The sequence below is a fragment of the Taudactylus pleione genome, unplaced genomic scaffold, assembly GCF_031769625.1.
Source record: "Taudactylus pleione unplaced genomic scaffold, aTauple2 ptg000169l, whole genome shotgun sequence".
NCBI lineage: Eukaryota > Metazoa > Chordata > Amphibia > Anura > Myobatrachidae > Taudactylus > Taudactylus pleione.
The window spans coordinates 2,301,922-2,446,100 of NW_028284571.1; the positions used below are offsets into that span (position 1 = coordinate 2,301,922).

At 44.1% G+C, this 144,179-nt stretch overlaps 1 protein-coding gene and 1 pseudogene across 2 annotated transcripts; one reads left to right on the plus strand and one right to left on the minus strand.

Moving 5' to 3' along the window:
• Nucleotides 1–28,051: 28,051 nt before the first annotated feature.
• On the minus strand, nt 28,052–113,245 carry LOC148521372 (uncharacterized). Of its 2 annotated transcripts, none has more exons than XM_088475284.1 (11): nt 113,147–113,245; nt 111,889–111,981; nt 110,372–110,531; nt 89,394–89,499; nt 89,141–89,217; nt 85,905–85,959; nt 65,389–65,446; nt 64,994–65,082; nt 64,132–64,207; nt 40,755–40,847; nt 28,052–31,616 (listed from the first exon to the last, which is right to left on the minus strand). In XM_088475284.1, the coding sequence occupies exons 1-11, from the start codon at nt 113,243–113,245 to the stop codon at nt 31,575–31,577; spliced, it is 948 nt and encodes a 315-aa protein (XP_088331410.1). In that variant the 3' UTR covers nt 28,052–31,574. The 2 variants fall into 2 exon arrangements, with proteins under 2 accessions (XP_088331410.1, XP_088331411.1); XM_088475285.1 differs by having other exon boundaries at nt 89,394–89,508.
• LOC148521373 (palmitoyltransferase ZDHHC14 pseudogene) lies at nt 91,485–93,198 on the plus strand (annotated as a pseudogene).
• Nucleotides 113,246–144,179: the final 30,934 nt, after the last annotated feature.

Sequence of the window (144,179 nt, forward strand, 5' to 3'; positions counted from 1 at the left end):
TCGGCTTCTTAGCTGGTCACAACACTCACCATTATGATATTTAATTTGGTTATTGACTACAATAGCTACTGTAGCTTGTTATTCTTGTTCACATAACAGAGCATTTACACCCATATTTATCATATGGTTTTAATAAATGAGCTATTGGAAAATTAAATAATGACAAGACATCTAATGTATGAAGAGTTTTTGCACCTTCCCATTAATCTGTTATCCATACTGGCCGACTTCTCAGGACTCCTTTCCGGGAGTCTCTCCCATGGTTCCGAGGAGCGGACGGACGCGGACGTGGGGCTTAAGGTAAGTATAGTGGTTTTTTTTCATTTTTTTTCAGTATAAGCGACTTCACTACTAGGGGCACTATATCTGGGGGCATTGCTATTGGGGCAACTACTACTGTGGGCACTACATCTGGGGGCATTGCTACTGTGGCCACTACTACTGCGAGCACTACATCTGGGGGCATTGCTACTGGGGCCACTGCTACTGCGGGCACTTCATCTGGGGGTATTGCTACTGGGGCCACTACTACTGCGGGCACTACATCTGGGGGCATTGCTACTAGGGGCACTACATCTGGTTGTATTGCTACTGGGGGCACTGCTGTAGGGGTCACTACATCTGGGGGCATTGCTACTGTTGGCACTACTACTGTGGGCACTTCTACTGTGGCATTACTATTGGGGGCACTGCTACAGGGGGTATTAGTACAGGGGACACTACTATATCGTCCATATTTAATAGGGGCCCCCACATGTTTGTTGCCTAGGGGACCCCAGGGCCAGACCCTAGCCCTGCCCCCAGGGCTCTCCAATCAGCTGATTTAAAACTTCCAGCCTTGCTGCAGGATCCTCTGGATTTCTGAGACAAAGGGGCAAATTTATCTCATCCCACTTTAAGTTGTAATGTGATAATTAATAAATTTACAAAGTGAAAATTCATATTTTTGCTCAAATTTAGCAAACTTCTCTTGCCGGAATACTGGCTCCAATAAGAGACTGTCCATGAGAAGAGTTGGAAGTAAGGTCATACTGTAGCTACTGCTATCACTTTACTTTTGTGTTCGGATCTGATGAGTCTAATGGACATGTGCACCCGTCGGACTGCGTATGCGTGCGTGTGGGCTCATAGGGAGGCATCCGGATCTTGGTAAATTTTACCATTTACCAGCCTCCTTTAGAAACTTATAGATCTGCTGTTGCAATCAAAAACAGGGATATCTGCTGCACCTCACCTGTACATACATCTCGGGGATAATTAATACTTGTGGGTATCCCCCCAAAAGCAGCTGTTTTTTAGGGGATTTCCCAAAAAATGATTATAATAATTATAAATTATTAGTGCAGGGATAAGAGCATATTTTCCTACCCTCCCGGGAGTCGACTGTGGCTCCCGATTTTTCGGGTAACTCCACACACCCCTGAAAAAGTAGACACATCTCCCGCATTCCGCCCACTTCCTAGTGAAGTGGGCTGGATGGGGAGAATTTCCGAGAAATTTGCGGGTCCGTAGGGAGGAAGCGGAGCTAAATGACGTGAATTGCATCATTTAGCCATGCCCCCAACTCACGGACTAGCGAATCGTGGGCTTTTCCTGTAAAGGGGGTGAGGCCTAATGAGGACTATAGCCTGGCCCCACCCCCCGAAACTGGGAGCAGCAGCTCCTCTAGGGATGGTCATCAGTGGGGTAGCCATCGATGGTTACCATCGATGGGCCTATCTGTGATTACCATCGATGGCACACAAACCATCCATCGTGAATAATCAATGGTTTGCACCACCTCGATGGTCATCTCTGCTGCGGGCCAATATAAAATGAGGGTGTGGCTTAGCGGACACTGGAGGCGGGGCTAAACTCATTACTGCCACTAAAAAAAAAAAAAAAAACATTGGCTCCTGCTCATGGTTCTCTGCCATCAATGGCAAAAGTAGTTGACATTGGCCAGCAACCATCGATGTTTTTGAAACATCGATGGCCGATGGTCATCCCTAAGCTCCTTTCCAGCTGCTCCCGGAAAGGAGTCCTGAGAAGTCGACAAGTATGGATAAGAGATAAATGGGAAGGTGCAAAAACTCTTAGATGTCTTGTCATTATTTAATTTTCCAATAGCTCATTTATTAAAACCATATGATAAATATGGGTGTAAATGCTCTGTTATGTGAGCAAGAATCACAAGCTACAGTAGCTATTGTAGTCGATAACCAAATTAAATATCTTCATAATGGTGAGTGTTGTGATCAGCTAAGAAGCCGAATGATCCCAAATAACAAACAGAAAAACATGTAAATCCAGGTGGTAATAGCGTGTGTGAAATACATTCTCTGCATTCTTTCCCAAACACACAAATAAATATTGTATTGTATTAGAGGTGTACAAATGACCCCTTTGGGTGGAGAGATTACTGGTATGTAACTTCCCAGCTGTGATGGATGCCAGGAAGCTTTTAAGATGCTTTTTTTTTTCTTTTGCAATTACAAACTGTGACTTTCCCCTACAGTGAGTTATAGCTGCACCTGTATAATAGACCTCTAGGATAAGTATGTTCCAGCAAACAGTCTGGACTGTGAATACATGTGGCCATTTGGTGAATAGCAGAGCAGTGGTGTAATATTTAGAGTGTTTTATTTAGTGCTAAAGCTAGTATATTTACACACAAAATTAAGTTGGCCAATGCATCAGCTTTGGACCTGATTTAGGGGTATATTTACTAAGGTGCGTGTTTTTAGAAGTGGAGATGTTGCCAATAGCAACCAATCAGATTCTAGCTACTATCTTCTGGAAGGTGCTAGATAAATGTTAAGTAAAATCTGATTGGTTGCTATGGGCAACATCTTCACTGCACTTTAGTAAATATACACCTTAAAGTTGGAAAAATCGCCAGTACAGTAGAAACAGACACCTGTGTAGAATTTCCCCAGTAGGTGCAGTTTAGTTAGATGTGGCTAAAACTCTATTTTGCCAGAAGTCAATTAACCTAGAACAGTAGTTCTCAAACTCGGTCCTCAGGACCCCACACAGGACACATTTTGCAGGTCACCTAGCAGGTGCACAGGTGTAATCATTACTCACTGACACATTTTTAAAGATCCACAGATGGAACTAATTATGTCACTTGTGATTCTGTGAGGAGACCTGGAAAACATGCACTGTTTGGGGTCCTGAGGACCTAGTTTGAGAACCTGTGACATAGAAGAAGGTTTTCAGACTCTGGGTTATATTGGAGCACCTTAAGAAATCCTATATAAACATGAAGAGAACACATAAACTACACGCATATAGGGCACTAATCACTTTGTCACTCTGCAGCCCAATATATTATTCAACTCAGATGACTTAGCGGCCATTGTCACCTTTTTACCTGCCTTATCCATACCACACTTACATGTGCAGCAGCTCCTGTTAGTCCCAGTTTATAAGACGACTGATGTTTAAACGATAATTCCACTCCACTTTCCACATGAATTGCAATATTATAAGTAAAACATAATAGTCATATATTATACCTCTTTTACACCGGAGCTAAAACCCGGGTTATTGCAGGGTTAACCCGGGCAGCTCCTTGGTGTAAAAGGGGAGAGGGTTGGATCGCCCGGCAATCCAACCCAGGTAACTTGCAGGGTTTAACACAGGAGTAACCTTTGAAACCCTACAGTGTGGAAGCCGCGCTCCGGGTCACGATGACCTTGAGCACACCGCATGCCAACCAATTGGTCCGGCTTCAGTGGCACTTGGAGATGACGTCATCTCCAAGCGTCCACTTCAACGCCGGAAAAGCCGGGTCTATGCAGACCTGACTCCGGTGTGAACGGCGCCGACTCAGGAATGTACTGGGTCGGCGCCGGCTAAATTCCGGGTCTGATCCGGATTGGAGCCCTGTTCCAACTCCGGGTCAGATCCAGAATTTAGGTTTAAAAGGGGTATTACTTATCTGAGGATCAGTGTTCACTCAATCCTTCATGTACTCCAATAGTCTGCATATGCCCTGCTCTGCTTTCTCCTGCTTGCAATGTGTAGTCAACCAGTGATAAATTATCTCAGGACTCTCTTTGCTCCTTTTTAAGTCCATTTTATTTTTTAGAAATGTCCACCGACAATGCACTGGTAGTTGGAGAAGTCAAAGCAGCTCCAGGCCATGCAAGATGTCAGAAAACCCTCCAGATTATATGAAGGCAAGTCCAGCCAACAAAGCAAAGGTCAGGGCTAGAGTCAGTCACTGAAAAGCCAGTACACAACTTCACGGTGGAAAATGACCACCCAGGTAATACCAACTACACTTATCACAGGCAACATCCTAACACTTTTTTTTTTCTGTCTCTTATTAGCTGATGATACATTACGACTAATTTATCAAACATTCCCTTTAGGAACATACCATGAACTCATAATAGCTGAATATATTGTCCCATTGTCAGGTTTTATGATACTTACAGTAAGCTTGTTCTCTTTCTGAACTTTACCATCAATACCTCTGGACAGCAGACATACACGTGCTAGGGATAAAATATGTGTTTCATGGAATTTAGCCTTTGACACCCAGTCAACTTTTATTGGGCTGAATGGTAATGAATTATGAAGTCCTTGCAGCAGCACGTCGGTTTATTAGTGTAACTAAAATCTAGTATATTTTCTGACATGATGCTAGTAGAATGAATTGCTGGTCATGTAGCTGTAACCTACAGCCATAATGTATCCTTCATTGATCAGGCCCAGTGACAGGGGGGTTTAGGGGCACAGCTGTACCAGGCCCCAAGGTTTCAGGGGGCCTCAGAGCTCCACAGATTAACTGTAACAAACTGTTGCCTACACTCCTGCAGTGATCACCAGGGAGCAGGCAACGGGATCAGTCTGTAGAGCTGCTGATGCTGCTTTTGCAATAAACTTTTTCTTCATTGTGGTGCAGCTCTCGTGATGTCATGTCACGTAGTGCTGCACCGCTGAAACGCAGAGGAGCTGTGGCGGGCTGCCAGAAGAAAGTAAGTATGGGGGGTGGAGGGCGACACTGGAGGCTGGAAAGAGACACTATGGGGGCTGTAGAGAGACACTGGCGGTTGGAGAGAGACACTGTGGGCTGGAAAGAGACACTGAGGGTTGGAGAGAGACACTGTAAGGGCTGGAAGAGACACTGGGGGTTGGAGAGAGACACTAAGCTGGAGAGATACTGTGGTTACTAGAGAGAGACACGGTGGGGGCTGGAGAGAGACACGGTGGGGGCTGGAGAGAGACACTGCTATATGACAATGACATTGGTCATATTCCTACACAGACATTTTGCAGACCTTGTGATCTCTAAGTCACCCAGGGAGGAACAATTCCTTCAGAGGTTCCCATTGCAGAGAAACCACATATAGGTGACTCTCAAATGACTGGCCTGTACCTGACAGAGACCCGGGGATTGTGGCCCCATAAAAAATAGGTGTACCGGGCCCCACGATTTATGTTGTCAGCCCTGTCATTCATACAGGATAACAGGGAGGAACAGAGATGAATTAAGTTTAGGGATATTGGACCTGATTCAGAGTTGTATGTAAACCTGATGGCTTGGGTACAACTGCGATGGTGGGGGGACTACGCATGTGCATGACCTGTACTACATTATGTGCAGAACGGGTACTGCATCATGCCAGGCAGTGCCCCCTAAACCACAGCCTGCTTTAGGGATGGGGTGGAGTCAGCCCGTGTCCCAGAAAATGGTAACTTTTGGCCCAGTTTTCTGGGCTGGCCAAGGCCAGGGTCTAGGTCTTTCAAAGCAGATTTTCTGGACTCGGCAAAGAAGTTCTGGCGGCCATTCTGGGCATGCAATTTCATACCAAGAATTACTTTTAAATGTAGCACATCTACAGGCCAGTGTAACTGTAACACACTGCTATTTCAAATGAGCTAGACATACCTCTTCAAGTCAAAAGGGCATATTTATCACATCCCGCATTTTTAATGCGGTTGTGATGTGCATTGCAATTATCATCCTTTGAGTGCCAGGACAACGCTTCCGAGAAAGCCGCTATCACTCTGTTTCTGGGTTTGTCCCTGGAGAGGTTAATGCTTGTCTACAGCTGTAGGGCTCCGGGATCCGGCTACTATGTACTAACACCCATGGCTGCCATCATGAGGGGACTGCCTGGATTGGAGTCCTGGGCCTGAGCACTTGGGGGGCTCGCCTGGCACCTGCTACTGCTGCCCGCCCGCTACTAACCGCCTGGCCCACGTTTGCAGACAGTGCCAGGAGGGGAGAGGAAGGAGATGATCTCTGTGTAGGCTGTCAGTGTGTGTGTGTATATCTGTGTCAGTGTGTGTGTATATCTGCAGCCACCATAGAAATCTACGGGAATTACTTTTGCAATAAAAAAATTTGAGGGCTCTGTACATACATTCTTGGAATACTTAATACAACATTATACTGATAAATATGCCCCTATATCTGTCTGCACATTTATCCACTCACAGAACTTGTTTTGAACCTACTAGCTGGATTTCCTCCTAACTCTAACGCAAAGAGAAACAGAGTGAAGGATATTGTTATTTACTGAATTCTAATTTGTGTTGTTGAAAAGTCAATTTAGTGTCCCTTGATGTTGTCACTCCCTGGTAATACTGCAGGTGGGAACAGGTTTTCAGGGGCGTATCTACCCATTGGCCAGGGGCGCCAGCCAAAGAGGGGGCGCCATCCGGCAGTGCCACCTGCAGCCAATGCAGGGCTGCCATCAGAAATTCTGGGGCCCGGTACTAACAAAATAGGCAGGGCCCCGCCCCCCCCTGGGTATAGGGCAGAGATGGTCGGAGTTGTGGATAACGTGGGTGAAACTATATCAGGGGTACTGCCTAAATTGGTGTGTAAACCAGGGATGGCTAGGCATGGTGGTGGGGGGTGGCACAGGGCAGGGAAGACTGGACAAGGGGGGACACTGCGCTGGGAATGGTGGACTGGGGTAGCAAAGGCCAGGAAAGGTTGGTTGGACTAGGGGCAAAGGGCAGTAGGGTTGGGGCAGAAAAGACAGGCAGGCGGGACATGGGGGGGCACAGGAAAGGCTGGCTGGACTGGGACAGGGAAGACAGGCTGGCTGGCTGGACTATGAGGGGTTGCATGGAAGACTGGCTGGACTGAGGGAGGGGCAAGGCAGGGTAGGCAAACTGGCTGGACTGGGGGGGCATAGGGAAGCTGGCTGAACTAGGGGTTACAAGGCAGGCTGGCTGGACTGGGGGGCAGGGAAGGCAGGCTGGCTGGATTGGGGGGGCAGGGAAGGCAGGCTGGTTGAACTGGGAGGGGAGCAGGAAAGGCTGGCTGGCTGAACTGGGGGGAACAGTGCAGGGAAGGCTGGCTGGACAAGAGAAGGGGGGGCATAATGCAGGATCAGCATATCTGCTTACCTGTTCTTCTGTCCTGATAGAAGGGGGCCCGGCTGGCAGCAACGAGGAATACACCAGGCGGCGGCAGGCAGGGAGAAAGATCATCAGCGCTGTGACATATCAACCATGGACTGGAGCCGGGAGTGAGCTGTGATTATCGGTCGCTCCTGATTGGCTGATCAGGAGAAGCTGTTCCTGATTGGCTGCCGTTCCGTGAGCCAATCACAGCTCTCGGGACAGCATCCAATCAGGATTGGCTGCTCCCGATTGGCTGATCAGGAGCTGCTGCTCCTGACTGGCTGCCGTTCCGCGAGCCAATCACAGCTCGTGGCCAGCTCCAGTCCATAGTTGATATATCACAGCGCTGATGAGGTGGTCTTCTCCCTGCCTGCCGCCGCCCAGTGCATATCTCGTCGCTCTCTGCCAGGCCTGGTACAAGAGTTCCGGCAGCCTTCCCCTGATGGCGGCCCTGAATGGGTGAACTACCCAGCTAGTCCCCCGGACCCCAAGTGTAGGGCACTACTAGGGACTACTACTGGGGGAACTGTATAGGGGGGACTACTACTGGGGGCACTGCATAGTGTGGACTACTACTGGGGGCACTGCATAGGGTGGACTACTACTGGGGGCACTGAATAGGGTGGACTACTACTGGGGGGCACTTCCTGAAATTATGGGGGGAGGGAGGCACCAGTCCATTACCTTGCCAGGGGAGCTCGGATCCCTAGATACACCCCTGCAGGTTTATAATACATAGGCAAAGACATTAACGTGAGAGATACAGTACTGTAACCTTTGTAAATAATTGATATGCAGACTAGGGGCAGTAACACCTTGTAGCCAGAAGCGTGTTCCTCACTTGACTTGCCCTTGAGCCCAGACTGGCCTGGTCAGACACATACTTTAACATGACATAAACCAGTGTTGTAGGGTTACCAGGGCGACTATGAGAACAGTTACGTGTGCGAGTTGCTACTTGCTCAGCAAATTCTTTGCCACTTTAAAACAGACATTTACAGGCCCTGATTTATGCTCTAAACCTGCAATCATTTGTCCACGCCAAAATATTCCTTGCTTATTTTATGACGTTGACATTTAAGTCTTTGTTTTATAGTTTTTATTATGCTAAACAATATGCAAAGTTTATTTTCAACAGATGTTTTGGATATTTTTCTTCTATTAATTTGTACAAGTTTGTAAAAATAAATAATGTGATTTATGGAGAAATTACCACAAGGGAGTTGTTACTCAGAGGTAATATTTTATCAGAAGCAATGAAAGAGAGTGGGGTGTTTTATTTCGTTATGCCTAATGCTGTGAATAATCAATGTCATGTAGGTAACAATGACATACTTCCCAATGGGATCGGTATGAATGACCGCAGAAAGTGAGCCCGGCGGTTCAAATCCAGACGCCGGCAGCCCGAATAGCGCAGATCCCGATGGAGGTAAGTAAACCACCTAACCCTCCCCCCCCCAACCATAACCCTCCTTTAGGGGTGCCTCCCCCCTAGTGCCTAACCCTATCCTCCCCCCTGGGTTGCCTAAACCTATTCCCCACTCCCAGCACCCTAACCTCCCCCAGGGGGTACCTAACCCTTGCCCCCCCTTCCCCTATCCTGACCCTAACTCTCCAGGGGGGTGCCTAACCCTAAGTCCCCTTGGGAGTCCCTAAACCTAACCCTCGCCCGTGACTATCCCCTCAATATGCCCGGCTTACCTTTGTTCGGTATGCCGGGCGTCGGGTGGATAATGATAGGCATCGGGATTTTGACCTTTATCATTAATCTGCTGCCGGGAATTTCACAGCCGTGAAGCCGGCGGTCAGCATTTCGACCGCCGACTTCTTCACTACATCCACTTCCCAATATATGGAGATTGGCAATTGGACTGGGGCTTGTTCATTTCATGCTGGAGACTGCCTACCTCACACTGGGGCATATGGTGCACTTCTGAAGTTCTAAGCCACCCCAAACCTAACCCTCTACTAAAACCCACCTTATGAGGCATATTTATCAATATTATTTTTACTAAAATAATGTGAAATTTTCACAACCGTATCATATTATTTAGTATCACTTAAATGTATCAAAGTGTTTTTGAAGCAGTTTTAATAAAAAAACTCCTCGAAGCCCTTAAATTCACATTCTTTTAGTAAGCAAATCACATTTCCCATATTTGTAAAGGGAAATGTGATCTATTTCAGATTTACTAAAAGAAATTGTAAAAAAAATTACTGGGATGTAGCCCTGTGGATAATAACGCTATCTGGAAATGTTGTTAAGCAGGGTCCTCCACCACTTAACTTAACTGCATACATAAAACTGCATGCAGGGACCAGTGGGCCAGGGATCAGTGGGCCCGATTCAGAGCCGGACGCTCTGACAGAGCGCTCGCTCTGAATCAGGGCCGGCCTCCTGTTTTTTTTAGAGCGGCCTCTTGGCCGCTCGCATAGCTGTGGGTGACCACCCACAGCTATAGCGAGCGGCCAGGAAGATGGTCGCGATGGTCAAGACCATTGCGGCTATCGGGCTTGCGACGAGACCCTTGTGGTAGGGTCTCGTTGCCGCAAGCCCTAGAGTGCTTTCGGCTCTAACAGAGCCGAAAGCACTCCCACTGACATCACTTGTGATGTCAGTGGGGCCGGCACCAGACAGTAGGCGTTCCCATGGGAACGCCTCCGTCTGGGCAGCCACGCTCCTGGCCCGCCCACCAAAGGGGGCGTGCTGTCAGTCAACATCGACAGCACGCCCCCTTTGGTACGAGACCCGGAGTGACAGCTTGCCCGTCGCTATCCGGGTCTCGCGCATACGCACGACGGAGCCGGCTCCATCATGCGCACTGTGCCACCATCGGCCCGCTCGTGAGCGAATAGCGCTCGCGAGCGTGTCTGAATCAGGCCCGTGTCTCCTTCTGTGTGACCAGATTAACTGATCTGTTTGACCTCATCTGAGATGTCGGCCCGGGACTTTCACAGCATCTCAGCCTGCTACTGTACAGATCAGCTGACTGGGACACTGGTCTTGCAAACTGTCTCTGCCTGCGATTTGATAAATCCTTGCGATGTATTTATACTCGTGGATCACAATGTGAAATTGGGGGAGCTTATCACATCCCATCCGCATCTTATATGCGGATTGTCATTGATATGCCCCTATGTATTTCAGTATATGTACAGTGGCAGTTCTGTGGGCAAAAACACTTTGTTAATGAGAGAGATCAGAGTAGAATGAGTAGACTTGTCAAACTGGTCAAATAACTGTTGAAAGTTGAGAACGCTACTGCGCACACATTTTCTTCCTACAGAGAGATTTCATTCCCTGTTCCAAGATGGCCACCGTACTTAACTACTGAGCATGCGTAGTGCCATCTTGTCACTGCGTTGAGTGTCACAGTGGTAGACTACTACCAGAGAGATCCCAGTATTACTGCAATCCACAATGCCTGCAGGCATCCCTGTACCGCTACCCGGTCACCAGATCCACTCACCTACTCCGCTTCATCAAACCAGTGTATAACAGTGAGTATGGCTGCATCTCAAATAACACCAATAAAACCTCTCCACTGGTTAAGCAATTGGGCTGTTTGTAGTCTCAGTGCATCCATATGTACTGACCATACGTATCCTTTTTTGCCCATAGTCTACTCATCTTCTAGTGGCTACTTCCAGCAATATAACACACCATATTATATTACAAATGTCATCTTAAACTGGTTCTACAAATATAACAGTGTACTCCAAAGGCCTCCACAGTCTTCACATCTCTTTAGAGCATCTTTGGGATGTAACGGAATAGAAGATTAAAGCTGGGCACACACCTAATGATGTGTGTACCCAGCGATGCGATGGACGATCGCACGGGCGATGGGCCGAAATATTGGGCAGCCGGTACACATTACATGATCCAGTGCCCAACTACCCAATATGTCTGCTCCAGCCGCATTCCACTGCATGGGGTCGTCAGTCGCATTGACAGATTGAGCTGCATGTAGGGCCGATTTGACGACACGACTGATGACCAAACGGGAACGCTCATGGCCCTACATAGAGTATAAACATTAGCTAATTTTGAAAATTTAACATTGGCGTAACTATCGTAAGTGCAGGGGGTGTGGCTGCTATGGGGCCTGGACCGACCCGAGGGCCCGGCCCTTCCCCTGTATCCCCTGTATCTACTGTGCCAGGCCTTGGTCCACAGCCCCGCTCTCCCCCCCTCAAGCACAGGCCCCACATCCAACCTCACTCCCCTCTCCTTGACTAACCTGTAGCCCACTCCGTGGTCCCGGCCCCCGCCTCCGTGGTTGCATTCTCTCGGTCGGCTCCGCCTCAGGCTTTCCTCATTGACTTATACTGGGAGGAGGCGTGGCAGCCTCCTCCCAGCATCAGGAGCAGGTAAGCCGAGAAGAGGAGGGTGCAGGGGGGGGGGGGAGCATGGACCAAGGGGGGGCTGCAGACCTAGGGGGTCCGTGAATATTTTGCGATGGGGCCCCCCTAGGTATAGTTACACCCCTGACCATATGTTGGACCGATCTGTCGGATCGGCAGAAGTATCGTCTAATGTGTACCCAGCATTACAGCATGAATGTGAAACCGACAAATTTGCAGTAACTGCAGTAACCTTGTTGCATCCATGTAATAAAGAATTCTGGACCTGATTCAGAGCCGGACGCTCTGACCAGAGCGCTCGCTCTGAATCAGGGCCCTCCTATCTAAAAATGGAGCAGCCTCCTGGCCGCTCGCATAGCTGTGGGTGACCACCCACAGCTTATGCGAGCGGCCAAAAAGATGGTCGCGTTGGTCAAGACGAGACCCTGCGGTAGGGTCTCGCTGCAGCAAGCCCAGGAGTGCTTTTGGCTCTATCAGAGCCAAAAGCACTCCCACTGACATCACTAGTGATGTCAGTGGGGCCGGCTCCAGACGGTAGGCGTTCCCATGGGAACGCCTCCGTCTGGGCAGCCACACCCCCGGCACGCCCACCAAAGGGGGCGTGCTGTCACTCACCATCGACAGCACGCCCCCTTTGGTGCGAGGCCCATAGCGGCAGCTTGGCTGTCGCTATGCGGGTCTCGCGCATGCGCACGACGGAGCTCCCTCTGTCGTGCGCATGCGCATTAGGGCACCATCAAGCCGCTTGCGAGCGGGTCTGAATTAGGCCCTCTGTCTTTTCTGGGACAATTTTACGTTCCTACCCAGTGCTAGAAACTGTAGCTAATAAAGTGGCCACTGAACGTATAGTATTCAACTAACAAAACAACTGCTTGTGTCTTTTGTTACACTTGTTATCAAGTCTTATTTGGATAACAAGCTCCACAGAGCAGGTCCTTCTAACCTTCAGTCAGTGTAGAGATGGAACAGTATTATATGAGAGCAGCAATGGGAAGGATATGCTATACCAACCCAGGGTACAGTCATGCGATTAATATAAAGTAACACTGATACATTTGTTTGACTCTGTATCGTTAGTATGTGTTGATTTTCTTTCCCTGATTCTACAGTGATGCACAAAATGATGGCACTATACAAATAAAATGATATATAAATACATTGCTGGGGCACATAAAAACACATGGTCTTTATATTTTGTTATCTTTATATTTTGTTATCTGGTGAGAAGGTTACGCCTTTAAAGAAATGTAAATAAAGATATAATTCATATCTAATTTAAAAGAAAGTGGGGTAGAAATTATAACAGCACTTTGGGCCTGATTCAGAGGCGATGTTCATGTAGTTTACCAATTTTTTGCAACTGCGCATTAGTTTCTAAAAACTTGTGTGGCACATGCATTACACAGAGTGTAGGCACGAATACGCTGTTGCGAGTGAGACAGACGGTAGCAGAAGTGTTGTGGAAAAGTTCAGGGAGTTTCTGAGTGTGATTGGGTGGTGGCTAGTAGTGCACGCAAAAATAGCCCAGTCAGTGGGCGTATTATGGGAGTGTCGTGGGCGTGTCAATGCAATCGGCCGCAGGCATAGGAGGCCATAGTCAGACAGAGAAACTGCGCCTGCCATAGGGCTGGTGCACGTTTTGAAGGTGCGACCGATTGTGGCGTATAAAGATGTTGACGCACCAATCAGTATTGCAGTCAGGCCCTAACTGACCTGCAAACTCTGGATAAGTAAATGAAAATGTTAGGCTGACAGTGATATAGACACGATTCAAAAATGTTTTTTGGAATTAAGTAGAAAAACGAATAGTGGGGAAAATTCCTGATAATCATGAGTTAATAAATAATAATACCTATAAATTGTTAGTTGTGAGCAGGGCCCTCTTACCTTTCTTTCTAGAATACCCAGTGTTGTTCTATTACTAAATTTGCTTCCAAATGTAAAGTTCTGTGCAGTGCCCTGGTGTTGTATAAATAGGATAAAAATGATAATAGTAATAACAATAATAATAATACAAATGTGTCCTTAAATAAACATTTAAATTCAAGTTATAATGTAATGTTGTTAAATAAACATATGGGTTCCGTGTTTACATTAAGCTTTGAAATCTCTGCCTGGGTGAGACCTTGCTGGTGCAGTATAACTACCTTGTGTCTTGTTGCTGTACTCAGTCTTGCCATGGTGTATGACCTGTGACATAAAACTCTTCCACAACCTCCCCTTTGTAGCAGAGTTTGGCTGTTTCACACCCAGTTTTAAGCCTCCTACACAGCTGTTTCTGTTTTAGTTAATGACTCTTTTTCAAGCTACATATGAAAATGATGATCATTATCACCTGTTTGGTATGATTGGTTAATTATTCACCTGACTATAATCCTGCAAAATCCCTGACTTTGTACAAGTGTACCTAGAAGAATTGATGCCGTTTTGAAGGCAAAGGGTGGTCACAACAAATATTGATTTTAGATTTCTCTTCTGTTCATTCACTTTGTATTCTGTTAATTAATACAAATAAACTATTAACACTTTTATTTTTGAAAGCATTCTTACTTTGCAGCATTTTTTCCACACCTGCCTAAAACATTTGCACAGTACTGTATACTGTATATGTTATAGAATCCACAAAGATGCAGCAATCAGGACAAATGAACAAGTGGCCGAAGGCTGAACAGTTCTGATCAACATTTCAGTGTTATTGATACACTTTGGTGATCCTGAAGACAGTGTATCAACAACACTGAAATGTTGATCAGAGCTGTTCAGCCTTCTGCCATTTGTTCATTTGACCTGACTCCTGAATCTCGGGTTGCTTCTCTGGACCCCGCAAGAGTGGCCAAATCTCTCAGAAGCCTCTCAGGACTTCCCAGGTGGAATGGCAGACTGGTCAGCCAATGACGAATTAACACTGAGCCGTGGCATTGTAAAGTGGGGGTGGGGTCACGATAGTGCAAGCATGTAATCATGCTCCCTGCACTGCCCACTAGACCGACATGCTGCCTCATACGCCAACCTGGCTGCCTTCTCCCAATACTATTTCAGATATACTCTTGTCCTCCATAACCTGTCTGAGTTTTTGGATAATATATGAAATTAAACATCCCAAACTTGCTGCAACTCTCACAGCTGTTAGGCATTTCACCGATATTGTCTAATACCTAAATTGCTATGAACTGCAGTATGTATAGGAAGAGAAAGACTGCTAACTCCAAAAAACATCTCGTGGGTAGCCATTAGAAATCAGATGGGATGGAAGGTACACTTAGACAGACAAATACAGCCATTATACAGTCTAACAGTTCCCAGTCTCACCCAACTATTCACACAAGCAATAAATAACCAGCTTTTTCAGACTTTTTTAATTACATGTATGGCTAAATCTGACAAAGATCTGAGGTCCAGAGTAAGATCATCTTAGAACAGGGTTGGGGAACCTCCTGCCCGGGGGACCTTACAAGGCCCTCGGAATCATTTGTCCTGGCCCTTGGAGCTTTTTTCTGCTAGCCTCATCTGGCTAGCAGGGCTCCTACAATGGCACACTGCAGCCAGAATCTATGCAACAGTGCTACCTGGAGCGTCCTTAGGATGCTTCAGACGGTCACACCGCTGCCCTTACAGCTCCCCATAGCATCCTCAGGATGCTCCGGGCATTGCTGTAATCACCAGTGATTAAGGCCCCGTTCCCCTGTGACGTTGCGCGTATTGGGCATGGCCTGAACCAGGCCCGCAAATAATGTTATATATATCAAAATGGCCCCTAGCAGAAAAAAGGTTCCCCACCCCTGTCTTAGAAGGGCTGATGATACATGAGAACTGGTTGGTCATTATGGGAAGGAGGCTTCTAATGGTGAAAAGAAGTGTTTCTGGTGGGGGAACCAGGTAACAGACATGACTCAGTCAGACTCACTGAATCCAGTAGCTTTTTATGAATGGAGTGGGCCTGCTTGTATGAGGGGGCATGGCCAGGGCCCAGGGATGTCACTAAAGTACTGTATCCTGTATCCAGGAGGTTTTAGTCGCATTGTACACAAAGTCGTGTAATGGATTACCAGCAAGGACCAGCGATGTGCGTACACGCCTTGCCGACCGCGATTATCTACTGAACATACCCGTCAACCTGACGACGCTCGTCAGGTTCGGCATGTTCAGAGATAGGAGGTCGGGCTCCTGCACTGAATGACGTTCAGTGATCGCCTTTCAGTGTGGGCACCGCACATTGGCGACCTGAAGGTCTGAATGCTAGACGTTCAGTCTTTCAGGTCTCCTAGTGGATAGGCTCCTTTACAGCTTGGCTCTCCCAGAAAACATAACTGTTATACTAAGTTAGTTAATTAGATTATGATATCTAACATCTATAAAATAAACAGGTGAGACAGGGAGGCGGCAAAGTAGACAGATTTATAAACACTGTTACTAATATTCCCAGAAGCAAATACTGTACAAAGTGACATTATTGGGAATAACGGTAACGGGGTCATCTCCGGCCTCTACCACAGTAGTCCCTACCAGCCTCCTCATTTGCTCAAAATTCAATCAGCACCTGCCAGTTATTCGCTCAAAAGCGGTGTATGAAGTGCCCGAGGATAAAAATGTGTCACGCTCTGCCACAGGAATCTATTATCACTGGAGACAATGTGTAACAGATATAGGGATAAAGCCGCAGGGGTACTTTGGAACACCGGGTAGTCTCCTGCCACACATTAACCATCTACCAGTAGGTCTGTGAACCTTTGCCAACAATGCACTTTGTCTTTATACTTGGCTCAGAATGGTAAATGGTTTATATTCGACACACCATGTTTACATTTCCAGCTCCATGAAAAGTGGGTCAGAAAGGTAAAAGCGCAGTGTTTTCATATGTGCTTATCTTCTAGGTTACATTGTAAACAATGGGTCTGTTATTAAAGTATCTGACTAAAACATAAAAAAAGCAGTACAGTATGTTTGTAACTAACGCTGTGCAAGTTTATATATTATTATATAATAATACATAAGAAAGGTGGAACGCATTATGCAAATGTAATTCCAATTACACATCAACATTTATTTTATTAGACATATTCTATTATGCCATGGCATATTCTGAGCCGGTTAGCTCCCATCACCTTGTAGGGAATGGCGGATTGGAGAGGTCACACTATTGGAACATGTTTTCAAAGGTTGTGAAATAAACAGCTACATAAGCCACCAGTTCTCATTGCGGGTTGGATGCATCATTGCGGTTTTTGCGATCAATCCACCCGAAAATGAGGTTTTACCACATATGCACCAATCTCCGGGATGCGATACATTCCGGGGGCTTAGATGCGGTGGGTAACGCCATCTTCAGTCAGTTGAATTGTTAGAGTATGTCGCAAAGTGCTGTGAGATGGATCCAGTCGGAACCCGCGGCATGTGTGTCACACGTATACGCAGAAGACTTCTTGGTCATAAACCCAGAAGTACTTCTATCGCAAAGTACAGCTCTTATCAGGACAGCTGTCCTTTGTGATTTTTTTTTTTCATGCATACCGGTGTTATTTACGTCGGCATGCATGCGATGATTGGCAGGACGCATCGCATGCAAGTGCTATGCGTCATGCATCCCGCCCTCTGTAACAAATGGCTACAGTACACCTGATGTGAAGTCAGATCTAACAGGGTGCATTTAGGTTTTATTCTAGATAAAGTATGCACTCAGCTCAAAAAAGAAAGACAAACCAGGCATTCGTTACAGTAATGAATTAGAAACCGTACAGAAGAGATCACTGCCTTTCATAACATGTCATATTTAGTAGTCAATTAGTACATTTCATATGGGAGTTCATGTCCCTTCTCATTGATTAAAGCATGATTACTTTATTACTTGCTCTGTGTACTGTCTGCAAGTAAGCATTTATATTTCAAATCTTTAAATTAGCAAATCACCTTTGTGACACACTCTTAACAATTCAACTGACTGGTTTCTCTAATCAACTATGATTTTGTGCTTGAACATTTGTGATGAATTGATTTGCAACACATTGATCGGTCATCTGAAAATGACGTTAATTACTCATAAGTCAATAAGCAAATAATCTAAAATCAACTACAGTACCCGATTGGATTTTCACATTGTTTTTATAAAAAATATTTATTAATATACGTATTTTTTTTGTAGTAAAATGAAGCTGCTGTTAGTACTATTTTAGCCCACTTCTTTGCATTAGTGAATAGGGAAATGCTGGCTATATCTAAAGTTGCTCTGCAAGTTGTCCGTAAAGAATGTGATGCTCGATTAAAATGCAGATCTAATGAATATTGGGCATTCTGACTACTGACCTAGTATACGAGGTGTGGCTATTAAATAACGAGACTGTACTTGTAAAAAATAAACCATACTCTGTGAGCTAAAAGGGAGTGGGGGAACATTGACCTTGGACTATCCCAAAACGGTTTTGCAAGTTTCACCCCCATCGTACAGATAGTGTGCTGTCATACAGCGTTCTAAGAAGTTCTGTTTTTTCTGTGCACTGTAAAAATGCTTAGTTTAAAAGTAGAGCAAGGTGCTAACTTAAACTTTTTAGTTAAATTGAACAAAACGCCCACAGCACTGGAAAACACCATCACCAAGAATGAAGAAAGCACGTCAAAAAAATCTTAATACAAAGCCATGTTAATTCTTTTCTTTGATATCAAGGGTATTATTTTGGGAGACTGGGTACCAGAAGGCGCAATAATGAATCAATATTACTGCAAAAATGTTCTAGCAACTTTGAAGGATAGAATCAGAAGAGAGAGGCCAGAGATGTGGAAATTTGGTTTCATCCATAATCAGGACAACGCACCAGCCCACACAGCTCCCTCAGTGAAACAGTTTTTGGCCTAGAAACAGATTGCAGTCCACACTCCATACTCGCCAGACCTAGCACCGTGTGACTTCATTCTTCTCCCTAAGGTCAAATCTGTACTTAAGGGAACCCATTTTTGCATCAGTTACTGAGGTAAAGTAGATGGAGCAGTTCAGACAGCTGACAGATGATTTACAGCACGGCTTTGGCCAATGGAAAATAAGAATGTAGCGGTGTGTGGAGGCAGAGTACATAGAAGGGGAATAGAGTTAAAATATACTTAATATAATTAAACATAAATTATAGCGTCAGTCTCGTTATTTATCAGCCACACCTCGTATGTCTGATGTGAGCTAGACAGTTAGTGAAGCATCGAAAAATAAAGATTTTGTCCAATTGTGGAGTGACAGTGATCATTTCACTCATTGGTCTGACTGATGATGACGGCGGATCCATACTATTACGGAAACATTTTCCAGCTACTGGTCGAAGCTTCCATGCTTTAATAATGAAGAAACTACTAAGTTCATCGATGTGGGTGACTAATTTACAGCTTGAATTGTGTGATATCTTTCCCATTTACCAACCATATTGGGCTTCTCTGGACACTCTGAGGCCCTGATTCAGGGCCGTTCTAGTTAAATTTGGAGCGGCCGTTTGGACGCTTGCATAGCTGTGGGTTACCACCCACAGCTTATGCGAGCGTCCATGATGATGGTCGCGATGGTCAAGACCATCGCGACCAACGGGCTTGCGATGAGACCCTGTGGTAGGGTCTCGCTGCTGCAAGCCCTGGAGTGATTTTGGCTCTATCAGTGATTTTGGCTCTATGTCAGTGGGACCGACCAGACGGTAGGCGTTCCCATGGGAAAGCCTCCGTCTGGCAGCCACGCCCCGGCACTCCCACCAAAGGGGGCGTGCTGTCACTCATCATCGACAGCACGCCCCCTTTGGTGCGAGACCCGGAGCGACAGCTTGGCTTAGTTTGCGTGAATTTACAGTTAGAAATGAAGCACCCTCAGTTAAATGTTTTGATGGAGAAATGCTGACTGAACTTGAAAAACCAAGACATACTGTACTGTATAAGGCCCTACATAATATAGAGGATGATGTAGAGACTCATGTAAGTGCATTTGCATGACATAAGAATTGTGTCATGGTGCAGAACTGACCAGCCGCTTCACTTACCTTAGTGACACCTGGTGCGGTGGTCCGGGATCCAAGCTCTCACGCACCAGAGGCACAGCCTCGTGCAGCGAAGCCACGCCCACTCATGTGTGCCACTCAATGGGCTTAGAGGCAGGGGGATGCCTAGTAGCTGCTGTACTGCTCCGCTGTGTAAGCCAGGCTTACTGAGGTCAGCAGAAGCTGCTGGGCAGCCCCCAGCCTCTCCCCTGCTTCTCACTGCAGTGTGGCTGCAGTGTGGCAGCCCCCAGCATCTCCCCTGCTTCTCACTGCAGAGCTATTTTGGTGTTACCCCCTCAGATAGTGTTACCCGGTGCAGCCTGCACTCCTTTGTGACGCCATTGCAACTGACTCACTATGCATGAACATACTTGCACCTATATTTAGGACACAACATACGATCAGAGGCATTCATTCTCAGGTGATGTACAGCCATCAGGTTCAGAACAACAATACAAAGGTCTTGAAATACAGGGCCTGATTCAGACCCGCTCGCGAGCGCTGAGCGCTCGCAAGCGGGTCGATGTTGCCCAAGTGCGCATGCACGAGACCCGAATAATGCCAGCCAAGCCGTCGTTATGGGTCTCGCACCAAAGGGGGCGTGTTGTCGATGGTGATTGACAGCACGCCCCCATTGGTGGGCGTGCCGGGGGCGTGGCAGCCCAGACGGAGGCGTTCCCATGACGTTCTATTCACCACCACAATGGCTTTGAAATTAAACAAACAAGATGTGATTTAACTGCAGACTTTCAGATTTAATTTGAGGGTAATTACATCCAAATCAGGTGAACGGTGTAGGAATTACAACGGTTTCTATATGTGCCTCCCACTTTTTAAGGGGCCAAAAGTAATGGGACAAACTAAACAATCCTAAATCTAACTTTCACTTTTTAATACTTTGTTGCAAATCCTTTGCAGGCAATTACAGCCTGAAGTCTGGAATGCATAGACATCACCAGACGCTGGGTTTCATCCCTGGTAATGCTCTGCCAGGCCTCTACTGCAAATGTCTTCAGGTCCTGCTTGTTCTTGGGGCATTTTCCCTTCAGTTTTGTCTTCATCAAGTGAAATGCATGCTCAATCGGATTCAGGTCAGGGGATTGACTTCGCCATTGCATAACATTCCACTTTTTAGCCTTAAAAAACTATTTGGTTGCTTTTGCAGTATGCTTCGGGTCATTGTCCATCTGCACTGTGAAGAGCCGTCCAATGAGTACTGAAGCATTTGACTGAATATGAGCATATGATATTGCCCGAAACACTTCAGAATTCATTCTGCTGCTTTTGTCAGCAGTCACATCATCAATAAATACAAGCGAACCAGTTCCATTGGCAGCCATACATGCCCACGCCATGACACTACCACCACCATGCTTCACTGATGAGGTGGTATATTTTGGATCATGAGCAGTTCCTTCTCTTCTCTTCCCATCACTCTGGTACAAGTTGATCTTTGTCTCATCTGTCAATAGGATGTTGTTCCAGAACTGTAATGGCTTTTTTAGATGTTGTTTGGCAAACTCTAAACTGGTCTTCCTGTTTTTGTGGCTCACTAATGTTTTGCATCTTGTGGTGAACCCTCTATATATTCACTCTTGTGAAGTCTTCTCTTGATTGTTGACTTTGACACATATACATCTACCTCCTGGAGAGTGTTCTTGATTTGGTCAACTGTTGTGAAGGGGTTTTTCTTCACCAGGGAAATAATTCTTTCAGTTGTTTTCCGTGGTCTTCCGGGTCTTTTGGTGTTGCTGAGCTCTCCGATGCGTTCTTTCTTTTTAAGAATGTTCCAAACAGTTGATTTGGCCACACCTAATGTTTTTGCTATCTCTCAGATGGGTTTGTTTTGATTTTTCAGCCTAATGATGGCTTGCTTCACTGATAGTGACAGCTCTTTGGATCTCATATTGAGAGTTGACAGCAACTGATTCCAAATGCAAATGTCACACCTAGAATCAACTCCAGACCTTTTACCTGTTTAATTGATAATGAAATAACGAGGGAATAGCCCACACCTGTCCATTAAATAGCTTTTGAGTTAACAGTCCCATTACTTTGGGCCCCTTAAAAAGTGGGAGGCACATATTGAAACTGTTGTAATTCCTACACCGTTCACCCGATTTGGATGTAATTACCCTCAAATTAAATCTGAAAGTCTGCAGTTAAAGCACATCTTGTTTGTTTCATTTCAAAACCTTTGTGGTGGTGAATAGAGGACAAAATCTGAAAATTCTGTCAATGTCCCAATATTTATGGACCTGACTGTGTATGTATATATATATATATATATATATATATATATATATATATATATATATGGTGATCGGAAGGAGGCACTCTGCAGACTTTCATCAGAATAAAACAATGTCCTTTATTCCATTCCTATGGCGTTTCGGGGTTACCCCCCGTCTTCAGGGACATTGCTTGTCCCTGAAGACGGGGGGTAACCCCGAAACGCCGTAGGAATGGAATAAAGGACATTGTTTTATTCTGATGAAAGTCTGCAGAGTGCCTCCTTCCGATCACCATTTGTATAAGGGATTTATCTCCCTGGATGTGCACCGCAGCAGGTCAATAACCATTAACCTTTGGAGTGCCGGGCTTATTGGACTATATATATATATATATATATATATATATATAAACACAGTATATATTTTATACAAAAAAGATACAGGTAATGTGAAAGGCGGCATTTACAGGACTTGTTTGATGCGACCGACACCTATTAGACCCACATCATGCGGTTATCAACGTTTCAATTCAGTTACTGGATAACAGGTATCCTGACAAAGATTATTAAACTGAAACGTTGATGACTGCATGATGTGCGTCCAGGTGTCCCATGAGTCTGAATGTACCACCTGTATAACAATGTATAAACATACAGATCCAGATTGTGAAGGCATTCTCATCTATCACTGAGGCATTCTCATTTATCACTGGAGTTATACAATTTTGGATAGTAAAGTGGGTTTGATTTCACACCACCCCATTATGGGGACCCCACCCATAAGTATGGCTCATGATGACTATGACTATTAGGACATTTTTGATAATGTAAATGTATGTTACATTACATTATCAAAAATGTGCTAGTCATGACTCATGAAATTTTCATAGTAAGCTGGTAGGTGGTTGCATTCCCATCCCCCTCCCCCATCATCCCATGCATATTAAGACTTAAGAGGAGTCTCCTGACCTGTCTACTGACTCCTGAGATGAAGCTGAGACCAGACCCTGGGACGTCGATGGATCCTCGAACCTGCTCCAGTGACCTCACCACCAGGCCGACTCCGGCACCAGAGAGACAGTCGGACTTTACGCGGCAAGCAGCGGCTGAGCGGCACAATGAGGCGGAGCCAGCAGCAGCTGGCCTGGGCGGAGCTGCTGCATCTTGCGCATGAAGTCAAGCAGACGTCTACTGTAGACGTCTGCTTGACTTTGTGCGCAAGATGTAGCAGCTCCGCCCAGGTCTGGTGCTGGTGACGGGCAAGGGGGGGAGGGTTGGTATCGCTCGTCACCCGGGGGTTGAATCAATATACACAGTGCTTTAAAAAAAAACAACACACATTTACTAGCAGGCCAGGGCTGAAGGGGGCTGGCGGGCCCCTTGAATCTTCGGGCCCTTGGGCAACTGCCCAACAAGCCCAATGAAAAAGACGGTCCTGAGTACAGCACAGTCATCCTGGGTACACACAGGACAGCACAGTCACTCTATGTACACAAAGTACAGCACAGTCATCCGGGGTACACACAGGACAACACAGTCACTCTATGTACACAAAGTACAGCACAGTCATCCTGGGCAGAGCCGTAACTAGACTTTTTGGTGCCCTGTGCCAGAAAGAGCATTGGTGCCCCCCTCATTTTTCAAAGGGATATAATGCATGCAAAAAAGGGGAATGGTCTCATGGGGAAGGGCCAGGGAAGAGATAGGGGAGGGCAGGAGATGCTGGGGATGAAATAAGAGGAAGTTACAAGTGAGAATGATAATAAACATAAATTTGACAGGCCCAAACAGCGTCCCCTGACCTGTGGTGCCCTGTGCAATGGCACCGGCCGCACTACCCTAGCTACGGCCCTGATCCTGGGTACACACAGGACAGCACAGCATACATGCCTACCCTCCCGGTTTTCGCGGGAGGCTCTCGATTTTTCGGGTAACCCCCCACACCCCCGGAAGGGTAGGCACTTCTCCCGCATTCTGTCCACTTCCTAGTGAAGTGGGCAGAATTTCTATGGCGTGTAGGGGGCGGGGCTTAATAATGAGATTCTTCATGAATCGCGTCTTTTAGCCCCACCTCCTATGTAAATGTGCGCCAATCACTGATATTTATCACTATGGGGGTGGGGCTTAATGACTCAAACCGTCAGGCCCCGCCCCGTCACAGCTCATTTGCTTCTCTTCCCCAGACATCTTCCAGGGAGGGGAAATTAAAGGTAGGCAACTATGCAGCACAGTCACTCTATGTACACACAGGACAGCTCAGTCATCCTGGGTATATACAGGACAGTACACTCATTCTGGGTATACAGTCACACAGGACAGCACAGTCATCCTGGGTACACACAGGACAGCTCAGTCATCCTGGGTATATACAGGACAGTACAGTCATCCTGGGTATACAGTCACACAGGACAGCACAGTCATCCTGGGTACACACAGGACAACACAGTCACAAAGTACAGCACAATCATCCTGGGTATACACAGGACAGAACATGTCATCCTGGGTATACAGTCACACAGGACAGCAAAGTCACCCTGGATACACACAAGACAACACAGTCACAAAGGACAGCACAGCCACCCTGGGTACACACAGGACAGCAAAGTCACCCTGGATACACACAAGACAGCACAGTCATCCTGGGTACACACAGCAGGACAGCACAGTCATCATGGGTATACAATCACACAGGACAGCAAAGTCACCCTGGATACACACAAGACAACACAGTCACAAAGGACAGCACAGCCACCCTGGGTACACACAGGACAGCAAAGTCACCCTGGATACACACAAGACAGCACAGTCATCCTGGGTACACACAGGACAGCACAGTCACCCTGGGTACACATAAATTATAAACCACTTTGGTGGTGCGCTCTGGATTACACTATCTGGATGGTGTGTGACGGGGATCAAAAAGTTCCTTAATGTCAGTCTGTGGGGTGGGATGTTCCCAAAACAGTAACCAGTAATGTCTCAGAAAATGTGTTCCTTTCCCTGATCGGGAGATGTCTATAATTATGACCACAATATTAAGTCAGTTCTTTCAGGAATCCAAATATGAGGGGTCCCAAATAAGTGTCTTAATAAATCTGTGGGATGTGTGCTCTTATACAACGCAGTCTCAAAATACATAAATGTCTGTCTTAAATCTGTAGGATGGGTGTTCTGCTTTAAACGTCACCTCTTCTCTCTCCTTTCCACCTCAAACGTAAATATAGGCACAGTATCAGGAACAGGGTATACACGATAATGCAGGTAGGTAAGTGATGGATTTACTTACCAAATGGATTGGTGTGTTCCTGCTGGTATCACTTGTCCCGGTGCTCAAAGAGGTTGTGATGGAGAGAGGGGTATAATGTATAATATAAGGAAGACTATGAACCCCAATATGATTGGAGATACATTTATTCCATAGTAAAAAATGGTAAGACTCACAGGAGTCTATACAACAAATAATAAGTAGTAATTGAGGAAGTCCCAATAAGTGCAATGCACACGTAGTAGAACTAAGTTCTTTGTATAAAAAGGGGCGTGGCCCAATGCGTTTCATCCAGAAAATTGGACTTTTTCAAGGTGCCTACCTTCATCTGGGTACACAGTCACACAGGACAGCACAGCCACCCTGGGTACACACAGGACAGCACAGTCACCTGGATACACACAAAACAGCACAGTCACCCTAGATACACACAAAACAGCACAGGACAGCACAGTCACCCTGGATACACACAGGACAGCACAGTCACCTGGGTACACACAGGACAGCACAGTCACCCTGGGTGCACATTAGATAGCAACCATTTTTTGGTATTGGTTAGAAAGAATATACAAGAAAATGGTCCAGAATATACTGAATCTCTCTTGTCTTCTTAAATGTATACCACTTTCTAAAGCCCACTACTATAACATACATTAAATGCCCATATAACTATTAATAAAAGTAATCAGACACATTTATTTCAGATGTGCTTAATGTAAGACAAATATGTTAATGTTCCCATACTCACAATAATAGGTAATATTACCCTTATAAAACCTTCTCCTCCCTTCCTGTTTGATTGGTAGCCCAAGGTCCCTCCACATTATCAGGGAAGTGATCACTTTCACACTAATATCTCCCTGACATTGTATCACGCTACTACTGCAGGGAACCTCTGGAGAGGAAGCCCGACAATTACATTCAATAAAACCACTAAACTCTTGTAGAATAAAATCTAGGATACAGTGAAACCACAACAGTTTCTTGTGAAAGCCACAATATTTTTCATTGTTCAGACAGCGTTCCAGTGCTTCCAGTCAATAAAGCTGCTTGTTACTCTACTGTGTAGTTAAATGACAGCACTCAGTGGAATCACTTAAGGAGCATATCCACTACACGACAAAAATGAGCGATTAAACGATCACAACATCGTTATCGTTCAGTTGCTCATTAATCGTGCAGAAAAATGTCGGCATTGACCAGCGATGCGCGTCCCGCTGGTTGTTTTCGGCATTTGTCATCTCCTGAACATGCAGGCCAAGCTGACATGATCGTAAGGTTGTGCAGGTTCGGGGATGAGGGAGGGTGCCTGCACTGAATGACATATCGTTCAGTATGGGCACATTATCCACTGCACAGGATGATGACCGATTGAATGATTACAATGTTGTAATCATACAGTTGTTCCACTCTCGTGTAGTGGATATGCACCTTAAGTTATTATTATTATTTCTAAATCTACAGGAATAGCAGTTTCAATATTAAAACCACTTTTTTTGTTATTGTACTCATGCCATGGGCCCAGGAAGTGGCCTGACAGGCAGAACTGGGTGTGCGCAATACAGTGATATCATCACTCTCTGCACACCATGGAGGAAAAACTGGGGTCAAGAATAAAGAGGTGTGCTACCAGAAAATGGCCACTGCTCTCCATTACATCTTGTGTGGTGAATATACAGGTGATTTGGGCCCAAGGAAGTGTACTCTTTCATTGGAGATGTGTTTTCCATTACAGGGCATGTGTGTCTCATTAAAGGAGGTGTATGCTATATTGTAGGGGATCTATGGCCAAGCATTAGTGGGTTCATGGACTAAAGAGCAGACATTGCCCATCTGTGTCATTTACAGCTGGACATAAGTCAGATTTATGACAGGCGGAGCAGTATGCTCTCTTCTCAGTCACGGCCTCTAAGAGCTGTGCGGGCCCCCAGTACTGGAGGGGCGTGTCCAAATCTGGGAGTCATTGCCACGCCCCCTCCAGCATTTGTCCCCCTCAGCAGCTAACCCATGACCTCTGCCGGGCTCCTCCAAAAAGCCTGGGTCCAGGTAATCAGTACCACCCCCTCCCTCTCCACCCCTCAGTTCTCAGTGTCACATGCATATGTCTTGCTTAAACAATCTCCCTGAAATGATTTTTCAAACTTATGTTAAGCATAGTCACCCCCAATAGTTACTAGTACTACATATTTACTAGACTTGTCTCATTGAGTAAAAGTTCCTGTGGTTATTTTCACAATTTGAATTGAAACAACAAAATCCAGAACCATAGTGAATTTATTATTGGTGCTCTGTCTCTATCTAAAAAGCACATTTTATCAAAAATTAAATACCTTCATCAGTTCTGAAATATTATCACCTTGTAAAATGTTTTTCTTTTTTGCTTAATTTAAAAGCTATATATATTGTAAATCAAGTATAAATCAGATCAGAAAACTGGGCATTCATTGCCAATAGTGTTGATAAATATGGTATATATGTGATTTCTACTTTCAGTACATACCTGTATCTTGTATTTCACAAATGAATTGCAGCGTGTCGGAAAACCCACCAGTCTTGGCTGAGCAACTCCTATATTTTAGCATCATATGTTTTAAATTAGTGTAATGATGCTGCAATTCAGCACTCGTTAGACCTTTTGGTGACCCCGGCATTCATGTATCTGTTCACGGGAAGTTCCAGAGAGCAGAATTTACAGAATTAACAGCCCAGCTGCCTGAAGGATGTCATATACTGTGCAGTGTTCCGAAATGTGGGATTTCCTTCAAAATCAGCACATACAAAATACACCATTTGGCATTTATACAAAGAGATGCACAAATATGGCCCAGTCAGAAAAACACTTTAATAGAATTTACTGATGCTGATTCTAAATGGAACATTGATGGCATTATAAACCACCGGTCAGAGTAAAATGCATAAACCACACTGCTGCCTATATGAACAGCAAACTCTCCCAAACTCCCAAGACTATAGAACGGCCTCCCATATCTACCTATCTCCCAGAGAGGTGGGCAGGCCAGGAGCTCTAGGCTAGAGCAGGAGGTGGCAGGTACAGAGGAAGTAGTACCATGAAACGTGCCATCATGATCCTGTCCAACTGCACAATGCCATAAAACATGATTCAGGGCCATACTTCCCATGCATTGCCTATATGGGCCTCCCCTTCCAGCATCTCCTGGCCAGATAAAAGAGTCACCATGTAAACTATAGAAACCGTGATGAACAAGTCCAATGACCAATTGATGCATGGTTAGTAGTCCTGGGATCCATGATATAAAAACATCCTTAGAGGTCTGTGTTCAGAGGATAAGATGCCTTACTTTTATTACTAGTCCAACTAATGCATTCAACTAAGGAAATCTTTGTGAAGGTGGTGGTAAATGAATTGTATGATGGCTTTAAATAACTTTCAATTGGGTATATTAATAGAATGTAGCCTGGTGAAACTTGTGGCTGTAATGCTTTAGCTGAAACATTCTCCAATATTTTGATCCCTCACTTCCACTCTCTATTCAATGCTGCCCCCCAGGATAATCATTTCCGTATAACTATATCATAAGCCCGGATAGTAGTTGCAGGTGATAGACCTATCTTGCTTCTAACTAACAATATCAAAATACAGGCTAAAATTTTAGCTAATCGCCTAATATTAATTTTTTTGGTACCATTTGCCAAGTGGCATTTGTTTATACCGGGACATCACATAGGAGATAATAAAGTAGCTGCAGACCTGATCAAAATTATTAACTCAAAGAAAATCCCATATGTCATTTTGCCTCTAAATGTGGAATGTGCCTTAGACAGAATATCATGGCAATATAGGATTCACACTGTGGCCACAAGGAAAACTTTGTGTTGGACATTCCTGCTATACATACCTCGCTTGAGGCTGGGAAATTGAATAATAGGGCCTGATTCAGAGATGGACGCAATGGTGATTATGCACGCAGATCGAGTGATTGTTTGCCATCGCACGTGCGTATACGCCGCACTACTCGTGCGCAGTAATCGCATTGCGACTACGGACACACAGTGGAATCCATTGCAGAGTGAGTGACAGGTTGTCAGCGCTTGGAGGTGGTGATGGGGGGTGGTCTGAAAAACGCAGACGTGTCTGTCAGTTTGAACGCAGTTACATGGGCGTGCATAAATTAGCCACTGCAATTGCATACGCAGCATGAGAGCCCTCTGCATGATAAGAGAGCTCCAGAGTCTGTGGTTCGTCAGACCTGTCACAAGGGCAAGATGGCTGCCGATGTGCGTTGATGAAACCGATATTTACACAGGTATGCGTCGTCGCACCCAGGTAAGAAGGCAGCAGTGGGCGTCTTTATGCTCAGGTGATCTTTGCAAACATTAGCAAATCTTTGCAGCTGTGTTGCATATAAAAACGCAGCTGCGATCGTATTATTATTATCGTTTATTTATATGGCACTACAAGTGTTCCACAGCGCCTTACAGAGCACATAAGCAAATAAGTGACTTACAGTAAAATACAATACAATGCAAAGCAGGACAAGGATATGGATAATATACATCACTACACTGGTGATCATAACACCCAAATAAGCAACAGAGCTTAAGCAACCAAGTGCTAGGTGCCCTAGTGGGGAGTAAGAGGGTAGAAGGCCTGCTCATAAAAGCTTACATTCTAAAGGGGAGCATTAGCGTCCATCTCTGAATCAGGCCCCTAGTACATAATCAAAATGGTACTCAACAAAGCTGCCAGGCAGTGGAAGTTTGGACTGTAATTATTACAAATCACTATTCGATCATGATATTCTACCGACCTTAACACAACAACAAATGGCTCTCCCTAATCCAGATAAAATCATAGATGAGTAGAGTAAATGCAGTGCTATCAACAAGCTTATTCTCCCAAAAGTAATATATTACTTTCAGACTCTGCCAGTGGTGGGTCCATAGCCAATTATCATGTGCTTCCTACTCTAACGTTGGGTAGTCTGCTCTCTCCATGAAGTGGCCTACACCAAGCATCCCTGCATCTGCCCTATGATCACTACATCAGTGGCCTCTATCCAATTGCCTGCATCTCCCATGTGAGTATAGGTCTTAATATCCACACTCAATCAACTGTATTACATCTGGCTCTACAGACACATAGTACGGGTCTACACTCACCAACAAGGCCCCTGCTACTCCCAATCCTCCACACAGCACCATGGCCTCCACATCTTCTGCACCTCTACATTGCAGCTTGCTCAAATTTATTTCCCAGCTTGGACTGGTACCCTCCCATTTGCCCTAGCTATTTTATTGCCAAGCCTGACAAACATCAATCCTTCCTTCCACAATATGAACTTTCCAACCTCCCCCTCCACTGCCCCCCCTTCCCTGATTGTATCTTTCAGGTATCTGTTAAGTTTTGTATTTCCCCACAGCATATCAGTTTTCCAGTAATTACATATCATTTCTTGTATCTCCCCATTATGGATGACACCTCCATGTACAGCTTACCCCACTATGTAACCTATGTAGTGTGCCCAAGATGCCTGCTTCGTCTTGTACACTTGTGGGTAAGATAAACAATTAGTTGTTTTTGGTTATTTAGCATCTCACGTTCTGTACTTTGTAGTTACCCAATGTGTATAACTTTGGGGAGTTATAGTGGACTAGGGGCCTGATTCACTACGGATCGCTATATATTGCGTACGCACACAGTTCAACTGTGATAGCATACTAATCCATTGCGATCACAATGCAAACTCAGCACAACATAAGGACGCCCACTTTACCATACACACATCCGTATGCTTAGCAGAATAGCGAAACCATCGGTAACATTGAGTACCATCGCAGCCTCAGGCACACTTGCACAAGCCCTGACCTTACTCAGAAATTGCTAACAACCACACACGCTATGAGACCTCACACTGCGTAAGGTATCGCAGTGGATAATTTATGCATGCCCCTGCAACGGCGTGCGAACGCACTGGCACGTCTGCGTTTCCCCCGACCACCCCCCCGTCACCACCCACAAACGGCGCTTCCTGTCTATCAATCTGCGAGGGGTCTGCGTAGCCTCTGCGATTGCAGTACGATCGCAATAGCTAGTTTGCGCACTGCGATGCATACACAGGCGCAGAATGCAACAATCGCCCGATTGCGTGTGTATTAGCAACTGCGATCCAAGCTGAATCAGGCCTTAAATACAATATACAAATGGCAAGATATCCACAGAATCATTGGTTCCGCAGATGTCCTACCTACAAAATGAGTGTGAGGTAACCAGTGTTTATTGATGTACATTGCATTGTATCCACTGTAACTCCCCAAAGTGTAGTCTCCATATAAATAAAAGATAATATTATGTTCATTTAATATACATTTTTTTTTTTTAGAAATGTAAAGGATTGGAGTTCTTCAAATACTCTTGAACCTGAAAGAAAGTAGAAATTGTAAACATTAGTATTATGTTTTATTTAAAAAGCATTTACAAATGTCAAAGTCATTGCAAGACAAGTGGTGGATGCAGCAACTCATATTTTTGTTTCATCGTTAGTCAAAATGAATGGCTTCCTTTTTGTTCAGACTCCTCTTGCACATGGTTATAACAGGGGGTCGCACATTTATAGACTGGCATCAGGTTGCAAAGTTCCTATGAAAGTTTAAAGTAAACTATCTGCAGATCCTGGGCCAGATCCTGAGTCGGAGCCAGGATATCCGCAAACTGCGCATGTGACATAGAGAGCAATCTGCGCATACTCTGCGCCATGTCTATGCACATGGACGGAGACTGAGAGTGCAGATAGATTACTCTTTACCTAAAATCTGTATTTGTTAGCAGTGTGGGGTATAGGTCGCAGTGAGGGCGCAGATGGGGCACCTGCTTCTGACGGATCTTTTGCACCTACCATGAAGTTCGTGTAAGTCCCAATACTAATGACGGCGGCTGCGGACAGAAAAACAGTGGACGGGCTGATGAATCCTAGATAATAATTGTCACAGGCGGCCGGATGCTCGCGTTACCATAAGATAGTAAGCAGGTGTGGCCACGGATGCGTCCGACTCATAGTCAGCCACACAGTACACCAGGATAATGGGATAAGGTCACACTTATTGCAGTGAACAGGTAGCTTACTCCTTGCCTGTGACAGCGCCTTAATATAAGTGGTTTAAGGTTTTTGTTTTCCAAAAGAAAATGAAATAATAATGAAAAGACCTTAAAATACATTTTGATTGATGGTATCCTTTTTAATAAATTAAAACTCATGGAGGACCAGGCTCCAGAATGCCCTGTGACACATGTTGCTGCTAGACCACTGGTCGGGGAACAGGGGTAAATTACCCCAAATGGGGTAAAAATTAAATTCCTGGGGGTAATGGACGGACAGCCGGGAATGCATATTAATCATTGCATGCCCGACTGTCCGTCTATTACCCCCAGGAATGGAGGTCACTGGCCCCGGGTGCGGCGCCAGTGACCTCCAGCCCGGCGCCGCAGGGAGGCTCTAAGCCGGACGCCCGCTGAGATGTTATTACCAGTGGCGCCCGGCTCCTTCCATGCAGCGCCGCGTTAGCCGGTGGCTGGAGTTCTCTTTTGAACTCCAGCTTCCGGATCTCCCCATGCGCACTCTGGGAGAGACGTCATGATGTCTCTCCCTAGTACAGAGGAGCAGCCGGGCGGACAGAATGGCGGCAGATGCAGGAGCGGGGATTAAGGTAAGTGTTTTTTTTTTCTACAGGGGCACTATATGGGGCACTACTACAGGGGCATAACTATGGGGGCACTACTACAGGGGCATTATATGGGGCATAACTACAGAGGCACTACTACAAGGGCATAACTATGGGGGCACTACTACAGGGGCATTATAAAGGGTCACTACTATATGATTTCCTTCCTTCAAATCAAGGGGGTAACGTTGGCGTATCTAAATATATTTTTGGGGTAAAAGGTAAAAAAGTTCCCTGACCCCTGTGCTAGAAAATGCACATATATCATGTTATTATCTTTAAATCTCGTCCATACAAGCAGATCAGTACACCTTGCCATTACCACCAGCACCAGGTCTCCAAAGTCCTAAAGTGTTAGTTCACCAGACAATAACTACTAAGGGGGCACATTGGGCGGCATGCAGAGAACCTAAGAATTGCGGTTAAACCCCCAAAATGTGGGTATGACTGTATTTCATATTTCTCATATGCACCAAGCCCAGAATACGATGCATGCTGGGGCTTGGTTGTGGTGGGTAATGCCATCTTCCAATTGGATCCCTCCCAGCACCCCCCACGGCGCATGCGTCTTTTTGCACATGCACGGAAGAAAAACAGAAAGGCTTCTGGGTAATAGACCGAGATGTCCCTCCATCGCAAAGGGCTGCTCTTACCGAGAGAGAGGTCCTTTGTGGTGCTGGTCATGCATACTGGCATTACCAACGCCGGTATGCATGCAAATGGCGACGGGATACATCCTGCCCATTGTCTGAAACATGTGACTCTCATCACTCTAATGAAAGTGCCCCCAAATGTGTATGTGCCAGGATGGTTGAGATCATGCTGGTTAAGTGCCATCTCCCATATGTCAGCTTTACTAGTGTTTCTGCAGTGCAGTTTTATATTGTCTGGTCATAAATAACAGGTAATCACCAGTCAATAACCACTAAGAGGCGACTCCCCCATTTCTTATAAGTGTCCCCTGAATTTATAGAAGACAAGGTAGGGAAAATATTCCCCCATTACTGGACTTCATAATGATTTCTGCAGTGCAGGATTGTTCTCCGGTGATCACATGCAGTTACCAGAGATGAACTTTTATGGAGTCTCTTTCAAATGAGTCTGTGGTTGCCGTATTTTCTGGCATGTTACAACATCAGAGGAAGGAATGGTCACCATTGGTAAGCTTCTGAGAAATCTGAAGTTACCTGGCATGAGTTCCTCTACTATTATACACTGTGAGGCTTACATCTCCCAACTACTATTCTACTGTGTGAGGCTTACATCTCCCAACTACTATTATACTCTGTGAGGCTTGCATCTCCCAACTACTATTATACTCTGTGAGGCTTGCATCTCCCAACTACTATTATACTGTGTGAGGCTTGCATCTCCCAACTACTATTATACTCTGTGAGGCTTACGTCTCCCAACTACTATTATACTGTGTGAGGCTTACGTCTCCCAACTACTATTATACTGTGTGAGGCTTACGTCTCCCAACTACTATTATACTGTGTGAGGCTTACGTCTCCCAACTACTATTATACTGTGTGAGGCTTACATCTCGCAACTACTATTCTACTGTGTGAGGCTTGCGTCTCGCAACTACTATTATACTCTGTGAGGCTTGCATCTCCCAACTACTATTATACTCTGTGAGACTTGCATCTCCCAACTACTATTATACTGTGTGAGGCTTACATCTCCCAACTACTATTATACTGTGTGAGGCTTACATCTCCCACCTACTATTATACTCTGTGAGGCTTGCATCTCCCAACTACTATTATACTCTGTGAGGCTTGCATCTCCCAACTACTATTATACTGTGTGAGGCTTGCATCTCACAACTACTATTATACTGTGTGAGGCTTGCATCTCCCAACTACTATTATACTGTGTGAGGCTTGCGTCTCCCAACTACTATTCTACTGTGTGAGGCTTGCATCTCACAACTACTATTATACTGTGTGAGGCTTACATCTCACAACTACTATTATACTGTGTGAGGCTTGCATCTCCCAACTACTATTATACTCTGTGAGGCTTGCATCTCCCAACTACTATTATACTCTGTGAGGCTTGCGTCTCCCAACTACTATTATACTGTGTGAGGCTTACGTCTCCCAACTACTATTATACTGTGTGAGGCTTGCATCTCCCAACTACTATTATACTCTGTGAGACTTGCATCTCCCAACTACTATTATACTGTGTGAGACTTACGTCTCCCAACTACTATTATACTGTGTGAGGCTTACGTCTCCCAACTACTATTATACTGTGTGAGACTTGCATCTCCCAACTACTATTCTACTGTGTGAGGCTTGCGTCTCCCAACTACTATTATACTGTGTGAGGCTTGCATCTCCCAACTACTATTCTACTGTGTGAGGCTTGCATCTCCCAACTACTATTATACTCTGTGAGGCTTGCATCTCCCAACTACTATTATACTCTGTGAGACTTGCATCTCCCAACTACTATTATACTGTGTGAGGCTTACGTCTCCCAACTACTATTATACTGTGTGAGGCTTGCATCTCCCAACTACTATTCTACTGTGTGAGGCTTGCATCTCCCAACTACTATTATACTCTGTGAGGCTTGCATCTCCCAACTACTATTATACTCTGTGAGACTTGCATCTCCCAACTACTATTATACTGTGTGAGGCTTACGTCTCCCAACTACTATTATACTGTGTGAGGCTTGCGTCTCCCAACTACTATTATACTGTGTGAGGCTTGCGTCTCCCACCTACTATTATACTCTGTGAGGCTTACATCTCCCAACTACTATTATACTCTGTGAGGCTTGCATCTCCCAACTACTATTATACTCTGTGAGGCTTGCATCTCCCAACTACTATTATACTGTGTGAGGCTTGCATCTCCCAACTACTATTATACTGTCTGAGGCTTGCATCTCCCAACTACTATTATACTGTGTGAGGCTTACGTCTCCCAACTACTATTATACTGTGTGAGGCTTGCGTCTCCCAACTACTATTCTACTGTGTGAGGCTTGCATCTCACAACTACTATTATACTGTGTGAGGCTTGCATCTCACAACTACTATTCTACTGTGTGAGGCTTGCATCTCCCAACTACTATTATACTCTGTGAGGCTTGCGTCTCCCAACTACTATTATACTGTGTGAGGCTTACGTCTCCCAACTACTATTATACTCTGTGAGGCTTACGTCTCCCAACTACTATTATACTGTGTGAGGCTTACATCTCACAACTACTATTCTACTGTGTGAGGCTTGCATCTCACAACTACTATTCTACTGTGTGAGGCTTGCATCTCCCAACTACTATTATACTGTGTGAGGCTTACGTCTCCCAACTACTATTATACTGTGTGAGACTTGCATCTCCCAACTACTATTCTACTGTGTGAGGCTTGCGTCTCCCAACTACTATTATACTGTGTGAGGCTTGCATCTCACAACTACTATTCTACTGTGTGAGGCTTGCATCTCACAACTACTATTATACTCTGTGAGGCTTGCATCTCCCAACTACTATTATACTCTGTGAGGCTTGCATCTCCCAACTACTATTATACTCTGTGAGACTTGCATCTCCCACCTACTATTATACTCTGTGAGGCTTGCATCTCCCAACTACTATTATACTCTGTGAGGCTTGCGTCTCCCAACTACTATTATACTGTGTGAGGCTTACGTCTCCCAACTACTATTATACTGTGTGAGGCTTACGTCTCCCAACTACTATTATACTGTGTGAGGCTTACATCTCACAACTACTATTCTACTGTGTGAGGCTTACATCTCACAACTACTATTCTACTGTGTGAGGCTTGCATCTCACAACTACTATTCTACTGTGTGAGGCTTGCATCTCCCAACTACTATTATACTGTGTGAGGCTTACGTCTCCCAACTACTATTATACTGTGTGAGACTTGCATCTCCCAACTACTATTATACTGTGTGAGGCTTACGTCTCCCAACTACTATTATACTCTGTGAGGCTTACGTCTCCCAACTACTATTATACTGTGTGAGGCTTACATCTCACAACTACTATTCTACTGTGTGAGGCTTGCATCTCACAACTACTATTCTACTGTGTGAGGCTTGCATCTCCCAACTACTATTATACTCTGTGAGGCTTGCATCTCCCAACTACTATTATACTCTGTGAGGCTTGCATCTCCCAACTACTATTATACTCTGTGAGACTTACGTCTCCCAACTACTATTATACTCTGTGAGGCTTGCATCTCCCACCTACTATTATACTCTGTGAGGCTTGCATCTCCCAACTACTATTATACTGTGTGAGGCTTGCATCTCACAACTACTATTCTACTGTGTGAGGCTTGCATCTCCCAACTACTATTATACTCTGTGAGGCTTACGTCTCCCAACTACTATTATACTCTGTGAGGCTTGCATCTCCCAACTACTATTATACTCTGTGAGACTTGCATCTCCCAACTACTATTATACTGTGTGAGGCTTACGTCTCCCAACTACTATTATACTGTGTGAGGCTTGCATCTCCCAACTACTATTATACTGTGTGAGGCTTGCATCTCCCACCTACTATTATACTCTGTGAGGCTTGCATCTCCCAACTACTATTATACTCTGTGAGGCTTGCATCTCCCAACTACTATTATACTGTGTGAGGCTTACGTCTCCCAACTACTATTATACTGTGTGAGGCTTGCATCTCCCAACTACTATTATACTGTGTGAGGCTTACGTCTCCCAACTACTATTATACTGTGTGAGGCTTGCATCTCACAACTACTATTCTACTGTGTGAGGCTTGCATCTCCCAACTACTATTCTACTGTGTGAGGCTTGCATCTCACAACTACTATTCTACTGTGTGAGGCTTGCATCTCCCAACTACTATTCTACTGTGTGAGGCTTGCATCTCACAACTACTATTCTACTGTGTGAGGCTTGCATCTCCCAACTACTATTCTACTGTGTGAGGCTTGCATCTCACAACTACTATTCTACTGTGTGAGGCTTGCATCTCACAACTACTATTCTACTGTGTGAGGCTTGCATCTCACAACTACTATTATACTCTGTGAGGCTTGCATCTCCCAACTACTATTCTACTGTGTGAGGCTTGCATCTCACAACTACTATTCTACTGTGTGAGGCTTGCATCTCACAACTACTATTATACTCTGTGAGGCTTGCATCTCCCAACTACTATTATACTGTGTGAGGCTTACGTCTCCCAACTACTATTATACTCTGTGAGGCTTACGTCTCCCAACTACTATTATACTGTGTGAGGCTTACGTCTCACAACTACTATTATACTGTGTGAGGCTTACATCTCACAACTACTATTCTACTGTGTGAGGCTTGCATCTCCCAACTACTATTATACTGTGTGAGGCTTACGTCTCCCAACTACTATTATACTGTGTGAGGCTTACATCTCCCAACTACTATTATACTCTGTGAGACTTGCATCTCCCAACTACTATTATACTGTGTGAGGCTTGCATCTCCCAACTACTATTATACTGTGTGAGACTTGCATCTCACAACTACTATTATACTGTGTGAGGCTTGCATCTCCCAACTACTATTATACTGTGTGAGACTTGCATCTCCCAACTACTATTATACTGTGTGAGGCTTGCATCTCCCAACTACTATTATACTCTGTGAGACTTGCATCTCCCAACTACTATTATACTGTGTGAGACTTACGTCTCCCAACTACTATTATACTCTGTGAGGCTTGCATCTCCCAACTACTATTATACTGTGTGAGACTTGCATCTCCCAACTACTATTATACTGTGTGAGACTTACGTCTCCCAACTACTATTATACTCTGTGAGACTTGCATCTCCCAACTACTATTATACTGTGTGAGACTTGCATCTCCCAACTACTATTATACTGTGTGAGACTTGCATCTCCCAACTACTATTATACTCTGTGAGGCTTGCATCTCCCAACTACTATTATACTCTGTGAGACTTGCATCTCCCAACTACTATTATACTGTGTGAGACTTGCATCTCCCAACTACTATTATACTGTGTGAGACTTGCATCTCCCAACTACTATTATACTGTGTGAGGCTTGCATCTCCCAACTACTATTATACTCTGTGAGACTTGCATCTCCCAACTACTATTATACTGTGTGAGGCTTGCATCTCCCAACTACTATTATACTCTGTGAGACTTGCATCTCCCAACTACTATTATACTGTGTGAGGCTTGCATCTCCCAACTACTATTATACTGTGTGAGGCTTACATCTCCCAACTACTATTATACTCTGTGAGGCTTGCATCTCACAACTACTATTCTACTGTGTGAGGCTTGCATCTCCCAACTACTATTATACTCTGTGAGGCTTACATCTCCCAACTACTATTATACTCTGTGAGGCTTGCATCTCACAACTACTATTATACTGTGTGAGGCTTGCATCTCCCAACTACTATTATACTGTGTGAGGCTTGCATCTCCCAACTACTATTATACTCTGTGAGACTTGCATCTCACAACTACTATTATACTCTGTGAGGCTTGCATCTCATAACTACTATTATACTCTGTGAGGCTTGTGCTAATTATGCACGCCCAAAGAATGCCATTTTGACACTCAGACACGCCTGCGTTCGCACATCCACTTCCCCGTTTTTCCAGACCTTTCCCTGTTACCACCCACAAATGGCACTATCTGTCACTCAAAGGAGCGGCCTGTCTGCGGGCTTCGAGTGAGCACTTCTCCATCACACAGACTGGTTCGCTCACGCGTATTTTGCTGCATAAGCATGCGCAGACGGGCGACAATCGCCCATAGCGAGCAAACGTGGCTTAGTGTCTGAATCGGCCCCTAAGTCTGGAGAATTTGCAGGTCATTCCGTGATTTGATGCCTACATCTTGTCTTTTCTCTAAAGTAGTTCTGATATAGCCTAAAGGATAAAACAAAAGAGCCCCAGACCATCACCCTTCCTCTTCCCTGTTTGATAATTGGGAGTTCATTTAGAAAGCGTCGGGTTCTAAAACCCAGCGCTTCTGATCATGTTTATGTCCGATATTGAAAAGGGCAATGTTTTTACTTGCCAGGACTTGCTAGTAAAAGCATTACTGTTGTAAATATCGGCATAAACACAATCAGAAATGCTGGGTTTTACAACCCAACGCTGCAGAAATAAACCTATTGATGTCACAAAGTCGGCTTGTAAAAGCCACTGCTTGTTTAAGTCAGAATATAAAATGGCAATGCTTGTAAGAGCAAAACATATTAAACAAGCTTAGCCCTTCTTTCAGTCTTTAGTAGGCCAATAGCAGTGCTTCGTTGCCCAGGCAAGCCTCTTTTCTTTACATCTCTATTAGTTTAGCACTTACCTTTTGTATTTCAGGTTATTCCCTGGACTTGAATTGCTTGAGTTTCAATAAAAACTGGGGTGTTCTAAAACATTTGACCAGTAGTACACATTTATGAAAATAGGGCAGAAGAAAACTATGGTGTTTCCCATTGCAGCCAGTTAGAGGTTTTCTTTCATTTTCTAAATCTGCAATACAAAAATGACAGCTACAATCTGATTGGTTGCTGTGGGAAACACCACAGTGTTCCTGAAAAATAGTTTTCATTAATGTTCCAGTGTTTTGTTGAGAAGACAGCCTAGTAATTAATTGGGATCCCAAGAAACTAATGACATCAATATATTGGTCCTACACACAAAATGACTGCCTACACAGTGTGTAGCTGAGTCACTTTGATCTTTGTGACTGAACTGAATTTTCCTATTATAACACTATAAAATAACTTTGTTCTAATAACCAATAACCTAAAGAAGAAAAGATATTTCTCTTACCTCTGCAGAATTGAAATCTGATTCAAACATTGAACTTAAAGCTGTCCTCCTCACAATATTAATTACAATTTGTTTAGCCATTTCAGATGTGACCTGAAATATAGATAGAGGAAAACGGAAAAAAAATGTAAGGTTATGTGTATGTTCTCCCCTTGTCTGTGTAGGATCTCTTTTATGGTCCAAAAATATAAAGGTAGGTAAAATTGCTCTCTATAAACTTGGCCCTTGTATGTCTGAGCACTTGTGTGGCTGTGGCATGGAAATTATATTGCAAACTGTACAAGCTATTTAGGACCGGCATGAGAAAGGCTGGTTCCCGGCTTTAGGGGGTCTTCCAAGCCATATGGGTGCGTGGCTTAGCCTACTTTGGAGGCCAGAGCCCTGGTACATTATTAACACCGTCCACCCAAACGGCACCTCTGAACCTATTATTTTTATTCTTCAATTCTCTGTGATCATTAAGCTGCTATTAAGGGGCCTACTCATCAATATATAATTATCATTGAATGCGCAGCTTGCAGACAGGCAGTGAAAAGTTTCTCGTGAAAAACTGCTTTGTGTAAACAGCAGTTTTTCGGAAGTGATAGTTTAGGACAGGAGGCATGATTAATGCCTCCTAAACTATGTTTGAACTCGCAGCGAGTTCAAACCATAATTATCACAAGTGATAATTATGTTTTGATGAATAGGCACCTATGTACTTATTACTACTTGCCTCTTACCAGTCGCATTTTTTTCATAGTAAAGTAGAGAAGAAAAGGACTGTTGTATAAGCACACTACTCAGAAAGGTAATAATGTACTTCTTTGCTTTATTATTCCTTTTTCCCATTAATGGTAAAGATTATGCAGTCTACAATCAGTATAAATATCAGGTCATCTGTTGTATAGAGATTAAAAAAAAAGCTTTTAAATGCACATCTCCATAGTCTTAATAAAAGCAAAATATAATTAGAATTTTACGTTTATTTTTTATGTTTTAGTTCATGCTATTAACCTGCCATTTAGCCATTTAAATTATGATCTATTTAGCAATGTCATGCTAGGTTGCCATGTGAACGCTTGTCTTCCTATCGCTTAAACAGAAAGTGTTTCTTTGTGTTTTATTTAGATTCCAGGAAGTAGACCAAGTTATCCTACATTATTGAAAACCATGTCAAGCTGTCCATATAACGGAGGAATAGGATTAATCTATTCCTGTGACATTTTTTATTCTTGGTATTAGTAACATGCATGTTTTAAATAATCAAGCAATTCTTGGGAAAAGCTAAGTACCAGGCAGACTTCCACTATCTTTATTCCAAAATGCCTAACAATTATTAATTCTGAGAAAGTACTTTCCAGGCTTTTGCTGGCTTTAAGAATAAATACATTTTAAAAGCGTTCAATTTTTTGCAATTTCGTAATCAAAATAGGCAAAAACATTTTCATAAAAACTCCCACAAAGGAATAAGAACACTTTGTACCAGAGTGACAGATATCAAATGGAAAAAAAAAATTCAAACAAAATTTGCAAAAATGGGAGGATGACTTCCCTACTTAATTCTCTACTTGACTAGTGTAAGTATTTGTAGGTGGTAATAGGCCCGGCGATAGGGGGGAGTCTCGCAGCACAGCTATACAGGGCCCTAGGTTTCAGGCTGTCCCAGAGCCCCACAGACTGCTGCTTTTGCAATAACGTTTTTTTTCTTCATTGCGGTCCAGCGTCACACAGTGCTGCACTGCAGAACCAGAGCAGAGGAGCCGTGGCGGACTGCCAGAATAAGGTAAGCAGACATTGGGGCCTGGAAAGAGACACTATGGGGACTGGAGACAGACACTGTGGGGACTGGAAGAGATACTGGGGACTGGAGAGAGACACTGTGGTCTAGAGAGAGCATATTTCTGGCATATGCCAGCACACCTATGCAGACGGAGATTCAAAATGAAAATGTAATTTACAATCCCGCTGTCAGTAAAATATATTTCATGAAGACCCTCGTACAGACCATTCATACTTTATGCTTAACCTGGAGACTGGGATACTATGTTAATCTCTTTGTCACGATCCGCGGTACTGAAGTCTCCTTCTTACCTCTCCGGTGCCTATCTAGGTTGGCACAGAGGGTGCTCCGAGTTGCATGCCATGCATGGACGGTGTCAGGATATACACTTGGCACTCCGCGGCCTTCTACTACAGGCAGGGTTCTCCAGGTTGTTGACATATAGAACGGAGACATGGGTGCGGCCTTCTTGGACTCTGTCACATGACGCTAGGGAGCTCATTCAGACCCGCTTGCTAGATGCGTTCTTTTGCACCCAGCGTATGCAAATCCAGCGCACATCAAGCAAGGCAGGCGATCGCACGGCAAGGCATTGGCACGCCCACTATGTCTTGGCGTGCGATCACTTTGCGTATGCAGACGCCCACCAGTCTGTCTTAAGACGCCCACTTGCGCACGTCATCTCCAGGAAGTATGCAAGCATTGATACATCAGGTAGCATCGGAAGCGAACGCAGCGTTTGAGGTAGACTATACCCTACCTCAAGCACTGCGATCACTTGAGTGTAAAAAACAGACAGGTGATGTGTACAATGACGCTTCCTTTTAATTATGCACGTCTCTGAAGCGGTGCTGAGACACACAGGCACGCCTGCGTTTGCACTTCCACTCCCCCGTTTCTAGTGGACTGCCCCTGTCACCACCCACAAACGGCTTCTCCTGTCACTCACTCTGCTGGGCAGCCTATGTGCAACGAGCGAATGCTTCCCGAGTGGTTGCATCTGGTTCGCGCACTACATACGCATGTGCAGGATGCGACCATCGGCCAGCTGCGGCGAATGCATCTTAGCGTCCTGGTCTGAAACAGGTCCTAAGCTTCCACTCAGTGCACGGCCTGCTGAACTGCTGACTGCACTGACCAATCATCCAGGATCCAGTCCTATAAATTCCTTTCACTGACTGGCCTCTGTTGCCAGTACAACGTCGCTAAAGTAACAGCTCTAGTGCTGGGTTCCCTCTATTGCTGTTTCTGAACAACTCAGTCCGTCCTATGCGATTGTCTTCATCTTCTATCAATACTCCTTCATCATCTGCCGCAGTCTGGATTCGCTATTGGGAATTATTTCTCAGTTATCATCTGCTGGAGTCTGGAAATTATCATTAAAAATTATCTCTCAAATCATCATCGGTTCCTACCGACCATCTTTAATAAAGTTTTATCACCGGTTCCTACCGATCAACTCTAATAAAGTATCGCCATTGGTTCCTACCGATCATCTCTGATAAAGTATCACCATCGGTTCCTACCAAGTGTCATCATTGGTTCCTACCGATCAACTCTAATAAAGTATCGCCATTGGTTCCTACCGATCATCTCTGATAAAGTATCACCATCGGTTCCTACCAAGTGTCATCATTGGTTCCTACCGATCATCTCTAATAAAGTATCACCATCAGTTCCTACCAAGTGTCATCATCGGTTCCTACCGATCATCTATAATAAAGTATCATTATCGGTTCCTACCGATCATCTCTAATAAAGTGTCACCATCGGTTCCCACCAATCATCTCTAATAAACTCGCCATCTGTTTTTTCACACCCTTTTCACATTACTTTAGCTTCACTTAAATGTATCAAAGGGCATTTGCAGCATGTTTCATAAAAAACTGCTCCAAGCCCTGAAATTTACATTCTTTTATTGAGCAGTTTGCATTTTCCATACTTGTAATGGAAGATGTGCTTTGTCTTACATTTACTAAAAGAAATTGTAAAAAAATACAGGGAGGGAACCCTGCGATAATAACGCTATATGGAGATGGAGTTAAGCAGGGTGCAACACCCACCCTTTTTCGGGTTCAGCTACTCTAGCTCAGCCCTCTCTGCCTGCAGACAGGCCACGGCCTAATCACAGTCAAAAAAATAAAAACCCAAAAAGACACACTTACCCAGTGAGCTCCTCGTTGACCCAGTCATCTGATTGTTGTGCCCCAGTCATCTTATAAACTGAGATGCTGTGAAGTCCTGGTGGCATCCTCCATTTACTTAAGGGAACAGGGAACCGGGGTCATGCACAGTCAACAGATAACTGGATCACCGAGGAGCTCACCGATCATCTGGACGGGGGTAAGTGTAAGCTAAGCGGGGTGCGAAGGAGGGGGCAGCAGGGAGGGAGAGCCGGCGGCGCATGTGCAGGCAGAGTCTCTGTAATTTTTGCGAAAAACACCCTAAGAAGTGCAGGGAGTGGATTCGCATGGACAGAGCATTGTTGCAGCTCTGTCCATGCATTCGATATTTGATACATCCTTGTGATGTATTCAAATATCGCATTGTGGATTTAGCAAATTTATCACATCCCATCCACATCTGAGATGCGGATTGTGATAAATACCTGTATGCCCCAAAGCCCACTAAATTTTCAAGATTTCTCCATTATGTTCTAATGGCCGAGCAGCCATTGGAGATGCTATCCACGTTAAGTGAACATGTACACACATGGGTGTATTATGAATAAGAGTCTTTAAGCTCATAAAACACTACACATTCCTATTCCACTGGCTTCCTGGTTACCACTACTAAAATGAATACCAAAAGATCTCCCCAAACCAGTATTCTGCTGGGCGTCGTATATCTGCCTGGCAACCCGACTGTGTGGTTTCTATCATCTCACCCAGCTTCCTATTTTTCTTCCTCAATGTTTAACTCTTTATTTCTATCATTTAGGGCCTTTTCATCATCACTAATTGGCCTATTACACATGTGGAAATACCCAGTCATTATTTTTCAGAGTTTCTAGAATACTAGGTGGCCCCATTTTTCAATTTGCTTGCTGGAACCAATGACCTTCAGATGGCATTGATTCCGGAGCCCCGCTCCTTCCTAACGTTTTGGGTTGTGAAGATGGTTTCGAGCGGATCCCTACGGCGCCTTCCCATTCCTACCCTGTGGCCGTGCACATGCTCTGGTCACGCACGCACAGAAGGCCGGCTCGGTTGGGATAAGTAAAGATGGGAACACACCTAAACGACCAGCAATCGTGCCGATGTTCAGGGAGATTTGCCTTCACCCTGGACATCGCATGATTGCCGGTACACACTTAAAAGATTTAATGAACGATAGAACAATCATTGTTCCATTCTTCATTAATATGTACAGCCTCACATGCGGTATCATGTGATTGACTGTGCAGCACGGCCAATCACACGATATTGCATGCGACCACGGGAATTGGGCATACACACTGCACGATATGCCCGATGTGTCGTTCCGATTTAGCCAAATCGGGCCGATATCATTCAGGTGTGTACCCAGCCTAACACTGTTATTTTGGAAGCAGTGTTAGAGATCATGGGGAGAGCTGCTTTTCAAAGCAGATGTTCCCGCACTGGAGCAATACTGAATTGCTCTGTTAATTTATTCTCTACTGCTGCACCTCCTGGCGTAATTATCGGGGGCCCCAATGATGAATAGGTCCCTTAGTAATAGTGTGATATATATGTGTAATACGATTGCTATTAACTGATGGTCACCCATCCCACCAAATAAAGTATATCTATGTTGGCATACTGTGTTTTGCCCTTTGAAAGGCATATGTACCTTTTACTAGATATATATTTTGTGATTTTCTTAATCATATGCTCTGTTAAAGTTACCACTTTTAATACTCTTTACATTTCAAGTTTAAAGAAAAATAGATAAATTGATAATGTTTAGCCTATTTTGTAGTGTTCCATAATGCACAAATGAAAATCCAAAATGTGACTACACATCTCATGGCCATGAGAAACTCTAGCTACATTTCCATCATGGTAATAGAGGTGGAGTTTCCATATTATAATATGGGAAATATGGTCAGCTCAGAAAATACATACTGTAATTCACTAACAGAATAAATATACTTTAGTCCATTTTTGTCTATAACCGTGCTTCGTTGACACCTCATGTAATACTTTGTGCATACTCTTTTCATTTTTGACAGACATACATTAGTCTGTTAACAAGTACTGTAACTAGCTTTTAGCAATAAAAAGTTGGATGTACAGTAACAAGTCACAAATAGATCTAAAACTATATATAAAGCCTCATTTATGACAGGTTGCTATTGTGCTTATTCTTATCTTTGCTATAATGAATACTCTTTTTATGCTGTGCACTGTTTTTTAATTAACACGGCGAGTGTTTTTCTATATAAGGCCATTATGTTTTACCAGGTAGGCAATAATAATTAAAATGTAATAATCTGTGGTTGAAAGTAAATCAGTCATTCAAGTCTTTGCATGCTATTTAAAAAAGCATCTGAAATATTGTGTTTTGTGCAGCTCAAGTCCAGATACCATTGTTCTGTAATCCTCTATAAAGGCACGTGTACCAGACTGATGTTTCCCTCTTATAATATGGTTGCAAACTAAGCATGAATTCTCTAGTTTTGTAAGGCACTAGATGTACTAAGCCTTGGAAAGTGATAAAATGGAGAGAGATAAAGTACCAACCAATCAGCTCCTGTCAGTTTACAGGCTGTGTTTGAAAAATGCCAGTTAGGAGCTGATTGGTTGGTACTTTATCACTCTCCACTTTATCACTCGCCTAGGCTTAGTGCATCTCCCTCATGTGTCTTTGTATGGATGGCAAAAGCACAACAGCTATTGAAGACATAATATTTGATACCTGCTTATTCGCAGGTCTTAGAAAGGGACAGAAAGGCTCCCGGCTGTAGTGGGAGTGAATCTGCTTTTTCAATCCCTTCTACATTTTTATAGCTGCATATTTAGTAAATTAATTGATCCATCTTTTATTAACAGTTAATGTAATAAAGGAAAAACATTTTGGGGCGGCCGCGGAAGCTAGATTTACTACCTTTTACTAAGGCGAGTTTGTGCTTGTGGAAGTGGGAAACCCGTAACGCCCATTGGTTTTACACCGGTCACTGCAATTGTCGCCATCCTAGGTGCCAGTAATACATAAAAACAGGCTTCCCTTTATGTACACACAACTCAGAATCACACAGAGTATACATGTCCACGACAATCCCACAAGACAGGGTGGTTATGTGCGATGTCATTGATGCGTCCTACTCAGAATAGGAAGGACATTCTGCGAATGTGCTTTATGCAGAAACTCACCATTTGTGCGACACAGAATGAGGCCCAAATTGAAAGGGATAATTTCAAAAACAGTTGAGTATATATAAAAGAACAATGTGTTACAATTTTAAATCTTCTGTAACATTTTATCTGCATCTAATATGTAAACCTAGTATCACAACAATGGTATTTAAAAAAATTATATATTGTTAAATATTTATACATTATTGATTGTATTCTGGTGGGATATTTTATAATACTGGCATGTAATATTCTACAGCAGTGGTGGACAGATCGTTAGTTTTGGGAAAGTTTTGTATGCAGCCCCTGAATTTCTTTTGTACATTTATATTTCATTACAAACACTGCCCTGCTATAATCGCTCTGGATATGAAGATCAATTTCCACATATGGCACATTTTTGGACATTCCCACGGGCCATGTTCAAATAGGTGTCGAAAAGTCCAGGGTTGGATTTTTCGCCCTCATTGCCATTTTTTGCAGGGATAAAGTATCAGGCATGTGCCCGCTTATCCCTGCGTTCAATTAGGATCCGTCGAAAATGGGACCCGGCGGAAAGGTAAGTATAGAAAAGTCCTGGGAAATCATCCTGGCACCCCCACTATTTGGCCTGCTGAAGGTAGTCGAGGTTTTTAAATAGCTGCGGCAGGTGCATAAATGCGGCTTTGGTAGAAGTGGTGAAGAATAGCACTTAGGCTTTTAAAAAAAATAAAATAAAAATAACTAGTCCCATCAAATTTGGGGTACATGAAAATGGGTGCAAGCATATTTTTAAGTCCCTAAAGTTATTTTTTAAAATTCTTCAAAAATGCACCTGCCGCATTCTAGAAAACACCTGCCGCTACTTGGGAACCTCCCGTGAATCAATTTTGCTAGTTTAAAACTTTGTTCCCCAATATTTTTTATTTTTTGCCCCCAAAATTAAAGTACATTTTTTGGGGTGTCCAGAGGATTTTTATAAAAATTTTTTTTACACAGATTACTTTTAGGGGATATTAAAAAGGCTGCAGGCTATTTTATTTTATTCTACACCCCTAAACCCCAATTCTGCACTTTTTTTCGCCATGTATTACATGGTGAAAACTTATCGTTTTTTAACAAACACTTTTCGCACCTGCAAAAAGTCTTTGAAATTGAATACGGGGATAATTGAAACAGGTTAAAATGACGTCATCTGCGATAAATTATCGCCGATAACAGTTTTTCGCAGCCTAATTGAATACCCCCCCAAAATGTGGAAGAGATTCCCAATTGCTGTGTCTCCAGCAGGAACTGGGACCACTGAGAATATGTTAGCAAGAAGGCTTGGGCTTCTGTACCATCTAATTAACACTTTGGGCTCTATTTGTTATCCCTTAATTTCTACAAAAGCAGGTGAAAACTAATATTGATCAGAAATATATCGCGAGTGCATTAGCGGGAGTGTACACCCGATATCTCGGTGAATGACGTCATTCACTGATGAATCAGGTCAGCCCTGCAGTACAGCTCATATATGTGAAAGATATATTGGCCACTGGCTGCAGGGACCGCCAACACTGACATCTCAACTGGGCAGGCAATTTAACTTCCCTTCTAGTTATGATATCAGCACAGACAGATCGAGCGGCCAGTTGGCAAGTGTATATAGCAACCGAGTGTATATGCCAACCGTCCAATCTAACAACTGATCAATCTGCTGACCAATCTGTCACCACAGTGTGTACCCAGCATGTCCCTTTTGCATACTCACAAACCTTTGTGATGAACCAAAGATCAAACATAATAGTACTACACATCCACACATATCAGCTTCCACATAACATTAATAGACCCCAACACATAATATTAATACACCCTATCTCCCCAATTAATTTTACACATTCCCGAAATATCTGATTTGCAATCACTTATAAATAAAAGCACATGTACTGGACTTTGGTCTACAAAACAAGATCATTATAGGTATGAATTGTTCTGTACAATCCTTTTAGTTTATGGTGTGCACGTGTTTCAGTCAGTGAGGGGTGTAACCTGCCAACAAAAGTATAAACTGTATTTGGTCTACAAAATCTACATTACACATGAGGAAAATCTTGTCCTGACAAAGAAATATATACTTTTTGAATTGCGATAAAAGTGTAGTGATTGACATTGCTGATCAGAGGAGATTAACTGTGAGGAGAGACGGAAACGGTTCAGTAAAAACTGTCTACAAAATTAATGCTTCGGGTGAAGACTTTAACTAGCAACAATGTATCAATTGAAGAGAGCTGATCCAAAAAGTTTAGTACTTCGAGATGATGAAGATTAGCTGCATAAAATGTAGTTCAAAGGAGCAACAACAACAACAACAAAAAAAAGTACAAAGTGCAATCAACCACCTGCAATGGAAACATGCACCATACTGTATGATTACAAAGTAACAACACTTTGACTATTCAATTTTTTTAATAAACTAAGGAAGGAAGTAAATGGAGGAGGCACAAATAAAAGCTAGCGTATTAAAATAAAAAAAAAATGACATGTATAACATTCAGAGAAAAAGTAATAATAACCCAGAAGCCATCAAACAAAGTAAACAAGTGGTTTAGGTGAACTACTAACCCAAGCAGGAGGACCCTCTGGAGAGTGACCAGAAACGGGGAAGAAATTCAGTCAGAAACCTACCGAAAGAGGAGGAGGAGGGGGGGGGGGCAGAGCTGTAACTAGGGGCGTGCAAGCAGTGCCACTGGTCACTTTAGAGCGCTTCTGAAGAATCATTTTCCTATCCTAGGAACACTTGGAGCGTGGAGAGAGCGTGGAGCAGTAGAGCACTTTCATGTGCCTTGAGCAAAATATCCAGGGGCATTGGTACAATAACAAGGTGTTTTGCAGTGTGCATAGCGTGTGGTTTGTGAATGAGGATCAGGGGCCGATTTATCAGCAATGGCAAAAATCCCCTGTTAAACACAATTTCATACCAACACGTATTGCAGATTTAAGAAATGTATGTGTGCTATTTGTCAAACTTCTCTCGCCAGGACAGTTGCCCTGATAAAAGCCTGTCCAGGTGAAGAGTAAATAGTAAAGTGTTAGCTTACACTATCGAATCCAACAGAGCATGCAAGGCCAATGGGCTGCGCATGTGCAAATTAAGGCTGCAGAAGAGGGATCCATAAAAAAGATGCAAACAATTAGTGTATAGGCTAAAGTCGAGCATGGTAAAGTGCCCATAGACTCTAAGGGGGCTGATTTTGCTATTGTAAATGGTCCTGATACTTAAATATTGCGGCAATATCCCAAAGATGGCTGTTTCGGAAGGTTGACCACAAAATCACCTTAATAAGAAACTGTGGCATTTGGGGTACCCTAGCCCATATCTGGTGGACCTGCCCAATCCTCGAACCCTTTTGGACCTTGGTCCATACTCTTCTGAATAATATATTTGAGAACCTGATTGCGAAGGACCCATGGACCTTCCTTTTAAGTTTCCCCCTCCTGATTTTAATAAGCGCTCTGTTAAATTGTTATCCCATATTTTAGTTGCTGCCAGGAGGTTGATTGCTCGCAACTGGAAGAACCCTCTTCCACCATCCCTCTCTGCCCTAAAGTTGCAAATCAGACATATAGCGGAGATGGAAAATATCACCTACTATCTTCATGATAGAGGTCATATGTTCTCTCAAGTGTGGGCTCCATGGCTCTTATAGCACCGCTCCACCTTTGATCTCCATACTTGCTACCCATATATGACTCATGCGCATTGGATGGCTCTGCTCCCTCTGCTCTGACCTCTAAGTGGCAAACTCCTCTAACTAGCTGAATACTTCTTCTTCAAGCGTCACTTTCTTTTTCTAATGCTTTCTGTCCAATATGTGGTATTCTTAACGATACCTTATTTCTCTTTATAGTCGTGTTTCCCACCTCCTCCCACCTACGCCTTTCCCCCCACTCCCCTTCTACCAATCCCCTTATATGGTTTGGTTTATTGCCAATAACTTTATTTAAAAAATAGCTCATTTGTAATTCTTATTCTGTTTACGTCTTCCATATTTGTTTTTGTGAGCTTTCTAAATAAAGAATTATTAAAAAAATCACCTTAATAATTAGGCTCCTCAATGCCTTTGTTTTCTGTGTAGAGCAGTTGTGTTCTGGGTCAATGGATAAATGGTTTACATGGCTACAGGGTCATTACAAAAACAAAATGGAAACATTTGTTATATATAATAGAATACAATTCCAAAATAACTATGATTAAGGTATTTTTCTTGGAATATGCAGAACAAATCTAACCATCGAATTGCTTAAGACTAAGATAATTATATTCTAAATGAACTGGTGTCCAGTTTAGGAGTGATGTTCAGTAAAAACAGCATTTTGATTATTATACAACTAGAATAAAAAATCTACTTGGAAAGTTCTTGCTAATGCATTCATGCTTCTTTTTAAGTTTTAATGACTTTTACATATAGTCATCGTCAGAATACCTGTAATCAACAGTAGATGATTTCCTTGTATAGTTGCAAATGTTAAACTAATGTCAAACTTTAGTCACCTGTACAGGTAATAGTCATGGTGACATTACATTCCCTGTTAAGCTCTCCTAGAGAGGCCTTCAGTTCGGCCATACCCCTAGGGCTGGGAATACACAAGGCGGTGGAATAGCTATTGTTATGATCGAGCACTGGGCCTGATTCAGACCCGGTCGCAAGCGCTGAGCGCTCGCAACCGGGTCGATGTTTGCCCACTGGGCATGCGCACGATGGAGCAGGCTCCGTCGTGCTCATGCGCGAGACCCAGCTAGCGACGGGTGCTCCGTCGCTCCGGGTTTCGCACCAAAGGGGGCGAGCTGTCGATGGTGAGTGACAGCTCGCCCCGTTTGGTGGGCGGGCAGGGGGGGTGGCCAGCCAAATGGAGGCGTTCCCGAAAGCTCTCTGGGGCTTGCGGCCACGAGACCCTACCACAAGGGTCTCGTGGCCACAACCTGACCATCGTGACCATCAACCTGGCCGCTCGCTATAGCTGTGGGTGGTTACTCACAGCTATGCGAGCGGCCAGGGGACCGCTCCAAAAAAAAAAAAAAAAAACGCCTTGATTCAGAGCGAGCGCTCTTTCAGAGTATCCGTCTCTGAATCAGGCCCACTGTTCCTTCCAATCCACTAGTCACCTAGCTTTTGTTCCCATTTAAAAGTCAATGTGGTCAGTTTTACACTGCTTCTCTGTAAACTGCTCCTATCTACCATGTTCCAGGATCTGTCTTTCTATTTTTGGATAATTTTTACCATTTGTCATTAGCACAGACACTGACCCTGTTCAACTACTTGACTAGTCTCCCGAAGTGTCTGGGGAATTCACAAATTTGTGTGGAGACTAACAAATTAGAAGGATAGGTCACTCTCCCATATCCCACCTTATAATGAAATGGGTGGACCGGGGGGTGCAATGACATGATTCTCTGAGAGCCTAATGATGAGAAATGCCTTGTACTCCGCCTCAGTTATCAGCTGCATCCAGGCAACAACCAAAAATCATCGAACACATAGCATTCTATGCAACCGGTCTTACCTACTGTAAGACATTTCTCATCATTGGGCCCTATAGCTGAAAAACTTAATCAAAACCAGTTCTGAAGATAGTTATCTTGCACATGAGTTTTATATATACTGTATATACTGTTAGAGGTTGCCATAATATTTGCCTATTGTAGCAATCAATCTGAATGTACAGCATATGTTGTTTAACTATTGACGATTAATTACAGGAACCTATGACATGAGGAATTTTAGTAAAACACTTTTACACATAAGAGAACTCAACCATCTAAAATGGCTGGATCCTTCCAATGTTTCAGGTAAAAGGCAAGAAGGTAGGAGGGAAGACCAGCAAAAAGACTAAAGACTACCCTAGGAAGTATTCTTGAATTGGGCCAGACTGAGTAATGATCTTAGGAAAGAACTTATATAAAGACTGAGGTTTGGTATAGCTGCCCATCCATTACACGATGCGAGGACGATGGCACGATTACGACGCCGTCGTCTCCCGCGGGGTGAAGTGCATACACTGAACGTTCAGACGTTCAGTGTATGCAGATCAATCATCCCCGAACATGGCAACCTGACGGCGGTCGTCATGTTGACCGTCATGTTTGGGCGATGATTGATATTAAAAACGACCAGGGGGCGCACGCATCGCTGGTCGTTTTTAACCTTTTACTGCCCGATTTGCGGGCGATTATCAAGCAATGGAGCGATAACGACCATCATTATCGCTCCATCGCTAGGTTTAATTGCCTAGTGGATGGGCAGCATTAGTGTACTGGAGTTGGGTACAACTGTGATGTGTAGAGCTGGGAGAAGAGAATATGTCACAATGTGGGGTATGTTATGTCAACACAATGTCAACATGGTCTGAATGTTGATATGGATGTTATGTCGACATGTGACATGCACAATGTTGACATTATGCATGTTGACAGGCGATATAACATTTTGCTAGTGTTAGAGGCCTAGTCCTAATGGCATCCTAACCATAAATGCACCTAACCCTGTACTGTCGACATTCACAATGTTGACATAATGAACATGTCAACATTATGTTCATGTCAACATTGTGAATGTCAACATGTTCACTTTTGTAATTTGAATATCGACATAATTACGACATACCCACAATGTGTATGAGAGAGACTAAGAGAAAGACAGATCAAAAGAGCCACTAGAAATAGATATAAGCAGAGCTGGCCCTAGCCAAATTAGTGCCCTAGGCAAGATTTTGGGTGGCGCCCCCTTCCTCATGGGATCCTGAAAAGGGGTGTGGGCAGCACAGCACGGTATCAGCACCCACCCTCACCCACCACCCCTATCCCAGCAGAGCCCCCTCTCCTAGCAGTGAGCACCACAGCACTCCGGCCCTCTCCAAGTTTCAAACTTACTTTACTTGAGCGCAGACTGCAGAGCCATCCGACTCAAGGTACAGCAAGGCTCGGGCGGCGGACGTGCTTTTCAAATCTCAGGCTGGCAGGCCACAGCTGTGAGTGATGATTGCTGGAGGTGGAACCCAGAGCAGTGAGGTGTGACTCACTACTCCGAGCTCCGCAAAGGCCCATGGTGCAGCAGCCCTCCTGTGACCATTTACTTATAGTTCTGCTTCTGAATGAGCCTCTGCCCATGCGCAGAAGCTCATTCATTGCGTGACGCCTCAGAGCCGGCCCGGTGCTAACCCCTAGCCACTGCCCAGGTGCTCCGCCCCCGCAAATTGATGCCGACTGTTCTGCTGCTGCCAGGTCCGATCAGAACTGTCAGCTGCGCTCCAATCATGGACACTATGCAGCGGCAGTAGCAGCTGCCAGAGTCTCTGCCCAGCCGGCAGCAGGTGCCCCAGCTGTGCCTGCACCAAACCTCCACCAGCCCTAGGCAGGCTTGGATGCCCCTAGGCATTCCAAATGCCCTAGGCATTTGCTTAGTTTGTCTATGCCTAGGGCCGGCTCTGGATATAAGTAATATAAATGTATATAAAATACATGTAAAATGTATAAAAATAAAATTCTATCATTTTACCTTATGCATGAATCTGAAATACTCTTTAAAAATGTCACTTTTTTGTACAATACCTATATTAAGGGTCCTACATCCTTATTAAACAGGTATCTACCCTTTTCTTTTCAGTCAAACGAGTCTTGAGAAAATTTGATACCACTAATTTATTAATTTAGATACTTTCAATGCAATCCATGTCACAAGCTGTTTTGTGTCTCTAACACTGTTGTGTCTGCAATCATTTGCTGTATTTTTTCTCGATTAGGTTATTTTGGCAGCTATGTTATTTTTAGAAACTCACACTGTTCTGAACCAGCTAATTACCACTGCCATACAGTAACAGGCAGCCAATCAAATCGCAGATGCACAATGAATGAGTGATTTTAGCAGGAACGACTTTAGAATACTTTCAATACGACTATGGCATCAGATAGTGTATTTGACAGCAGGGAAACAAAACATATTCTGTAGCACTGTTGTATAAATGAATGTGATATTATGAACCCAGTGCCACGTTAAAAATAGCTTAAGTAAATGATGTCTTGGCTCTGAAGAAAAGGGTCTGTTTTAGCTACGCCTCTGATTTGAACCTAGCAACACTTTTATGTATTGCTGTTTTAACAACTATGGACATGTTTTAAATACTAGGCTGATGTGAATGAAAAAAAAAGTAGTTAATTTAGCAAGAAATAATGTGCTATTCTTAGACAGATTAAGTGCAAGATAAACAAGCAGCATTTGCTCTTTCAGATAATGACATACATTTGGAGAATTTTCAAATGAACTGCATATAAAGCGACAGAGCATCCAACAGAAGAAATTTCACAAGAACAGCCCGCAGTATGTTCCAAATCATAATCCATTATTTTCTATTTATCCAAGAACAATAATGGATTCATCTAGTCTTGTGGAGCCCAAGAGAAGTTAAAGAGCAAGTGAAGCCTCTATACGAAAATAATATATGTGACTGGTGGAGGGTTTTGTTTTCACTTGTGATTTGGGTCCTTGGTTTCTAGGCAACTGCCCAGTCGGGATTGGGATGCCTCCAATGGATATGTGTCTGCACTGGGGGATGGATGGTGGGGGGGGGTGTGAAAGTATATAAGGTAAACTTGTTTTAATGTATCCCTGAGGAAGGTTTGAATAAAGAATCAAAACGTTGGAATATACAGTCAGGTGCACATATAGGGAGGCACATATAGAAACCGTTGTAATTCCTACACTGTTCACCTGATTTGGATGTAATTACCCTCAAATTAAATCTGAAAGTCTGCAGTTAAAGCACATCTTGTTTGTTTAATTTCAAAGCCATTGTGGTGGTGAATAGAGGCCAAAATATGAGAATTCTGCCAATGTCCCAATATTTATGCACCTGATTGTATTTACCACCTGAGGTGCGATTCATTTCCTCTGTAAAGGGCTCTGAGTGCTGCTGGTCTTGGTTCAATAAGTAAGGCAAGAAGACCTCTCACATGTGTAATGTTCTCTATTCCAATCTAATGTCCTTCCCAGCACTCCCCACGACGCACGCATTGTGCACATGTGCAGTATGATGCCAGAGGGATTTCTGGGTCATAAACAGCTCTTATAAGGCGTTTTATACATGCATACCAGTGTAATTAACGTCGGCATGCATGCGTTGAGTGGTGGGATGCATCGCAAACAAATCAGAATGCATCATGTATCCCGCCCCATGGGAGATACTGTCAATGCTGTCTGCTATTGTGACACATTGAGCCGGTTGCAGAAGGCAATTCTTTGAAAAAACTACCTGGCTTGCTGTGAACAAACTTCATGTTGCTGCACGAAAACGCTAGGCCGCACTTAGCCAACCACACACGTGAGTTGTTGCGGCGCTACCATTGGGAGGCACTGAACCATCCACCTACAGCCCTGACCAGGCGCCAAGTGATTTCCATTGGACCATTGAAGAAGCACCTGGGTGGAAGGGAATTCGCAAATGACAGTGAAGTTCAGCAAGCTGTCATGTCCCGGCTTCAGGCCAGGATAGATTCTTTGGCATACAGTACCTTTGGAACAAATGCTTAGGCAAGTATGCGGACTGTGGAAACATAATCTGTACCAAGGCCATTCTACTGATTATACGTATATGTACGAATTGAATATATTATGATATATATTATATACTGTATAATCATACATATATTATGATTCAAGTACTGTATTATCTCTCAACACAGATAATCCCCAGCACTGTTCCTATTTATTTATAAAGTCACAGTGCATATGCCATTTGCATCTACATCTTTTGTAAACTTTTGGATGAAGGTGGCAACATCTGCCAGTGTGCACAATTTCACATTGATGGGTGGGGCTTAGTCATTTGGAGGTTATTCTTGCAGAGTATAGGCTGCATTGTTATACCATACCTCTCAACATACCTCTCAACATTGGAGGTCTCCAAAAGGGGATGGGGGCATGGCTGTGTGACCATGTACCTGGCTTGTGTCATGGAGACACTTGCCTCCATAGCGGGCAGATGAAAAATTAGAACTGTACAACCAAAAGCAAGACATTTGGGTGTTGGCTACATGCAACGTCCAGGTGTAGATTATACAGGAAAGCTTGTTTCATTTCAAACAATGTAAATATACCAAAGTAATAAAGACAGCTAACCTCTGCAGTCTCATGACTAGTGTAATACATACATGAGGCTAAAGTGAGCATTTTTGAGGATATTGAAAAAGTGAAATCAATAAAGAGGATAATCTTAAAGTGGTAGCAGGGTGCACTTTGAAGTGATGTTTTTTACTCTTCCCATCGTGCACATTCCTAGATGAAATCTCAATCCTGCAAAACTAATCACTCAGACTGATATTATTTACATATATGCACATTATCCCAAATAGTAAAGCTCTGCTCTCTGGGAGTTCTACCCTTTGTAAATTACCATAGTTGCCTCTTCACCATTAGGCATAGAGTGGATCATGGAGAGTTGGGCATAAAACATTATTTGGGCTGTTTCCCCCTCAATTTTTTCATTTTCACACTGTGCATGCACAGCAAGTCGACGTAAGCATGCCAACAGAGTTGCAATTTGTACTCATGACTCCGGGGTCGGGATGGGGATGGTAGGGGGTGTGTAGATGAAGCTGAAGCAAAGTAATTATGTGTTCAAGCAAAAGCATCCCATCCTGAGTACCAAACACATATGCGCTGTTTGGTGGCAGCTCGCTTTAAACTGCATACACACGGTACGATCTGCACAACCAACGATATCGCTGAACGATTTCCCTTCAACTTTTCTGTAGTGCAGGACAAACAATATTGGGTGTATACACTGAAAGATATCTATCATAGATATCTTTCAGTGAAGTCATCCTGCCACATCTCTGAACATGTAAATCATGATGAAATTGTCCAAGTTGGCCTGCATGTACGGACGACCATAGATATCGCTATCGTCCATGCGGGAACGCACATCATTGGACTTTCACTGCATAAAAATTAACGATATGAATGATTTATAGTTATCGTTCATAGATATCGTACCATGTGTACGCACCTTTACTGTTGCAAGTAAAACGAGTGATTGATGCTTAGCGATAAAACATGTTTCTTAGTCAGCGGGTAAAGGGGACAGCTAGTGATACGTTTATTATCGTGTACTTAATAGCAAATAAAAATGTGTACTTTCAATATCACATGTTCCCTGCAACTTTTTTGATATTCGGATGTAAGATCAACAGTAATCAGATCAACAGTCAATAGGTCAATACCAGATGGTCAACAGGCAAAGGCTGACTGACAGGGTTAAAAGGTCGACAGGTTCAAATGATCAAAATGTTTATTTTTTTTCATTGTTAGGGTTTGGGGAAGGGTCAGGCACTTGGGGGAGGATTAGGCTGTCGGAGAGGACGGTTACGGGTTAAGCACTACAGGGAGGTTTAGGTTTAGGCACTAGGGGGGGATAGGGTTAGGTACAAGGGTTAGGGCTAGACTTGGCTTAGGTTTAAGCAGTAGGGGGAGGGTTAGGGATAGGCATCAGGGGAAGAGTTAGGAAACGCATCAACCATTTTTGTGTTGACCATTTGAACCTGGGTTGGGGAGAAGAGGAAGGGTTAGTATACTTACCCAACTCCTGTCGGAAAACCGACCATCAGGATTTTAACAGGAGGCATCCCGAATGCCGGTAATTTAATACCCATTCCCTACAAGTATGGAGTAAGGTGGCACATTGTGCTAGGCATGTCGAGCTGGAAGTATGTCATGTTTGTGGGCAGCTCTGCATAGGCAGCAAAAATGTGTTGTTTGTTTTTTTCAGAGAGTATTTTATATTTGCATGTTGCGTTTAATTCTGTATAGTTAGAATGTGCATTCAAAGTCTTCGAAGGCCCGACATCTTTTGAATGTTATGTTTTTGTTTAATCTTGTGGTTTTACTTTAAATGTTTCTACTGTATTTTATGTATTTTATGTCCTAAAGATGCAGTTTGACTGAGTCTGACAGTAAGTGCCATTATCAGGACAGGCAGAAGTCACCAGCTCTGTGACATTCATGAAATACTTTTCTGAGCCCAGTGACAGCTGCAGATATAGAATAATTCAGATCACATGTGATATACATTTATATTTTCTTAATCAATCATTGCAAAACTTTATTTCTTGTATGAAGCAAATAGAAAATACATGTTTACACTGATTGATTTTGTTGGGGTTGTGCACAGGGGCGTTTCTAGAGAGGAGGGGGCCCATGTGCAGTCTCCGACACGGGCCCCCTCCTCTCTGCCCGGCAGCGCCGGGGCTATAGACTCTGGGCACTAGAGTGCGCCCAGACTCTATAGACTATGCGCAGGTCACCGGGAAAATGGCCACGGCGGCCATTTTCCCTGTACTGCGCATGCGCAAATGACGGAAAAATGTCCACCGCGGCCATTTTCCAGTCGTTTTTTCAGTGCCGGACCCCCGCGCCGACGTGGGACTCCGGACAGGTAAGTAACCTTATGGGTGCAGGGTGTGCGGTGCGGGGCCCCCCTGGACCCAGGGGCCCGTGTGCCCCGCACACCTTGCACCCATTATAGATACGCCTCTGGTTGTGCATCTGAATATTGATTTCTTTGCAAGCTATATACTTACTGCATACAGTAAGTGTCTTTCTAATGACAATGCAAACTCAGAGGGCCCGATTCAGACCCGCTCGCTAGATGTGTTCGCACGCAGCGAAAGTATGCAAATCCGCGATCGCACGTGAAGGCATCAGCACACCCACTATGTCTTGGCGTGCGATCGCGATGTGTATGCAGACGCCCACCAGCCTGTCTTAAGACGCCCACTTATGAACATCATCTCCAGGATGTGTATGCAACCATCGGTAACATCGAGTAAAATCGGAAGCGAACGCAGCACTTGTGGTTGACCATACCCTGCGAGTGCTTCGTGTGTAAAACAACCATGTGACGTGTACTATGACGCTGTGTCTTAATTATGCACGCCTCTGAAACGGCGTTAAGACGCTCAGGCACGGCTGCGTTCACACCACCATTCCCCTGTTTCCATCGACCATCCCCTGTCACCACCCATAAACAGCTGTCCTGTCACTCATTCTAGCGAGGTGGCTATGCGCAGTGCCATCATATGGATTAGTTCGCACACGTGCACCGCAATGCATACGCATGCGCAGATTGCCAACATCGGGTCCTGAGTATGGATGTCTGACCCCAACCACTGCATATCTTAATAAAATAAAACTGCACTTATCTTATCTTGCTCAAAGTAAATAAAACCTGCATACAAGGCATCGAGGCTCATAAATTTCAGGCGTTTATTTCTTGCCTAAACAAAGGTATTACTGGATTCAGTGTTTTATAGGAACGCTGAGATCAGAACCCATTATAAGTGTATTTAGATTACAGCTACAGATTTATGTGGCTTTTTCTCTCAGCTGCCATGAAAAACCTCCATGCAAAGTGCTGGTGTTTTAATGTTGTCATTGATCATTATTTAGATATTCGTGGGGAGTATTACAGGTCTCATGGTCCCCTTCCAAAATATAATACTGACACAATCAAGGCCATTTCTCAACTATTATGTGACCATTGTTTCCATTCCTAATTAATCTCAGGATAGCTAGCTAAGGGAAAATGTATAATGTGAAATTATTACATAAAGAAACATGCTATTTACAATGACAACTGCTGAACGATATGGTGAAATACAGAAGGTGTGGATCAGTTTTTCCCTACTCCAGAACTCAGGGAGCCCTAACAGTGCCTGTTTTACACATCTCCTAAGTATCACAAGTGAAATAACCAGCAGCATCTGTGGATCTTTTGAAAGGTGTCAGCTAGTAATGAATACAAACACCAGTGCAGCAACTATAAGATGTGGAAAACGGGATGTACATCTGGCGCTCAGAATATCGGTGCCAGAAACCTGACAGCAGTCGGAATCCCAACGCTATAATTACAACCGCTGGCATCCTGATGGTAAGTGTTAGTGTTATAGGGAGGGCTAGGGATTAGGCACAAATGGGAAGGTTAGGGTTTGGCTGTGAGGGGGTTATGGTTAGGCTGCAGGGTGGGAGTGTTAGGCTGTGGGGGGGCAAGGTTAGGGGGAAAGTTAGGGTACTAACCAAGTTGGGTCGGGATTCTGACTGTTGGAATGGCGCTATTGGTATTGTGACCGCCAGCATCCCGACCGCCAGGAATCTGTACCCAACGCGTGGATGACATGCACTGTTAGTGGGACTGAAGTTGGGAAACACTGGGTTAGAGTATACTTTTAAGAGAAGGACTGTCCCACCACTCTGATAGTCAGCATTATTGTCCTACGTCCTGGGAAGTTCTGAGTTACAGCGTGTCCTTTCTCACCATGGTGAACAGGGAACATCACATCACAATGTGCACTGGCCTCTGGTGCAGGGCAATACAAGGGTGCTTTTGGTACATAGGACAGTTGTTGCGGGCATTTCTGCAGTACCAGGCTTGCCAATGGAGGACATGGTCACACCTCTTTTTCCTGATGCCAGAGAAGATCAGTATTTTCCCTTTAGCTAGCTAAGAATGCAGGACATCCAGTTTAATAGTGTAACTACAGACAGTAATGATGATCCATACTGTATATCCAACTTACATGCAGTGTTTTCAATCTTATTGGATCTCATCAGTAAGAACATGAACTTCCTTAATTATAGTCTGCAATAAGACGTACTGTATGTGCGGCTTACTATACCCAATTGTTCTGTAATGGAAGCCGACTGCTCCCGCTTATCTGGGGATCGGAGACTAATGAGTATTGAGCAAGAAAGTAATGGGCTTCACTTTGGGATACCCAGATCATGGCTTTAAGGATAGTTCCAATAGACAGGTTGTGATTAAGGATACATAGGTGATACTGGAACAGTGACAGTCTTGGGCTCGGGGCAGTCAGCACCATATTGTGGTAAGAAAACAAGTCAAGGGCAGGGTCACAATTATGGCTGAGTTCAATAATGGGAAGCCTAGAACCTGCAAGTACAGACACTGTATACTGCACAGCTCAAGATAATCTGTTATTCAGGCATCGTGCACAAGGCCTGAGTAACAGCCAGAGTAAGTAACTTTGACAAGCAGTGAAATGGCAGCGATGCCCAGAGGAGTGCGCTGATATGCCCTTAAGCTCTGGGACATCTCAGACACCAAGAGTAAAGAGAGCTGGAGTTGCACGTGCCATGTTACTGTAATACTTGGACTGTAAATTATTTGAAACAGGACCATGTACAGTACAGCACAGCACACCACATGCTGGTATGTAAAATGACATGTCTACATGTTTTTTCATGTTTTATATATGTACAGATGTGTCTTCATCTATCTATCTATCTCTATACATCTATATCTATCTCTTTATATCTATCTATATATATCTCTATCTACAGTATCTATATCTATCTATCTATCTATCTATCTATCTATCTACAGTATCTATCTCTCTCTATCTAATATCTAGCTATATCTATCTAACTAATAATGAATGGAGCTTTATATAAAACAGTTATAAAATACATAAAAAATAATCTGATAGATTTTGTTTATTAAATCAGTAATATGTACTGTAATTATTTTGGGCTTCTATTTTAATTCTTATATATTATGTTTCTTATTTATATAATGCTTTCTTTAGCTTTGTTTTTTATTTTTGTTATATATTTTATTATTATTTATTAATTGTAATTTTAATACTGTTTTTTTACAACTCATCTAATAAATATATTTTATTTTTCATAATTTATATTCTGTATATATTAAACTATTCCATTGTATCCATTGTATCACAGTTGATACAATTTTGTGACTCTGTTTAAATTTGTCAATATATTCAACTGCAAACACCACATTGTTACAGGCTATAGATTATTCACAGCTATATGATCCCATTATTCTGCTTGAAGCTTTGCAAAAGTTCCTGTGTGAAGGGGAGATGATGTAGGCAGGATAATGGGGCATAGAGAAGATGATGATCATGATATGGGCAGGACATGGATAATGATGAAGATCCATAATTTATGGCATATAAGTGTTGAAAGAAAGATAACTGAATGTATAAATTTCCATTTAGAATGAAAAAAAATGTGATTAAAAAATATGAAAAATAGTACTTTTATTAAAAATTTATTAGTTACTGAAAACAAAAAAATGTGCCTTCCATGAGCATGTGCAGTGGCTGGAGGATAAAACTACAGATTCAACTCCCCCAACCCCCAATGATTCTCACTTCCTATAAATATGTCAGTTTTACCAGAAAGCAACAGATTTAAGTAATTATACAGGTTGTGTAACTTAGTAAAATATATTGCATACAGACCTCCAGAATAATTTCTTCTTCTGTAAGAAGGACAGCACGATCTATAGATATTTCTAACATTATTTTTTGCAGCTGTCTTATAGCAATGTTATTAAAGAAAAATAATTACAATAAAATATACAGATGGGTCTAAAAACACACTGAAAAATACTGGGAATGGAAGAGTATTGGAGGAAACGGAGATATGTGCTAAGTCATCTACCCTCAATATCCCAGCACTCTCTGATCTAGTAAAGTTCATTAGAAACACACAGGAGCTTATTTAGTTATTTAGTATAATTAAAAAGCAAAATGTAAACCGGGACACACATGCTCACTCCCTGAAAGCTGCCCAATGCTTGCTAGAATATCTAACATCTATAGTAAGCTATTCCCACTCATCGGGAAGTGATTCTGAGTTGCGCGCATTGCTGATGTCCGACGTGGTGGTGCTATTTTGGCGTCTTCTGCGCATGCGTCCAGATACAGTGTCGGAGGTGCAGTTGTGGGGCACGGGAGATACACAGTCTCAGAAAAGTGTTGAAAATGTACTGAACATTTCTGGGCAATTACAGGGAGGTCTTTTTTATGGGCGTGTTATGGGAGTGCTGCAGGCGTGTCGGTGAATCAGTGAAAGTGGTTGCGTACACCACTACATAGGAAGCCAGAGAAACTGCACCTGCCATTGGAGGCGTTCCTGTATAAAATACCCACGGCTGCGGCATTAGCATATTTTTGCAGATCCGCTGTGTACAGGATCGCAGTAGTGGCGGCACTTGCATGCACCTCTGAATTAGTTCCTATATCTCACTGCTATAGTTGCGGTACATTTGCACACAATGCACGACTGAGAATGAACCCCTTAGCTGCAGTGAAAGGATACTCTGTGTTACCAAGATGCATGTTTTTGGGCTGGTAAGCTAAGTTGGCACTCATTACTTCTTCTACTACTTCATCCAGCAAATACTCATCCTGAAAGATAGAACACACTTACTCTAATCATGCAGTACAGTCTTTCCTAGAACAACAGAACCAAGGGGTCTATTTACTAAGCCTTGGATGGAGATAAAGCGAGTGGAAATAAAGTACCAGCCAATCAGCTCCTAACGGTCATTTTTCAAACACAGCCTGGGACATGACAGTTGGGAGCTAGTAGGCTGGTACTTTATCTCCGTTCACTTTATCTCCATCCAAGGCTAGTAAATAGACCCCCAAGTGATTTGCCAAACACATTAATCATAACTGACTTTCTCAATCATTTCTGACATCTCAATATACCATATCTAAGCCTTTTAGAAGGTCAGTGCCAACCGGATTTGTATTCTCGTTTTCTTGTCTAGAAAGAAACAGATTATTGTAATTAGTTGACTGAGGACTCTTTCACTGATGCAGGTAATAGGGACAGATGTTCAGGAACTAGGTGATTAACTTAAATCCAGTTTGGGGACTATACTTGGTTATGTGCATGGGATGCAGAAGTTAAGAACAGTGAAATGGAGATTAAAGACACAGTGATGCAGTATATGTGTATAGTGTTATCGATCAATTCACATAGGTTGGAGCAAAAATATCTCAAGCATACACTAACTAGAGTTTTTATACAGCACCATATTCAGATTAAATGACTTTTATGACACGTTTGCAACAGTCACACACTCACTAAAGTGGAAACAATAAAGCAAAACTTTTTACTATAACTATTACAACGTTGCCCCCAAACGAGAATTTTTTATTTTTTTATTTTTTTTAGCTCAGATCACAGCTGTCATGTTGATGGGATCTGTGAAGGACTATGATCATGAAATGCTAACCCAGACAATATTCGTATGTAATTAAAAAGAAAACTGTGTTTCATATCTGATCAAAGTTCATGTTTGTAATTTACAACCTTTTGTTGCGCCCCCCTTTCGCCGCAGAGTCGCTTTTCTTAAGGTCTCACATAAATCATAATTAAGAAATAAATGATAGGTTGCTGAGTTTAGGTAGGTTTCCCAGGCTTTGTTAATTAAGAAGGGCCAGATTCAGAGATGACACTAATGACGACGCAGATGTGAATTTGTACACAGCGGGCGTGCGAAAATACGCAAATGTCGCAGCTGCCGGAATTTCTATTGAGACGCCCACCAGCGGCTTCACAATTCCAAGTACCTGCGTACAAAGATGCAGCTTGGTCACAAATCAGTCGAATATCGGACTTCTGAGTAAACCTATGGAACTGAAGCACCTTGGGCCATTTTGCTGCGTACGTGAGGCAGAGACATGCCCTGAACACGGTCGCGATATGCCTGCGTTTTTTGCCGCTATTCCCCTGTTGCAGCCGACAAATGGTCCCTTCCTGTCAGTCATTTTGATTGCGAGCGACATAGGTAATGAAACTTGGTGCATGCGTATTGTGACTCAAACACATGCGCACACCACCGATAATCGTTTAACTGCCTAAACATTGGCATTGTGTCCATCTCTGAATCAGACCCTAAGTACATAGGACATAGGGCCTGATTCAGGAAGGATCACTATTCCGCTAATACGCACGCAATGCAGTTGCCAATATCAGCGGTGATATACAAATAATTGCATTCGCATTGTGATAGCAACCTAACATAAGGACGACCACTTCCCCTTACTCTCATCAGTTTACTTAAGCAACATAGCAAAATAATCGGTAACATGGAGTAACATCAGACCCATACACAGAGTTAAGGCAGGTCAGACCTCACTCAGGAATTGCTAAGTTCAGCGCATGCTATGAGGCCTCAGGCTGCGGATGGTATCGCAGTGAATAATTTATGCACGCCCCTGCAATGCCTTTGAAACGCACTGGCACATCTGCGTTCGCCCGACTCCCCCCCCCCCCATCACCACTCACAAATGGCACTTCCTGTCAAACACTCTGCGATGGGTCTGCGTGGTCACTGCGATCACAGAGGCGAGCTCGTGCATGTGCACTGCGATGCCTATGCATGTGCAGTACACAACAATCGGCCGATTGCGTGCATATTAGCAACTGCGATCCTTGCTGAATCAGGTCCATAGAGATTATGTTTTTGTTATATGGCTCTAAGGGGGCGATTTAATAAAGCTTGGAGAGAGACAAAATTGAAGGTAAATAGCATCAACCAATCAGCGCCTAACTGTCATTTTTCAAACACAGCCTGTAAAGTGACAGTAAGGAGCTGATTGGTCGGTGCTATTTACCTCCAATTTTATCTCTCTCCAAGCTTTATTAAATCTCCCCCTAAATATAACAAACCGCTAAACCTAAGAGTCACGCATTATATAAGTAAAGATTGAAGCAAAAACTAGTGTGTTCTGATTCTGGGATGTTATAGATAAAAGTATAAGAACAGTATACAAGGTGTGGCTATTACATAACGAGACTGTACTTGTAAAAAATAAATCTTACTGAATGAATTAAAATGGAGTGGGGGAACACTGACCTTGGACTATCCCAAAACGGTTTTGCAAGTTTCTCCCCTCTCGCACAGATAGTTTGCTATCACCCAGCGTTCAAAGAAGTTGTGTTTTTCCCGTGCGTTGTAAAAATTCTTAGTTCAAAAGCAGAGCAAAGTGCTAACTTAAACTTTTTTGTTAAATTGAACAAAACACCCACTGAATCTTTCCGTACGCTAACCGAGGCTTACAGGGCAGATAGTATGTCACGTGTGTTGGTTTAGTGATTTATGAGGATGTTGAAGATGATGAATATCCTGTGCTCTTGCACATCAAAAACAAATGTAAAATGTGGAAAAAATGGAGAAAACAGTTCAAATTGACAATTGACTCTGTCTGAATAATAGTAGAAAAGGTAAGCATCAACAAAGAAACTGTTGGCAAGTTTTTCATCAAGATCTTAAAATGACAAAAGTTTGTACTAAGATGGTTCCAAGGCTTCTCACTGCCGGCAGAAAAAAAATTGAAAGTGAATTTGTGCAGACATTTTGGAACGTAGATTAGCATTTTGTAGATAAAGTTATTACCTGTGATGAAACATGGATCTTCCAGTATGATCCTGAGACAAAACACCAGTCTATGCACTGGAAAACACCATCATCATCAAGAATGAAGGACGTCAAAGCAAATCCAAATTCAAAGCCATGTTCATTGTTTTCTTAGATATCAACGGTGTTATTTTGGAAGAGTGGGTACCAGAAGGCGCAACAGTGAATCAATATTACTACAAAAATGTTCTAGCAACTTTGCAGGAAAGAATCAGAACTTTGCAGGAAAGAATCAGAAGAGAGAGCCCAGAGTTGTGGAAATATGGTTTCATCCACCATCAGGACAATGCACCAGCCCACACAGCTCCCTCAGTGAAGCAGTTTTTGGCTGAGAAACAGATTGCAGAGCTAGAACACCCTCCATACTCTCCAGACCTAGCACCATGTGACTTCTTTCTTTTCCCTAAATTCAGATATGTACTCAAGGGAACCCGTTTTGTAGCAGTTACTGAGATAAAGATTAAATCAATGGAGCTGACAGATAATGAGCTACAGCACTGCTTTGACCAATGGAAAATAAGAATGCTTTGACCAATGGTGTGTGAATGCAGAAAGGGAGTACATAGAATGGGAACGGAGTTAAAATGTAATTAATAAAATTAAACATAAATTATAGCATCAGTCTTGTTATTTAATAGCCACACATATTGTTGTCAGTGGAATGCTTTGATAGCAATGGAGGCAGTGGCTGTAGAAGTGTTTTGTCACAATTGGTGTCTGCCAGTTACCTGTCTCAGGTGGTGATCGGGTTTCAACGGAGGCCGGCATGACTGGAATCACAGATAATGTAGATAGCTCTATTTATAAGACTTGTGTAGCAGTGAAAACTGCCTTTGATGATAAATGACAGGAACTGGAGGGACCAGCAGGAAGACTTGTTGAATTGAACTGATGAACTAAGAACTTGACTCTGGACTGGAACAACGTGGACTGAACTGATGAGCTTGGAACTTGACTCTGGACTGGAATAACGTGACAATGGCTGAAGGGAAATCAGGTAATGCTGAGACGAGGGTTAAACAGGGTGATCCGGAAATGCTGTGACAAGGTTGGAACTCAGGTGCAGGCTGGATTGGATAATTGGGAATAACAGGTTTCAGGAAGGAATGGGTAGGTTTGGGAATTTTAGGTTCAGGGAGGGAGTAGGTAGGTAACAGGAGCAGGAGTTGATCCACAGCAGGAAGCAAGGCAGGGTGACTCGATGCAGGTTTACAGAGTGCCAGGGACCAACCAGGAGTAGGACTAGCAGCAGAGCACAGGCCAGGTATTGCTGTAACAGGACATCTGGATGCCAGGTATTACTGTAGCAGGTTTTCGGGATGCACCAGGGGTTGCCGTCAGCAGGCTTACTGGATTTCCAGGTATGGCAGTAACAGGTTTTCTGGAAGCACCAGGGGTTGCTGCCAGCAGATTTACTGGATTGCCAGGTACAGCTGAAACAGATTTTCTGGATAGCGCCAGGGATTGCTGTAGCAGGTTTCAGGGATATACTAGAACACAGAAACAGCATGAACCATACACCACGGGAAGACGAGATGTTCAGGCCCAGAATGCTATCAGGGGAGGATATATATACCCTGGGTCTGGCAGCAATTGGTGGATACGGACAGGTGGTCTGGTAGTAGCATTCTGAGTGGTGGAAGGCACAACATGCAGAGGGAGTATTCATCACTGCAGCTCTGAGAATCAGAACCACACCTGCGATTCCAATCAGGGCTAGCACTGCTCACAGACAGAGGAGAGGCCAGGTGCAATAATCAGAGCAAATCCTCCAGGCAAATTACACACACAGATCCATGGGGGAGCTGACAGGGGTAAGTCCCAAGGCAAAAAGGTGACAACTAGACAGGGTCGTGACATGTTTTTGACAAGGAAAAGACACTGTTCTAGGAGTACGGGACTGATAACATTTCACTGATGATAAATGTGTTTTTGCTGCTATTTGTGGTCACTTAGATAGTTCACAAATCATCAAATTAAATGTTTTACTCAACTTTGTTCAAGTTGATTATGGTGGATGAGACTGAACTTAGAAGGAAGCTGATGGAACTGAAGGTGGAAGCCTACCTTATGAAACAGAGCGGATGTTTAATACTGGAGAAGAAAATGATCTTATCAGTTTCAAGGCAAATTCTTCATCCTCTATTTATATCAATGGGCAATTGAGGGAGTTTATTATTATTATTAATAATAATAATAATAATAAATTACATAAGCAGTGCAAACAAAACACTGCTGAACAGAGGATTACAACTATATAAACATTACTGCATATGCAGTCGTAATACACACAAAAACAGCGTCTGCTGAACCCAAGGTTTGGTGGCGCTGTTAGCTATGGGGAAATGATGGTATAAGTGAGGGAAGAAAAAGCACATGAAGGAAAAGGGCTCTGCTCATGAGAGCTTACTGTCTGGACCGGGTTTACACAGAGGGGAGAAACAGTGGGGTCAATCCTATTCCATGCAAAGGGTACGAGTTGCCCTTGCAATGGCGATAAAATGCTGGCAACGGACCGGCACCTCACACCCTTCACAACCCACTCAGAGCCCAAATTCGCTGAGTTTTGCTCGGAACCCTATGGGGCTGCGAGCAAGTTTCAGCGAATCCGGGCTTCCGTAATGTGCGGGGATTGCCGCGATAACTCACACCAGCGAGATCACCACGGCTGATTGGATTGTGCCCAGTGAGTGAGGGGAATAGAGCGATGCTTTAATATGAGAGCTGGAAGGCTTTAATAAAGAAGTGGGTTTTGACAGCCAATTTGAAGCTTTGAAGACAGGCGGAGAGTCTGACAGGGAAAGAATTCAAGTGGTGGGAAGCAGCACGGGCAAAATTGTGGATGTGGGATATGAAGAGGTAATCAGTTGGTAGGAGAGGCGGCAGTCATTGGTGAAACAAAGTGGGTGGGCGGGATTGTGGAGGGAAATAAGGTTATGGATGTAGGGGGGGAGAGGTTTGGATGAGGGCTTTATGGGGGAGTGTAACCATTTATGAAAGTCTTTGTTACCTCTAGGGTGACAAAAGGTCCAATCATTGAGGTATTTTTCATCGAGATATTTTTGTGGATGTCAGGGGCTTCAGCAAGTATCCCTGACTGAGGGGTGCCCTCTGCTATAGACAGAGTGATTTAATTTAAATACCTTGCTTATTTTACTTCTACCACAGATGGTACTTACTCAAAAGGGGCCACCAGTCCCCTACCTCTATAACACAATTGCGCAGGCTCGGCAACCTGATTCCCACTCAGTTAATCAGCTTCCCCCTGCTTTTAACACAGTTATAGTGTAACCTCTATCCCAGTTGCGCAGGCTCGGTGTCACAGATGACCACATAGTTAGCCAAGACGACCCCGGTTTCTAGCATTTACAGTTTCTGTAAACTGGAGAGGAGAAAACCCAGACTGAAGTGGCTCAAGCAAGGAGTGGGAGGAAAGAAAGGTGGTAAGATGGTTTAAGACAATGTTCTCAAGGTTGGAGGCAAGTTTTAGGAGAGACGGGACAGTCATTTGAGAGAGGGTCAGGGTCAAGGGAGTTTTTTTTTTATTAAGAATAGTAGAGACAAGGGCATGCTTGAATGAAGACAGACAGCAAACAACAGGTGCACAGGCCCATTTAAGTTCCCAGGTCCAGAATCATCAAAATTGTAAAGTTGTCCACTTTGGACGACCCTAACACATCATGAAAAGTAGTATGCTGTAGGCGTACTCTGTATGCACAGGTGACTGGTTGTGGCCAATGGCCTGTATGTGAGAAGACATACAGGACATACCTACACGGTTGGTTGATGATTATATTGATTGCGGTGGGGACCAGTGGTGGTTCCAGAGGTGGTGGCTCCCTAATTTGAATTTTGGACTGCACTGCAGCCCCACCTCTGAAGCCGCCACTGGTGGAGGCATCGGTTGTGTCTGGGCTAAATACAACAACTGTCCATGCGATAAAAGTGGTTGATAGGATAACAAAACAGTAAATTAACTAAAATATAAATGAATAAATAAAAACAATGTTCCTGTACAACTTTTACACAACCAGTTATGTTGCCGCAATTTTACAGATCTTACAAAGGCAGATATATAAATTCTGAGCTAATTTTCCGTTTGCTGCACAATCATCCAAGGGGTTATTTTCTATTCCAGAAGGAAGAAATAAAATATCATTAACCACACTGTGAACCTCTTTCTTTCATCACAAAGATCCCTGTATTTATTTTGGGTACTTTCTGGTAAAGCGCTTTCAAACACCATTTGACATAAATAAATTACTTCATAAAAGGAAGCGGAACAAATGCAGCATGTGAATGCCAACAAGATTTATTACCTGAACCCTTGTTTAAATTAATGAGCATCTTTCTGGTATTTTATTAAATGTGTTGAGCGGAGCCCAATGTGCCCTGGCATGTTTCCAGTGCTTTACAGACTCCAGTATGTAATTCTTTTAAGCCATGCCTATCTTCACATCGGATTTCCTCTGAATAGGATGTGAGCGGGGTTATATAAATCCATGTTAGCTGCAAGCATGACGGCTATGAACATTGTACCATTCCATAGCCATAAAATCTGCCCTTTTTTAGAGGTAACATTGAACACTGCAGCTCATTTACTTGTTAAGCTTTTTACTTTGAACATTTACAGTATCTGAACCCTTATACTGATCTGTTTCTATCCCTATTTAACACTCAGCACCCAGTGGCATCTGGACTGTATTGTAAATAATTTGATCTAGAACAGATAAGCAATTAGTCAGAGTCAAAAGATCAATGCAACAAATCAAACATAGCTCCGGTAGGATTATTCTCATTGTCTTTCTTTGAATATATGTGTGTTTATCATCATAAAATCACAGGCAATTTTAAGAGGGAATTAGGTACTTGGAATGTCCCCTAGGTAAAAAATTAAAATACTTTTTGGGCATTCATAACTTCCTATTACTTGACTACTTCTAGGCAGTAGTAATAGGAATATAATAGGATTAGCTGGAATGTCACATTTTTTAAATATAATCTGGTCTAGTATGGGACATCATCTGTCCTGAAACGAAGTCTAGAAAAATAAATAATTCAGCTCTGTACTGCTTTTAGGGACATATTTATCAATATTATTTTTACTAAAATAATGTGAAAACAGGTGTCTTCAAACCCTTTTCACAATATTTTAGTATCAAAGGGAATTGTCCAAACACTTAGAACAGAGGGCCTGATTCAGAGCCGCTCGTAAGCGGCCGCTCGTTCGCTCCAAGCGATGTTCGCACATCTGCGCATGCGTATGGGTCATAATGAGCATGCGCCAAGCAGTCATTGCGGTCGGAAATCGAGCGCTCGCAAAATAGCGAGTGCCTGCTAATTTGAGTGACAGGATGAGGCGTTTGTGGGTGGTAACAGGGGAAGGTGCTTGAAAACGGGGAGTGGATATCCGAACGCAGGCGTGCCAAAAGGTCAAAACGGGCGTTTTAAGGGTGTGCATAATTAACAAAGCAGCGTCATCGGCCACGTCACTTGGTTGTCTCTTAGTCTAAACTGTTCGCATGATTGCGGTAGGAAAATCCAACCACAAGCACTGCGAGCAGTTCAGACGCCTTTCGATGTACTCGATTAATCTAATAAATAGCGGAGATGACGTAGGATGCGAGCGGCCAGGGGGCGTCTTTACAAAATAGCGAGCGCATGTTTCAGTCGCTCGCTCACACATAGAGGCGTCAACAGACCACAGGCTGATCAGTGAAGGAAATAAAAAGTTAAAAAAGAAAATAATAAAATAAAACTTACCTGCGCACTGCTGCAGTCAGGGATTGGTGTCCAGCTCCTGTGACCCCAGTCAGCTGATGCTGTGAAACTCCCAGCCAGCATCTCAGTTTACAGCACTGATCAGCTGATGGATCAGAGAGAGAAGAAGCTGGACACTGATACTGGGGAGCAGCAGCCTGCAAGTAAGTATTAGCTTAGCAGGGGAAGTGGAGGGGGGTGTACGCGGTCACACACTCAGGGTATTTTTTGCAAAAGGGTGATAGATTCGCAGGAACAGAGCTTTCTCACAAGCTCTGTCCCTATGTGAGATATTTGATACATCCTTGCGATGAGGACTGTGATAAATATGTCCCGTAAGCTGGGCATCCACTATACAATTTTCTGTCAGATATCTGTCCAATCTGGCTGGTTGGAATGAACACCTGGTAATGTATGGGAGCAATTGACAATCGTCCATTTGCTCACAAACACTGGAAAATAGCCAAAATGGTTGTTCAGACAAATTGGTTAAAAGTTAAAACACACAAATGTAACCAATTTGAACAATCTTTTTTGCCCTTTTTTCAGTGTTTAAAACTATATGATCGACTGTCATTTGCTCCCATACATTACCAGGTTTTCATTACAACCAGCCAGATTGGACAGATATCTGACAGAAAATTGTACATGTGGATGGCCAGCTTTAGTTACACACAACTCAGTAATACAAATGCCCATTGCTCTGGGCGGTCACCTGGAAGGCCAAGGCTGAGGGAACATCTTAGCACTGATGGCATGCACTTTCTGCTCTGGGATTGGCAGGAAGACAATAAATAAAAGCCCAAGAATTAAGAGTAATAAATTCAGTTGCACTAATTGTCCCATTACCAGGAAATAAATCATTCAAATTATAACTAGATGATTAATTTTAATGTAGAACATGCGGCTGTTTTTGCTGCTATTGATGGTCAGGCATAGCCAGATCTGGCTATGACATGGATGGTTTTCATTTTGAAATATCAAAAGTCATTTAGAAATTAGAATGGCACCAACATAACTGGTAAATAATATTTGGTGTTATACCAGTCTGCACGGCATATCACAATTAGATTTGTTTTTGCTGTGTATTTGTAATATTTAAGGGTCATTGTTAGGCTGCAGACCTTGGCTGCTGGTGCATAAAATTTAAAAGTGCATAAAAAGTGCACTTTACATTTTATAACTAATGTCGGCATTATACCGGCGTTAAGTCAAAGTGAAACAGAAGAACGCTAACTGCAAACTTTCAAAAACCTACACAAAATCTGGACAAAGTCGGATAAAGAAATGTGAATTAAAAATCTCTTCACTACAAGCCCCTGCTGTCTGCATAACCAGGACACTCATCACTGGACTCCCTGTTTGGTCACTGCATGACCTTTGCACTGTACTTGCTACTACTTGTGCTGGCTTTCTGGTTTTCACAAACATCTCAATGCATACTCTATCACATCTCAATGCATACTCTATCTGTGCCAATATCAGTTTATCTCTTTACACTTAGGGCTCTATTTATTATCATTATTTTTACTTTTCACATTATTTTAGTATCACCTAAAGTTACTAAAGGGCAATTGGAGTAGAATTCGTAAAATTGTACTCCAAGCCCTAATTATCACATATTTTTAGCAAACCGATCGCATTTCCCATAATTGTAATGGGAAATGCGATCTGTCTGGTAGTTACTAAACATAAATTGTGAACAAATACCGGGGGAAGCCCTGTGATAATAACGCTAGCTGGGGGTGGCGTTATCCAGGGTCTCCCCCAGTTACCGGACTCCTGCTCCGCTCTAACATGCAGAGCAGAGCCCGGAGCCGGCCCCAGTGATCAGCTGTGTGGTCTAAACAGACCACACGCTGATCACTGCTAACAAAAAAATCGTAAAAAAAAAATAATGACTTACCTGAGTCCAGGGACCGAAGATCGGGGCTCCGGTGATGTCCTCCCTCCGGTCAGCTGGTCTCCCATCCTGCACTGGGACCCGGTCATTAGCTGACCGGGTCACAGTGCAGAATGGGAGATTAGCTGACCAGAGCCACGGAGGACATCACCGGAGCCCTGATCACTGGAGGTAAGTGCAATTAAGGGAGGTGGGGTAGCAGGGGGTTGCAATAGCAGGGAGCGGGGCTTAGCTGTGATGGGTGGGGCTTAATGGCAGCCGGTCGTCGAACGCACGGGCACTTGTCACTGTATTTTTTTGCAAAAATACCGTGATAAATGTGCGGAGGGGATTCGCAGGGACAGAGCTTTATCGCAAGCTCTGTCCCTGCAAGGGATTTTTAGTAAATCCCTGTGATATTGCCTGAATTCGCAATGCGAATTCAGTTGGTAATATCACACTACAATCTGCATTCTAAATGCGGATTGTAGTAAACAGAGCCCTTAGAAATAATGTTTTGGTTTTTTACCTTTAGGTATTTTGACTAGCCTCATATCATCTATCTACTAAAACAGTATACTTTAATATTCAGTTTTTGCACAAATTATATCTCCACTTTTATTACACTCAATAATAAACTTCTGTTATTGTGCAAACACCTTTTCCAACACTACTTCAATTTCTGCAAATCTCTTGCACTTTCTCTCACATTCATACTTGATTCCTACTTACAGGTTTCCTCCCCCTATTTACCTCATCCACACCATGACCATGTTTTCTTCAACTCCCCCTTCACTCAATCTCTACCTAATACTCTGTTCTGCTCCCTGCATCCACCTTTATTCTTCCCCCCTTGTCTCCTCCTGCTCCCCTTATCTCCTCTGTCTTCCTAACTCCCCCTCCTCTCCCTTTACTTCATTTTCATTCTCTTTTACCCAACCATGGTCCTACTACCCCACCGTTAATCCCTCCTCCCACCCTCCGCTCCCTGTTACTTCACCCCACCTCCATCAACAACTCATTAAACTCCCTCCCTGCCCACCTCCTACAGATTCCTTCCCTAGCACTGGAGGCCACACTATTGATACACTCTATTCATCTTGGTCCCCAAACTTAATATCACCTCCTCACTACAGCAACCCTAATAATCTTATTCACGTCTCTTCTGCAAACACTGTCCCTCTATCCTGTGCCCTCTGGAATGCCAGATCTGTCTGTAATAAACTGGTACCAACCCATGACCTTTTCGTCTCCAACTCCCTGCATCTCCTAGCCATTACTGAAACTTGGATTTTACCCTCTGACACCCCTTCTCCTGCAGCTCTCTCCTCTGGGAGCCTCACCTTCTCTCACACACCCCAGACCTCTAAACTTCTTACCCTCACGTCTTCATTTGATCTCTCCCAATGGACCTCTTCACCCTCCCATGTGAGTGGGCACTCACTTGATCTGGTCTTCACTCACTGTGATGTTTCTGATTACTCCAATTCCCCTTTCTGACATTCACCTTCTCTCTTTTAACTTATCCCTCTCTCCTTACCCTCCTCTACCTCCTAAGGCCACAATCATTAAGCATAATATTGAGGCTACTGGCACTCACTTCTCTCCTCTATGCTCTCTCTCCTGCTCTGATCAAGCCACCTTCCTATATAATGCCTCCCTTACTTCTGCTTTTGACTCACCCTCGCAGATCCACACCTCAAACCTGGCATTCCAAATGCACCAGATACCTGAATAAGTGTTCACCACCGCCAAGCAACAGAAAATTCCTCTTCCTAAGGCAGACTACCTCCATTTCGAATTTATGCTCTCACACTACAGGGCTGCCCTTTCCCTCTCTTAACAGTCATATTTCAAGAATCTCATCTCCTCCCAGTTCTCAAACCCCCCGCATCTCTTCGCCACCTTCAACTCCCTTCTCTGCCAACCCCTCCTTGCCACCCCTTGCTCTCTGCTCTTCACTTTGCCACCTACTTTACATCTAAAATTAATTCCATACGTCAGGACATCATATCCTACCGGACCCTCAGCATTCCACCCCTCTTTTCCTGGACCACCCCTTCCATCTTACTAACTCTGACATCCTTTTCCCCTGTATCAGGAGAGGAAGTCATGGCCCTCATCTGGTCCCCCCTTCCCTTCCCCCCTTGACCCTATCCCTTCCCATATCCTCCACTAGCTCTCTCCTTTTGCCTGTTCATATCTTAGCCCACCTCCTCAATCTCTCCCTCTCATCTGGCACTGTCCCTTCTGCATTCAAACATGCCCTTGTCTCCCCATTCTTAAAAAACCTACCCTTGATCCTAACAATCTCTCCAACTACCGACCCATCTCTCTCCTCCCTTTTCTCTACAAACTCCTTGAGCATATTTTTTACAACCACCTTAACGCCTTTCTTTTCTCCCACTCCCTCCATGAACCATTTCAATCTGGCTTCCGTTCTCTCCACTCCACTGAAACTGCCCTCACGAAAGTCAGCAATGACCTCCATGCTGCCAAATCCAAGGGCCATTACTCAATGCTCATTCTCATCAACCTCTATGCTGCTTTTGACACTGTGATCCACCCTCTCCTTCTGCGAATCCGTCAATCCCTTAGTCTACGTAACACTGTCTTCTCCTGGCTGTCCTGCTACCTCTCTAGATGTTCTCTGTCTCCTCTTATGACTCCTCCCCCCCGACTTCCACTTAAAGTAGGTACTCCCCAAGGTTCCCATATTCTCTCTCTATACATCTTCTCTAGGTGAACTCATCAGCTCTTTTGACCTCCAATATCATCTCTATGCGGATGATACTCAGATCTACCTATCCTCCCCTCACCTTTCCCCCTCACTCCTAACTCAGATCTCCAACTGTCTCTCAGCTATCTCTTCCTGGATGTCTCAGCACATTTTTAATAAGTATAAGACTAAGCTCAATATCTTCCCACCCTCCAGAATAACCTCACTTCCCACAATTTATTTATCAATTGATGGCACAACTATCTCCTCTAGCCCCAAAGTTTGTTGTCTTGGAGTTATCCTGGACTCCTCCCTCTCTTCAAACCACACATTCAGCATCTCTCGCAGTACTGCCATTTCCATCTCAAAAATATTTCCAAGATCAGACCCTGTCTCACCCAGGATGCTATTAAAACCCTCAACCACTCACTGTTCATCTCCAGATTGGACTACTGTAACCTCCTCTTATCTGGCATCCCTGGCTCCCGCCTATCTCCACTCCAATCTGTCTTCAATTCTGCTGCTCGGCTCATCTTCCTTTCCAAATGTTCTACATCTGCCTCTCCTCTCCTAAAAGCCCTCCACTGGCTCCCTTTCACCTTCAGAGCCCAATTCAAGGTTCTCACACTCACAAAGCCCTCATCCATTGCTCTCCAATTTACATCTCTGACCTCATCTCCCTTCACACTCCCGTCTGCCCTCTTTGCTCAACAGATGTACACTGCCTATCCTGCCAACTCATTACTTTCTCCCACTCCCACCTCCAAGACTTTGCCCATGCTGCTCCCTACTTCTGAGACTCTCTACCTCTCCCCATCAGACTCTCCACCTCTCTACAAATCTTCAAACAGGCTCTCAAGACCCACTACTTCATCAAAGCCTTCCAGATCGTATCCTAACCCGCTGCTACATGCTCCTTCATCCCTGTCTACCCCATCTGTGTCACGCCTGTTTGTCTACCCCTCCGCATTAAAATGTAAGCTCTCATGAGCAGGGCCCTGTACCCCCTTTTGCTTCTCCTTACTTATACTTCCATCTACTCCTCACTCCCCACTAGGGCTCCTAACACTTGGTTGCTTACACCCTGTAGCTTATTTGAGTGGTATGATCGTTAATGCACCAATGTATGTAAACCTTGTCCTTGTCCTGCATTGTATTGTACTGTAAGCTAGTGGTTTCATGTTTACTTATTTATGTACTTTGTAAGGCGCTGTGGATCACTTGTGGTGCCATATAAATAAAGGATAATAATAATGATAAAAATTATAATAATTGCTCTAAGCGGACAATCACTTAGAGCAATGCAAATTTTTAGGACCCAGAGTCACAAAAATATTTAAAAGAGCTGCAATTATTAGGAATACGACAACTGGAAGGTAGCATTCCCTACTTTGTACAGTGTTGCAGAGTTTTTTCTGTTTACCTGAGTGTTATCTTAACTCTGCTGTGATTTTAATTATTATTACTGGGCCTGATTCAGTTTGGGAATAGAGTAAGATAGAGGAAGTAACTATGTACCTGGACAAACCATGTTGCAATGCAAGGGGTTCAAAAACATACAATTTTTTTTGCATTTAGGGGTAAATACTGGCTGCTTTTGCATGTAGCCCACAGATGCCGGACAGCTTTACTTTACACTACAATTTAGATTTCAGTTAGGCCACACTCCTTCCAAATCTAAATCTCTCTGCACATTTTATCTCTGCCCCACCTGCAGTGCAACATGGGGCCTGATTCAGAGATGGACGGATTCCCTCAGCCACACACAAGTGGGTGTGGTATAAGAGGTAGACAGTAATTAGATAGGCCATGTCTAGATAGACACTAGGGGCCAAATGTAATAGGTAGTCTGTTTTAGTAACAGTACAAACTCGCACTTTCTCGCACTTTTAGAAAGTGCGAGTTTGTACTGAAACTCGCAAATTCAATAGCCTGCGAACTTTTCAGCTCGAGGCTACTGCATTTGCGAGTTTAGGCGAGTTTAGGACTATGTAAACTGACACCTTTTAATGCGAGTAGCATTAAAAGGTGCGAGTTTTAGAGAAGCCATCACAGATCAGTGAGATCCATGATGGCTTCTGTGTGTGTGTGTAAAAAAAAAAAAATGTGCACCCCCTCCCCAAAAGCATAACCAGCCCCGGGCTTTATAAAAGCCTGTTCTGGTTCTAAAAATACAGGGGCCAAAATGTGTAGGGGGCCCCTGTATATTAAGAACCAGCACAGGGCTTTGTTGAGCTGGTCCTGGTTCTGGAAAATCAGGGGACAAAACGAGTAGGGGTCCCCTGAAAATTCCAGAACCAGCACCGAACTCTATCTAGCGGGGGTATAATGCCACAGCCAGGGAAAACCTTTCACCAGTTTCCCCGGCCAAAGCATTACCCCTGACCACTAGTCAGTCCAGGCCGGGGATCCCTGGGGAGTTGGGTACCCCCCCAATAAAGGGGTACCCCTCTCCAGGGCACCCCAGGCCTAGACTGATAGCCCGGGGCTATCCCCGGCACCCTAGGGCGGCGGGTGCCGGGTTGATAGTGTAAAGTGTAAAATAAAATTTTCAATATTGTCTTTATTTGGAGAACCACAAATACCAGCATGCGGGGCATTACGGGCCCGCTGGCACTTGTAGTTCCACAACTAAAGAAATACGTAAATAAACAAACATACACCGTGAAAGTATAATTTTAATAAAACATACATGCACACTCACACTCACACATACTCACCTAGTATCCGAAGTAATCCATAGGGGTGTACCTGAAAAAAAAATCCATACTCACCTCTCCTATGCGTAGATCACGTCCACTTGTCCGAGTAGGCAATCCAGGGGTTAAAATAAAAAAACGAAAAAAAAAACGAACCATACGGACTGAGCAAAGGTATGTGTGTACACATACCTTTGCTTCGTGTAAATGACCGGGGCACACGTGTCGCGACATTGTATCATTGATGTTACCACAAGATTAACCTCAATTAATCTTGCGGCTACGATGTAGCGGTTCCCACAATAGACGTCTATGGGGATTTCTCACCATAGACGTCTATGGAACACACAGGCTGGCCGCATTCAGCTAATCAGTGAGCTGCTCTGACGGAGATGCTCCCTGATTGGCTGGCGGCCCCTTCACTGACGGGGCACACGTGTGCCCCGGTCATTTACGCGGAGCAAAGGTATGTGTACACACATACCTTTGCTCAGTCCGGCATGGATCGGGTTTTTTTTGTTTTTTAATTTTAACCCCTGGATTGCCTACTTGCAGAAGAGGACGTGATCGACGCATAGGAGAGGTGAGTATGGATTTTTTTTTTCAGGTACACCCCTATGGATTACTTCGGATGCTAGGTGAGTATGTGTGAGTGTGAGTGTGCATGTATGTTTTATTAAAATTATACTTTCACGGTGTATGTTTGTTTATTTACGTATTTCTTTAGTTGTGGAACTACAAGTGCCAGCGGGCCCGTAATGCCCCGCATGCTGGTATTTGTGGTTCTCCAAATACCAGCATGCAGGGGAGGCTTGCTGGTACTTGTGGTTCTACCAATAAAGACAATATTGAAAACTTAATTTTACACTTTACACTATCAACCCGGCACCCACCGCCCTAGGGTGCCGGGGATAGCCCCGGGCTATCAGTCTAGGCCTGGGGTGCCCTGGAGAGGGGTACCCCTTTATTGGGGGGGTACCCAACTCCCCAGGGATCCCCGGCCTGGACTGACTAGTGGTCAGGGGTAATGCTTTGGCCGGGGAAACTGGTAAAAGGTTTTCCTGGCTGTGGCATTATCCCCCTGCTAGAAAGAGTATGGTGCTGGTTCTGGAATTTTCAGGGGACCCCTACTCGTTTTGTCCCCTGATTTTCCAGAACCAGGACCAGCTCAACAAAGCTCTGTGCTGGTTCTTAATATACTGGGGCCCCCTACGCATTTTGGCCCCTGTATTATTAGAACCAGAACAGGCTTTTATAAAGCCCGGGGCTGGTTATGCTTTTGGGGAGGGGGTGCACGTCTTTTTTTTTTTTATTTAAAACCATTTAACATAAGTACACACAGAAACATGTACATATCTCATGGATATGTGCATGTTTCTGTGTTAATCTGACCTGCTCAGGATGTACTCGCTAGCCTGAAGCAGGTCTATTATTTGGGGACTTTTGGTAAACTTTTTTTTGCGAGTCTGAAACAGACACTCTATTACATTGGGCGAGTTGATTGTTTTCAATGTGAAAACATCTGGATGTGAGTTTGAGAATGGAGAGTTTTAGTAACTCTGAAAAAAGCGAGTTTTAGCGAACAGACACCCTATTACATTGGAGAGTTGTGAAAAATTGCGAGTTTAGCACCAAACTCGCAATTTACCAAAACAGACTACCTATTACATTTGGCCCTAGATGTTAGACAGTCAATAGTTAGACATGAACATAAGGTCAACAGGGACAAAAGTCAGACACACTAAAGTGCGACATGTAAGGTCAACAGGTACAAAAGGTCGACAGGGTCAAAAGTTTGACAGGTACAAAGAGTCAACAGGGTCAAACGTTCGACATGAAAAAGGTCGACACAAAAATGGTTGGCAAATCTTTTGTTTATTAGCCCTAATCTTCACCCTAACCCTCCCTCCTGGTGCCTAAGCCTAACCCTCCCTCCTGGTGCCTAACCCTAACCATCTGGGTAAGTGCCTAACTGTGGGGGTAAGCGACTAACCCTAACCCTCCAGTAAGTGCCTAACCCTAGGCACTACTCCCCAGTGCTGTACAGGGAATATTTTTCAAGCACATCAGTCCCTGCCTCCGTGGAGTTTACAATCTATGAGGTTTATTTACTAAGTCTTGGATGGAGATAAAGTCGACAGAGATAAAGTACCAACCAACCAGCACCTAACTGTCATTTTTCAACACTCTGATGTTGCGGAGGGAATCTCTTCGATACTTCACATCTTGTTTTGTGCAGTCAAGAGGCTCCCATTTTAGCGGAAGCTCTTTTGTTCTCCTTCTACCCTATAGTAACTCTATGATTGCTCACCAATATGTTGGGTACAGGATCACTGAGCACTGAATCAGTTCATCTCTGTATGTATCTGCGAGTGTAAGTGAGTTACCCTACCCCTGCCACTGGTATCTGTCTTATCCAGTCTGTGGTGTGACATTTGTTACCTATGCTATACACTTATGCTATGATTTGCTGTTGCATATTGTATTTATGCTCTGATACCCTGTTTACTGTTTTCTGTGTTTATTTTGTATGCACAGCTGGATTACCACTTTAGGGCACTTAATACAGGGGGGTCCCTATGGTCTAAAATGCAGGCAAGCATGTAGAAGATCACAGGTGCAGGTCACACATGCAGCAGGCTACAGATCCAGAGACACACATGCAGCAGGTCACAGATGTAATCACACATGCAGAAACACCCATGTAGCAGGTCGCAGATGAAGAGTCACACATGCAGCGTGTCACACATACAGTCACAATTGCAAATGATCGTAAAATGCACAGGGTCTGAGACACTCACACACACTGTTGTTACACTCCCTCTTACCTTACAGAACAGGTAGATGAACTAGTCATTAGTTACCTGTGCTCTTTAGCCCCACCAAGTGACATAGCCAGGAGGATGCAGGAGGAGCAACCGCTCCCTCTGCCTAAAAAGTAAAAAAAAATATGGCACCTATGCAGAGTGGTGTATTATTAATCATATGTGTTAGCAGGGAGTTTTTCCGTTAGGGCTCTGCGGGCGTCTGTCCTTTTTTTTTTACTATCCGATTTTTATTAAAAAAATAAATTTGAAAAAAAAATAAAAATAAAAAATTATCAGTGGAGGAGCAAGGATTTGGCTTTGGTGGATTGTGCCGGCAAGCGGGTGGTTTCACAGCCTGCTGCTGTCCCCTTATTGTAATCATGCAGCATATTGCTACATGCAGTGCATGTCCGGCCCATATGTCTGTAAGATGACCCTTCCTCCTCAGAGCATGGTGGCGCATGTTTTCTCTGAAGTGGCTGTAGAAATAAAACATCTGTAATAGTGGACTTGGGGAGAAGGTAGGTTGGGATACTGTAACAGAAACAAACTAGTGGAGGATAGGGAGCTCGGATAACGGTAGGTTCTGATCTGTTCATGCTGCATTGCAGATCCTGGATGGTAATTCAATTTAAATTAAATGCAGCACCTTTGTTTGGATATAAAAGGTGAGTGTGGGAACTCTGATACTACAGTAGACTGCAAGAACTGCTCAGTGACCCAGTGCATCAGAGGGGGAGAGAGATCTCATTTATCACCATACTAGTGTCAGTCCTCATGCAATAGCAGGGGGCATGTGGGTTTGTCTGTTTATGTGTGTGTGTATGACTTGTGCACACTGAATGGCAGACTGTAACAGTGGATGTGCTCTGTGCACTCATTATTGCGATTTGTATGATGTTACAAGCTTTTCACAAATTCATACATAGGATATAGGACACAATGTAGAAATCATATCAACAGATTTGAGAGCCAGGGACAAATTGTATCATATTGAGGATACACCTTCATTATATCATTGTTTGTATTGGCCAGGAGTGACTATTTTCCCATCTTCCTCTCATGTCAAAATCTGTGCCTGCCCCTTCCCTCTGCTTTCAGTTACAGGCCAGGGATGTCTAGATGTAGCGTTGCGGCGCACCTGTAAGAAATGTTCGACGGGAAAGGGGAACTCAGGGCACATGCCCGTCCCCCCTTTATGCCTTGTGATGCCTTATTAACAGCAGTTAACAAAAATAATAACAAAATAAATAGTGAGCATTTAGTAAAATAAAGAAGCAATATGTAGTCAGGAAGCCGGCAGTCAAAATTGCTGACCGCCAGCTTCCTGACAGTGAAATCCTGGCATGGGACTAATGATAGGCATCTAAATAACAACGCCTATCATTAGCCCCATGCCGAAATCCTGACGCCCGGCATACCGATCGTAGCTAAGCTGGGCGTCGGGAGCGAATAGCTGCGGGGGGGGGAGGGTTAGGTTTAGAGTCTCCCGGGGGGTCTTAGGGTTAGGCTTCCCCGGGAGGGTTGCGCTAGGGGAAGGGGGTTAGAGTCAGGCACCCCCGGGGGGAGGTTAGGGTTAGCCACCCCCCAAAAGGGTTAGGTTCAGGGTGCGGGGAGGGGGGTTAGGTTTGGGCACCCCTGAGGGGAGGTTAGGGTTAGGCACTAGGTGGGGAGGTTACTGTTAGGCACCCCTAAGGGAGGATTAAGGGTAGGGGGGAGAAGGGAGAGTTAGGGTAGTTACTCACTTCAGTCGGGATCTTCATCTGCCAGCATCCGCCGTCGGGATTTCATCCGCTGGGCTGAGATCCGGGTCCGGCGGTCATACATACCGATTTTTAAGAAGCTATGTATGACAGCCATTGTACATGGCCTGTGCTGTACTTATTAAGGCATTCCGCAGTCAGCATGCTGTAATACAATTCAACCAACCTGAGTTCAGAGGAACGCGTCAAAGTGATAGGTGCTGCAGCCTGTGGAATTCCCCCTGTAGAAGACACACAGTAAAAAAGGGTAAACCATATGTTAAATAAGTATCTTCACTACTATTAATCTGGTTTCAATCTACCTGTCTGGTGCATTTTTATAGGTCACTTATTCTCATGTGCTGTCTCATGTTGAAATTCTCAGACTAATTGCTAGGGGCAGACTCACCCAAGGATCAGATTTTTCTTAACTCATGTGTAAAAAATACTAAAAGAATCGAAGAGTTTAACTTTTTTGCTGTCTTGTGACTCAGCATCATAAAAAACAGCATTTGACTGTGTCTGAATCATGTCACGTAAGGAAGACATGAACCTCCTCCCCAGACATGCACCGCTTTTATGTCATATGACTTAGTTTTTTAGGATGTATAAAGGATTGTGACAACTACAGCAGCTCACACAAATGTACAGCCATGGCCAAAAGTTTGGAGAATGACACAAGTATTGGTTTTCACAAAGTTTGCTGCTTCAGTGTTTTTAGACCTGTTTGTCAGATATTACTATGGTATACTGAAGTAAAATTACGACCATGTCATAAGTGTCAAAGGCTGTTATTGACAATTACATTAAGTTTATGCAAAGAGTCAATATTTGCAGTGTTGACCCTTCTTTTTCAAGACCTCTGCAATTCTCCCCGGCATGCTGTCAATCAACTTTTGGGCCACTTACTGACTGATGGTCGCCCATTCTTGCCTAATCAATGCTTGGAGTTTGTCAGAATTTGTGGGTTTTGTTTGTCCACCTGCCTCTTGAGGATTGACCACAAGTTCTCAATGGGATTAAGGTCTGGGGAGTTTCCTGGCCATGGACTCAAAATTTTGATATTTTGTTCCCCAAGCCACTTAGTTATCACTTTTGCCTTATGGGAAGGTGCTCCATCATGCTGGAAAAGGCATTGTTCCTCACCAAACTGTTCTTGGATGGTTGGGAGAAGTTGCTCTTGGAGGATGTTTTGGTACAGTACCATTCTTTATTGATGACTGTGTTCTTAGGCAAAATTGTGAGCCCACTCCCTTGGCTGAGAAGCAACCCCACACATGAATGGTCTCAGGATGCTTTATTGTTGGCATGACACAGGACTGATGGTAGCACTCACCTTTCCTTCTTCGGACAATCGTTTTTTCAGATGCCCCAAACAATCTGAAAGGGGATTCATCAGAGAAAATAACTTTACCCCAGTCCTCAGCAGTCCAATCCCTGTACATTTTGCAGAATATTAGTCTCTCCCTGATGTTTTTCCTGGAGATAAGCCCATCCATTAAAAAGTAAATAATTTTAACTCTTTATAGTGAAGGTTCCTTAAAAATGGGTACAGACAGATTCTCCTTAAATTTACACATCATTAGCATTATCACAGACTTGAAGATGGTAATGAATGTTGCTTACTGTACATACTGTATATTGGGACTCATCGCAATTTGCACTCATACTTGGTACACGAGCAGTGTCGGACTGGAGCATGAAGGGCCCACCGGGGAATGCAGTGGTAGGGGCCCATGCTTAAGGGGTGTGGTTATCCATCAGAGGGGGTGTGGCCAGTCACCCAAAATGCTTGGCTAATCAATAGGTGTAGATTCTATAGAAGGGAACCAAGCACCCATATTGATCAGTGGTACTGCTCAACCAGATAACTGACCATCTAATAGAGTAACAATGTATAATTTGAGGTCTGGAACCTGGCACCTTGAAGAGAGGGTGGGCCCTTAGGCAGTGGGGCCCACCGGGGATTTCCCCTGTACCCCTGTGGGCCAGTCCAATCCTGTACACGAGTCATTATTATAGACTTGTTGATGACAACTTGACAAGCATTTTAAATTTGTATTAAATCGATATCTTGGCATGGACAGAGAACCAGCATTAAAAGCCTGCGCTGGTTACCCTAAATGAAGGGAGAAGAAAAGTTTGTGGACCCTCTGTAAAAGCCCCAATAAGTACAAGGATATGAAAGGCCGGGCTTGTCTCACTATAACAGGGAAACACAAAGCACTGGGATCAGAATATCACAGTAGGACTTGGCATGGGTCTGAGTTTCCTAGGGAAACTGGGCTGGCAGAAAAGGTGCCCCATCCCGCCACAGGAATAAACAGTCTCACACTGGTAATGGAGCTCATGCAACAGGCCAGGGCTCTATGTGATGCCAGGGCATGCAGGCACTTGTAGTTCTATAAGCATTAATATACTCTGGCAGATGTAGGTGTACTATAGTAAGGGTAGTCAACATGCAGCATTCCCGCTGCTGTGGCACTACATATCCCAGCATGCCACACCACAGTTTTGCTGTTAGAGCATGAATGTTGCCTATCCCTGAACTCAGGGTATTTATATAAGCCTCAGTGCTAATGGTTCCCCTCAGAATTCAGGTAAAAAAACAAAACGTGTCTAAGGGGGTGATTCAATTCAGTGCGATGTGCGTGGTCAAACAAAGGCCTTGGTTCTTTGCTTATTTCTCCTCGCGGGCTATAAAGGGAATTGAGCAAACATTGCCTACCGTATTAAATGGTAATGTGCACAGAAGGAAATCACGTTGATGTCCGGTGACACATCACTCTTAATTAAATTATCTCCAAAATGACATTCTGTATGTGCAGCAAAATGTCTGTTTGTAACAGTCTATGTAATGTACCATGTTACACAAGTACGGCAAAAGCAGCTATTTGTATGATCTAAATAGCTGATATTTAGATATATAAAATATATATTTTTTTAAATATATCATTCTGCCTTTCTAGTAAATTAGGGATTATACGTATTCCCTAACACTGTAAAATATATGTTTATGTAGATTTTTGTCTCAAATTCAAATTCCATGTACAAATATGGTATTACTTGTCTTACACCATACTATCAATGTTCTCACACGAATATGTTTCTTTTACTTGACCATTGACAAGATAAAGCATTGGACAGTTTCAAATAAAAATACAGTTACTGTCAAGCTATGCAATAGCAGTATTATATCACTATAGTAATGGTAAATATACAGAGTTTCCAGAAATATGTTGCCTTATGCTATATGGACGGATCTACAGATTTATGGGAACATTGTCAAATCTCCATAACCTGGACTCGCTATTTCCTGCCTGCTAGCTATATTTGGCAATATAGTAATATGTCCATATTCGCTGCTTGAGACCTATAACAGAACCCTGCATACTGTAGCTGCCTAGTATACTTGGTAAATACCATTTCCAAAGTACTCGTGTTGTGCTTCCAGATTCTTCAGCTCTTTCTTCAAATGTTCTTTTGCCACTTCTAGTTTTCTTAAAAAACAAAAACAAATTCTGTATTTAGAATATTTAGCAGGTTATCAGTGCATGATTTATTCATTTCACTTCTGTGTTACAGGATATTTTTTGAGAGTTTTAATTCCAGCAAGTTGGCAGAGAGCATAGCATGTCATCGTTACTTACTGTCATAATATTATATATAGTGATACCTGATAGATTCGCCATAGTTCTTCTGCCTTTCTGCATGAGCCAGACTTCTCCTGATCACAACTTTGTCAGCCATGGATTGCATCGGAGGGGCACCAGACACTTTTACTTGTGGGTCTTTGAGGATAGGCAGAAAGACATGTACATTTATATACAAGTCCATTTCTATGAGACACATCAGGCCGCTGTTACATGAAAACACGTGAGATGTATCTTTCTTGCAGCGGTATCATGTTTGCTATAAATCATGTCAAATTCATATTGACCAAAGGCATGAATGTAGAAGTAAGAATATAGGAAGAGACCATATTCCCTTTATCCAATAAATCATGCATTTACATCTATTAAACAGTCTTCATTTATCTTTATGTTGATGTGAACCAGCAGCCTGAATTAGAGTATGCATTCAATGACAATGACAATATAATCAATGTGACACATATGATATAGTGTTTCCTTGCCTACTGTACCCCTGGTAATCTTCATTGCATAGCATTTTGTGACAACATAAATTAAAATCATTACTGAGTGCTTATGTAGAGTACCATGCTCCAATGTGACATTAGATAAGGGCTCTATGGTAATTTGCTTATAAGGAAAGATATGTTTTAAAATCAGTGATACATCTACAGCCTGTCTACACAGTTGTATAGGAATCGGTATGATTTACCGCCGGACCCATGCCCGGCAGTTCAAATCACTAACCTATTCTGCCCCCTAACCCTAACCCTCCCTTAGGGGTGCCTAAACCTAACCTTTCCCCCCAGTGCCTAACCCTAATCCCCCCTCTAAGTGCCTAAACCTAACCCCCCCTTTCCCGCCGCCTAAACCTAAGTCCTCCCCAGGGGGTGTCTAACCCTAATCCTCCCTCCCCCTAGCCTAAACCTAACCTTCCGGGGGGGGGGTGCCTAACCCTAAGTCCCCCCCCGGGAGCCCCTAACCTAATCCTCCCCCCTGCCGCTGTCCACGCTCGGAATCACTTTCGATCGGGATGCCGTGCGCTGGTCTCCCGGCGTTGGTAAAATGACAGGCTTCTACATTTAGATGCCTGTCATTTAACCCTCGCCGGGATTTAGCAGTCGGGAAGCTGGCTGTCGGGATTAGGTCTGCCGGCTTCCCGACTGCATACCGTTGTAAACACCCCTAATCATATCATATAAGAACCCCAATTCACTTCAGCAATGTATCATTACAGCACCACTCTGGTTATGATAGAGCCAGGAATATGCTATAAAAACAATTATGGTGAGGATGGACGGCTGTGGGTAAAGATAACATCTACCCACAAATTGTCTGCCAAACATTTTCTAGTGCTGGAGAATTAATATGTCCAATCTTTCAATGTATGAATAGTCAATTGACAGATATTATATGGTGTCATATATTTATTATAGAACTGTGTGTTACGGCTTGTTACTTTTCATCTAAGCAAGTAGAGACTAATAAAATAATGAAATTCAAGAATTCTTTATATAAATATATGGTCCTACTATGAATGAAACTAAATAGATTGGAAAAACGACATATCTAAGACAATACATATCCGTGATATGTTGACACAATAAGAGCTATTGGCACTGTAGTTGGAGGAAGTAGTATCAGGTGGAAAATGGATAGGCTGTAGTGAAGTGATGGGTTTGGAGAGAGAGCTTGGAAGATTGAAGGTAGGAGGAAAGTCCGTTCAGGCAGGGTAGGGAGTTCCATAACTGGGGAGCAGCATAGGAGAAGTCTTGGAATGAGAGTTGGTTACCAGAGAGGCTTAGGTCAGAGGCAGGGTGTGAAGTCATGTATTTCATGACCAGGTATGAAGGGGAGGAGATAGTGAATGCTTTGAAAGTGAGGATGAGCAACTTGACTTGAATTCTGGAGGTATAGATTAGGACAGTGATGTAGCGGATGTAGAGCAGTGATAAAGGAAGATTGGTCTTGCAACGGTAAATAGGATGGATCGTAGAGGGGAAAAACAAGTGAGAGGAAAGGCCAGATAGCATGAGATTGCAGTAGTCAAGGGACAATAAAATGAGAATGGATCAGGGATTTGGTATTGTCTTAAGTAACTGAGAAAGGAGTGTATTCTGGCAATGTTTGAAAGTATGAGGCAACAAGAAAAGGAAATGGATGTGTGGAGTGAAACAGAGGATGAAGATGACTACAGTATGTCACCAAGGCAGAGGAATTGGGAACAGGGTGAAATGTAATGTCAACTGTGAGGGAATTCATGAAACCTCTCCAATGGAGTCTCCTAACAAAAAGAAGAAAAATGGGAGGTTTTTTATCCATTGAGGAACACGTTCTACTGCAATGGCCGGGTTATTATGGCCAGGCAAACTGGAGTATTCTATCTCACACTGATCCCTAATCCTGGTCACAAGCAGACTCTTCTTTGTCGTTTGAAGCATTTTACTCACCACTGTCCCTAGGTGGAAACTACAGATTTTTTTATATGTTCATTTTATCGCTGTCCTTTCTGACAATGTTTCTATCTGCATTCATAATCACACACGTAATACTTCACTCTCAACAAACAGGATTTCTCAATACATTAAAGGACAGTCCAGCAAGAGTTCTAAAAGCTGTGGTTTTCTTCTCTGTCTGGTCAATTGTTAGTATGTCAGGTTTCCGTACATATTTGATCAGTTCAAATCAAACTACCAATGAAAATATTAAAGGTTCCTGGTCAAGTAAAAGAGGGAAAGAAAACTATAATCCATGCAGCTATGGCAATATTATCACTAACTGCTGCGCTGCACTTTGTGGACCAATGAACCCAAGCTAAACTGACTGATATGGCACAGTAAGTTACACCCAGCGGCAAACGCAGGATTTCCAGAGGGGGGTTTCCAAATGCTTAATTTTAGAGCGAGTGCGGCCAGTCAATGAAGAGGGCAGAATTAGTACTTAACCAGCTTTAATAAGTGTCATACAAAGTGTATTAATTCCAGCATATACAGGACCAGCGATCACAGTAAGCTAAGATGCGTCAGTAGAGCCATCCTGCCTGAGCAGAATGTATTTATTATAGATGTGGGCACCTTCCAGACCTTCCAGACTATTGGAGCAAGTCCGGGAGCCTGGCGGGGCAGGAGAAGAACCTAGCCCTGCCCTGGACATATATGTACATATTGGGCTCTATAGCAGTGCATCTCTAACAGTGCATGTTTTCCAGATCTTCTAGTTGGTGCACAAGTTATTTATTACTGGCTGATACATGTTAAAAGATCCACAGGGGGTGCTAATTATTTCATTTGTGATACTGAGAACATGCAGCACTAGTAACAATCTACTATTTCTATTGTGGTCATGGTGTGGGCTGGGGAGGGGGGTTTCCAGGCAGAGGGAAACCCCCCCTGCATTTGCCTATGACACCATCTAATGGATTGGCTATGTATGGTTCTTCTGAATCCCAGAGCAATAAGTGTGACCAAGACCAGTGCATTCAAAGCACCAAATTCATTTTGCAGACTGCAGCCACTTCTGTAGAGACTCCGGAAACTACTGAGGAGCCACAGTTGCCTGGAAAGATGACCAGAAGTGAACCGTGTGCCTTTTTGATACTGGGACAGCCAACACCACCATTTTCAGTGCCAAATCTTAACTCTGAAACTGTTTTGACAGACATCATACCCTTAAAGGAAGACACTGGAAACCATCCATTTCTAACACCAGATGAAGCGTCATCACCACCAGGAATGTTACTTGCAAACAGCTGTGACTCACATTTATACTATGCATGTCCTGAACCTTGTTTGCCAAGACTCTTTGCATGAGGATTCACTGTGTGGTCTTGTAAAGCTCAACTCTGTGTGATGGCCTGTGACACTGCTTCATTTGCAACACACATCTGTCAAACCCTGTGATAAGCTTGCACTATGTGATGATAAATGCCCATTGTACAGTAATAATAATTTCAATTTGGCAACCATTTATTTGAGGCCAGTAACATTATTTACCCCGGTTATTAAGTTGGTTTTGTAATTGAAATTGTATTTCATGATTACTTTAGAATGCCTCCTTCAAATAAATTTATATATGGTACATTCTGAATACAGTCTCCTGATATTACTGTACACACCTTTTGATCTTTTGGAACATGCCTATGTTTTGGGTAATGAATCCTAACCATTTTCTTCAGGAGGTTGTGCTAAAGGTTGGTGTATGGAAATACATTCTGCTTTGTTGGGATTTATTTATTTTGTGGTAATTATTATTATTATGATTTATTTATATGGCGCCACAAGTGTTCCGCAGCGCATTACAAAGTACATAAACAAATAGGTGACCAGCGACTTACAGTACAATACAATGCAGGACAAGGACATAGATATTGTACATTGCTACATTAGCGACCATAACACCCAAATAAGCAACAGAGCATAAGCAACCAAGTGTTAGGTGCCCTAGTTGGGGATGGGGAGTAAGAAGTAGATGAAAGTAAAGTAAGGAGAAACACAAGAGGGTACAGGGCCATGCTCATAAGAGCTTACAATCTAAAGGCGAGGTGCAGACAAACAGGTGTGACACAGATGGAGTAGACAAGGAGGAAGGCGCATGTAGCAGCAAGATAGGATGAGAGCTGGAAGGCTTTGATGAAGTAGTGAGTCTTGAGAACGCATTTGAAGGTTTGTAGAGAGGTGGAGCGTCTAATGGGGAGAGGGAGAGAGTTCCAAAGGTGGGCAGCAGCACGGGCAAAATCTTGGAGGTGGGAGTGGAAGAAAGTAATCAGTTGGCATGAGAGGCGGCGTGCATTTGTTGAATGAAGAGGGCGGACAGGAAAGTGAAGGAAGATGAGGTCAGAGGTGTAAATTGGGAGAGGAATGGGTGAGGGCTTTGTAAGCGAGTGTGAGAACCTTGAATTGGGTTCTGAAAAGGTTAATTATGCACGCCTCTAAAATGGCATTTAAACACTCCCCCGTTACTACGGCCCTGCCCCTGTTACCACCCACAAACGGCCTCTCCTGTCACTCATTCCACTGGGCTGTCTTTGCAGGGCGAGCGAGCGCATCCCGATCGATTGTACTAGTTTGCGCATGCGCACTGCGAACTATACACAAGCGCACATTTGCAACCATCACCAGCAAAGAGCGATCGCTTGCTAGTGAGCAGGTCTGAATCAGGTCCATAGTGTTTTCAAATGAGATTGCAGCATCAGGACAGGATAGAAATGGGAGGATTGGTCCAATCAAGGCTGAGTAGAGGATCGTGTCCAGGTTCTCGTGCTGGGGGTAAGACTGAGTCACCAATTCTCATAAAGGTGTGTCAAACATATGACACTTTCCTGTTACTGTCGAAGCTGAATAATTGGCTGAGACAAGTTCAGTTTAAAATGTAATCGCGACGACGAAATTTTGCGACTGGCCTCAAGACACCATCTTGTGAATGGCAGCAAGACTCCATTTTAGAAAAGAAAGCTTACACAAGCGCCATTTTGTCAAAAATACATAGTACACAATCCACAGTGCAAAATTGCTAAAAGTAGCAATTTTGCTACTCACAACGCAAAGTTGCTAAAAAGTAGCACGAACAGCTTTTTCACAATCTTCCCCAAACACCTACCGACGGTGTTTAGCAGACATAAAATAACTTTGCAACACATTAAAATCACCACAAACATATTTGAGCAGTAGCAAAGTAGTGGTGTTTTCCCCTGCATTCACATTAACACATACGCGATGTAGCAAAAAGTAGCAAATTAGTGGTGTTTTCCCTGCACTTCATGTTAAACATAGGACAACGCAAAATAGCTATTTAGACGCACAGCCAGCTTTTTAGTGATCTTTCCCAAACCCATACTGGCATGCTCACACACATACACAGAAGCCTTTCCAACTTAGTGCTGGTCGCTAAGTGCCCCACAGACCCTCAAACGCACAACACAATTTAATGTAATTTCTCCCCGCATACACATTTAAAAGCAATGGTCCCGCAGCACGAAAGGAATGATTATTATTTGGTTTAATCGCAATGTCAGCATATGAAGAAATAAATGTTTTCTGTGACTATGGTTTAGTAAATGGCAAATGGACCGTGATTGGTGCCGTACTGATCTACTCTTTTCCCACAGCGTTCCGGTGGCATCGGTGAGGAGATCAGAACATGCGGCTATGAAATATGAATGATAGAGAGAATAACTTCTTGAAATGTTGTATGCCATAGTTTAGACTAGATTTATTATGCAGCGGGAAAGTGGACACAATCAGGCTGTTAGAGGCTGGTTTGAGTCTTTGCACTGACCTATGAATTGTACCGTAACGGAAGAAGCAAGAAGAGGAACCAATGAGAACCTGCCAATGTATTCTATTGTATTGCTTATCCCAGTACGGGTATATATGCGAGTGCTCTGAAACGAGATGCCAGTCTGCGGTGGTCCTGTTATGCTGTTTCGACGAAGGTTTCATTACTGATGCCGGTATCTGGTCCCAGAGCGCACGCGTATGTATTGACTGTACCTTATGACCTAAATGTTTGTACAATTTAGTTAGCGCTCATTGTTAGATCATAGCGTGGTAACATCTGTACTTTTACCTGAATAATAATCTTTAGTGCGTTGGACCGCTATTCCACTGTCTTAGAGTCTTATTAATGGTATATTTAAAACACAGCGCTAATTAGAGACACCTTATGGTTTTAGGAGGTATAGGCAGGTTTTGTCTTAGAGGTTCTAGGCAGGTGAATCTTAGAGGTTTATAGGCAGGAATGTACTAAAGGTTCAGTTGCACGATTCAACAGTTGGGGGCTCGTAGGTTTATCACGTTATCTGATACACGGTAACACTCGGTCAGTTCCCTCTCAGTAAAAGGGTGGAGGCGCTTTTTGAGAGACGCATTAGTCTTTCATTACCACAGTGTTGCTGAGAGCGTACTGCCGGTTATTGTGTAGAGGAAGCGCTGATCAGAATCCAGGGACAAGGAGAGAAAAGTTATTTTCTCTCGTTGATAAAAGTTTAGAGGGAGTAGCATAATAGCGTTAAGGTAATAACACGTGGGTCTGGTCGCATCACTGTGTATGCGACTAGTCGCACAATTGTGTACACGTACTTCCGGTTGTGCTGCCATGTGTTTGAACAAATCCATTGAGGTTTACATTTTTTTTTCTATTACCAATATCTGGGTTAAACGTGTATTTTTCTGCGCAGGAAAAAAGTGTGTAACAGTGAATATTTGTTGAACAAAGTTAAGGGTATCGTATGATCCTTAATGGCTAGGTGCAAGGGTTAGCCTAGTCGCTCGGTAAGCAGCTTTACCGTTCTATACACAGTAGCAGGTGTACATGTTGTCTTTTGTTGTATAGAGGTGCGTGAGAGTGGCCGACATATAAACTCTCATAGGCTTGGAAGTTGCCTTACTAAATCTTATCCGGGTGTGGAAGTTGCCTTTTTCAAATCTTATCCAGGTGTGGAAATTGCCTTACTAAATCTTATCCAGGTGTGTGTGCGCCGCCGACTTAAATCGTCCGCAGGTAAGTGAAAGTATCTTGATTGTCTTTCACCGGTTTACATTTTTATTGGAAAGCGTAGGAGTTGTCCCAGAATGGGAGCCATGCAAACAGTAGAAATGTTAGGCAATAATATGCTGCTAATGGAGGCGCCGATCGGATCGGCCCGTCGTATCATGCATACCAAATACGGTACTTATGCAATACGGTATTGTGATTTATGGTTTAATATGACGAGGAAGAGTGTCAGACCGTTTCCCAGAATTGGTAGTTTTGATAAAAATGTGTTAGATAATGTCCGGGATCACATCAGTTTGATGCGAGCCCGAGAGAAAAAGATTAAATATTTTGAATGTTTAAAACTGTGGCAGCACGAGGGGGAAATGTGGCTGAAGGAGGTACCCGCGACGCCTGCTTGCGTCGCGGGCACAGTCTCGGGCAATGCACCGGTGACGCTAAATAGCGCCACAGACGCATCGCTTGATAGCGCGCACGCACTGCAAGGTAGCGTTGCAGAAGGTAGTACAGATGGTTCACGCGCACCACCACCACCCTATGCGGATGGGGGTGTAGGTGCAGTCAATGAAAAAAAAAACCATAAAAATGTAACAAACAAATTGTACCCTCTCTTAAGCAACCTTAAAGAAAATGTTTATGATGTGGATGATGAGCCTATTGTAATGTCTGCCATTTCCCATGCTGTGCAAATGATAGATGCTGCATCACCACAATCACGGGTGGTGCCGCCATCTCCATCGGTAACAGCAAGGGAAGTGTTAACACACTCTGCACCCATAGAGGAAGTTGTTAATACCATACGTAGCAGCAGCAGATTAAACCCCCAGCCAGGTAACCAGGTCAAAGGTAGCAGAGCTACCGGTCTGCATCCCATTCGGACAATAACTGTTCCAAATGGAAATGCAGACGCAAACGGTATAGTGCCCACGAGGGAAGTAGTAATGCATTGTCCTTGGACAAGAGCAGAACTAAATTCCATCATAAATGATTTCCCCGATCCCAAAAAGGAAAGATAGCACTCACCACCGGGGAATGATAGTCACAGTACTTGTGGATGGTCTGAAAGAGAGTTTGAAAACTCGGGTACAGACCTCACAGCCTGGCTGGCGGGGACTTACAATAGATACCCTCATAGAAACCGCCATTGAACATGATAAGAACATCTCCAAAAAGAGAGAAGCCCAGAGCGAGAAACTGATGGCTGTCAGTATACAAGCTCTGGAGGGAATGACGGTAACATCACAGCCAACAGACACGCTTGCACTTGCACACACACCCACTCTCACTAACCCCACTCAACAACAAACGCAACTCTATCCCACTAACCCGATGCAACCACAGGTCACAGGCTATCCACCAACTTCTTATCCCCCACAATACCCTTACCCTCCCTATCCTTACCCATATCCACCACCTTTACCCTCTGCGCAAACCTCACAACACCACATGTCTTCACCCGAAACACGAACATGCTTTAACTGTAAACAAACAGGACACTTAAGTAGAAACTGCACAGTAAAAGGAGTAGGAATCCCACATCAGGGAAAATTTAGATATCCCCATAAAGGATATGCACAAAGGCCAGCAAATGTTCAACAGGCACCAGCTCCAATTGTAGCCGTAAATGCTTTATTGGAGAACGGTAGCCAACGCTAGGGGTCAGGTCATACCTGTAGTCTACAGATAGTCAGGTTAACGGGAAGTACTAGGGAAGAACCGGTCATGATGGTTGATGTAGCTGGTACTGAATATCCTTTTCTTGTAGACACAGGGGCGACCAGGTCAGTGATGAAATCTCCCGTAAATTTACAGGTGACCAATGAGACAGTACCAACAATGGGTGTAACAGGTAAAGTGGAACGTTATCCTTTAACAAAGTCCACAGAGGTTACTATTGGGCCGTTGCATACCAGACATTCGTTCCTTCTGGCTGCTGCGGCTCCTACTAACCTACTGGGCAGAGACTTGTTATGTAAGATGGGATGTGTTATATATTGCACCCCTGAAGGGGTATATTTAGATATCCCAGAGAGAATGGTATACGAGGTGCGGGATATGTTAGACACTCCTCAAAGGATAATGTATCACTCTACAGTTGTAAATGAAACCCCATCACAAGTAGACGAAATGTTGTCCCTAATTCCAGATTCCCTTTGGACTAAGGATGGACAGGACACTGGATTAATGGCAAATGTAAGCCCTGTAATGGTAAACTTAAAAAACGGTAGGCAAGCTCCAAAAATTCCCCAGTACCCACAAAAACAGGAGGTAGAATTAGGGGTGTTTCCAATAATTGAGCGATTGTTACAACAAGGAATTTTAGTCCGTACAGCTAGTGTAGCTAACAGTCCCATCTTTCCAGTGAAGAAGAGTGGTGGGAGGGGCTATAGGCTGGTACAAGACCTTAGAGGTGTTAATAAGGTAGTAGAGAGCCAATTCCCCATAGTGCCAAATCCAGCTGTCATTTTGATGCAGATCCCACCAAATGCAACCCATTTCACTGTCATTGACCTCTGTTCTGCTTTCTTCTCTGTGCCTCTCCATCCTGACTGTCAGTATCTATTCGCATTTACATACAGATGTTTACAATACACATGGACACGATTACCCCAAGGTTTCATAGACAGCCCCAGTATCTTCTCCCAGGCATTGCACGACTGTTTACAATCTTTTCAACCTGCCAATGGATCTGTTCTAATTCAATATGTGGACGATTTATTGCTATGTTCTGACTCGTTTATGTCATGTTTGAATGATACTAAACTTTTATTACTTCATCTCTCACAAACAGGACACAAGGTGGCTAAGGACAAACTACAGCCGTGCCAATCCAGAGTAAAATATTTGGGACACTGCCTAACCCAGGGGTTACGACACCTTACAACAGATAGAATACAAGCCATACAAAACATGACACTGCCGCAGAATCAACAGCAAATTCGTACCTTCTTAGGAATGTGTGGATATTGCCGAATGTGGATCCCAGGTTTTTCTATTTTGGCCTTACCTTTACAGGAATTAGTCTCTTCCTCAAAGCCCGATCGTGTCATACACACAGAGGAATCAGAACAGGCTTTTCTTAATCTTAAGGATAGTCTGACAAGAGCTCCTGCATTGGGAATACCTGATTATGAAAAACCTTTTGATTTGTATTGTACGGAAGCCGATGGTTGTGCTGCAGGTGTCCTTACACAAAAACATGGTGATGCCAGTAGGCCCGTAGCATACTACAGTGCCCAATTGGACACGGTAGCAAGATCACTCCCCACTTGTTTGAGAAGTGTAGCAGCTATCGCTCTATTGGTGAGTAAAAGTGAGGACGTAGTATTGGGCCATGATATGATTGTCTACACTCCCCATGCTGTATCTGCTCTGTTGAACTCAGCTCAAACCAGACACGTCTCCTCAGCTAGGTTCACCAAATGGGAACTAGCCCTAATTGCTCCTGCAAATGTTACTGTTAAACGTTGCAGTACGCTGAATCCAGCAACATACCTACCATATGTACAACATGATGTACAAAGGGTGGAAGGAGAAGAGTTGCTGGCGGGAGGTGAGTTCGGCAGACATAATGATACGCACGATTGTATGACATATCTGAATCAGACCTTTACTGCTAGACCTGACATACATGACACACCTTTAGAGAATGTGGATGTAACTTTTTATACGGATGGGAGTTGTCATAGACAAACAGACACAGGTGAGTTATGTACAGGTTATGCTGTTGTAAATGACACAGACATCATGGAAGCTAAACCTCTCGGTCCTCCTCACTCGGCCCAGGTGGCAGAGTTAGTAGCACTGACTAGAGCATGTGAACTGGCAGCAGGCAAATCTGCTAACATTTACACTGATTTGAGGTACGCGTTCGGGGTAGTGCATGATTTTGGGGCTCTATGGCGTCTGAGAAATTTTATGACAGCAGCAGGCACACCAGTTGCACACTCCCGACACATAAAACATCTCTTAGAAGCAATCCAACTGCCCAAGGCAGTGGCAGTAATTAAATGTAAAGCCCACACATGTGAGGATGACCCGGTGTCACTGGGCAACAACAGAGCCGATGAAGCTGCAAAATGGGCAGCAGGATTAAAAATGTTTTCTCCAACTGAAACAATTATGTCATTCCAAACCGTTGACATGCTAAAATTAATTGAGATGCAAAATTTGTGTTCAATTCAGGAAAAATCCATTTGGAAGTCCAAGGGGTGTGGGCAAGAGTCCTCTGGGCTCTGGAGGGACGGACATGGTAAACCAGTAGCCCCCAAGGCATATTACCCCAGCATGGCTGAGGCAGCACACGGTCTGACTCACCTGGGTAAACAGGGTATGTGCAAGTTGGTGAGGGCATACTGGTGCGCACCAGGTTTTTCTTCACAAGCAGAGAAGATAGCAATGTCCTGTCTGACCTGCTTGAGAAAGAACATAGGGAAAGCGATCCCTACCGAACCGTCCCACATTCCACCGACTGATGGACCTTTCCAGGTGATACAAATTGATTTCATCCAATTACCACCCTGCAGGAACCTTAAGTATGTATTAGTGTGCACAGACGTATTTTCTAACTGGGTTGAGGCCTACCCAGCGGCCACTAATACTGCTGCATTTACTGCCAAGAAAATAGTTCAGGAATTTGTATGCAGGTATGGTATCCCTAGAATCATCGAGAGTGATAGGGGTACCCATTTCACAGGTGATGTTTTCCAAAATATGTGTAAGCTGATGGGTATTAATAGCCGACTTCACACCCCCTACCGACCGCAAGCCAGTGCCAAGTTAGAGAGGATGAACGGGACTATTAAAAATAAGCTAAGTAAAATCATGGCAGAGACTGGACTAGGATGGCCAGAAGCATTACCCTTGGTCCTACATAGCATAAGGACCACTCCTAGACCTCCTCTGAATCTGTTCCCATTTGAAATATTGTTCGGTAGACAACCTCATTTGATTATAAGTCCACAGGAAGATCTAAAGGGTAACAACGAGGTAACTGTAAAGTATCTTATATCAATGAGTAGGCAGTTAAAGCAACAGCAGCAGAAACTGAAATTGTTGTCTAATGATATGCCTGAAACTAACTGTCATGATGTTGAACCAGGAGAATATGTAATGATCAGAAATTTCTTGCATTCAGGTTGTTTGACTGACCGGTGGGAAGGTCCATACCAGGTGCTGCTGACGAGTACTACATCTTTGAAGGTGGCCGAGAGAGATACCTGGGTCAATTCGACTCACTGCAAAAAGGTCAATCAACCGGTGGAGAAACAAGTCGGAAACAAGGCTGATAATGTGGACCTGTCACTCGCGAGCTTGTTCCGGGAGGATTGAAACGGTCGTAGTGACATACTTGAACCGAGAGAAATTTTGCAGGACTTGTTGTTAAAATGGACAGGCCTGCTGTGTTCATTTTCATATTCTCTTTTAGAGTGTTCACCATTCTGGTCAGTCCAGGGATATCCAGTGTCTGTGATGGGGGACCGATTGAGGAAACGGGAGCTGATGGCAGTGCCGATGGAGTGGAGACAGGAGGAGTGCAATGCCAATCAGGGGAGTGTCTTTCCAATCTTAGTACTGTTATTGTTAAAAGAGCTATCATTCCGGATACTCGGGGAAGGTGTGGAGGGTTATCGTCTGAGGATTCCTGTATTTGTGAGCTTTGTGGGTCCCTAGTTGATGAGAACTGTATCCAACGGTGCCAACCAAAATATAATCCGTACTGGGGAGGGTATCCTTTAGAGGATTATCACAGCATGGTAGGCAAAGTGTTAAATCAAACCGATTGCTGGGTGTGTTCACATGTGCCACAGGGTCAGCATAATGTAGGGTTGGTGCCATTTCCGCTGAATATCACGGAAATTTTAGAATTGCAAAAAGGGAAAACATTGGATGGAAAATTCCTCTCATCCAAACCACCTCATTTCAAACTCTATCAATTCCAAGTAGATAGATCACTTTTGTGTTTGAACATAACCAATCCCAATAAACCCGGAGGTTGGGAAGTGACGGGGAATAATCAGACGATGACCTTCTCACAAAGAGCTGATAATGAGTCCATAAACTATGATCTGCTAAGCTCAATTAAATCAAGTGGGAAATATTTTAGGTACCGGTATACATTGAGTTCCACCAAAGAAATGATTGGTAAAGTACCAAATGGTTATTGTGCTAAAATAATACAACCAGAAACTTGCATATACCAGATGGAAGAGCCTGAGATAGGATTGTTTGCAAGAGAAATGTGTTTAATGATAATAATGCATACCATTCCTTATGTTCTCCCTGATAATGTATATTTTATATGTGGAAGAAAAGCGTATAAATGGCTCTCCCCGAGTTCCGATGGTTTGTGTTACCTGGGAAGAGTAGTCCCAGAAGTTATGACCATCACACATGTTGAAATGCTGAGTATACATAAAAACACACCGTCACCATATCTTCACACTCAATATGAACACAGAGGCAAGAGAAATATGATACCTGGTGATATGCATAAAGCCGCTCAGTTAATCAGTGAGACAACTGGCTTCCAAGTTTTAGTCGCCCTGGATCCCACCAGAATTGCGAGGGGTACATTAAATTTTAGATATATCCAAGAACTTGCTAAATTAATAGATAATATCACCGAGATGTACGATGACACATTCAGGTACACAGGGAGAGAATTGCAAGCGTACAAGAAAGAACTGGTGCAACACAGGCTAGTGTTGAATTATTTAACAGCTGTTACTGGAGGGTATTGCATAACATTGGCCACTCAATTTGGAGTAAAATGTTGCACCTATGTCACCAATGATACCAGCGACCCTAAGGAGGTGATAGACCGGAAGATGGATAAAATTCTGCAGCTAAAGTGGGAATTTTGCAAGAACCATAACGCTTCAGTGGCTGAAGTAGGGGAAAAGATAGAAGGATGGGTGTCATGGCTGAACCCAGTGAAATGGTTCTCGGGTTTAGGGGAATGGGTCCAGGAAGTGATCGCCAGCATAGGCAAATTCTTGATCCTTATACTGATTGTCATCATAGTAATTGGCATATGCGTCCGGTGTGTTCCTATTGTGTTGAAGTGTGGAAAATGTAAAAACAGAGTGAAACGAAGGAATGAAACTGTGATGGTGGTTAGAAATGATAATATGTATACCGAGGTAGATACAGAACTGCATTACAACCCTGAGCTAGGAAGTACCATCATTTAAATGTGTAATATTTAGACATGCATAGAGGATATTATTGAAATGTTATTTATAGAACACCCAGAAAATGTAAAGTCTCAAATCCCCCTTCAAGACTGCTGTTATAAGACTGGTGCATTCCCACACCTGTCACATGATCTCCCAAGATCCGCGGTGTGCGTATAATAGTAGTTTTATGTCCCCACCCAGAGACACATTATTGATGGATTAAGAACCACCTTGTGCCATCCCATAATAACACTAAATAATATATAAATGTAAGCCTAAATTAAATCCTAATAGCAGATTGTGATAGCATGTTGTTTGCTATCAAAGGGTGGACTGTCGAAGCTGAATAATTGGCTGAGACAAGTTCAGTTTCAAATTTAATCGCGACGACGCCATTTTGCGACTGGCCTCAAGACACCATCTTGTGAATGGCAGCAAGACTCCATTTTAGAAAAGAAAGCTTACACAAGCGCCATTTTGTCAAAAATACATAGTACACAATCCACAGTGCAAAATTGCTAAAAGTAGCAATTTTGCTACTCACAACGCAAAGTTGCTAAAAAGTAGCACGAACAGCTTTTTCACAATCTTCCCCAAACACCTACCGACGGTGTTTAGCAGACATAAAATAACTTTCCAACACATTAAAATCATCACAGACTTATATTTGAAAAGTAGCAAAGTTGCTAAAAAGTAGCACGAACAGCTTTTTCACAATCTTCCCCAAACACCTACCGACGGTGTTTAGCAGACATAAAATAACTTTGCAACACATTAAAATCACCACAAACATATTTGAGCAGTAGCAAAGTAGTGGTGTTTTCCCCTGCATTCACATTAAAACATACGCGATGTAGCAAAAAGTAGCAAATTAGTGGTGTTTTCCCTGCACTGCATGTTAAACATAGGACAACACAAAATAGCTATTTAGACGCACAGCCAGCTTTTTAGTGATCTTTCCCAAATCCATACTGGCATGCTCACACACATACACATGGACCTTTCCAACTTAGTGCTGGTCGCTAAGTGCCCCACAGACCCTCAAACGCACAACACAATTTAATGTAATTTCTCCCCGCATACACATTTAAAAGCAATGGTCCCGCAGCGCGAAAGGAATGATTATTATTTGGTTTAATCGCAATGTCAGCATATGAAGAAATTAATGTTTTCTGTAACTATGGTTTAGTAAATGGCAAATGGACCGTGATTGGTGCCGTACTGATCTACTCTTTCCCACAGCGTTCCGGTGGCATCGGTGAGGAGATCAGAACATGCGGCTATGAAATATGAATGATAGAGAGAATAACTTCTTGAAATGTTGTATGCCATAGTTTAGACTAGATTTATTATGCAGCGGGAAAGTGGACACAATCAGGCTGTTAGAGGCTGGTTTGAGCCTTTGCATTGACCTATGAATTGTACCGTAACGGAAGAAGCAAGAAGAGGAACCAATGAGAACCTGCCAACGTATTCTATTGTATTGCTTATCCCAGTACGGGTATATATGCGAGTGCTCTGAAACGAGATGCCAGTCTGCGGTGGTCCTGTTATGCTGTTTCGACGAAGGTTTCATTACTGATGCCGGTATCTGGTCCCAGAGCGCACGCGTATGTATTGACTGTACCTTATGACCTAAATGTTTGTACAATTTAGTTTGCGCTCATTGTTAGATCATAGCGTGGTAACATCTGTACTTTTACCTGAATAATAATCTTTAGCGCGTTGGACCTCTATTCCACTGTCTTAGAGTCTTATTAATGGTATATTTAAAACACAGCGCTAATTAGCGACACCTTATGGTTTTAGGAGGTATAGGCAGGTTTTGTCTTAGAGGTTCTAGGCAGGTGAATCTTAGAGGTTTATAGGCAGGAATGTACTAAAGGTTCAGTTGCACGATTCAACATTACCCATGGATGATGGTTGCCAGAATATAAATGTTATAATATGCTAACTGTGGCGGCACTACAAATGCAGGCTAACTGTGCCCCCTTAATTATAATAATTGTGCCCCCTTTTATGATTTTTTTTGTTGCATTCCAATCATATATTATACATTGTTTGTCTCTAATTGTTCTGTAATTTAGTGATTATTACTTACTTATCCTGCTAATTTGGTTAAATTATAATTCTGAATTACGGTACTGTAAATCATGCATTATGAGTTAAGGATTTTTGGAGTAAAAAGGGGACTGCACTGAGAAAAAGGGGAACACATGGAAGCCGTACTGATAGCAGAAATCCAGACTGCATTATTTCACGGAATTTACAATATATGGTAGTGATTTAATTACTTTTGTTCCACTCACAGAACAATTAATTTTTGAAAGTCACAGCCAGAGGGCAGGGATGTCCTGTGCATTTTCATAAAATAACTGTAACAATTAAACTTTATGTACATATGTCTTTGGCTAGAAAGCGCTATGTGTCATTTAGATTGTACAAGTTGATATTATTTTCTTTTTTTTTTCATTTTCTTTTCTTAATTTTATCCAAAACTATCTGTTGCCCGCGGCTTCCCCCACGATGGACTTGCTTCTGCCAACATTTTTTTATTTGAGGTGTTCTAGTTGTGCTGCTTTGCATAGGGACCGTGTCGTGGGAGTGACCCACGTGACTAGCGGCATTATACAGACTGGTGGCAGCAGCACCTTCACCCACCACTCACACCAATGTCCCTGTGTGCCCTGTGTACAGACTGCTATGTAGCCTATCCTATCCAAGTGAACATAGGTACCAAGGCACCTTGCCCCCCATCCCTCACCGGCCGCTGATTACAGTATCTAATGCATACAGTTATAAAACAAGTAAAGACGGCAGCACGCGATTAGATGTGAGCTGGAAAATATGCCATGTGATCATCTTCCAGTTCACAACTGCCACGTTCCTCACCATGAAACATTTTGGTATCATTTTTTTGAAACACATCAGTACCACTCCTACAGAGGACAGCTGTTTATTAATAATTCAGCAGCATTCAGAGTCTTGAAGGATTTACATACCTAAAGTAATTATTCAAACTTTGATTCATTCAATGTCACCTTTAGTACTTTGATCATTATTTTCCTATTTCATGTTGCATTGCTTTGAGCAAATGTCCCACTGCTGAGTATAATGACTCATAGTTTAGGGCCCACTAAATACTGTACATTGACTTTAGGGCACCATTATTTTTTAAAGAGTGAAATCTACTAGAGCTACTATAATAAAGTAATGAATGGGAGATTTTGGTACTAGACATCATTTTTATCCATATATTGCACTTAGATGAAGCCAAAGGTGTCCGGTAAATAGTACTGATTACATCCAATGCCAAGATAGTATTAAGCTCTTTCTGTTTTTCATTGTTAAAAAGCTCTATTGGTTACTGATATAATGGGTACTCCTTCAACTCCTGTGTATTCTCCAACCTGGAAGCTTATTGTACAGTAGTATCCTGCAGAGCAAATGTTTGCATTTTGTACGCTTTATTGTGGATGTATCACATTAAACCTGGCACCTTCTGACCCACCCATGTTTGTCCAAGCCGCCAAAACCTTTTCAGCATATAATTAATTGCTGATACTGCAATCTGCTGCCTGTGCATTGGCTGCTTCCCAACACCAGAAACACGGGCACAAAAATAGTCTCATGATGTCCCAATGCATTCTTCTAGTGTTGTAACTTGAACCTCAGATATCTGCTAGCTACCACAAGCTTAGCTTTATGCCTGGCAGTCACATAACTTGCTGGAAATGACAAGTGACAAGACATCCAAACAAATGCCGAGTATGACATTAGCTGTGGAAATCTGGCTGAGATTACCATAAAGGGATAATGATGATGTCTTTATCATAAGTCAAAATATGGAAGTTCAAGGTGTCCGATCTAGTAAAGTATTTGTATAAAGTGATGATAAACAGTGAATGTGGATGTCAATGTGGGAACCTGTAATTGTTTGTCAGTTAAATCTGTGGTTAATACCAACCCCTCACATGGGTTACGTACGGGAATACTGACAGCGACATCCTGACGGTCAATATCCCGATGGATTTTGTTATGTATTCTAACCCCAATCCTAACCCTAACCCACTCCTACCGCAGCCTAACCCTAACGCTCCCCTCCTAACCCTAATACTCACCACTGGAATCTGTCAGGATTGTGACCGTCAGGATGCTGCTGTCGGGCTTGTGACCGTTGGCATTCTGACCTCGGGGATCTTGCCTACATCACCCTCTCCCCCCATGCGCACACACACACACAATCAGCTCACAGCCATACTGCAATAATTGTGATTCAATTATTTTAATTTCTGCATATAAAGTATAATGTAATGCTCTGTACAGTTCAATAATAGTTCATTAGTGTCCTTACTACTATTATCATACTAACAATCTGGTCCCGCATCCTGCGGAATGCCTGACTAAAGAACTAATCTGGTATAGAACATAGGGCCTGATTCAAAGCCGCTCGTAAGCGGCCGCTCGTTCGTTCCGAGCGATGTTTGCACAACTGCGCATGCGTACGGATCGTAATACGCATGCGCGAACCAGTCAGTGCGGCCAAAAATCGTTTGTTCGCTAAATAGCGAATGCCTGCTATTTTGAGTGGCAGGAGGAGGCGTATGTGGGTGGTAACAGGGGAAGGTGCTTGAAAACGGGGAGTGGAGATCAGAACGCTGGCGTGCTTAAAGGTCAAAACGGGCGTTTTATGGGTGTGCATAATTAATACAGCAGCGTCATTGACCACGTCACTGGGTTATTTTATAGTCAGAACTGCTCGCAAGATTGCGGTAGGAAAAACCAACCACAAGAATAGCGAGCAGTTCATACGCTGGTCGATGTACTCGATTAATCTAATAAATAGCGGACATGACGTAGGATGCGAGCGGCCAGGGGGCGTAGTTTTCCAAAAAATTACCGCATGTTTGGTTCGCTCGTTCAGACCTAGAGGCGTGAACAAACCGCAAAGAGCGAACGGTTCATTTGAATAGCCACCCCTATTTTCTGAACGAGCGAGCGCAAATAGCGTCCGGCTCTGAATCAGGCCCATAATCCGTTTAAATTGCTAGTTCAGTAATGTGACCTGAACATAGGGCCAAACACAACACTTCTAGTTTCTCTGGCAGTGGCCTAAACAACCTGATTTTCAAGCACTTCCAGAGAAACGTAGAATTTGACGGCAGCACCTATTGGCCCATCTAGTCTGCCCCTCCTTTTAACCTTTTGGTAACCTCAACCCTATTTGATCCTTAGTTCTTTGTAAGGATGTTCTTATGCTTATGCCAAGCATGTGTAACTTTCTCTACTGTATGTTGATTGATGACTTCAAATATGCGCTAGTGGTGGACATCGGCCAACCTGGTTTTTCTTTCTGCTGTATCAGATATTTCTAGTTCAGAACCATCACGTATTGGTCTAATTTGGCTGAAAACTTCCAAATTGTCTGAAACAATACGCTCACTTGTACTTATGGCACCTGATCAGAGTCGCACACAATGCTGATGTTCATGTAGTTGAGCGATTTTTTTTTTGCAACTGCGAATGCACAAAACCTCTTAAAACCTCCTAGGGCCCATGCATCCCATGGTATGTACGTACAAAGACGCAGGTGCGTTTGGTAGGCACGGTATCAGCAATGTTGTGGAAACGTTCAGGGTGTTCCTGGGCGGTGAATGGGAAGTGGCTCAGTAATGTATGCAGAAATGGTCCGTTTTATGGGCGCACTGTGAAAGCGGCTGCGTACATAGACGTACAGTCGCAAACACAGGAGGACATCGTCAGCTGGAGAAATTGCACTTGCCACATGACAGGTGCAAGTTTCCATGGTGCGACCAATGCCGGTTTATTAAGAAGCATCAATGGTATTACAGCATGAATAAACGTTAAAAGTGAGTGTCTCACTCAGTCAGACGCATGCTTGTACCCCGGGGAAGGGCTGATACTAGCATCTGAATAAAGTCGCACACGCGACTACTGCAACAGATGCAAAAGCAGTCGCAGCAGCATCCGCCTTTGAATTAGGCCCAAAGTGTATTATGCTTTTCACTTAATTAATTTCGGTTTCACCTTAGTAACCTATATTCTACAGCTTGGCCTGAAACCTTGGGAAAACCCCCCACTAGATCCATGCAGCTGGCTCACCAAAATATCTCTACTGGGTTGAGCTTAGGCATTGTGTCTGTGCGCACATTCTCATTGCATATTTACCCCATCAGGTAATAATCATATCAATGCCTGCAATGTACTTTACATATACAGTTTAGTTTCAGACAAAAATAACATATCCTACATCACACACCGTGTCCAATTCATTGTCCTCCCCCAAATTATTTAGGGGCTTTTAAGAAGTAGTACTAATACTTTCTAACCTTCAGAGTAACTTTCCATCATTGACTGAATGGCAGATGGTGCGAAATGTTTTACAGCCTCTCTATGCAGCGTTCTTCCAGCCTGGTGCCGTCTGCCAGCCAGAGATGTTTTCATGGAGGTGTCATCTGCTTGTGGACAGCCGGACTTATGAAATGTAAGCTGTAGTGTACAAAACCAGGAAACATGAAATGACAAAATGCCTATAGTCTGGGTATTCCTGGCGTTACAATTTCCCGGGCTCAATGTGCTTTGTCTAATACAAATGTAGTGTTCTTCTGAGGCTCTAATTACTTGGCATTCCTGTCCTTAATCAGGTCCAGGTCTCTGGTTCTTTCTTCCGGTGCTTATATCACTTGCTAGCAATGTAAGGAATCTCGGCAATGGTTACACTTGTAGACTTGGTGGCGCGCAGAAAAACTGCAAGTCACATGCACTATTCATTTGACATAATAATGTTTATATTGAATCTTCTGCTCTAGCACTTCACATTAACCATGTTCTCCCCTCTCCCTGAGTCACTGAAGCCCACACAGTTTCACTTTTCGTTGGGAAGATATAAAAATGTCAAAGTTGCATTGCTAATATCACAGTGTAAGCTATAAAAGTGGTTGGATATTTATCTTCTTGTATTTGTTTTATGTTAGAGGAAGTTATAATATTTTATAAAGTAAATCAATGGGTTTTAGTTTATTTGGTTGTGCTGAGTTGCCAGATTTATACCAGCCCCCATGTTGGGGAAACTTTATCTTACAAATCTGTGTTATCCAACCGTCACCTATTTCAGTCAATATAGTTTTAATAAAAACACTTTTTATTTAAGGGAATCTTTCTTTAAGTGCCTGTGGACACTAAAAGGTGTAAGACAGAGAAAAAGCTTTTATTGATATTTATATTAGAGATGAGCGGTTCGGTTATTCCTGCCAAGTTTGGATCTCAGAATGAGGCAGAACGAGGCAAAACATCATCTTATACGGACAGAACATCATCTTTCTTGGACATCTGTGCTGAGATGTCCATGAAAGCAGGGCCGTAACTAGGGTAGTGCGATTAGGTACATGGCACAGGGCACCGCAGGGCAGGGGGCGCTGTTTGGGCCTGTCAATTTCCCTGTTTATTATCATTCTCACTTGTAGCTTCCTCTTTTATCCCCAGCATCCCCTGTCCTCCCCTATCTCTTCCCTGGCTCTCCCCATGAGGCCATGGCCCTTTTTCAGGTGCATCTTATGTCCCTTTTTAAAAAATGGAGGGGGGGGGGGACGCCAATGCTCTCTCTGGCACAGGGCACCAAAAAGTCTAGTTACGGCTCTGCATGAAAGTTGACGTTTTGCCTCGTTCAGGTCCGAACTTGACGGGAAGATCCGAACCAAAATCGAACCGCTCATCTCTAATTTAAATATTGCAGCAAACATTGCTATTTGGATCCTAACTTGGAAAGTCTAAATGATGACAGTAAGAGGTCCTCATCATCACCCTTATTTCAAGTGTCATAATTTTACAATATAATAAGTGTAATTACCTCTGGGTTGTCATATGAAAAAAGTCCTAGTTTGTTCTTCAGAGCTTGCACATGTAACTCATAGGTGTCCCACCTGGGTTCCGTCTCATTCATCTAAAAACAATACAAGACCAAAGTGAACACAGAATTTTGATTGGGAAGAAATAAAGGCTGCAATGTCTTTGAAGTGTGTGGGCGTGCATATGCATTTCAGTCTATTGTTCTGTGGGGATGGGTACGGGATGCCAGAGTTCCCCCTAGTGCCTAACTCTAACTCTACCCCCAACCCCGCTACTTACCTTCGGGATGCCGGCGGTCAGGATGCCGACACTGGGATTCTGATAAGTGCCGGTATTCCGGCGCCGGTATTCTAAGCTCCGGCATCCTTTGTGCGAGGATACTGAACATATCCCATTCTGTGTTAGAGGGTGATGTACTAATGTATACACCATAAAGGTACACTATAGAATAAGGGGTTTGCTTACCTTCTACAAAAGAACAATTTCTATATTTATAAAAAAACATACATTGTATTGGGAATAGAAGAGGATAGAATATATGATAACGGTAATAACACTGAAAGGATGCTTACATTAATGGTAATCAAATTGTCAGGTAATTAGCGATTATGGAGACCATGCAGAGTTGGATGTAAAGACATTGTGTAGATTTATTTTCTCTGCATAATGCGTCTTTTGGTGCGGCGCATGCGTTCCATGTCGCTGTATACATGCCCACTGATTTTGACTGCTCCGATGGTCAGAGGTACTCATGCCACCTTGACTGACTAATGAATTCTTCATTTTACACAAACTTCCTTCTGATAGGCTAAGTAAAGAAATGTTCTCCTACAGTATGTAAACTTGCTGTTATTAGGGCCATGAGTATGTCCATCTGTGATGAAATGTGCTGAGTCTTGGCGTGGTACAAGTTGAAGAGAAAGACGTTAATCACACTATAGAGCACATCCTTTTATCTTCTTGATTTTTAGAGTCATCTGACCCATGAAAATTGGGTCTATAAAAGGGGAGTTATTGAGCCTTGGTACACAATGCTTTGTTTAATGAAACCATAGGGTGTCACCACAAAAATGCCATACCAACTGTAAGGCGTGGTGGTGGAGGGGTAATGATTTAGGGTTATTTATTTATTGCTGCTTAAGAGTGTTCTACTAGCTACGGAACTATGGATTGTGCTTACTTTCTCAGACATGGATTATTTTTATATGGGCTTATTTCTTGATGAATACAGAATGACAAGTAACATCGCCAGTTATTACCTGTGATTTTTGCCATAAGGGAAGTCCAAGTGCTTGCTGGAGGGTTCGGACTTTGTTATTGTATCTGGAGCAGCTTTGAATCAAACTAATTTCATCCATCTGTAAAAAAAAAAATACTGTAGAATAAAACACAAGCAAATGAATGCACCTAAAAGTACTAAGATTTTCACATTAGAAAAATCATATATGTTTGTTATAAACTAATCACTATACATTAAGCCCTCCATGTTAAACTTAAATTGAAGTGGTCTCAGCTACATAGAAACATTTTAAACACTTAAGGGCCTAGTCATCATTACATAATTATCACTAGTGATAATTATGTTTTAAACTCTCTGCGAGTTTAAAAAACTAAAAGGAGGTATTCATCATGCCTCCTTGTCTAAAGTATCATTTCCGAAAAACTGCTCTTTTTGGGGAGTCAGCTTTTTTGAAAAGTGATTTTCCCCATGCAGCTGAGCTATCCATAAGGATTTCCTCAGTGCGTCTGCAACCCACCTCCTCCCTCTCTCTATTCCACCGCTGTCCTCCACCCCAGACACCCCCCACAGAATTCTAGACCCCCCACTGACGCTGTAGTTCCCCCCTCTGCTGCCACAGGTGTCCGTCCCAGCTGCCGCTAACCTGCTGGTGTTCGTCCTGGCCCCCCTCACCACATCCCCCAACACCGATCTGTGTAACCCCCTACGGCTGCCGCTGTATGTCCCCCCACTGCTGCTGCAGGTGTCCGTTCCTACCCCTGCTGCCCTCCCACGGCCGCTAGTATTTGTCCCGGCCCCCTTACCCCTACCGATGTCAGTAACTCCCCCCCTGCCGCACACACCAGTGTGGCCGCCTGTGTGAGTCCTGGGCCGGGATGTACTAAAGGAAAAATGCGGTAAAAACCCAGTTTTCGGGGGGTTTTACCGAATTCCATATGTACTAAGCCCCGGCCGCACTTTTATCGGTGCAGAGGGTAATGCCAGAAAAACAGAAAAAGGGCATTACCCTATAGAAGCCTATGGGCTTCTTAACGCACCCCGCTCCCGACGCTTCGCCGCTGCCCCACCGTCGCCCAGCACTGGCCCCTACTCACCTGCTCTCCAGGGTCGCCGGCCCGCGCTCCTCCTGGGTCCTCCGCCTCCTCCTCCTAATCTTCCAGGTGCAGGGAGGAGGAGCACAGGTGACCAGCTGGAAACTCCCGGGGCTCAGAGGGGGCATGGTCCCACGGAGACTCCGTCACCCGGCGTTGGCTGCTTCGCAAAGAGCAGCTCTTATCGCCGGGTGACGGAGCTGCGATAAGAGCTGTCCTTTGCGATACTAATCGCATATGTTAGTACATATGCGATTAGTAAGGTTGCGGTGACTGGCGGAATGGTCACCGCAACCTTAGTACATCCCGGCCCTGGTTCCCCATGGCAGCTATTCTTCTGTGTATCCTCCGCGGCCGCTGCTCCTCCATCCGCCTGTAAAATAATTACCGCTGCCGCCGCGTATGCTTCACCGACGCCCCTGCCTGCAGCACAAGCTCCCCCGGTGCTCTGAGGGAACCAGTGACAGCCAGAGACGCCGGAGGTAAGTAAACAGGGTAGGGAGTGGCATCACTCACAAGATCCGAAAAAAATGCTTTTTCGGAACTTGATGAATTTCATAATTTCTATGAGTGTGGAAATTATCGGGGAAGAACTGTAACCAGGAGATATCAGTGATATCTCCTGTGTTACACTGTTGAAAAATAGCCCTGACCCTTAATTTTTACAAAAGTAAGGAGAAATTTTAATTTTCACCCACTTTTGTAGAAATTAAGGGATGATGAATAGACCCCTTAAACATTTTAAACATTGAAATAATTAGAATATACAATATTTACCAGATATTACACATTTCATCAATAATTACAAATCGGCAATCTATGTTACTCAAACTATAACTATAACAGAATAACATCCTCTACTCCTCAATCCATACGTAAACATTAAGGGGTCTATTTCTCAAGCACTGAAAAGTGTGGAGAAGTGGACCAGTGGAGAAGTCGCACATAGGAGCCAATCAGCTTCTACTTATTATTTTATAGACTGTACTTGATAAATGCTACTTCAAAGCTGATTGGTTGCTATGGGCAACTTCACAACTGGTTCATTTCTCCATTCTTTTCACTGCTTGATAAATAGACCCCTAAACCTTTTGTGGATGTCTCATCTCAACCATATATAAGATCAAATTTAACATATCTGGGAAAAAGATGATTGACAGTCTGCTGCCATTTGTGAGGGGGTGGCGACAGCCTCTGTTTTTGGAAACGGAGACGTGTCACCGCCGGTAGTGGGGGAGTGAAGAGGCCAGGATCTCCATAGGCTCACTGAGATCTCCTGGCCTCTTTGTTGTAACTGCGGCAGCTGGCTTGCGTGACCCCATGGGTCTCTTAGCCGGCCGATGTTATTGCAGATTATCTGATGCTGCATCATTGGACGTAGCTCGGATAAGTAATGCATGCAGGAGGCGTGATGCCTCCTGCTGCATTACCATTATTGCAAGGACAGAATTACATACTTGCTTGCGTGCAGCTCTGCAATTCCGTCCTGTGCTGAATCAGGCCCAGAATAAACAAAAGTTCCATCTCCCCCAAAAATAAATTAAATGTATTTTCTATTCTACAGATGGGGATTATGGGCCTGATTCAGAGCCGCTCGCTGCTAGGGAGCACTCGCTCTGAATCAGGGCGGGGATTTTTTATTTCTTTTTTTTATCCAGGCCGCTCGCTAAGCTGTGGGTGACCACCCACAGCTTTTGCGAGCGGCCTGGAGATGGTACCGATTATCGCGACTATCGGGCTTGCGAGGAGACCCTGTGGTAGGGTCTCAGCTCTCGCAAGGCCGAGTGGACTTCCTACTCTAATAGAGCAGGAAGTCCACTACTGACATCACTAGTGATGTCAGTAGGGCCGCCCACAAATGCCAGGCGTTCCTTTGGGAATGCCTGCGTTTGCTCAACCACCCCCCCTACCCGCCTACAAAATGGGGTGAGCTGTCAATCAACATCGACAGCCACCCCGTCTTGTAGCGAGCCCCGGTGCGACTGAACTTCAGTCACTCGCTGGGGCTCGTGCATGCGCACGCCGGACACGGCGCATGTGCATGTCAGACGCGGCGCATGCGTAGGGGGCAAAAATCGACCCATTTGCGAGCATTGTGCGCTCGCAAGCGGGTCTGAATCAGGCCCTATGTTTCCTGCAAACTCCACAAAATCAATCCAATAAGCTCTCATTGATGATGGGGAGCCTGTAGACAGGAAACATGCTAAATATCTGGTGGGTCAGCCTTACAATAAACAAATCTGGAATAAAACTCACTATTTAATTACCAGAATAACAGAAACCCAAAATGTCCTTCTTTTCACTAATAAGCCATGCAATCCCAAATGATTCTAAACGAACTTCAACCCCAATAAACCATATCCTATGTACCTAGAAATTATTAATAGCCTCACACTGGAAAACATAACAGACTCCAATACTGCAAATAACCATCCAAAAATGTGGGAATTATATCATCTTCAATCACTTGACTAACCTTTGTTTACCCCCACCAGACATGTGCCCTGTCTCTATTTCTGGTACTCTGGGCCTCATTCAGAGGCGGTCGGAGAATGCAAGCGGTCGCTCAGAAACTGGGCGGCCGCTTGCATCCTGACCGCCCGCCTCTGTTTCGGTCGTTAGGCTGTGGGTTAACACCCACAGCTCTAACGACCGCTAGGGTGATGGTCGCGATGGTAGGGGTAGGGTCTCACTTGTCGTAAGCCCCGGAGAGCTTCTGGCTCTGTCAGAGCCGGAAGCTCTCCACTGACATCACTAGTGATGTCAGTGGGGCCTCCCCCCAAACGGCAGGTGTTCCCATGGGAACGCCTCCGTTTGGGCTGCCACCCCCCCCTGCCCGCCTTCCAAACGGGGCGAGCTGTCAATCAACATCGACAGCTCGCCCCCTTTGGAAAGAGACCCGCTACGACCGGCGCTGTCGGTCGTAGCGGGTCTCACGCATGCGCACGATGCAGCCGGCTCCCTCGTGCGCATGTGCACTAGACAAACATCGAGGCGGCCGTGCGGTTGTAGACCGTACGGCCGCCTCTGAATAAAGCCCTCTGTCTCTTTACTAATAATCACATATGAGTTTGGCAGAATCTGAGTAACATCAATCACAACTCATTTTCTGGGAAAGGGGGCAGCTAGAATTGGAGTCCCCTAGCCTGGTTACTAATCTTTGTCAGCAATTAATGGCTCACATATTTTTTCTACAGTTCTAGAATGGGTACAACTGGCCCCTACACGTTTTCTAATGAGAAATGTGTTTGATATTTCCACTTCTTGGATTTCACTCACATTTGACAAATTAACCAGGAATCAGAGTCCAAAAAATGTTTATAGGGTGTTTCTTAACAAATGACGTTGTTATTAAAAGAGTGTGCTGCAAAGCTGATCATCAAGGACCAGTTGCAGCTAATTACACAGCTTGAGGAAGAGTTACTGGTTCATATGTCATCTCGTCCCTCTGGAAAAATTTGATTTCACTATGTATTTATAGGGTGTCAGCAGCTCTGCTCTACTGTAATGGGGTGATAAGTATCAGACCATCTCCTACATTGTCTCTGTGTACCAGGCATAAAAGCAAGACTGTAGCAATACTGTAGTGTTTCACTATATTTACAATCATAGCCGTTTATGGTAAATGTATCAGATGCAATAAAGTGTATATATATATATATATATATCTCCACACGATGAATAGCTTAACCAGGGATTGGTTTATTAACCAGGTAGAACAGCAGGATGTTAGATAACACAGGGTTAATGCAGCATAATTCAGGAACATAGAGCACAAGGTAGATCCAGCCTGGAATGGGTTAATACAGGTGGTGTGCCGTGGCTGGGGTATTGCACCTGGGATATATACAGTGGTACTTGTAGTACGCCTAGCTGTGGTGACACGTCCTTTCTGTCCAAAGGCCAAAGGAATAAGAAGGTGCAATAAAGCGTGCGTGCGCAGAAGGCGCAATGAGTTGGAGGTCACGCATGCGCTGTAGCACACCTTTGTTAGTATGGGAATGCAGGACCAATGAGAAGACAGAGCGCTCTCCTCAAACACTTACACCTAAAAGAAATACATCCATGTTTGCGTGGCCACCTCCAAATTCGAAATACAGGTTGACCATATTGGTTGTTTCACATCCAGCTGGCACAGTAACACCAAACCCAACAGTTTGGGACTATATCAAATGACAAGCTCCTGCTACCATTAAAAATAAATACACTGACTGTTGCCCTACCATGGAAGTACAACTGACCCGCAGCCATCAAGTTCAGAAGAAGTATAACTTTTAGTACTGTAAAACCAGTGACAGTGCATGAATAAATGATACAACAGCCTACTGCAGCACTAGTCTTTGGAGAGCAGCAACAACGGATGTTTGTGGCCTATTTGTGGACAGAAGTTAGTGTATGTTGTTATATATAAAGCTATATAGAGGAAACATGAGGCTATATAGAAAGCAATGTGTAGGGCACATTAGGATATGGGAACATATATCTATATGGATGGAACGTATGTTGGGCACATGACGCTATATGGAAGGCTCTATTAAGCACACATAACTATAGGTATAGACAGTGCTATTTTTCAGCAGGAACAAGCAGGAACCTCCCATTAACTATGATGTAATTTCCTGGGCCAAAATGTATTTTCCATAAGATAAGTTTAACTTTAAAGTCCCTTTTGAGTGCCTTCTTTTCTAATTACTAGTACAGGTTGAGTCTCCCATATCCAAAATGCTTGGGACCAGGGGTATTTTGGATATTGGAATATTCCGTATTTTGGAATATTTGCATACTATAATGAATTATCTTGGGAATGGGACCTAAATCTAAACACAGAATGCATTTATGTTCTATATACACCTTATACACACAGCCTGCAGGTAATTTTATACAATATTTTTAATAATATTGTGCATCAAAAAAAGTTTGTGTACATAAAAGAAAATTCATTTATGTTTCATCTGCACCTTATACACACAACCTGAAGGTTATTTTATACTATATTTTTAATAATTTTGAGCCTTAAACAAAGTTTGTGTACATTAAACCATCAAAAATCATAGGTTTCACTTTCTCAGTCATGCTAAAAATATTCCGTATTTCGGAATATTCCGTATTTCGGAAAATTTTGATATGTGAGACTCAACCTGTACATATGGTTATATGGGGGTTCATGAATCTACACATATGGAACACCAGGCTACATTTTCATATCGTCTCAGAGTGCCCACGTCATAGATATCTCTAGTTAATTTTGGCACCACATTTACTAGTGTAAAAACACCTTCCTAAACTGGTATATTTATCTCTTGGACCATATGATATTATCTTCCTACACATCTTACCCTTCCTTTACCCCTATCTATCTTTCAGGAGCTGAGGGGCTTGCACAAACATTATTGCATTTCCATTTCAATAAGCATATTCTCTATCACCTACCATGTGTTTATGTGTAGTATCAATTAATGTAAATGCCCCAAACATGCCAAAAAATAATTTTCTTAGCTGATCCTAAAAAGTCAAGTCATGTTAGACTTTCACATGCCTCACAAGAAACGTATTTTAAACCTCTGAGTGCCATGCTTTTCAGTAAACAATCTAGAACAACCTTCTTCAGCTGGCAGCAAGCACAGAGGAATTGTTATCCTCATCAACAACCGTTTACACTTAATCACTTGCGGATCGCAATGGCAGACTTTTAACAGTGGTAGGCACGCACTAACAACATGCATTTACACTATACTCCTAGTCTAATAAAACTCCCTTTATATTTATAACCTTTTTTCAAAAACCTCTCACTAGTGGCAGAGGGAGTTTAATATTGTATTAGACCTCAATAAGACTACAGCCAACATAAGCCAAGCAAGCTCAATAAGTGTTCCTAAGAATTTAACACTTCTTCTTATACACCATGACTTGCGTGATGCAAACACTAATTTGCAGAGGACCTTATTAGTGAAGCCCCACAAAATGTATTTGCACAAAGATCTGATCTGCATTATTTCTTTCCACACCCAGCAGCTGTTGGGAGGCCGGGATCAACAACATAGCATGGTCTGTCCACAATGCAACCACAATTAAATTAGAGAGCACCCAAACAAATCAACCACAACCCCCGTCAGAATACCGACAGCGACATCACGACAGTAAGAATCCCAACTCCCTTAAGGTAAGTACTCAAACCCTCTCCCTACCCCTAACCCTCCCTCCCCAGTACCTAAACTTAATCACCCCCTCCCCGCACCCTAAACCTAACCCTCCCCCCTCTTAGTGTCTAACCCTCACCCTAGTGCCTATCCCTAATCCCCGATACTTACCTTCGGGATTCCAGTGCCGGTATTTCCACCGTCGGCATCCAGCACGCCAGTATGTTGACTACATCCCATGTAGATAACGCTCTATTGTCGAATCAGGCACATGCCCAGATGAGACAGGCTATCCAGACATAGCACCCATTACACGTGGCTTATCTATATTGGGCGCACACACGGCACCCAGTACAGACTCTTGCCATGTTACCAAAATGCCTGCGGTGCAATATTTTCTGCTATGTCTTCAGAAATATGGCGCCAGCACATAATAGCCAATACTCTGATACTGTGGCCGAGTCTTCCTATCTTATGCACATCCATATTCAAAAATATATTGCTGGAAATATAGCATCCCTGGCAGTCAGGTAACATGGTGGGGGAAGGGGGCCAGCAGAAGAAATTGGTCACAGGCCCCCATATTTGTTAAAATGCATTTGCCCACTAGCAGAGAGAGTACACTGAGGAGAGGATGGTCACCCTGGATACTTAAGCTCTCCACCAAACATAAACATAACCTTAGAAATGTCATAACTTTTAGGCCCTTATAGGGCAGCTAAACACAATCTTGTTGAAACCAATGCTGACAATGTTAGAACAGAGGTTCAAAGAAAACAGGGAAATAAGAGGATACCCTTCGAGTTCAATGCCAGGTGATATCATAATTGTGTCCATCACATCAAAGATAATCAAGGAATTTTAACATTTGACCCCCCAAAAAAACCAGGGGAATTTTTCTCTATTTATTCCTCTTTATAAAATGAATTAGCTCCATCTATAACCTCTGTAATAGACAAGTTTTATGCTCATGGAACCTTCTCAACTGACTTCCCCAAATACTTACTGAAGAAATATCCTTATCAATTACATCTCTATCCTCCTCCACTCCTGCACTAGATGGATATACAGCTGAATATTATAAGAAACATATGGACTTGTTAGCTCATTAAAGGGACACACTATAATCTGAACTCAATGCAAACCAATATTATAATTATTCATAAACTGGGAAAAGTTCCTAATCCACGTTCATATTAGAGATCTGAATAAAATGTACATCTAGTAATCTTTGCTAGTGGTGAGATTAAACTGGGTAGTATCCCCAATAATTAATTTGGGCCAAATTGTGTTTATCTCTGGCCATGAGATTAACAATCAGTCTGATACATATGCCTACCCTACAACATCAGGTACAAAATGCTCTGCTCCTGAACTTCTTTCTTAATGTATGATTGCAGCCACCAGCCACTAGTTAATTGATGACACAGGTGTTTCAACACAGGTGGCTGCAATCATAAATTAAGAAGGAAGTCCAGGAGCAGAGCATTTTGTACCTAATGGAAGGGGTCATGTTGGAGGGTCTGCATATGGCAAGCGAAAATATAACTATGTGCAGATTGATTATGGCTCTGGTTTACACCATTATATGGGTGTGTAAATCAAATGAGAGCATCTCAGGCTAAATACTAGATTAGACTACAGTACGTAGTGGGCAATTAGGCTATATTATTATTATTATTATTATCGTTTATTTATATGGCGCCACACGTTTTCCGCAGCGCCTTACAAAGTACATAAACAAATAGGTTAATTTACAGTGACTTACAGAACAATACAATACAATACAATACAGGACAAGGATAATGTACATTGCTACATTCGCGACCATAACACCCAGATAAGCAACAATGCAAAGCACCCAAGTGTTACGTGCCCTGGTAGAGAGTAAGAAGATGAAGGTAGAGTAAGGAGAAGCACAAGAGGGTAGAGGGCCCTGCTCATAGGAGCTTACATTCTAAAATATTGAAGTCATAAATTATGTGGCTATATGGCAGACACTAAACTGTATGGAAGGCACAGCAGGCTAATATGTAGGGTACAATACCGTACAAAGTGTGCGATAAAGCTGCATGGGAAGGTACACAAGGCTATATGGACTGGGGGACACTTGAAGCTATATGGGGGGAAATGATGGTGTATGGATAAATGGTCTTTGGGAAGCACTTGAGATTTTCCAGAGGGCATATAAACCTATATGTGAAACACATAAAGCTATATGTAGGTATGCAGGGCACAGCCAGGGCTGGCAACAGAAATCACGGGGCCCTGTACACACATTTTTTTAGGGCCTCCCCCCCGAGAGAGAGATACTCTCGGGTGCAGGATGAATAATGCATGGTTATGAAGATTTTGCAAGGATCATGTAACATACGTTACTGTACTGTCCCCTCTTCCATCACTTAGGAAGCATAATCCTTAATGCCCCAATATGACTGCCTCACCTCCATATTAGTCCTTTCAGAGTGCTATAAAATTACATTTCTTATTAGAACAGAGAGTATCCCTTATTTTCCTGATCTGCTACTGATATTGGTCTGGGGAAGGGGGCAGAGAGAGAGACAGAGAGAGAGAGAGATCACCTGTCACCCAGTCCTTGGGCAGGAGGCGGTTACTTCTCCTCGTGCACAGCCAGAGCCCTCGTGGATACAGGACACCTCTCATGCGCCGGGGCCGGTCACTAGAGTGTGACGTCAGGCCCCCGGGCAACTGCAGTCGAGGAGAAGAAGGTAAGAGATGGGGAGGGGGAAAAAGGGGAGGAGATGAGAGGGGAGGAGGAGGGTCGGATCACCTCCTCCTCCTCCTTTGCTACAGCCCGCAGCAGTGTACTGTATGAGTCAGTCTGACTCATTACAATTAGGATTGTCTGTGGGGCCCCTCTAGGGGCCCTAGAACCTCAGGGCCTGGCACGGCTGTGCCCCTAGTCCCCCCTGTTTCCGGGCCTGGGCACAGCAGAATATATGTGGGGGGCACACAAGGCTATATAGATTAGGTTATGTAGTTGTGCATGAAGCTGCATGCGGAAAGGTAATACTTTATGGAGAGCACAGCAGATTACTTGGGGGCATATGAGGCAACATGGAGACATGAAGCTGCATAACTGTGCAAAAGTTTTAAGCAGGTGTGGAAAAAATGCTGCAAAGTAAGAATGCTTTCAAAAATAGAAGTGTTAATAGTTTATTTTTATCAATTAACAAAATGAAAAGTGAATGAACAGAAGAGTGAAAGGGTTCCCCTGGCTGTGGCATTACCCCCCTGCTAGAAACAGTCCGTTGCTGATTCTGGTAAATACAGGGGAACCAAACTAATTTTTTCCCCTGTATATCCAGAACCAGCACCGGATCAGAGCCCAGTGCTGGTTGTGTTAAATACAGGGGACTCCTACGTCGGTTGTCCCCTGCATTTTGGCAACCATGGCTGGTTCTGAATAGCCTGGTTGTGCTGAACACAGGGGACCCCTACGTCATTTGTCCCCTGTATTTAGCACAACCAGTACTGGGTCTCCAAAGCCCGGTGCAGGTTGTTCTTTTTTTTTTGGGGGGGGGGGGCACGCCGTTTTATTTTCTTTCACTTTGTATTCAGCAGCGTATACAGGTCCGAACGACATATCGTTCAGGCATAAACATTGAACGATATGTCGCCGGATCGTGTACGAGATTGGCAGATTTTGCCTGCTGTAGACCAGATCTGAAGATGCAATGTATGACCCGCATGCATCGGCATCGTGATTGTAAGTGGACACGGTCTATCGTTCCGATGCGTTGAAATCAGCCAAATCCTGCATAATGTCGTATAGTGTGTACGCACCTATAAACAGGCACTTTGAGCAACACTATTTATGCCCAACAGATCCAACCACAGCCAGATCCGCCACCCCAGCAGCAGCTACTGCATTGTAAGCATCATGTCACTTGGGCTTCCTCAATATATATTGTTTATCTCCAGAACACAATTTCATGACAGGCCAGGAACAGAAATGTTAAGTTGTTGGTATTATGTGAATTAGAAGCACTTGCTTAGCTCTGCTTTATAGTTGGCAGATGAGCTTTAAAAGCCTTAACATGTCTTCAGTTTAAACTCTGTGATAGCAGTTACCAGGTTTTCATAGGTATGACCGATAGTGTAAGACCTGCAGAGAAACAGGGTCCCATGATATGGGCTGCAGGTTTAAATGCATTGATCAATCCATGAGCTCAAACCCCATTATTTATGTACTATGGTGAGTGATTCCATGATGGCGAGTGCTGAATATTTGTTATTATATATACTGGGATATTTTTCTGCAAAATAGGTTCAGGAACTGAGGATGGAGCTACTGCAGGTGGAGCTATAGAAAAACAATTTTATATATATTATATACACATATATATTATATAAACACATATACAGTATATATAGTATTTAGAAAAGAAAGCACTGAAAATGGACTTTAAAATAAAACCCCCCGCACTGCCGACACCGCCAGCACCCCTGCACTACCAACATCGCTGAAACTTCTGCACCCAGAGCACTGCTGGCACTCCTGCACTGTGGCCACTGCCATCACTCCTGCACTGCCAACACCGATCGCACTGCCGACACCATTGGCACTTTCGAACTCAGAACACCCCCGCCCTGAAAGCACCACCGACACCCCCAAACTAAGGACAACGCCGGCACCCTTAGTCACAGTAAGTGCACCATTGGTGTATCCAACCCGCACTGTATTTGACCTGCACTGTAACCTGCACTGTATCCAACCCATGCTGTATCCGACCCACGCTGTATCTGTCCCACATTATATCCCGTACTGTATGCGACCAGGACTGTATGCGACCCGCACTGTATCCAATCCACGCTGTATCCCGCACTGTATGCGACCAGCACTGTAGGGATGTAGTCAGGAAGCCGGCAGTCGAAATGCCGACCGCCGGCTTCCCGACTGTGAAATCCCAGCATGGGACTAATGATAGGCATCTAAATACCGACGCCTATCATCAGTCCCACACCGAAATCCCGAAACCCGGCATACCGATCGTAGGTAAGCCAGGCATCAGGAGTGCTTAGCCGCGGGGTGGGTTTAGGAATAGGGACTCCCGGGGAGACTTAGGGTTAGGCACCCCCCCTGGGAGGGTTAGGTTTAGTATAATTTTTACCTTCTAGGTGAAAACGTGGCTTGTAGTGTTCCTGAGCATTTGAAGCCTTGACACTATAGTAATATGACCTGACAGCAGACATCTGCGGCTTTGTACTGACATATAAAAAGTATATTTTTGCCTATTTTTTATTGGCATGCTTGTGAATTTGTTTCTATTTTTAAACTTTAATTAAAGTTCACAAAACTACATTGAAATGAGAAACAAGTCTAAATAAAGTTTTTTGTTTTTTTTATTATTGTTTGTATATATTTATTGAAAACAAAACATGCGGTAATTCACAGGGGCACTATGCTATGCGCCCCTGTCACTAACTACAAGATAGCAGCGCAGATAGCCAGGGCTATGTATGAGCGGTCAGTTCGACTGACCGTTCCGCCCGCTGCAGCCATTGATATCGACAGTTGCAGCTGGAGATGCACTATTCCCACAGCAGGGACAGTGCTGTTCCTACTGTGGCGGCTGCCGGCTCCGGAGCTGCACACAGGATCTCGCAATGCTTGTGAGATCCCTCGCATGCTCAGTGGAGCCAGCCGGGAGTGAGTATTAGCCTTGTGCTGATACGCTGTGGTCTCTAGCGGTGATCGCCGAAGGGGGGAATTTTCTATATGTTAATACATCTAATTTTTCGTGATCCTGGTTTGCCTCGGTAAAGACGCGAAGCCGGAAGCGTTACAGCGGCACGATAAGTGCCGCTATAATACATCTCCCCAATATCCTTATGACTACCCCAAACATGTTTAAATTGCTGTACTGTATAAGCCTCTACCACCTCTGATGAGAAGCTATTCCATTAATTCACTACCCTTTCCGTAAAGTAAGTTTTCCTCAAATTTCCCTTGAACCTACTTCCCTCCAGGGTCAGTGCATGTCCTCGTATTCTAGTACTTCTCTTTCTTTGAAATATGTCTCCCTACTGTCCCTTGTTAAAACCCTTGATATATTTGAAAGGTTTTTATCATGTCACCCCTTTCCCTTCTCTGCTCCAAAGGAGTACATTTACTAAGTAGCACTTTTCAAAGGCACCGTGCCTTCAATGGCTTCGGCCATTGGATTTAAAGGGTCAATAATATTAAACACAAAACACGCCTGTAGCAATATGCCAAATTTGTGCTCCCATAAGCACAAATTCTATTTCACCTCTGTAAAGTGTCATTTTTTTTATATTGCTCCTGTTGGGATCTGGTCAATATCCCAACAGTCGGGATCCCGGCGCCGGAATCCCGATACCGCACTGGGATTCTGACAAGTACTGCAGTTAAGGGGGTGGGATATGTTAGTGGTTAGGCACTAGGTTTAGGGTGAGGGGAGGGGGAAGGGTTAGGTTTAGGGTGAGGGGAGGGGGAGGTTAGGTTTAGACAATAGGGGGAGAGTTTAGGTTCAGGCACCAGGTAGGGCGGGTTAGGGAAGGGAGAGGGGGTGGGTTAGGATACTGACCGACAAGTGTCTGTATCCTAACCCTGGGATGCCGGCGTCGGGATTCTGACCGCTAGGATCCCGAACGCCGACTTCCCGTACCCAAACTTTCCTGTTTTAGTAGGCAGAAGTACGATTTAGCATGAAGTTGATGCACTACTACACATGTACAAAATGATGCACATTCTGGGCCTAATTCAGAATTACACGTACAGCGACCACATCTCAATTTTTCTGAGGCATATGAAACTACTAGCGGTGATAGTTTACACTGGGGCTAATTATTGTGGGTGAAAGTTTACACTGGGGTTAATGCATGCATGTGCACAGAGAGGCCCACTGAGAGTGCAACTTCCAATAGGAAGTAGCAGATCATCTGAAGATGCCTTTAATTCCCACAACAAACTCAGGACACTGTCAGGTTTTGGAACTTGCTGCATACGGGGCAGCTACATCAAGCACCTAATAATGAATGGGCCTGAATGGACCCATAAGTGATTATGTACTAACATAACCAATATGAATAATTATCTATCTGTATATAGATATGCATATGTGACTAACAGGGACTAATAGCGTATAGCAGTGATGTGAGGTTCCTGTTACCCAGACACAGGAAAGTTGTCATGATAAATGCATCCCAGTAAGATACATAATTAATAAAGTTTGTTATCATACATTTCACAAGCAGGACAGGGTTCATGCACATTAAATGTATTTCCTCCAGGTTTCACCGCATTTTCCATATTCTTCACTTTCCAGAGCTTGGACCCAATAGGCGTTGACATTGCCTAATAGAAGCCTATGGTCTGCTTTTTGGTGCTTTCCCTAAGATCCCTTCCAGGGTCCCCAATGGCTCTTGCATGTGTTTACCGATGGCTATGCATGCGCAGAGGAACTTCCAGAGCATAACCCCGGAAGTCCCCACACCGCAAAGGGAAGATCTTATCGGAAGAGCTGTCCTTTCCTTAAATCATCATGCATACAGTGTTAGTAAACGCCAGTATGCATGCGATCATTGGCGGGATTCATCACATCCGAAATGCGATGCTTGATGCATCCCCCCCCAAGTGTATAATTTTATCTTACAGCTGCTAGAGGCACACCTTTGTTGTGTATAGTACATCAGTCCTGGAATCCTGAGAGAGCCTGCCATTCTGCCACAAGAGCACTCGCCTGCTTGCAAGGTGGACGGGGACGTGCCATTATTATACAGATCACATCATCAAAGCGCACGCAATCAGGGGAAACTGAGGGGGCAGGGCTGTGATGATGCAATTTGCGTCACCATACACCTTGCATCACGTACTTATTATGCAAACGGTGCCACCAAATTTTGCCCTCTTTCCATATCTGCCCTCAACATCTCCCGGAAGGAAGTGAGTGCAGACAGAAGCACTGGAAGTAAAACAGATGTGTTGGTTGTTTTTATTTAAAACATACAACGTCATATTCTCCTCACATTAATGCCCTTAACATTCATGCACAATACATTTCATATTTACTATAAACCTTAATCCTGCACTTCCTTAGTTACCAGAAATGTACTTGGTGTTCAGTAAATAAAAGAATAGACAGTTCAAATAAAAAGAAAATCACTGGTTCATTCTGGAATGCCTGGATCCTGAACTCCTGCGTTTGGGTTTAGCAGATAAATAAATCATAACAATACAGACATACGTTTCTAATGTTACCAAAGTTCCACTAGACAGGACCTGGCCATAGTCTCTGTTCTGTACAGTGAATGTTCTATGTTGTGTAAAAAGCAAGAGGAACAGACACTAATCATAAACTCCACACACTGTCTATAGATGTATATTTCATTTCCACTCCATAAATGTTTAAAGACAAAGTATATGAATGAACAGAAGTGCAGTAAGAACCCATACCTGGCTGCTGTTACTGTCTTGTTAGTTATGATGACTGGTTGCCATGGGGTCAGTAAAGCAGGTGCTAGACTAGACGAGCCCTGGGTCCCAGTGCCTACTATGTGCAGAACAATACTGTGCATTCTGGATCTTATAACTTATACAGTAACTCTGAACAGGGCTAGGATAATACACTACACAAATCTGCCGCACAGTTACAATTGCACACCAGATTCAGATTGTCATGGTTTTAAAAAACAAATATAATGCCTTGTCTTGATATTTTTACAGTATGTACTTAGGGCCTGATTCAGAGTGATAGAAACAGAGTAAGATAAAGCTAGTAAATGTGTGCATGGACAAACTATGTTGCAATGCAAGGGGTGCAAATACATATTTCTTTTGTATGCATGCAGGGTAAATACCGTCTGCTTTTGCATGTAGCCCACAAATACTGGACAGCTTTATTTTTACACTTCAGTTCAGATATGAGTTTGGACACTCCCCTTCCAAATCAAAATCTCTCTGCACATTTTAAATCTGCCCCACCTGCAGTGCAGCATGGTTTTACCAAGATGCACAGGAGGAGATGTATGAAACGCACATTATGTGCGCTGATACCGCTTCTCCCCCATGTATTACTGCCATTATCGGCACTGCTATCTACAAGATAGTAGTGTCGATGTGCTGGGCAATGTATGAATGGTCAGTTAGCCTGACCGTTCTGCCAGCTGCAGCTATCGATATCGACAGCCAGGGCCGGATTAAGGTTAGTGGGGACCCCAGGGCAACTAAATTGTGGGGGCCCCATCAATAAAATTGCCATGGTCTCACACAGCGACTACTACAAATATGTCGACTTGCGAGTCGTGCCCCCGCTAACTGGTACGTGCGATACGTTTGCACCCACAATCCATAGGATTGCATGGTGCGAACGTAGCCGTGGCTTGGCATACCATGGCACCCGCAGCAGCGGCAAATTGCATAACGCGATTGGGTGGGGGCCCCTGGATGACCACCCCGCCTATAAACCAGCCCTGTCGACAGCTGCAGCTGTCGTTGCCCTATCCCCACAGTAGGGACAGTGCTGTCCCTGCTGCGGCAGCTGCCAGCTCCGGAGGCTGCACGCAGGATCTCACAATGCTTTCAAGATCCCGCGCATGCCCACTGGCTGCGTTGCGCACATGCTCTGTGGGGACCATCGACCCGGTTGCGAGCGCATCGGCACTTGCGACCGGGTCTGAATGAGACCCAGTGACACTTACCTACTGAATAATCATAAAACCAACCAGCATAGTCACCCCATTAGATAGTACTGTAAGTACCGTATATACTCGAGTATAAGTCGACCCGAATATAAGCCGAGGTACCTAATTTTACCACAAAAAACTGGGAAAACTTATTGACTCGAGTATAAGCCTAGGGTGGGAAATGCAGCAGCTACTGGTAGTAATCCCCCCTCTGGTACTGTCCCCAGTAGTAATCCCCCCCTGGTAGTGCCCCCAGTAGTAATATCCCCCCCTGGTAGTGCCCCCAGTAGTAATATCCCCCCCTGGTAGTGCCCCCAGTAGTAATACCCCCCTGGTAGTGCCCCAGTAGCAATATCCCCCCCTGGTAGTGCCCCCAGTATTAATCCCCCCCTGGTAGTGCCCCCAGTAGCAATATCCCCCCCTGGTAGTGCCCCCAGTATTAACCCCCCCCTGGTAGTGCCCCCAGTAGCAACATCCCCCCCTGGTAGTGCTCCCAGTATTAATCCCCCCCCCCTGGTAGTGCCCCCAGTAGCAATATCCCCCCCTGGTAGTGCCCCCAGTATTAACCCCCCCTGGTAGTGCCCCCAGTAGCAACATCCCCCCCTGGTAGTGCTCCCAGTATTAATCCCCCCCCGGTAGTGCCCCCAGTAGCAATATCCCCCCCTGGTAGTGCCCCCAGTATTAACCCCCCCTGGTAGTGCCCCCAGTAGCAACATCCCCCCTGGTAGTGCCCCCAGTATTCCCTCCCTCCCTGGTAGTGCCCCCAGTAGCAACATCCCCCCCCTGGTAGTTCCCCCATTATTAATCCCCCCCCTCTGGTAGTGCCCCCAGTAGCGATATCCCCCCCTGGTAGTACCCCCCGGTAGTAGCCCCCCCAGTAGAAAGAAATGTAAAAAAAAAAAAACACCTGTAACCCCGCTCCTGGTCCCGACGCTGCTACAGGCTCCTCCGCCGCTTTGCATAATGGGAGAGACGTCGTCATGACGACGTCTCTCCCATTACCCACTGAGGGAGCCGGAAGATGGCTCCCGCAGTGGGAGCAGCAGTAGCCGCTGAGAGTCTGACAGACTCTCAGCGGCTGCTGATTACACCAAACACATAGCTGCCGGCTCCGGTGGCTGTGTGTTTAGCAGTGTGTAGTGCTGACCGAACTCCGTCCGGTCAGCGCTACACACGCGGTGCAGCTGTGTCACAGTGACACAGTCTGCACCGCGGCCCGCATGGTACGCTACTCAGCAGCGTACCATGCGGGCATGACTCGAGTATAAGCCGAGGGGGTGCTTTTTCAGCACAAAAAATGTGCTGAAAAACTCGGCTTATACTCTAGTATATACGGTATGTATGTATGTGTCTATCTATCTATATAAAATCATTTGTTTGAATGTATGTTCGTGATAAACTAGCGAACTACTGAACCGATTTTGATCAGGTTTTCACTGAAAAGTTCCTTGAGATTCTCTGAGTAACATAGGCCCGTATTCAATTTGGGAGCGAAAAGTCCGTGCTGGACTTTTTGCTCCAGATCGGAGCTTTTCCTGGGATAAAGTATCGGGCGCGTGCACGCTGTATCCCCTTCTTCAATTTAAAATCAGCGAAAATGGGACCCGGCGAATTGGGATCTACGAAAAAAAAAGGGAATTTTCGGGAAAAATTGAAGGACAACAGTAAAGATGTCCAGACATGGGGGATAATTATGGGTACCCCTGTTTTTGCCTGCAAAAGAAAGTCGGGTTTTTAAATAGCCGCGGTAGGTGTTTTTTCCCGACATTGAAGAAGTGATGCAGAAGAGCACTTAGGTTATTTTTTTAGTTTTTTTAAGTGGTCCCATCAAATTTGGGGTACATGAAATTGCGTACTAGCATATTTTTAAGTCCCGAAAGCAATTTTTTTAAAATTCTGCAAAAATAATCTATTCTAGAAAACACCTGCCGCATATTTGCAGAAGAGAAACCGAAAGATTAAATAAGAAAAGAGGTGTTTTAAACCTCTAGGATGGGGGCCGGCATGTATGCAAATGACTTGTGGGAGTTAGCCGATGGCAGTCAGGGGCGGGTTTGCAACAGGAACTCTATATAATGGGCTTGAAGTGTGGGCCTAACCCTCTTTGGGCCTGATTCAGAGCCGCTTGTAAGCGGCTGCTCGTTCGTTCCGAGCGATGTTTGCCCAACTGCGCATGCGTACGGATCGTAATACGCATGCGCGAACCAGTCAGTGCGGCCGAAAGTCGTTTGTTCGCTAAATAGCGAATGCCTGCTATTTTGAGTGACAGGAGGAGGCGTATGTGGGTGGTAACATGGGAAGGTGCTTGAAAACGGGGAGTGGAGATCCGAACTCAGGCGTGCTTAAAGGTCAAAACGGGTGTTTTATGGGTGTGCATAATTAATACAGCAGCGTCATTGTCCACGTCACTGGGTTATTTTCTAGTCAGAACTGCTCGCAAGATAGCGGTAGGAAAAACCAACCACAAGAATAGCGAGCAGTTCATACGCTGGTCGATGTACTCGATTAATCTAATATATAACATGACGTAGGATGCGAGTGGCCAGGGGGCGTAGTTATCCAAAAAACGACCGCAAGTTTTGTTCGCTCGTTCAGACCTAGAGGCGTGAACAGACCGCAAAGAGCGAACGGTTCATTTGAATAGCCACCCCTTTTTTCTGAACGAACGACCGCAAATAGCGTCCGGCTCTGAATGAGGTCCTTTGTTCCAGATTTCGGTCAGTAACAGAGTTTGTCAGTTAATACTGATTTCATTGGTGCTTTTCTTTTGCTGCATTATCTCTCCCTATGTATCCCTCTACATATTCTTCTTTCTTTTCCTTACATTCTTCTTCCCCTCCCTTTCCTGGCCTGTCCATTTTTGCTTTAGTTTTCCCTGTTGCTGGCCACATTCATTCCACTCCTTACCATGCGTCTCCGCCGCTCTGTGCCCCCTCCTGCCCGTTTTATGCATCCTGAAGGCGACCAAGGCCCATCCCGGCGTCGTGGAGCAGCCCCTGATGCAGCGGCTGCTGCTCATGGCGCCGCTTTGTTGACCTCGCGGGACCCGCTCCAGCGTAGGGGGGCGGCCTCTGCCACGGACGCGGTGGGTGCTGCTCCCGGCGCTGTTCTTAGCTGTGACCGGCGTCGCCGGGTGGCCCCTGCCGCGGATGCGGCGGGTGTTGCCCCTGACGCTGCTGCGGCTGGAGGGAGGAGTTCGCGCCGGCGTCCGGCTCGGCTGAGCCCGGGCCCAGCTGTGGCTCCCTCTCATAGTCGCGGACGGGAGCACGCTGCGTCAGCTGTACGCGGGCATGTGCTCCCATCTCACACTGGGGACATAACCTCCGGTAAAAGGAGGAGGTCCCGCCGGGGGCACAGAGCTCCATCTAGGACACAGCAGGGCTCTGCTGTGCCTAGGGCCCTTCCCGTTCCCCGCTCGCAGCGGGGAGCCCGCCATGTTAGTGAGCGGGAGGCGGGGCTTAGTAGAGGGGGCAGACATTTTGTTTCCAGCTTGTCCCAGGCTCCTAGTGCTAGCAGGATGGCACAAACACAGTCAGCCCCTGCAGTTTTGCCTGTTGCTGCCCCTCCCTCCACTGCTGTACAGCCAGAACCCTCAGCCGTTGTTTCTGCTTTGTCTACTCTGGCTGCTGTCTTTGCCCCATTTTTAGCATCTCCGCCTGCAGGCCCTTTACCTAACCAAACTTTCGCGCCCGCTAACGCTTACTCTGCGAGGGTCCAAGGGGGGTCGGAGATTGAGCAGTTAGTGCAGGCATTGAGGGCTATCGCACCTAGTTTGGCCCCGCAAAGTTTAGGGACTACTGCACCCTCCCTACCGCTGAGTCAGAGTTTGAGTCAGAGCAGTGCGGTTGTTGGGTCGCCTGCTGCAGAGGCGGCAGCCGGTGTCCTCTCTTCTTTTTCAGATGATGATCTCGAGGAAGGGGAGTTGGTTGACGTGGATGTCGGGGAGGGGCCATCCAGATTTTCCTCTGATTCCGTGACATCGGAGAGTTCAGGTGGGTCTTCCTCAGACTCTAGTTCCTTGACATCTTCTTTTGCTTCCTCTATCTCTAACGCGGACAGCGCTGGTAGAGCCCGCAAGCGAGCGGCGAAATATGCAAAACTTGAAGCAAGGCGGCGCTCGAGGCGTAGGCATCGCACCCCTAAGCGTAAGAATATAGAGAAAGGGTTGGAGGGTGCCGCAGGCGTACACTGCGACAACACTGCAGTTTTATGAGGTTTAAGGGAGACTTGCCGCACTAAGATCTGCAAGGGAGACTATGTGGATATCTTTGCTCTTACGGAGAAAGCCAAGAAGGCATTTAAGGCGGCCAGGGCAAAAGGCGGTATAGGGCTAGAGGCGTTCAAATCTTACAATAATTGGCTGGCCGGTTTTTGCATTTTCTCATCTTGTTATTTGGAGATGCGTCCAGGTGAGCACCTGAACGTCATTAGATATCTGCATTTAATTCACAGCATGCAGTTATCTGCCAGGGGCATGGCTTGGCGCACTTACAACGAAGAATTTTGTCGCAAGCAGGATGGCAGACAGGTTATGGATCTAGGGTGGAAGGACGTGGAGGTGTGGCTGGAAGTCACGCAGCCTTTGCGTCCTTCGAATGAGGGGTACAACGCGAGCAAAACTTCTAGTTCGGTTCGTCAAGGCCAACAGCAGGCGTCTGGGGGGAAATGCTTCGCGTTTAATAATGCCTCCTGTACGCAGGGACGAAAGTGTCGTTTTCGTTACCTCTGCTTGCGATGCGGTGGCAACCACCCAGTTGCCAAGTGTTTCAAATCGGGTTCCCAACAACAGCCTGCTCAACCAGCGAAAAGCACTAGTGCTAAATAAAGCTCCATCCCCTGTCCGCGTCACCGCGTTAGCAAAATGATTGAATTGGTACCCAGTCCCGCAGGATGCAGAATTTTTGTTAAACGGTTTCAGTTTTGGTTTTCGTTTACCTATTTGCAGGGATGTTGACACAGGCTTGCCTAGGAATTTGAAGTCTTCATTTGAGTTGCCTCACATTCTTAGTGAGAAGGTCGATGGTGAAGTTAGCTTAGGGCGCATGGCAGGTCCTTTCACGGAAACCCCCATTAGGGATCTTGTGATTTCCCCGGTGGGCGTGGTTCCCAAGAAGATTCCAGGAAAATACAGGCTCATTCAGCATCTGTCTTATCCGCCAGGCTCGTCAGTACATGATGCTATACCAGTTGAGGATTCCTCGGTGGTGTACCAGTCATTTGACGAAGCTTTGGACGTGGTTAGGTTTTATGGTCCGGGCGCTCTGATAGCTAAGGTAGATGTTGAGTCAGCTTTTCGCCTATTGCCTTTACACCCAGAGTCATTCCGATTTATGGGTTTTCGCTTGGACAACGGATATTACATAGACAAGTGCTTGTCTATGGGATGTTCTGTGTCATGTGCATTTTTCGAGCAATTTAGCACTTTTCTACACTGGTGCGTGGAATTTTCTTGCGGTGGTCATGGGATAGCCCACTATCTCGATGACTTCCTTTGTGTCGGCCCTGCCGGTTCTGATAGATGTAGTTTTTTGTTGTTTTCTTTGCAAGCGCTGTTTTTTCATTTTGGTGTTCCCGTTGCTGCGGACAAGACTGAGGGCCCTTCCTCTTACTTGTCATTTCTAGGTATCGAGATCGACACCTCGGCAGGCGCTTGCCGCCTGCCTCTTGATAAGGTCGACAAGTTGCGCAATGCCATAGCGGGTTCCAGTAGAATTACCCTGTGGCAGGCGCAATCCCTCCTTGGCCTGTTAAACTTTGCCTGTAAGGTCATACCAATGGGCAGAGTTTTTTCGCGTAAGCTAGAAAGGGCCACAGCTGGGGTCACTAAGCCGAGACATTTGCTACGTTTATCCTCCAAGATTAAGTGGGACCTTTCTGTCTGGGTTTCGTTTCTCCTGGATTTTAATGGCGTTCGGTTGTGGATGTCTCCAGCCACTGACAATTTGCGGCTCCAGCTGTTCACTGACGCAGCAGGAGCCACGGGGTTCGGCTGTTACCTTGATGGCTCCTGGTACGTTGGCCGTTGGCCGGAGGAATGGGTGGCGAAAGGTTTGACTAAGGACTTGCTCCTTCTCGAACTCTTCCCCATAATGGTTTCTTTTGAAATCTGGGGGGACCGTTTACGCAATCGCAGCATCATTACCAGGTGCGACAACCTGGGCGTGGTCCATGCGATCAATCAGCAACGCGCGGCTTCCCTGCTGGTTTTGCGCTTGCTAGCACAGCTGGTGCTCACATGTCTGCGATGTAACATCATGTTTAAGGCAAGACATGTGCCCGGGGTGGAGAATGAAATAGTCGATGCGTTATCACGGTTTCAGTGGGCTAAATTCCGATCTTTGGCCCCTGGTGCTGACGCTGACACGGTGCTTTGCCCCTCTTATGTTTGGCAGGTGATCGAGCCGGCATGGAGGGCTTAGCAGAACAGTCTCTAGCCCCTTCCACATTGCGAGCGTACCGTCAGGCATGGAATGAATGGGAAGATTATTCCCGTAGCAGCAGGCAGACAGGTAAGGGTCAGCATCGGTCGATGCTTTCTCTTATTTGGAGTCTCCGATTGGCTGGCAGATCCAGGGCTTCTGTGACGCACTCTTTGGCAGGCATTGCATTTTATAGTAAGTTGAAGGGACAGCCTGACTTTACAAAAAGCTTTCTGATCATGAAGGCTTTAAAAGGTTGGGCAAGGATCTCCCGGCCAGTAGCTGACCATAGGAAACCTGTGGATGCTCATTTGCTGCCGGCAGTGTTGGGGGCAATTCACGGAATTGCTCTTACCGAGTACAAGGCAGTCCTGATCCAATTGGCATTTTCAATGGCTTTTCACGGTGCCTTGCGGGTATCGGAGCTGGTGGCATCTTCCAAATGGGTTGATGCCACCATGCTCCTCTTGGATGTCTCAGTCAGTGAAGGGTCTGTGCTGTGTAGGATTCGGTAGTCAAAGACCGACCAGGCTGGTAAGGGCAGGTGGATCTCGTTGAGTCCGTCTAAGGACGAACGGATCTGCCCTGTGGCACTAGCTACGCGCTACGCATTGGTACGGCCGGATGTCCCTGGTTCATGGCTCATGCATTTGGACAGGACTCCGCTTACCAAATACCCGTTCGGTTGGTTTTTGAAGAGATGTGTAGCAGTTTTGGGCCTCCCGCCTCAGGATTTCGGTACACACTCGTTTCGGACCGGAGCCGCAACTTCGGCCTCAGCTGCGGGTTTCTCGGTATCGGAAATTAAGGCCCTCGGGCGTTGGAAATCCGATAGTTATAAAAGTTACATTCGACCTAGGCGTTAAGGTCCTCAGTTTAAAGTCATATTGCAGTTTGTTCTTTTGTGACGTTTATATTTTATGCTTGCCTCGTTTTTGTCTTGTCTCATGTACTGTCTTGTCTTGTCTTGTCTGTTACCCCTGTCCGTCCTACTCGGGATTAGCTACTCGCCATTGCTGGCAATGAGAGTCTTGAGGGATTTTACAATTTTTACCTGAACTGACGGATTCAATTCGGCTATTCTCAACCATTTAATTAGGCCATAGTCCATCCCTCAGCAGGTTTTTATTTTACCTCTTGCCGAGTTCACCTGTTTTTTCCCAATTCCCCCCCACCCATTCTTCCCTTTTGTGTCTTCTGTTTGTCTTAGCCACTTTAAATAGTAAAGTTGACGACCAATAGAAAATTTTTCTTTTTGGCAGATACTCACTTATGTTCTATATGATCCCACTAATACACCATAAAATTTTATTGTTTTATGACATTACTAATTTTTTCTTTATTGCTTTCCTCCACCTTTAGGATTGCTCTTTGACACGCAGGACATTTGGGTGATAGACCACTCATATATTTTCTGGGCTTCTAGGTTTATGAGTTCAGATCAAGCTCCAACTTTTGAACATTCAGCTAGGGTCCGTTGGATAGGTTCCAGAGGTATGAGATGGCATTCCTTTTGTCCTAAACTGTTAGAGTATGCAAGGCTTTTTGGTAGGCCACATATCTTGGTGGCTCATTTAGGAGGCAATGATTTAGGTCGACGGCCCACTGTAGAATTACGTGTTGATATTGTCAACGATTTGGTGAGGGTCTCTCAGCCTGGCCCTCGTGTATATTAATATGGTCTTGCATTGTGCCTTGTCAGGTCTGGAGTGGGGTTAGGAGTTTTCCTGCTATTGACGAAGCTAGGAAGAAGCTTAACTTTGCTGTAGCCAAATTTGTGATGGCCAATGATGGCCGGGTCATTTACCATAGGAACATTCAATTTCGGTTTAGTGATTTATATAGGGCTGACGGAGTCCATTTGACAGTGGAGGGTTTGTCTTTGTATATTGGGGATCTTTTTGGGGAGTTGGCGTTATTGGGGTAGTCCTTAGTATGATGGCGGTGCGGCGGTTTCTTTAAGCAGAACCTTGTTGTGGCGGGAAAGAACGGCAGGTCACCAGTCCGGGTGCAATTATGATTTAAGGGCACTCCCTTCGTTGACTGGTAGTTGGCTGTACCAACCTAACGGGGGGCAGTATCACCACTTAAACGGGTGGGAAGTCAAGATGGGGTGAGCGTTACCTTTTGTTGATGATATGATTTACATGGTTATGTCAAGTTGACTGCCAAATCCACGTCTCAGTGTCTTTATTTTAAGTTAAGTATGATAAGTGGTTTGCACACATGACACACCTCATCCGATAGAAGGTTTAGAGAAACCGAAAGATTAAATAAGAAAAGAGGTGTTTTAAACCTCTAGGATGGGGGCCGGCATGTATGCAAATGACTTGTGGGAGTTAGCCTATGGCAGTCAGGGGCGGGTTTGCAACAGGAACTCTATATAATGGGCTTGAAGTGTGGGCCTAACCCTCTTTGTTCCAGATTTCCCTCCCTTCCCTTTAAATTTGGTATGTTGTGGGTTTGTCTTGGGTGGCGGGAAAGAACGGCAGGTCACCAGTCCGGGTGCAATGATGATTTAAGGGCGCTCCCTTCGTTGACTGGTAGTTGGCTGTACCAACCTAACGGGGGGCAGTATCACCACTTAAACGGGTGGGAAGTCAAGATGGGGGTGAGCGTTACCTTTTGTTGATGATATGATTTACATGGTTATGTGTATGCACTCTGGGCGATCTACGCCTGCCTTTTGTTGTTGTGTGTTGGCATAGCAGATTTGGCTGATTTCTGGCCGTCCTTTCTATGCCACCATACAACCTTAAATAAATAATAAATAATAATAATTTATTTTGCTCCAATAAATCGCCATCAAGTTGTCTGCCAAATCCACGTCTCAGTGTCTTTATTTTAAGTTAAGTATGATAAGTGGTTTGCACACATGGCACACCTCATCCGATAGAAGGTTTAGAGAAACCGAAAGATTAAATAAGAAAAGAGGTGTTTTAAACCTCTAGGATGGGGGCCGGCATGTATGCAAATGACTTGTGGGAGATAGCCTATGGCAGTCAGGGGCGGGTTTGCAACAGGAACTCTATATAATGGGCTTGAAGTGTGGGCCTAACCCTCTTTGTTCCAGATTTCCCTCCCTCCCTCCCCTTTAAATTTGGTATGTTGTGGGTTTGTCTTGGGTGGCGGGAAAGAACGGCAGGTCACCAGTCCGGGTGCAATTATGATTTAAGGCCGCTCCCTTCGTTGACTGGTAGTTGGCTGTACCAACCTAACGGGGGGCAGTATCACCACTTAAACGGGTGGGAAGTCAAGATGGGGGTGAGCGTTACCTTTTGTTGATGATATGACATGGTTATGTGTATGCACTCTGGGCGATCTACGCCTGCTATGCCTTTTGTTGTTGTGTGTTGGCATAGCAGATTTGGCTGATTTCTGGCCATCCTTTCTTTGCCACCATACAACCTTAAATAAATAATAAATAATAATAATTTATTTTGCTCCAATAAATCGCCATCAAGTTGTCTGCCAAATCCACGTCTCAGTGTCTTTATTTTAAGTTAAGTATTATAAGTGGTTTGCACACATGACACACCTCATCCAATAGAAGGTTTATAGCCCTGATCCTATTTCCCTATTGTTAAACACTTTTTTCATTTTTTTTTTCACCCCAATTTTTAAATAAATTTTTTGGGGTGTCCCTATTTTTTTTTTATTACTTTTTTTGACACAGTTATTTTTAAAATGTCATTCCCAGGGGTGCAGGCTGTTTTTTTTTAAGCCTGCACCCCTAAATCCCAATTCTGCACCTTTTTTCGCCATGTAAAACATGGTGAATAGTTATCCCCGTTTTTTTCATTGACTTTTCGAACCTGCGAAAAGTCTTTGAAATTGAATACGGGGATAATTGAAACATGCAAAAATGACGTAATCAGCGATAATTTATCACCGATTCCGACTTTTCGCATCCAAATTGAATACCCCCCATAGGCTATACAGACGCATACCAATCCTACCTCTTCATCAGGAAGCCCTTACAGAAATAACTTACTGGGCTTGTTCCAGCAGCAGCTCCTCGTGTAATCTAGAGATAGCTAGTTCAGTAGTGGTTCCCAAACTGTGTGCTGTGGCACCCTGGGGTGCCTCGGGACACTTGCAGGGGTGCCTCAGGCTTGTGGTCCTGCACTAAATAAAATTATTTATGGTCAAAGTAATGTAAATATGTGGACAAACAGAAGCGCAGACCTGTCCACCACCACATAACTGAGCCTAAGGATGACAGATAAGCACAATTTACTTAATAATTTTTTTCTGAATTTCTCAACAAACAACTTTTGGCTTAGGGGTGCCGTGAAAACAATGCTGACACTATAGACTAGTGCACCGTGATTCAAAAAAGTTTGGGTGCCTCTAAGCTAGTGAGTGAATGTCTCAACACAATGGGGTCTATTTACTAAGCAGTGTTAGTAGACAGAGTGAAAAGTGATAAGGTGCCAGCCAATCAGCTCCCAATTGTCATTTCTCAAGCACAGCCTGTGAGATGGCAGTTAGGAGCGGATTGGCTGGCAATATCATAAATTATCATATTATTTTTTTGTATAAAAAATATAGACGCAAATCATTTACATGTTTATATATGAATGCTTAGCCCCACCCCCGGTGGCCATCGAAGGGTCCAAACCATTGATAGTTCACCATAGATTGTTTTTGTGCCATCGATGTAAAATTTTAGTTATAACTACAGTATTGTATCTTATTTTGCATAAGTATATATTCTCCCATATTATACAAGGTTTATTGAGTCCAACTCAGTTCTCACTATTCCGTTTCAAAATATAGGACAGGCCATCGTTGGTGCACTTTTCTTAGGTTACTTAAAAGCCCAAGAATTTGTCATAACGCATCTGAGCATTTGGCGGCAATAGTTTCATTAAAGTCTAAAATCTGTTTGAGATGTTTCCCCTTTAAATGTTGCTGCATCTTTAAAATTCCGCTTAAAGGTCCATGGTCAGTTAAGGTTTTCTGGAATACTATGTACAAGGATGTACAGGGGCTATTGTGTCCTCAGGAGATTTAAACTAGGAGCCGTATTCAATTTGAGCCGAGCCGCGTTAAGTTAACGCGGCTCGGACTTAACACTGACTTTGCCCGTTTTGTAGGCGTTAAAGTATCGCGAGCATGCGTGCTTTACCCCATATTCAATTTGAAAGTACGCATAACGGCACCTGGCGATACTATAACAAGCGGAAAGTACTGTCATTTTTGGGGAAATCAGCCTGTCACCCCCCAAATGATGTTCTAACATGGGGGTTCACTATGATACCCCCGATTTGGCTTGCTGAAGGTATTTGGTCTTTTTAAATGGGCTCAATAGCTGCTAAATAGCGTTTTCCTATACCTGATGCAGTATAGTATTGAGGAGTATTTTTCCAGAAAATAACTTTTCCCAGCAAATTTGGTGTACTTGAAAATGGGGGTCAGCATATTTAAAGTTGAAAAAGTGAAGTTAAAAAAATTGTGAAAAATCCAACTGCCGTAAACACCTGTAATAAAAAAAACACCTGGGGCAAACTTGGGGACCCCCCCCCCCAGAGTCAAGTTCGATAGTTTTTAACTTTGTACCCCAACATTTTTTTTTTCATCCCCTTTTTCAAAGTCAATTTTTGGGGTGTCCTCACATTTAAAAAAAAAAATGTACACAGATTACCTTTGGGGGACTGTCTGAAGGCTGCACGGGGGTACCCGCAATGTTGCACCCAAAAACCCCAATTCTGCACTTTTTTCCGCCTGACATTCATAGGCGAAACTTTACCGCCTATTACATTGCATTGACTTTCCGCCTAGGCGGAAAGTCTTTCAAATTGAATACGGGGTTAACCCAAAACAGGCGATAATGACGTCATCGGCGGTAACTTAACGCGGATCCGGACTTAACGCTTCAAATTGAATACGGGCCTAAGTCTTTGTTATTTTTCTCTGCATTTGTATCTTGAGTACAGTACTTTAGTATAGTTGCATTAAGAATAGTAATAACTATATAGATAATTATCTATATAAGTATATTAGTCTTTTTCTTTTCTCCTTTTCGCCCACTTTATAGTAGCTCGGCAAGTAGGCTTACAGTCTATTATGGCTATCTCTCTCTGGGTAATTGCTACTAATGTGCGAGTTTAATATTGAAGCTTTTAAATAGATTTCCTTTCTGAGTTCATTAGAGACAAATACATCTTACTTGGGTATAGTGAGGCGCAGGCTGTGTGTGAGGCTGTGATAAGTAAGTGATACCTCTGTCTGCTGTCCTCAGTGCACACACAGCTCCACAATGAGTCCCTTAAGTCTGCACCTCAGTGACAACCTGAATATGTTACTTCATTCCTCTCACAGGGTAGGAGCACATCTCTTCCCCGCAGTGATGACATGGGGGAGATACTTTTCGCTGAGTCTGCCTCAATCACTGCCCAAAATGACTGGCTAGTCCTAGAGGTGTGTGGGATAGACCCCCTCACACCCTCCTCTCAGCTCTCCAGTATGGCTGTCCTCAGCGCCTCCTCATAGCTCTTCCCTCCTAGACAGTTACCTCAGCTCTGCCCTGACCAGCGGCTACTGGCTTACAGCTGTCACTTGCGATGCACTGGTCATGTGACCTGCTCCTGACCAATTTAGAAGCTGCAGTGGCTGCTGGGAATTGTAGGGGTAACGCACAGAGGGAGTAATAGTTCACTGTTAATGGACATTTACATAACATAAAATACTTTACAATAAATGTATATATATATATAATTATATATATATATAAAAATATTTACATGGGCACTCCAGCACAGATAGGTACCCAGAATCTGGGGTACCACAGTGTGCCCCCATTAGTATTGCCCCGAGTAGTGCCGCCTTACACACACAAAAAAGAAACGTACCTGAATCCCCGGTCCTGCTTTGACCGTAGACGTCCGCTCCTCTCTGCACTATGGGAGAGACGTCATGTCGTCTCTCCCATCACCCGCAGCGGGGGGAGCCGGAAGGTGGAGCTCATGAGTGAGCTCCAGCCGGCTCCCTCCGGGGACGCAGCAGCCACTGAGAGTCTGTCTGACTCTCATTGGCTGCTATAACAAACACACAGCCGCCACTGGGCTGCTGTGTGTTTGTTTCTGTGTAGGGCAGACTGCTATCACTGCGTTCTGCCCTACACTAGTGGGGCCCTGACGTCGGATTCTCTTGCGAGGATCGAACGTCAGGAGGTCGATGTTCGGCCTCAAAGTGGGATCTGTGTCAGGCGGGGAACACCCGAACAGCGTTCAGGTGGTCTCAGATCCCCGATGTTCGGAGCGGTTCAGATTCCACAGAATCCGAACCGCTAATTTCTACTGACAACCAGGTGAGAAAGTCCCCATCCACATAATGCTATAAACGTTGATTCAGTATCATTGAATAAAAGTAATAATCACTCGACTTCATTGAATAAAATCAATACTTACTTGGCAACGATGGCTAGACACTGCTAGTATATATATATAAAACTGTTTATTTGCATGTATGTATATAAACTCGAGAACTACTGAACCGATTTTTACTGGGTATTCACTGAAATGTTCCTTGAGATCCACAGAGTAACATAGGTTATGAATAATATCGCTATCATGTTAATTGGCTACACACACACAAACACACACCACACATACACATACACACCTCACATGTGCAACTTCCGTTTCATTTCGTTGGAGATTTCACAATGCCTAGGAAAAAATCTTCAATTGGTCTTGACAGTGCTGCCGGGAAAAAGGAGCGCCTGACTT

Bases quoted from the DNA above. Each gene is read 5' to 3' on its own strand.
- LOC148521372 (XM_088475285.1), bottom strand. From the start codon at position 113,245: ATGGATGAAATTAGTTTGATTCAAAGCTGCTCCAGATACAATAACAAA. The intron at 111,982-113,146 runs GTAATAACTGGC...TATTGTTTTTAG, and splicing joins CCTTATGGCAAAAATCACAG to ATGAATGAGACGGAACCCAG. The intron at 65,447-85,904 runs GTTGGTTGAATT...GTTTCTTTCTAG, and splicing joins ACGCGTTCCTCTGAACTCAG to ACAAGAAAACGAGAATACAA.